The 144,179-nt window shown below is 35.9% G+C and overlaps 5 protein-coding genes across 10 annotated transcripts; 2 read left to right on the plus strand and 3 right to left on the minus strand.

Annotated features, from left to right (window-relative positions):
• Positions 1-29,816: 29,816 nt before the first annotated feature.
• On the minus strand, positions 29,817-49,082 carry LOC127855186 (uncharacterized). 4 transcript variants are annotated; one of them, XR_008037386.1, is made up of 5 exons: positions 45,952-46,670; positions 44,527-44,756; positions 35,003-37,110; positions 33,461-33,615; positions 29,817-32,581 (listed from the first exon to the last, which is right to left on the minus strand). XR_008037386.1 is itself a non-coding variant. In XM_052390596.1 (5 exons), exon 3 carries the CDS (start codon positions 42,177-42,179, stop codon positions 39,381-39,383), a length of 2,799 nt encoding a protein of 932 aa, XP_052246556.1. In that variant the 5' UTR covers positions 42,180-44,756; positions 45,952-46,119; positions 48,957-49,082; the 3' UTR covers positions 29,817-32,581; positions 33,461-33,615; positions 35,003-39,380. The 4 variants fall into 4 exon arrangements, 3 of the variants coding, with proteins under 3 accessions (XP_052246556.1, XP_052246557.1, XP_052246558.1); XM_052390596.1 differs by adding an exon at positions 48,957-49,082 and having other exon boundaries at positions 35,003-44,756; positions 45,952-46,119; XM_052390597.1 differs by having other exon boundaries at positions 33,479-33,615; positions 35,003-44,756.
• A 73-nt stretch (positions 49,083-49,155) lies between these two features.
• On the plus strand, positions 49,156-70,626 carry LOC127855188 (uncharacterized). Of its 3 annotated transcripts, none has more exons than XM_052390601.1 (10): positions 49,156-49,244; positions 57,481-57,633; positions 57,909-57,966; positions 58,000-58,146; positions 60,242-60,495; positions 63,773-63,953; positions 65,402-65,580; positions 66,009-66,068; positions 67,567-67,616; positions 68,176-70,626. In XM_052390601.1, exons 4-10 carry the CDS (start codon positions 58,012-58,014, stop codon positions 68,274-68,276), a joined length of 960 nt encoding a protein of 319 aa, XP_052246561.1. In that variant the 5' UTR covers positions 49,156-49,244; positions 57,481-57,633; positions 57,909-57,966; positions 58,000-58,011; the 3' UTR covers positions 68,277-70,626. The 3 variants fall into 3 exon arrangements, with proteins under 3 accessions (XP_052246561.1, XP_052246562.1, XP_052246563.1); XM_052390602.1 differs by having other exon boundaries at positions 49,244-49,296; XM_052390603.1 differs by lacking the exon at positions 49,156-49,244 and adding an exon at positions 49,274-49,356.
• On the plus strand, positions 60,526-63,758 carry LOC127855187 (micronuclear linker histone polyprotein-like). Its single transcript, XM_052390600.1, has 2 exons — positions 60,526-62,595; positions 62,722-63,758. The coding sequence occupies exon 1, from the start codon at positions 61,094-61,096 to the stop codon at positions 62,474-62,476; it is 1,383 nt and encodes a 460-aa protein (XP_052246560.1). The 5' UTR covers positions 60,526-61,093; the 3' UTR covers positions 62,477-62,595; positions 62,722-63,758.
• An 8,284-nt stretch (positions 70,627-78,910) lies between the features above and the next one.
• Positions 78,911-103,573, minus strand: LOC127855899 (transmembrane protein 98-like). Its single transcript, XM_052391790.1, has 5 exons — positions 103,113-103,573; positions 99,644-99,775; positions 97,213-97,419; positions 79,772-79,904; positions 78,911-79,027 (listed from the first exon to the last, which is right to left on the minus strand). Exons 1-5 carry the CDS (start codon positions 103,256-103,258, stop codon positions 78,911-78,913), a joined length of 735 nt encoding a protein of 244 aa, XP_052247750.1. The 5' UTR covers positions 103,259-103,573.
• A 26,573-nt stretch (positions 103,574-130,146) lies between these two features.
• LOC127856332 (uncharacterized) lies at positions 130,147-135,656 on the minus strand. Its single transcript, XM_052392469.1, has 3 exons — positions 135,507-135,656; positions 132,883-133,342; positions 130,147-131,190 (listed from the first exon to the last, which is right to left on the minus strand). Exons 2-3 carry the CDS (start codon positions 133,301-133,303, stop codon positions 130,631-130,633), a joined length of 981 nt encoding a protein of 326 aa, XP_052248429.1. The 5' UTR covers positions 133,304-133,342; positions 135,507-135,656; the 3' UTR covers positions 130,147-130,630.
• Between the last annotated feature and the right edge of the window lie 8,523 nt (positions 135,657-144,179).

The following is a 144,179-nucleotide window of genomic DNA, read 5'->3' on the forward strand; positions in this document are numbered from 1 at the left end:
ACATTCAAAAGCTTGTTTGGATTACAAATTGTATTATGGTCATTTAATGCAGAGAATGCAACAAAACATTTACAGTTTTAGGTAATTAAATAATTTGTTAAACAGCTTTACTTGTCGCAGTAAATGTTTTGACAATATTAAGCATGAAATGCACAATATTCATGAGGATTACACCAGATTGCCAATATCAGTCTTATTAGTAACTGGCCACGTTTTTTTCACAGAGGAGTACACGTTAAGGACTGATAAGTGTGGTAGGTATAGCAATGCCAAGAAACGGCCACAAAACCACTGAAATTTTCCATTAATAGTGACACTGGGTTATTCACACATAACTGATTCACAATGGTTCAAATCGTCAATGCCATGAAGCCGTAACCAATTTCTGTGTAACATAAAAGCAGCCAAACTAATTTCTGAAATTGATTATCAATCACTCATTTATACGATTCTGACTTATCAAAATGGGGATTATGAATTAAATATTGCATGAGTCCAGTACATAGTTGTCGATGTTGATTCTAACAAAGTTTCATGGACGGTCGAGTCTACTGACACAAACCTGGTTCATTCAGACGCAGGTTATCCAACGAAACAATTTTCATACCAGTATACAATTCATATTGAATTTTCAATTAAGAATTGCATTGTTTTTAACTAATTTTTGGTTTAAATATTTTTTCTTTTCAATACTGTGAGTGTGTTGTTGATTTGTGTTCATTGTTCAGTGTTGTGTTGTTTATTATCCATTTCATTTTTCCAATTATCATTATGTCAATCAATTTGAGTTGGTGACGTGATGTTTTAGTCCACAGGACCGAATGTCTTGTGGACCTTAACCCTTTCCCACTCATTAGCAATGTGAAAATGGCTATGTGCAAACAGCATAAAACCAGAACAGCATGCGAGTAACTTGCAGTCTGTTCAGGTTTAATGCTGTTTGCTGCTCATCAATATCTACATTGTAAGGGTTGGAAATGAAGCCTTTAAACTTTAATCTAATAAGAAAGGACTTAAATTAAATGTTACTTTCTAAGGGACAACAAATGAGTGAAAACACATATCTAAGTGGTAAAGGGTAAAATACTTTTAGGAATGTCTGTTTTCCCTATTTGACTGGTACCAGTACCATTCCCAAAGTGGTGAGGAAATATGCTGGTATTAATATAAACACCGAAGTGACTACACTGCAACGCCGATATATCTAGGACCGTTATATCGCGCTGTCCAATATATCGCGCTTTGCCTATGGCTCCCAAAAATCAGACGAGCATGATCACTAAATGACATGTTTTAATCTGAGAATTCGCTAACTTAAGCAAAAAACCGGTTCTAGCTAGTATTAACACCCTATATGTCGCGGCTTACTATGGCATGCAGTGAAGCGTGAAATACAGTCGATAAGTGACAGTGTTGTGTACACACACGTCTGGGGTCGTTTTTAACACTTAACAAATAACCAATTAGTGTCATTTCAAAGGTGATAATGGCAGTTTACTGGTATATAAATCGTTAAATTACGGTGCTGGTAATGAATTTCTTTGTACTGATAAAAAGCGCGTGAAAATTGGCGTGGGTGTATTTATTTCTAAATAAAAGTTTCTTAGCGGGTACAACATTGAGATAATTTAATTTCCATTTAAAGTTTCGTTGTAAATGTCAACTAAAGTACCGCGGTATCTCGGGAATTATGTGGCATTGACATTTCCTCTTAATAAAATATAATTCAAACACGCTGTATAGTTACTGTTACGCTGTTTCAGTTCCTTCATTAGGACTGTTTTTAACGGTAAATTCGAATATATGCACAATTATATTTTATACGTTTTTTTACGGCAAGAATTCTTGTTTTCAACTGTTTCGCAAGCGATCCTACATGAAAATGAAAAATATAATTTACATTTTGGTTTTTATGATAATTACAGATACGAATGTAGTTATGAAAAATGTTTATTGTAGAATTGGTTTGCAATTATCACTATACAAATATGTAGTAGCGCCGTATATAAAATGAAAACATTGGGGAAATTTGACAAATTAACCAGAATACAATTTAGTTAGACATTTCTCGAGTTATATCGCGCGCCGGATAAATCGCACTTGCGATCTTTGGACCCCAACAACCGTGATATATCGACGTTGCAGTGTATTTTTAAGAGCAGCAGCAGCAGCATTATTCAGCACTATAGCCCTGTTCAAAAGACTTGTGTTGCAATATATGACACTTATATGTGATAATATCTCAAGAAAATAATACGATATACCAATATAGATATATTAATGATGCAAATATAATATTTTTGTACTGGAATCGGAAAAAATCTTACACTTAAAATTCTAAGTAGATTGTTGGTATACTGCTCATTAGAATATGCTATTTCTTGTGTATTCAGTTGTTTTTTTCTAGTTTTTTTTGTAATGGTGACAGTGCTGAAGCTATGCCTAAACTGAAGGGCCCCAGACCCCTGTATGTCCAACCCTTCCCCCTCAGAACCTCTACATGCCTTTTTTTTTATGGTCACATTATTATGCAGCTACTTTTATTTGAAGTTTTATTTACTTGACTCAATATTCACAGTGAAATGCGTTTAATAAATTACAGAACAATATTTGCCATGCATATAAGAACACCCTGTCCTTTTCTAATCATAGCTGGAGCACTGATATAACATGGTAATTTATGGTCATACAAATTGCACAGTCTGATATGTTATCCTATAAGTGTTGGTCAGTTTGTTTAATTAACCAATAACAAATGCATTGTCCTGTCAAAGCAGATAATTTGTTTAATGAGCCAATACCAAATGTATTGTCCAGTCAAAGCAAATATTTCCAGGGAAAAAAGGACATCCATCGATATTCAGGACAGCGTTAAACAGATTGTGGACAACAGGAATAAATCTAAATTACAATCTTGATCAGTACCCAACAAAAGCATTCTCCCCTTATCTACAGAGTTGTTCCAGATCTCCTACCTAATAACTATTTGACTCACAAAAGTTAGCATGAAGATTTTGGTCTTGTGTTTTGAAGCGAAGCCGGATTACTCGGAAAAAACCACCTGTCCAGTATATATTAGCCATCAAGAAAACTCACACGCCTTCGCGAATATATAAATCCTTCAGCCGTTCAAACCAAACATATATTTGTAATATTTGACTAAGGCCTAAATAAAATGTATGTTTCCACTGAAATGGCCTAAAAAATTAAGGTAGGTAGGTAGGTAGGTAGGCAAATAATTTTATTTAAAAAAAATATTTTTTGTTAGAAAATGTACATGGTGCATCTTCTCATTTTTGGTGTGTACAACTGTATGTACAATAAATTTGATGATGTATATAATGCTATATGGCTGTACAATGCTTTTATGAAATAAAAACTTGCTGTTCATTAATTTTGCATTTGTTGCTTTCCTTATTTCTGAGTTTAATGTTGACTTCTGGCAACGGCTTTAATAGTCCATTTTATTTCATGTGCAAAACGCTTAAAATTTTTTGGACTGTTGTTTTCAGAAATATTATTTTTCATCGATTATAATTCATTTTCGAAGTTCTTTATAGAAGAAATAGAATGACGAATACACATGTGGTGATACGGACGGTGTGGTTTATACTATTTTGAATTGTATTCACCTGAAAATACATCTGGAAATACTATAAAAAAAGAACAATGAGTAAGGGCTCTGGATGGGGTGGGGGATCTGCCCTTTATTCCTGTTGGGTTCCTGCGGCTGCGGTTCCTAGACCCCCGGCCTAAATTTCAGGATTTCAAATTTGGAACAATCGACACCACTATTAAATGTACATCTATAAAATAACTTAATTCAGGGCTTTGCACAGGCCATTTAACGATCTCTCACCGGGGCGCTTGAATTTTAAAATCAGAGTCCCCGGGGCGCTTGAAATTTTCCGATCAGTGTATTTTTCACTAAAAGAAAGTGGAGATTGTCAAACAAAATCAAGGTTTCTCAATCAGTGTATCAATATTCCCTGTTTAAAAAGAGTAATCTGTACCTACTTTCACAAGTAATCGCCATAAACACCACATGGGGTAATGGAAAATCCACTGATAAGACGCGCATATCGATTATTCTAGCCACAATACACAGTCATTTAAATGCTGACAAGGATATATCAGGTAACTTTCCAGTCGTTTAACTGTGATGTTCATTGTACCAATCGGTTACACGAATGCTTATGAGGGCAGAATTAAATATCAACCTTTTTTTTTGACGTCGGGCATGAAGTAAGAATTCATCGCAGCTTGATTAGCAAGAAGTTAAACCATTAACGTAATATAAAACCGGTAACTAGTACAGTACAGTACATTAAAGACGGTTTCGGTCATCACCATCACACCTTTTTACTGTAAACAAGTGTTACCTATGACTCATAATTAATACAAGAAATTAATTGCAAGTGGTAAACAATTAATTACTTATAGCGAGTAGATTGTGCAAATAACTCGCGGTTTGATAACAATTTTATTCCATTACATGTATATTTCATGATGTCCATTTATAGAACTGATTCACCTCGTTTTTCTGATATTTATTCGACACGCAATGCGCTTTAACACATTTTCGTTGAATTAATTACGCACACTTGTAAATGTTTTGTCCGATAATCGATACTTAAAAGACTGATGATGGCAACTGGCCGTAATCCTCGTTGACAACGTGAAATTCATGCATAATTCCGTCAAAACATTTATTCAACTCGTAAAGTGTTTAAACAAATTATCGTTGAATTCATAACGCAACTGTTAATATTTGTTGAAATCTCAAATGGGAATAATTAAATTTGTAATCCAAAACCCCATTCTCGTAAGTCGATGTTAACGCGTTTCAAATCCGAGTGTACATGTAAATGTTACCACAACGTTAAATTACATGTTACCACAATGATAAAATATTCTTGCTTCAAATTAGCAGTGCAAATTTAATTGGTGTCTAATCTTCTTCTCAATCAAAAAGAGCGCGAAAATTATGCAGCATGTACAACGTCGCGTCATGTGTATTGTGAGTGTATTTAGTGTTTTAACAAGCACACAACACGTCAGGGGATTGACGCATGTTCAGAGGCAATATTTCATCAAATCTATAAATAGTCACTTAAAATTTATTTGATACTATAGAAAAATGGCAAGGTTTGTGTTAAAGAAATAATTGAGAGCTTTTATCGTAAATATTTACCAAAAAGTGATTTACAAAAACGGAATAAACGAGATGCACTGCTAATTTGAAGTAATGATCAATGTACCTATGATCCTAGGCCTAAGCGTTCTTGAGTTATCCGGAAACCATTTGGTGGACAAACCGACGGACCGACCGATGGACCGACATGTGCAAAACAATATACCCCCTCTTCTTTGAAGGGGGGCATAATAATATGCAGATAACTAAGAAAGTTTATTGAGGGTTGCCAAAAAATACACAGTCCAATATTTAACTGAACCACACTTTGCAGCAAAGATCTAAATGCCAATGTGCATAGCAGTTTGTTTTTATCAGAAAGCTGGTAAAAAGCAAGAAATTTACTACAGGGAAAATAGAATTCTGAGATGGCTGAATACTGATCAATAAAGAAAACTAACAAATGCAATAACAGTCATTGACTCATTCTGTTACCAAGAGTCCAAGACATTACTAGCCAATGTCCGTCAGCTGCCAACATGTATAATTTCCATTAATGGTTGTAAAACTGTAGTTTTTACTAAACACGTGTATATGAGATACAACAGTTAAACACTCAAGCGCTATGTGTCGTTGACTGAAGAAAGAAATCTTTATTGGTCCAGAAAATGATAAATTCTACCATCAGGCCATGGTTGGAATTTACATTATTTAGAAGACTGATTTCCATGGGATCTTTGTATGTTTTATCACATGAGTTGACAGACAGTCAATAATCAGGCTTCAAGTACTTGTAAATTGTCTACATACAAATACAAGGTGTTCACAATTGAATTCAATACATGTAAAATATATGTTCAAGGTATAACAAGTACTGTGTCTTGCTAGAAATAACACTTGAAATATATAATTGCATGTTGCTTTAATCATTTCCAACTAAAACTAGCAGGTATAACTTAAACAATTTCTCATACTTGCATTATGACCAAAATAATTTATTTTGACAAATGTGTATAAATTTCTTCCTTTTGCTTATTTGAAAATATAATATATGCACCTTGATGTTGAAAACCTGCAAAATTGTATTGCATTAAAAGAATGGAGGACTTTATGGAACAGGGATCATCTTTTTTTGATTCATTAATGGAAGGTTAATCATCAGAGATTTTTCATGCTTCAGAGAATCTGATCAGAGAGTAGTACATACTAAATAAATTGTTTCTTCCTTTCTGCAATATTAATCCATACTTGGCCACCTGAATCATTGATCAACAAGTCACAAAATGCCAATAATTTGTGAAATGGCCAGACATGTACTTACTTTTTGTGTGTTCAAATTCACCATCATTCATTAATTCAGTCATTTTAAGTATTTGTAACTGTTTTATAGCCTTAATAAGAAACATTAGAGAGGAAAACTCTTTAATAACACAGTCTAACCAAAAAGAAATAATCCATCCCCACTTCAAGAACCACACAGATACACACTTTGCTGTTACATGTATCATTTCCCCATAAATCTTTCCTTACAGAACACTGGCTTCATTAATACCAAATTAGTGGTCAATCTAGACCGTAACAATATTTTGGGGAGCTTATATTAACCATATTTTGGAATAAGAAGAAGTCTCTTTGTTCTGTGACGGTGTACGGAAGAAACCCCCTCCGGAAGAAACCCCCTTCGCTAAAAACGGCAGGGCGGAAGAAACCCCCTTTCATAGTTTGCATACGCGGAAGAAACCCTCTCGCTAGTTTTGCATAGGCGGAACAAACCCCCTTCGAGTTTTCAGACAGGCGGAATAAACCCCCTTCCATAACGGAACAAACCCCCTTCCAGACGATTTAGTTACATTTAAACGCACGGTAATTGTTTACAGAAATTCGATTTCATTTTCAGAAAGTTCTCGGGAAGCACGTTTTTTTGCATGATTCATTTTTTTTAAAGACGAATGCTTCGGTTATTATAGGAAAATATGTACGAAATATCTTCGTCACTATCGGCTCTGGGCGCTAATTTTGTGTGTTTGTTATTTTTATCAATCAAGTACAAGTTAACGCATATAAAATGATATAATCTCACTGAAACGCGTGCAAGACAAATACACACGAGCATCTCATCATTAACAACTTGTGAACAAACGGCCGGTACACCTCTTTACTCAGCACATAACAGTTTGGAAATAGATATTCGCACCTGCATTTAATTATATAAAAGGTCCTTTAATGTACCGGCTATTGTAGATAATGATGAGAAGTTGTGTCATGATCGGCGCCTTTGCGGCTCGTGTGAAGTTATGTACAGTTTTTTTTAATTACATTTGCTCGATTAATTGGTATGTATATATATATACACATCGTTGGTATTTCGAATATATCAATAATGGAGATCATCAAGAACAACAATGGTGGGCAGAAGTTGTGTTACTAGGGGTACTGCTACACGAAGAAAGCAAAGTCAGCGGTTAGCCAGCGTTGGGAGTGTGACCAACGGGGTTCACAGAAATGCCGTGCTATTGCTACCACTGATCTAGAGGTAAGTAATATTATACCATGTACTTATACTAAAAAATAAATGAGTCTTTTTCTACAAAACCCATGTATTGCGATAATTTTTATATAATATTAATTTTGCATAAAATTCCAATTCGTCACATATTAGTCATATTAACATTTTTAAAAAGGCTCGGACAAATGAATAAGTACTTGATATTATAAGTAAAACGATTGACCTGTTTCATCTATATGCTTTATGTTTCAGCTCACCGTAGTGAAGTCAGTGACAGAGCACACCCATGCCGCCGACATGTTCAAGGGAAAGACTTAACACTTAGGAAGGGGGTTTATTCCGCCTGTCTGAAAACACGAAGGGGGTTTATTCCGCCTGTCTGAAAACTCGAAGGGGGTTTGTTCCGCGTATGCAAAACTAGCGAGGGGGTTTCTTCCGCGTATGCAAACTATGAAAGGGGGTTTCTTCCGCCCTGCCGTTTTTAGCGAAGGGGGTTTCTTCCGAAGGGGGTTTATTCCGGTAATCTCTGTGACTGCTAAGAAAAAACATATACATGGAAGCAAAGATTGGGGCTGTGGTTACAATAGACATGACCGCCGTCGTCATCAATAAAGCAGTACACCTGAGTACACAGTCAATGTGTCTTGTTGCTTTGGATAATCGGTAGATTTCTAACTCAAACACAAGGTAATAACTAAAGTTATGCTTTATAACTGCAGATAACAAACCATTATTTATTTGTCAAACTCATAACCATTCAAAGTCCAATTCATATTATTTATCCTAGAAAAAGGTGTGAAAAATTCATTTTTCTAAAGTGTCTTGCTGATTACAGATCAAAATTATAATGGTTGTAATCTAAATGGATAGTTGTCTGAGTTAACTAAATAATGATAAAATGCAAGTTCTTTTTTAACTATGCCTATAGTTTATTGTTTCCTTCTTTAAATAATGGTTCAGTACAATGGATGCTTCAAACCAACCTCAAAATTGTCTTAAGAGTCATTTGCCATAAAAAAACATGTCTTTAATTCCATTGAAAAACTGTACTTGACCTTGAAATAATTTAATAAACTGTCAAACTTGTATGTCTCTTCACCGCCAATCCCAATGTCTCGAGCTTAATAAGCAATCAATTTTATGCAGTAAGTACTAAATTTAAGATTACTGTTCAATTTAAAAGTGTTGTAACTTGATGCCACCGGTAGTTGAAAATAATATATATCAGCCCTCAGAAGATGACTGTATCTAACAATGTAAACATATAATAATAAAAGGACTGAGATGAGAACTGTATTACACCAATCAATGATAAGATATATAGCAATTCAGATCACATTGTCTTAATGTCAAGATTTGAAACCAAAAAAGTCTTATTAGTCAGTTTGTATGGCTTTAAACAAATTTTCAGTGATATTATATAATCATCCACATGTATACTTTCTCGTAACCTGTGAAATCAGACATTCAAAAATTTCAGTGTCATTATAATTTTCCAGTTTATCTATCAGAAGTGTTCTAAACACCATTAGAAGAAAAATACAATGAGGTTTGGCGTACAAATGATTTGACTTTCTATTCTTTTTAATTTCGTGGGTTTGAAACCTGCGTTTTCCAATTTTCATATTTAATTGGCAAATTTATACATCCCTGCAAGCGTTTCTTGAGCGATGTCTGATCAATTCCACTAAGATCAACAAGGAATTTATCGGAACAGATTCGAAAACAAAAGATTCTACAGGTCAAGTTACTTCAATAATTAAGTCAAGAATTGCATATTACTATAATTACCTCATAAAACGAACACACATACAAAACTTACACATGAATTCCATATATAGACAAAACAACAAAATAAGCCTTTCTGCGACATTGACTTACCAATGACACCCAATGGAAACTGCCGATCAATTCTTAGACTAGCACTTGCATTTATTCCATGGTAAAATGACAATAGAATTCCAGTCAGAATCGGAAAATGTATGCTCCACATACTTAATTACAAACATACCATCCGAATTTTACGTTTTAAAAGTTATTCCAGGCAGAAAATGTTCCAAAAAATGATAACATATTTCTTTCCTAAGAGTTGTTGATGCTGGAACGTATGACAGGTGCTCTATGAATATTCATCGAAGCATCAATGACGTCATTGTGACGATGTCGTTCTGGCGTCTCGATTTGGTCGTATATTGATCGCGCCATCAAAAGGAAAATATTGGTTAAAGAGCCGATAATACAAAAATGGGATTGTAACGCGTGGGAACCGCGCTAAATCGGGGCTAATTTTACAATATCGACTTCAGTTCACCGCTTGTAAAATAACATAGCATGCACGACCAATTATGCAAATATTTCACGTGCGATATCGAACATGTTCATAATTCAAAATCATTAATAAATCAAATTGATGAACTTAGAAGCGTGGGCACTGACAATGCTATATTGTAACAGTGTTTATTGATATTGTGTAATTAATAATATTTAAAGTGAATAGACTCGCAGAAGAATATGATATATCATCTCGGTTCAGCCTAACCATATTGTGTGACGTTACGTTGTTCTATAAATGTGAAATTGATCATGTGGCGCAGGAAAGACAAACTAAACGTTGCTGATGTTATTGTTTTTTTTTTACTTTTACAATGTTTCCATGATGTCAATTATATGACACATGACGTTGTAATTATGAGGTCCATTTTCATGCATATTGCATCAGGACAGAGACGTATGGATTTTTCAATCTTTCTCGTATATTTTGCGTAAAAAAACGCTAAACGATACGACTCATGTTAATAATCACCCTCGGAAACCCGATATGCTGTGAGAAGTTAGATGTGCTAGGAGAAGTTGCCGATAGATTTCGATGAAATTCGGTAGGGTAAGTAAATCCAGTTCTATAATTGTTTAAAGGCATTTTTGAATTAAAATATATTTCGGTGTATGCAAAGGAGGTATTACCATGTATGTTAAAAAAATCCTGGCTATTAATATTCAGGATTTATTGAAATATGGCTATTTAAAGTCGACGATGCAAGGATTTTTCCCATATTTAGCAATTTATTTACAAATTTCTTTAAAGGTATGTTAGTGAAGAAGTTTTGCACCGACAATTAAATTAATTAAAATGTCCCCTAGTAACATATCCGCCACGGTTTCTTAAAAAAATTGTATAGGTGGAAAAATTTGACCTTACATTCAACACGTTGATAAAAAAATGATATGACATGGTGTTGTACAAAGATGTTGATATATGACATGAGTGCAGTTCATTTATAAACTTAAAAGCTCACTATTACAGCTGATTTATGCCCACTCTGATGCAGTGCAGATTATTTTCATTGAACTTTGAGGTTTTATAATTATATCCGTTCTGAAGCTAAGTTAATTTCAGCTTATTTGTATCTTTTTTTATTGTTTAATAATCATTGTAAATGTAAAGCAATTGATTCATACAGGTAAAAATATACGTCCAGTAGGCAATCTAAACATTAATAATAATATTTTCTGCCTATAATTCCAATTATGGGTAGACTTTCATAAATGTGAACTAAATTTTTATCTATTTTACATGACCTCAAGTTGACAGCTTTGCAAACATCTCCGACAATGCACGCGTGTAAATGTCTGTTTTCAACCAGAAAAATTGTTTCATTAGATGATGTGTCGTGGTGAATGTATGTGTCTCCAAAATCACTATCAAAAGCTTTAGCAGCTTGTTCAATGTTCACTTCGTTCTGATTTACATTTACAATTTGATTTTCAAATGATGATGGATGTACCTTTTCATGTTTTCGTTCGATATCTTAACATTCCATTGTTTTCATCAAGTTCAAGCCGTCGGATTTTCATAATGTTGCCCAGGTGTTTAGTTTTCACATGTTCAATTATTTGGTCGTATGTGATCGAATTCTCTGTACAAAAATAGCTAAGCATATTTCACCAGCACCCTTTCCATTCGAGATTTTTGTTGTTGTTTTTAGTCTTCTTTCGGTAACTAATTTATCGTCTATAACTACAATTGTATGGGTAGATGGAGTAACCCCTTTATATGTTCGAGTCCGATAACCGAATAATCCGGTAGCACTATCAAGTTCCAGCTGCTTGTAACGCATTGTGTCGTTTTTGTGACAAATGTTAATGTGTTTGACAGTTTTTTTTCTCAATGATATCGACTTCTTGGGACAGTAAAAGCAAGTAAAAGCAGTAAAAGCAAGTGAAGGCAAACACGTTGACCTGAAACAAAAACAATGAGACAAAGGTTATGATTATAGGAGAGTACGGGCAAATACACATAAGAAGGAGGCGCGGATTGGGTTTTGAAAATAAATGTTTACATTTTGCATATACCATTACCAAAAAGAACGAAAAGAAACAAACATTTACACGCGTGCATTGTCGGAGATGTTTGCAAATGAATGTAAAGTCGAATTTTTCCACCAATACGATTTTTTTCAAGAAACCCTGGAGGATATGTTACTCGGGGACATTGGTTAATATAATTGTCGGTTCAAAAACTTAACGCTCACTGAACTAGAAATAGAACTGATTAAAGAAAGAATCAACTTAGAAACCGTATTAAATTAAATAAAAAAACTTAGGAACGTCGACTAATTAAATAATCAAATTAGGAACCGATTTAAGTTATTTGTGTAACTCAATTTCTAAGAACTACCTTTGACGTCACTGAATTTCATAATATCGATTCCGCAACTCATTAAAACAATTTTTTTACACCTTACTTAGGAACCTCGACTAATTAAAGAATCAAATTAGAAACCGTATTATATGATAGGAAGCCGAAACAGATGCAGAATGCGTGTACTTCTATGAGCTTAAACAAACTTATTATTTATAAACAGCACTGAATGACAATTCTATACTTTATTAAGCCGTTCGGCTAGACAATCCCCATAGGAAAGGCTATACGTACGGGGCCGTACGGCTAGCCACTGCCTTATAATAATGCGATATAACGCTGACGAAATCGCAATACGACGACTGTACAAAGTTGATATTACAATATAAATGCGATATAGTTTTCAAATTTTGTGTAATCATCATCTTACTGTAGTGCTTTCATGAACTTACTGCTGCGTTATATTCATCGTACTGTCGCGTTCCTCCTACCAGTGCCAATGCAAAGAGGTGGTATTTTTATTTCAAATAAGGAACAATGACCGTGTCAAAATGAGGTATGATGCCAGAAATATCAACTTAATTAGAGCAAGTGGATTTCTTTACTTAAGCATTTGATCGTCTGTGTGTGCAACCTTATTATATTTACTTGTGCATTTGAGCACCTTTACGGGTGCACGTGGGGTCCTTTGCGTGCTCTGCCAATAACATGTCAGTATGATGACAATAGCGCGACAGTAATAAGAATTAATACCAATTACATATGATTCGTATACAAGTATACGGAATACCGTTAGGGCCATCGTGTTTACACATTAAAATCCAGAGGGCGACAATGCGATAGGACGATGGCGACAATGCGATAGTACGATGGCGACAACGCGATAGTACGATGGCGACAATGCGATTGTCAAGGCGTGTTTCATAGAGGTTTCAGTTTTCTCTATCGCGGTTTTGGTTGTAAAGTCCGCCATACTTTTTTGGTTTGTTTTGTCCTGTTCCGTCTTCGATTTTTTACCTCTTATTTGGTTTGCTTGATTTATTCATTTGAGTTTAGAGTTTCGAAAACGGGTAAATCCAGGAGGCTAGTATCGGCTGTGTTGCTTTCACTTGCAGTTGAAGAGTGCTGTCTTTTGCTCATTATTATGAAGTTATCGTGTTGTCAATGTTTTCCCCGTGCAACCGTTAACGGTTTATTCGGATCGTCGCGACATACCTATTCTCAATTAAGAAGCATTTTAGGCCAAAAAAATAGGTCCGTTTCCGGTAGCCCGACCGTGTCTCCGAATTGGCGTCGACCCTCAACTTTTTATTGGGGTCGCCAAAAAATAAAATAAATTAATAATAAAAAAAATCGTTCATTTTCGTTCATATAAGATGCAATATCAAGCAAACAAAGCATTATTATTATAAGCTTAAGTAGCCTTCAATTCTAGTACCCGAAAACAAAACCTGCCTACCGAACTTGTGTTTTTTTTTTCAAGGAGACCAGAAACGGACATTTTTTGGCCTTAACATTTAAGCAAATTTCGTTTTCGTTTATGTTTAGATGTTAATAAAATGCCAATTATCACTATCTAGATTACGCATTGGTTCTTACCAACATCCTGATGAACATTCTTTTGAGTAAATATGAGCCATGCATCATCTTATAGGTATCATCAATAGTTATAATGGATTTTTGAAAGCTACAACAATAATATTTGTACATGTGGTATCTGCAAATGGCCCATATTACCGCTTACAAACATGAATTTTATGTTTGTTAGCGGTAATATGGGCCATTTGCAGATGCCATATGAAAAATATTATTGTTGTAGCTTTAAAAAATCAATTGCAACTATTGATGATACCTGTATATAATTTCAGCTCATTCTCTTCCAGTTAGGCGGCCAGTCATCCACAGTACTGATTACACCCAGTACAATTGTATATACATGTATTTATTAACATTTGTTTCCTTTTTGTTTTCTATGTGTTTTTTTCGGCGTAAGCTGTATTAAGCCAGCTTTTCACCCTGACTTGACCTTTGTAAGTGTCCAATAATATTCAAATAAAATTTCCCGCGGCTAGGTACGAACGAATACACTTCATTTATTCCATTGGCTGATTGAGTTTAACACCAGAACATTGGAAACATATCCGCGTCTTTGTAACACTGTTTTACTGCATGAAACAATTTTATCTCTAATGAAAAGGCTCAATAGATAGAACAGTTTTACAATCAATTTTCGACATAAATACAGTTTGTGCGTTCACCTTTTATTTTCAGAGAATTACCAGCGCAAAAGCGTTTATATTAAAGGCTATATTCTCATCTTTAGTACTTACTTGCATTGCATTTCAACCCGCGAGGTTTCGGGTCAATTCGCGGCCAGTGTGTGAAAGTCAGAGTTTATATACAGTTCATCACCGGAGTTCGCAGAAGGGGTTGTGATCTTTTCATTGAAGGAAAAAATTGGAATCTATGCTTTTTTTTTTTTGTCTGGTGGAGTAAATAGTTCGTTTAGTCGCTTTGTCGATATATCAATATTTTAGGCACAGCTGTTGCCTTGGTCGTGTACAGTTGGCGTAAACAAGCCGTCGTTTCAGCAGCAGAATTGTTACCTAACTTTAATGCATTGCATTCCAATCCGCAAGGTATCAAGGTCAGTTTGCGGTCAGTTGCAGAAATCTTTATAAACGCCGTCTCGTAAACTTTGTGCACTTGAAGTCTGTTTTGATCAGAAAGATACTAAATAAAGATATTCGGCGACATTATTGTGGTATGTCAATCATCGATTTTTAATATGTTTTCAACATTTGCATGATAAGGACCAATTTTGATAAAATCAATTAGAAATATTTATCCATTTAGACCAGTTTAATAAGCATGAGCACAAAAATTCACTATACTATAATTATGCATTTAAATTAAGATTCGAGTATTGCCGGCTGACCTATATGCACTCGTTTATTTTCATGTTTCTTGTGTTTTTCTATTCTGTAAATATAGATATCTGAGTAATAATATCACATAAAGCAAAATAAGCCACGAAATCTGGCGCAACACCCCGTAATTGACCAGTCGCCAACTCCGCCCACATTTTGTCGATCAGCCAAACAGATATCGATTTTTCACACACCCCTCAGCAACGCTTATCTGGCCGCCATTTTGTCCGACAAACAAAGCGTGTTGTACATATGGAATGGACGTAATTTTTAAGAGTTTACACAGATTTTATATCAAATGCATGATCATTACTGTTCGATCATTGTTCAAAATTGTAGGTGCTATACATACTTTATAAAAGGTTATTAATTTATCTTTATTTCTTGAACATATGAACGAGTAATGAGAAAACAAACACAATAAATAGTTTAACCACACCAGGTGTGTGTTCTATAAAACGTGTTATACCGTTAGATGCACAATATTATTAAGCAGTTTGGGCAACATAATAATTGCCACACGTGCTTATTAATCTCAGCGTAATTGTCGATGATTAATAAATAACAGTATGTTGCGTGGATCTCAGAATGAAGGAACATTAAGGCATTGTTAGGTACTGTACACAAGAAAAGAAAACTATTTAATTACTTAAATGATTTCCAATTATATATTTATTTTCTGTGGATCATAAACAAGGGAAATCATTATAAATTGTTAACTTAAATATTGTTTTCACTAAAGTAAAAACAACAGAAAGGTGATTTCAACGCGGCTTAGCCAGCTTAAAGCGACTTCAAGTGTAAAATGTACGGCTTATAATACAACAACAACATTTCTAATACAACATATATTGATACGGGGAGAAATGTGAAAATTGCAATTTACATATAAGGGCCATCTTGTTATAAATAAGCAAATGCATAATATGCTAAATGTATTCAATTCGAATGTTCGTGAACAGCACCGTAATACCAACATTTCATTTTTTGATAGTGAAATGTAACAGGTTCGCATTAAACATAAATGAAATAAAATGCATATTAGACTATCTGTTAATGAAACCACAAAATTAGGCCTGTATTAAATTATGGTTACAATCAAAATTTAATTTATATCTAAATAAAAAAATCGGTGTCTTTTTAAAAATAACACAATAAAACAAAGATCTAAACATTTTTAATAACCAAATAACCCATCATGATATGGATATGCCATTTGCATTAAATAAAAATATTTTCAAAATTATATATGAATAGCCACCGGGTTCACTGTCAGACGGTTGAATACAAGTTCAAAATCAATATGAAATAAATGCTCATTTTTACAACGGATTTTTCATCAACTCCCTATATAATATGTATAAGAAACGTTTCTGATAGTCAGTCTGCCGTTAACTCATTTATTTTGATTACGCCATTTCTCTCTAAAGTTTTTATGATTGTATTAACATTTTACAAAGCAGTTTAGTTTAGTGTGCGGCTTTAATAATTTATATTATAGAAAAGAGCATAATACATCATTGCAAATATAGAATTTCCCTCACGTAATCCGCTATAATTGCGATCTGCTTGTCGGAGTTTTCTAATCACTAGACCACGTGACTATGTGGGCGGAGCGATCGATAATTTGGCGACTGGTCAATTGATTTGCTTGTGATGTAGCTAAGAACTGCGCAGAAAAAAGGCATCCGCTACTTTTTATCTCATAGAGATAACTTTTGATCGTTCATAAACATCTACCACAATCAACGCTGTATATCTTTTTTAAAGATATTTCTTGTTATGTCTATAAACATTTTCAGTATTATCACTTTGCTTATATCCTTATTCATTGTGTTAATAATTTATCCATAATTGATCTAAAGATAATGATAAGCTATTTGTCATAATGTTCGTTATATTAGTATTTTATCCGTAAATAATCATGAGTTATTGATTATTATTGTCCCCTACCGGTTGACTTATGGTTTGCGATCTGTGTGTCCGTGAGTCTGTGAGTCTGTCACACTTTTCTAGATCCTGCGATAACTTTAAAAATCTTCATATTTTTTCATGAAACTAGAACATGGACAGATGGCAATATGGAGATTATGTACGTCATTTTGTTTTGTTCCTACGTCAAGAATTCTGGTTTCTATGGCAACAAATAGACTAGAAATATTGCTGAAAATGGTGGAGTTACATCGGCAGGGTACCATATTGCTTGACATAAGTCTTGTTTTCGTTGTATTTCAGATAGTCCATTTTCTTCTGGATTCCATAAAATATCAAGCAGCAAAGATAACCTGTCATCTGATCAGGAACCTGACTCTGGGTCATTGCGACCGAGGGTGCCCCAGGGTGGGGAGGGGGTGAAGACGGGGTTGGGCGAGTTCCCAATCCACCTAACAGGCAAGCCTCAGTGCGGATAGGTCATCAGCGCCAGTTCTCAGATCCACCAATTGTTGTTGAGAAGGATCCAGTCACAAGTGAGTGGTATATCTTTGGTCACCCTGGCTCAATACTTTTTTAACCAAGTTTATTGCAGAACTTAAAAAAACTTCACGTTTTAGCTGTTTTATGTCATTAAATCATGCTGATTTTGGTAATGTCCAAAGTAATCTCCAATATTATGTAATCATTGCACTCTGATATCATTTGTTTTAACTTGATAAAAAAGATAATAGAATGTTGTATTTGTTGGAAAACAGCAGTTGCAAGTCAGACAAAACTACATAAGTCAAAAGGAACAATTTTCTGTCTAAATAAAATTATAAGTAAAGAATTTGCATGCCAATAAATGAGCTGACAGAAGCATTGTGGTTAAAAAATTAATGTGTGTCTTAAACATAGTTTAACAAGGAATCTTTCTGAGCGATTTGTTGATTACTTACTGTTATAGAAAAAATGTGTTGAGTAGTTAGAAAACTTGATTGCAGTACATATGACGTAGCTTTGACTAAATGATTCAAATTATAGGTCACAGTGGCGTAGCGGATATGGTGTCTGCCTAGCGACCGGGAGGTCACGGGTTTCATCTCCATTGTAGGGGCGTTCTTTAGATCTTCCCCATAGACACAAAGTACTGGTTTTAATCCTAGAAAACCAAATCAAGAGCATTTCAGATAAGCCATAGGCTTCAGATAAAATCGAGCTAAAATAAATAGGTTCAAATCAAAATAAATATGTTATGTATGCATGTGAAAGTCAGTGTTTGAAATTTAAATGTTGAGTCAGCAACAAAACACTTTGAGCAAGGCTAAACTTTGAAAATTGAAACATCTTTGAACAAATTAATTATAAGATGAAACAGCAGTAAGAGTGTCATCCAATTGTGAATTTGAGATAAAACAGATACAAAACATAGCAGTGTAATAGTGGCACATACCCATACTTTCTCTTTAGAAGTGTTCAGTGCGGAGGTACCCCATGTTCAGCCCCACGCCCCTAGGGAGGGAGCCATGACCTGATCGGGTGAGGCGCAGACCGGCACGGTTCAAAAGTGGGAGCAGCAACGAGCGCTCAACAAAATCTGCCTCACAGAAAGTTATGCGTCTGGCTTCATGCATTTCGAAAAATGGTTAAATATGGTATGGTTACAAATTGTGTTGTGCCCATGTGTAATGCAGTAAAAATCATTTGAACTATACTTATTATTTGTTCATGTCATTTATTTCATGTAATGTTTTTGTTTCTTTTAGAGTGTGATTTTTCATGGAAATGTGTTAATAAAAACAGGAAATGAAGGTGTCAAAATAACACAAGGTTATTGGTTTTGAAAGAGTGTGAAAGCTTGGCACACAAATTTGAATCAGGAGTATTAATGTTGCTAATAATATGTATTCAACTCAATAAACCTACACATCTAATCTGATATTCATGTTAATTCAACTCTATAAACCGTCTAATCTCAATTTCATATACACATTATTCAGATGAAGGCCTTGGCACCAGTGAATCATCCATAACGACCACTCAGCAGTCTCCATTCCAGGAGGCGCGTCGGTTTCGGGTCGTGTCCGATACTGACCTCAATACCAGTGGTACCAGAAACGAGTCTGGTTCTAGACAGACCTCTGTAGAAATGCTCAGGAGACAGGTCTCAATGAAATAGTCAGACTTCCAAGCAACCACAAACAGGTCTCTAGTTAAGTTTTAATCCATTGGTTTTTATTCAGACTGGATTTTTTTAGTCTTCTTGTAGATTGTTTCATATATTTTGTACTCAACAAAAGGGAGGGAAAAAAAGTTTTAAACAAGTTGTTAAAAAATTAGGCCATGTAGTGCTTCAGCAAAGATTTATCTCGCAAAGATTAGCTCATCCACAAATGTACAGTGATTTTCAAACTAAGGCAAATGTGTTGAAAAAAATAAATAAAACGTTATCGCCTTTATCGTTCCATCATAAAAATAACTTTGGTCCAAAGTGCCGGCCGCCTTTTAGGTATCAGTTGCTCGTTTCTGTATGCATCTATAAAATGAGGTTGCGCCAGTGATTAACGGTTGTGTATTGGTTGAACATGTGCATATATTTTCAGAAAGTTTGGTTCCAATGATTGTTTGATATTTTAAGGGAGTTGCTTCTCTTTGATTTGTTATATGAAATGTTCTAATGCATTTTTAGTGTCTGTGTCGGTATCCATATAGAATGGATATATGCTGTTGTCATGTCATTCTGATCCAGTGAGTTTTTCAAAGAGCTAATGGCCCTTGAATAATATTTTGTTTTCATAGAGGATATTTGGTGGATTATCGATTTTAATTCATGAGTGATCATATAAAATAATATTTTTACGAGTGGCCCAGCCACGAGTGAAAATATATATTTTCTATGATCACGAGTGAATTAAAATCGATATTCCACCGAATCCAACACATTTTCTTTTTATTTTATGCTTTTTTCACCGTTTATATACATTTTTTAAGAGTTTAACAAAATAATTGAGCTGGGATAATGACGTCATTTCGACAAAAAATGACGTAATTTCACAGAAAACAGTGAAAATTATCGATGATTTTCACTCTTAATTTTCACTGTTTGAAATAGTGAAATTATCAGTTTTAATTCACTGATATTTCTCTATATAACACTTGAAAGCATGAAATAAATACAGTTAACCCACATTGTTTCACTTATATTCTTTTTCTTGCAAGAGTATGTATGGATATAATGTTGGGATCTGATCATGTAATGTCTATGCTACATGTGGCAGTTTATTGAAGTTCTGTTTTGAGCTCTCCGATTTGCTCATGGGGAGCTTTTGTGATGCATTTTGTCCGTCGCGCATAGTGATGTGTCAACATTTGCATTGTTTACACTCTAGAGGCCACGTTTATTGACCCATCATTGTGAAACTTTTAGTCAGAAGATTTGTCCCAATGATATCTTGGAAGAGTTCGAAAATGGTTTTTGTTGGTTGAAAAACATGGCGGCCAGGGGGGGGGGCATTTTTCCCTATATGGCTATATTAAAATCTTGTTAACACTCTAGAGGCCACATTTATAGTCCGATCTTCATGAAAACATGGCCGCAATTGGGAGGGGCTTTTTTCCTTATACGGCTATAGTAAAACCTTTTTAACACCCTAAATGCTACACTTATGGTCCGATCTTCATGAAACGTGGTCAAAACATACTTCTCAATGATATCTTGAATGAGTTTGAAAAAGGTTCTGGACTGTTGAAAAACATGGCCACCAGGGGACTGGGGCATTTTTCCTTATATTGCTATATATGGCTATAGTAAAACCTAATTAACACTATAGAGGCCACATTTATTGCCCCATCTTCATAAAACTTAGAAGATTTGTCCCAATGATATCTTGGACGAGGGCGAAAATGGTTTCGGTTGGTTGAAAAAACATGGCCACCATTGGGCGGGGCATGTTTCCTTATATGGCTATAGTAAATACTTGTTAACACTCTTGAAATCTTATTTATTGTCCCAATCTTCATGAAACTTGGTGACAACATTTGTCCAAATAATATCTTGGACGAGTTCGAAAATGGTTCCGATTGTTTTAAAAACATGGCCGCCAGTGGGCGGGGCATTTTCCCTCATGGCTATAGTAAAAACTAGTTAACACTCTAAAACTCACATTAATTATCCAATCGTGTTATCACTTGGTCAGAACATTTCACTTGTTTTAATGATATCTTGAATCAGTTCGTTAATAGTTCGTACAAAATTGCCACCAGGGGTCGGGGAATTGAGACTAATTGAAGTATCTAGCGATAAGAAACACGGGTCAATATTCAAAAAATTATCAAACATATCTTGTTGAATTCTGCCATACAAGTTGCAGTGCATTAACACATGTTCTTTATTTTCTATTTATGTGAGGCAGTGAAAGCAAGTCCGTTCATGTTTTCCCTCGTGTCTGCCTGTTTCTATTCTAAGGGGTACACACCACATCTATATTTAGCTAAAGCACTTAATTCTTCTTACCGTTTACATACTATAATCTTTACGATAGGGTTCAATCTCAAAACTAGTTTCAAATTTCTTATCAGTTCTTAATTTATTCTGCCCGCCTGTTGCGGTGTTAGCACGTGTTTTCCAGTTGTTGTTGTTTTTTTCAAACACACTACTTGATCGGTTATCCGTTTGCATGTAGAGTTTGGTATTACATTGTCAGTATGTGTTTATATTGTTGAAACGTTTGCGGTTACGATACGACCAAACGAAAACTCGTTTGTTCAGTCGCGTGCTGTCCATGTTCACACAGCCGAAGTTCCCAGCCCATATCGCTATTGACAGCCGCATTCGATGTGTACCTGCCGACGCCAAGAAAGTATCTCCCTGCGCGGTGCTGCACAGCGTTGATGTAGGAGAATTCACAAGCTCCCCATATGGCGGTGCCGTAGCTTATAATCGGCCATACCATTTTATCGTAGAGATTGTTGAAGACAAACGGCATCCCCACCGAACGCTTTATCTTTGGAAATGAGCAACCCAAGGGCACGTGTTGCTGATTCAGCTACAAATTTATCGGTAACATTAAAGTTTAAATCAAAATGTTCTGTCAGTACGGCTCGATTGGTCATTGTCGGCTCGGGTACTACTTATATGTACCCCGGGTACTCTTAAGTATACTTACATGTACCCCGGGTACGGTAAAAATACTCAAACGTACCCGGGAATTTTAACGCTAAATCGGTCGCTGTCGGCTATTTTTTTTTAAATAATTATGTTCACATTTATTGCAATTTTCTGTTAAATGGACTCTTTATTATCGGAATTCTTACTAAAATTTCATGTTGATGCAGTTTTTTTTCAAAAGAGGTGTTTGTTTAAGATATACAATATCGTTTTACGGTAATTGGTTGCGCGTCTTACAACATTGGATTTTGGCGGGAATACAATTCGGGTACAGTCTAATATCGACCGGGTACGTTTAAGTATATTTACCGTACCCGGGGTACATGTAAGTATACTTAACGGTACCCGAGGTACATGAAAGTAGTACCCGAGCCGACAATGACCAATCGAGCGTCAGCACGAGTCACAGATACCAGTAATGGTCTGTGTATTCAATGTTTGACTTACAGCTAGTGCAGACGGCGTTTGAGCGTTCTGTGTTTGGGCAGCGAAAAAGCATTATTTTAGTTTTTTCTTAGTATTTATTGTCATTGTATTTCTTTTACACCATGTACTTAAGATGCCTAATAGTTTTTGAAGATCTTTTTCGTGATTAGCAATAAGAATTAGGTCATCGGCATAGAAGAGATGGTTAATCAGGTTGTCGACGATATCTATTCCGATGTTACTGGCGTTGAATCTGTGACTTACGTCATTTATGTACTTGTTAGTTAAAGACCAGCGTAGAGAGCGAACACCATTGTTACAGACCAGATTTTACATAGAAAGCCTCAGTTTTGTAGTGATTCACTTTAAAGTTTAACGGAGTGTTGCATATTCTAGTACAGAGATTTAAGCGTAACGATCAATTGTGTCATATGCTTTACTCAAGTCTTATTCCGTAAACGTTGGTTTAAGAGTACGCAAGCGGCGCTTAATTATTGACGTTATTGTAGATAACTGGTCTATAGTGCTCCTTTTTTTGGCAAAATCCGTTTAAGTTCTCTGATAAAATATTATTGTCCTCTGCCCGTTTAGTTAGACGGTTGTTCAGTAGGCTACAGTATGCTTTATAAACAGACGTTATAACCTCTATCCCTCTATAATTTGTTGGATTTCGTCGGTTCTGTAGTAAGATCTTTTAAGATTGTGGTATCGTTCCATAGTCCCAATGCATTGGTACTTTCCCCGTTTCAAAGCATACACAGAAGAGTCTATGTAAAACTCCATACACGTTTCCGAACATAACACTTTTGCCGGATGTCTGTGAAATCCAAAAGCTGTATTTTTGCTGTACGTCTTGTTTAACGTCATTTATAAGTTCTCTTTCATAAGAGTTTATGTGGCAATATTGGCTAACATTATTTTGTTTTCCGGCATTATCTCCTGCGTCATATAATTTATTTAGAACTGACGTCTTGTCCGTTTTTACGTCGCCTGTTTCGGAAACAATATCCAAATGGGATACTTTGAGATTTGTTACAACCTGCTCCTATTTTTCCTATCTTTTACCAGACATTGATGTTATTTGTACATGCGTTTACAAGATTGGACTGCTGTCTCAACCAGAATTTGCGTTTACATTGCTGAACTTTCCTATCGAAGGTTGTCCTTTTTCAGTATGAAAATGTGTTTATGATAGAGTTTGTCTGATGGTGATTTACATGTTAGCCATCTTTTCTCACTCCGGTCCATAATAACTGTAATTCATCGTTCCACCAGGCCCCGTGTTCACAAAACGATTTTGCAATCGAAAATCGATTTTAACTGACACGATTTTTATTTTTGCCTATCATCTACAATGGGAAACCGTTTTAATGATAAGCGAAATCGATTTTGGATTGCAAAAAGAGTTTGGTGAACACGGGGCCAGGGCTTTGAACGTCGGTATTCTTTATTTGTGTTACCGCCGATAGTAACCGATTTATGCGTTAAACGGGTAACAATTTTGTTCCGCACTATATTGCAAAACTTTTCACAAGCCAGATTTACCTCGTTTTGGTCCTGTTGGTAGCTGCGTCCGACATGAAGTTATTGCAAAATGTTAAAGTTGGCGCAAACAGACAGACAGACCAACAGACAGACAGGGCAAAAACAATATGTCCCCCACTACTATAGTGGGGGACATAAAAAGGCTGATTTAAGTTTGGTAAAGAGATATGCAATTGACAGAGGGTCTGAAAACAGCTTTCAAAATTTATTTGTCAGAAAGGTCAATATAATTTTGATCTTAAGATTTGCTAGTGGCAGTTACTGCAAAAATACACTGATCTGAAAATTTCAGACACCCAACGGACTCTGATTTCGAAATACAAGTGCCCCGGTGAGGGACCATTAAAAGGCCTGTGAAAAGCACTGATAATTATATGTGACATAAATTTTAGGCAATTTTCTGGTAGACCAATCAAAGAATTTGTGATCCTGATTTTCTTCAGACCAAATTATCGTAGGCATAAAATAATTTTTTACCCAACGTATAGTTCCTGCATTTAAAAAAAATTGAATTCCCTATTGAGGGTGCTTTAAAATGTGTACTTACTTGAAACGTGACGTTTCATATGAAGAACACTACTGCAGTTAAACTGTATAAATACCGTTAACTTGGTTTAGGTAGATTAGTAAGGTTTAGCGCAATTGTTAACAATTCACACCCAGATTGCGCTATTCAAGTATGCAGCCTGGAAAGGCTTATCATGCAGACAACATTTTCGACATATATCGTATTTTTTGTTTTAAAAAAGTGTCTTCTTTGGGAAAATCCAGTGTAGGCGGAAATTGTCATCCCTATGATTACCCTATGCAGACTGCATTAAGGCCTGTTTTCCCAGAGCAAGGCAGAAGTATGGTGATAATGGAACATAATTAGTTGATTTTGATGATGAAGCACTTAACACCTCCTATTTTGGGCCCATATTCAGTGTCATTATACTAATCCTGCTCAACATACAGACCAGAAAACAGGTGACTTTCTAGATAACTTTACCATTATATTGAACTTGAGCATGTAGTCTGGTCATTATATGAAAAAATACCCCACCAACCCACAAATTTCAAAATTCACAAGAACAGATTCGACAGGGCTTGATGACATATGTGAGGAAGTTCAGAGACTTATTTAAGACAGCTGGTATCTTATTGAGGTTAATGACAGAAAATTACCTCAAACATCGTCTAATATAGAGTATGTAATGAGTTTTCTCAACCAGTAATTGCGGATCAATAAGAGACCATTTCATTGGTTATTTATTGTTACATTTTTAGCATCTATGTTAAATGTAAACAGTACAGATGAATAGAAAGAGAAATATATAAGAAAAACTTTTTTTGTGTTTATGGTTTATTAGATACTTATGTACTTATATACAACAACAACAACAACAACTTATAAAAAAAAGAAAGTTACGCAGTGTGTATAATAATATCAATACATTGATATAATAAGAAAAATTTACAAAAAGACAGTAATACATCAGTACCGGGTAATCAATATAATTATATCTTAATATTATCAACATTGAATTTATGAAAATGATTTTATTCAAACGTTTTATTCATAACAAATTTAAACACTATTTACACAAACAACAACAACTATTTGCACAGGTCCGTACATGGCTGAACACAAGTCCAGTAGCTGCGCTGCAAATACAGAGTGCAAAGCGCAGGCATGGTGTTAGTCGAATTATCAATTTAAAATAATGGTATACTATAATCATGTATACATCTTTAAATACTAAACTCCGCAGTGGCACGTATTACTCAATTAAAGTTATAACCATTTAAGTAATTAAACAAATCGTGGAATTAATTGATTTATCACAAATTGTTTCTTGTTTATTTGAAACCATTGCAAATTTTCCGCGGTAATTGTTCATACCTACAAATTAAAAGAACCGCCATTTAATTAGCGTTAAATGTTTATTTGAAACCATTGAAAACTTTCCGCGCTAATTGTTCACACCAAAATTTAAAAGAAACGCCATTTGATTAGCATTTTAAAGTAAAGTTTGTGTGAAAAACACAAAAGGACTGATACGCATTTTTATAGTATGAAAAAAGATTTTTAAAACGTGTGTTGTGTATTCAGATCAACAGGTAATACATAGGTAGATTTAAGATTATAATGGTAATTTTAAAATTATAAAAAAAAATGATCTTACAGATGAATTGTGTCCGTAAAATTTCTGCAAAAAATAAATTTCGGCAAAGACCTTTTTTCATTTTTCTTACCTTTCAATACCCGTATATATGAAAATATCTTTACCACGAAGCATGGTATTCACGCTTTCGCGATTATGACACATGTATTGTTGATTGTCATCACCCGCCCGCGGTAATGTACCTGTCAATTATGTTGTTAATTCATCGGTCTCTTTATAACGATAATCCCTAAATTCTTGAGTAATTTAACCTGGGAATCTTTAATTGTCGATATGATCTTAGCCTTTGCTTCTTTTTATAAATATAAAGGAAAGTATGACATGAGACAAATGTACCGATACCCAATAGTCTTGCTTTATGATAATATTGTTGGAAATAAATAAATATATATTATTTCACGCGCATATACCTGATTCAAATGGTTAGGATTTATTAAAAAACACAATAATTGATTTATTAAAAGCTAAATTTCAAGTGAATCTGCCTTCTTTCTGCAAAATATTGGCCTTCGAATTTTTTTCTTTCACTTTTGAGCAATGGTTTTTTATTTTCCGGTCATGGCAAGATCAGATACTGCTTATTTGGACATATCTCCTCCCACATATGCAAATTTTTCATTTGGATTACTTCTTTCATGCTCGTAGTGAAGCGTTAAAAACGGTCGTGTCAGTTTTGGAAGGAAAACTATTTGGCAAAAAAATATGGAAATACAACGCCTTTGCAGCAACATTTACGACAATGATTTTTTCCTTCTTTTTTCATTGGATTTTAAAAGTATTAAATAAAATTTGTTACTTTGATAATGATAAGTAGTTATATCTCTATTTATAGTGAAAATATTGTGAATAAACATATTAAATTTGGAATACAGATTTATAGTGCTGATTGTGCACTACGTGAGCGAGGTGTTTATTTTGCGGATCGGCTAGTATGAATTACGAGTGTTATAAAGCCCTATTTGTCTGCGTGAACAAATTTGATGCTTTAGATGCACACTTGCACATCATGTGGAGTTCTGCAAACATCATTAGATACAGACAGGCACACTATTAGGAGTTCAGAATATAGATTTATAGTGAAGATCCTGTATCTTCTATTTACCAGCGTCTCTGCGTCTCTTCGCAAGTTTTTATACGGTTGTTATAGCGTTGGTGAAGTAATGGGCGCCTATAAATCTTTATCCAGATAACGTTTGCATCGTGCTTATAATGTACGTTAAAATCGGGTTTATAAATTATTGGTCCCTAATGATCTGTGCTCAGTTTACATGACATGCGCTTATATACGTCCATTATCCCATAGTTGAACCCTATAAATATATGCGTCAAAAAATTGAGTGAGATTGGGATATGCATGGGATAACTCATTGACTTCTATCTATGGACTATCTGCGCGAATACGAGTATAATAGCGTTTGGGAACTAATGAGCGCCGATTATTCTGCGTCCAGACGTTTTTTTATATCCCGCGTAAACGGTTATATTCGTGTTTAAAAATGATGGTTTAACGGTAATCTGGTCCCAGTAACATTTACATACGGTCGTACGTGCATTATAGAGCATCTAGAGCCCTATCAACCTGAGTCGAGAGTCAACACATTAAGCATAGGCGGCTCCAATGGAGGGGAGCGGACGCGGCGTACGCCCCCCCCCCCCCTAAAATCTTCAAAGTAAAGTCAAATCATTTGATGTTTCACACTTAGCTAGATCTAAATCACCTATGTAAACTCATTTTTATCTTCTTCCTTGTACTCAAAATTGCCCACTAATCACAGACAATCGCTAAAATGTTTTAACTTTATACTCTGTGTCGCCCGGCGTATAAACTATGCATATTTTTGGCATTATAAGAAGGTACTTTGATGAAAGTAAATAAGGCGTGACATGTCCGAAAAGTGGTTGACAAAGCCTTCAAAATCACTTTAATCGTGGGGCTTCCGGGAGGGGGGGGGGCTTCTGTTGAGTGTGCTTTAATGCTATTAATTGCATCAAATAACTAAGTTAATTAGATTGATGTACGTGAATGAAATCTCCGCGTGTTTTATTTTTTATATTTTTTTACCATTGTATAATTAATACCCCCACCCCCTCCAAAAAAGCATCCAGACAACGTCCACTTCGTGCTTATACGGTACAATTCGGGTGAAACCAGGGATGGATGCCTATTTATCTGCGCCCAGTTAACGTTCACATGCGAATATATGGTCTTAATTGCATTATAGTGTAATAAAACCCAATAAATCTGCATCGTATGGCCTAACGAGGGACAAAATTGTCACAAAACCAGGTTTTCATTGTGAAAAAAAATCTGATAAAGGGAGAAAACTCAAACTGAATTTTGAAATGAACAAACAAAATTAACCCCCTTTGTAAGTTTGTTTTTAAAAAAAATCTATTTTTAGTCGTGGCGACCTTGACATTGGAGATATTGACGTGATTCTTTCGTGCGACACACCGTCCCATGATGGTGAACAAATGTGCCAAATGATTTTAAAATCTCACAATGAATGACATAGTTATGGCCAGGACAAGCTCATTTATGGCCATTTTTGACCTTTGAACTCAAAGTGTGACCTTGACGTTGGAGATATCGATGTAATTATTTCGCGCGACACACTGTCCAAAGATGGTGAACAAATGTGCCAAATGATTTTAAAATCTGACAATGAACGACATAGTTATGGCCCGGACAAGCTTGTTCCGCCCGCCCGCCAGCCAGCCCGCCCGCATTCGCCAATCTAATAACCAGTTTTTTCCTTCGGAAAACCTGGTTAATAAAACCCAATCAATCAGCATCGAGTGAATAAATTGAGTTTCTTTATACGGTATCAATTGCATGAAGAAACTGATCCACTTCTGTTTATCTGTGTCCATAGAATATGCACATGTTATTTTACGGATTTAATAGCGTTGCGGAACACATGAACCCATATTGGTATGCGTCTAGACAACGATCACATCGTGCTTATACATTGGGTTTTATAAATGAAGGACAAACAAACAATCTCATGTGCTTATCCCTTTACCTCTCACAAATGCACTTTGATGCATTTAAAGTCCTTTAGAAAATTAAATTAAATAAGTCCTTTCTTAACATATTCAAGTTTTAAATGCTTCATTTCCAATCCTTATGTACTGATGAGTAACAAACAGCATAAAACCTTAACAGACTGCGAGTTGCTGTTCGGGGTTTATGCTGGTTGCAAAATCAATTTTCACTTTGCTTCTTATGGGAGAAAGGGTTATATGGTCTATATTACATTTTAGAAGTTAAACATTGTAATTACCTTATAATTGATGGATTGTTATTGTCAATGACTTTATGTTCTCTGATAATGTCATATCTTCCGTTTTAAGACAAAAATTGTTACAAACAAAAATGCTTAGAACAAGAACAACATTTATTCAGCAACAAAGCTTATACAAGCTCATAGCTTACATTATATATGGATTATACAATTTATTTATAAGTGATGGTAGACGATAAAGAATGGACGATATTGTTATGAACTGGTCAACATGGTATGTTTATGAAGGGAATACATGATTTCATATAATATTGCAACTTTTTTAATTAATGTCATTAACATGATAAAAAGGAGTACACCTTATTGGTAAATGTGCGTGATGCATATGGATCAATTGTTAGGCTATAAGACTAAATATATCTAATATGTATATCATTACATACATACATACATACATACATGCATGCATACATAAATATATACAACTTTATATGGTATTTCAATATGAACACACATCTATGAGATTTAACCATCCTTGGCCACATAAGTGCTGTTGAGTGCAGTCCTATGTTTGGTTAAATTTATTTGTTGCGAAAACCCGGACTAGACTTAAAAGGTTACAAATAAACAATAATTACAACTTTAAGTATTTTAAGATCATCTTTGAAGAGTGTCGCCATAACTAATGCGATAACGATGAATATGGTTAATTTCACAACTATACACAGTTAACATCATACGTCTCCTAAAATGCAGATAAAATTGACGTTTTAACAACGCATTATTTACACGAACTTCATCTTTAATATTTACCGATTCAAGGTGAAATGGGAGAAATGGTGAAATGGTTTACACACAATCTATTCATTGCTGCCATTCACGTCTGTGGCAAACCATCTCGTTTCAAGAAAATCATACCATAACATCGAATAAACTATGGTTATACGCAAATGCTAAAAAATGCATTGATTTTTAATCAAGAAAAAATGTAAACTAGCAATAAAAGAGCGCAAATATGAACGCTTTTGTTTTGCAGACGAATTACAAAATATAGAAAAGGAGAGCGTATTAATAAAAGAAAGGCACAACATTAAATATATAAGGTGCATCAAACCCGATATTTTTGGTGTATTCTGCAGAATGCGTCTTAAATTAAAGAAGTTAAATTGAACCACTCAACCGTAGATGATATTTATATAAAAAAATAAACACTCGTTTGATGTGAAAGAAAGCCAAACATGAAAGTACTACGATCAAAGTGCGAATAAAAGTATAAATACATTTATAAATGTTAGCAAAACATGACATTTCTAAACGTTGGAAAATTAATAAATTAACAAAACAATAATAAAATCCCGGGAAAGCAACAACCTCCGGATGAGATTATCAAATGTTCAATAGTAAGACAGCAAAGCAAAAGCAAACAATAACCATTGGTTTAAACAATAATTTTTCTTGTCTTGGTGCGAAGGGAAAAAGTCATAGTTTAAAGAAATTGACGTAAATGATGCCAACAATTATAAACGCATACCTGTATATGGATATTTTCACGGATTTTGGCATGTGTTGAAGTTTTAAAAATAAAAATGATAAAATAAATAAAATAATGTAAAAAGATAAATGTTTACATCGGAATTAAATAGCTCAATAATTAAACAAGAATAAAATCAAAGATAAAAAAGTTATCCTTAACTAGTCTTAAACAACTGACCATTTGAGTAAAAGACTAGAACTTAAACAACTCTCCCATCTGTGATCGTATAGTAAGTAATATGTTTATGTTATAATTTATATCAGCAATCATCGTACTGTCACAAAATATAATGATAACAACAGAACTCGCCAAATTATTCCTTCGTAATGCTTTAAATTTTTAATGTGTTTAAATCATCAAAATATGCAAATACTGTAATATTGTAGAGCTTAGTAAATGTTCAGTATTACCGATTCCTCGCACAAATAAAACTACAACGAAAATTTTGAAATCTGAAAAAAAAATCAATTTCGTCAATTAACCAAAACGTGAAAAGGTCCATTTAACAAAACAATGGTACAAATCTATTCACAAGAGGCAAATTAATATCAGACATCAGAATTTTAATATGCTCACTATTTACAACAAATGTAAATGATAAAGGAAAATTATGCTGCATGTTTCGTTTACAAAACAATGTATGACCTTAGCATCTTAGGCAGAAAAGTAATATATGAAAATATAATAACACAATTTCTTAAATTTCGCTTAATGAGATGTATAAGTTACTATAACTCTGTCAAATGTTATGTATCATCCTCTTATCCATATTTATACTCAAACCAAGTTTCAATGAAATCCGCCAAAGCACTGCCAAGATATGGCTCCGGACACAAAAAATTATTAAAATATTTTCGCAAACTTAATGATAAATCCGAAATGTTGTTTACATTTCGTGACGTCATTTGACGTTGAAATGTTATTTCAGCAACATAACAAAATGCGATTGGTCAATCAAACGAAAATAAGCCAATGAAAATCCTTAAAAAGTATATTACACATGTGTAAGATAAAAATATTTGTAATGGTTATATTACAAGGGGAAGCAGGGAATGGCATGTGATAAATATATATCTGTATTGAAGTAACTGTTAATTACACACTAAGCACACTCACAAGCTGAACTAAGTTGTGTTGGTCATCATTGCTATCACAACCCTTCTTTGCTGCCTTATTCATGTGATATCTGATCACTTTTTTGTAGGGGCAAATCTCCTTTTAGTTCTTGATGGAGCAGGTGTTACATTCTTCATAACAAATGAGGTCAGATGGCATTGCATTTCTTCAACATTTGCAACGACCTCTTCCACCACAAGTTCTTTAATTTTTGAGGCAACATCACTGTCGATACGTTGCAACAGCCCAGCGTTCTGTTGAAGATTCAATAAGAAATTTAAATAGCAGCAATTAATATAAACATGCACTTTGCAAACATTATCACCCCAATGTACGATCATCTGCATTTTAATACAGATCTTCAAGCTAATATAAATACATTATTATAAAGAGGTGTCAAATGAAAAGAAATAAATCTTATATTTTTATCTGAGCATTCATCAAGACAATAAGACCAAAACTTTTGTTTTGCACTGAAATCAACACCATTTTAAGAACATTTTTAAAATCCTAGTATGTCCATCATTACATGTACATTGTTTATTTTTGCATTAAATGGCTTACAGGATGCGCTACATTGATGTTTCAAAGTTTATATATAAAAGATTCATGTACATTTAGCTGATTCATCTGGATCCTATTTTTTAACAAAATTGTTATTAAATAGCAATGCTTTCCAATTCAGTAAAGACTGATTTATATGAGACATTGCTATTGTATTGTTTATAAAAATAAAGATTCTGCATACTAACAAGGTGCTCAGGTAAGCTAACAAGAGCACCGCATAAAAGGTGCCACGCTCGGCTGCGGGTGCAGTTTTGAATACATGAAAGCTTGTCAGATTTTTTTTAGTTTTTTTTAAGAGGTCACAGTGACCTTGACCTTTGACCTAGTAACCCAAAAATGTGTGTGACATGTAAAACTCATCAAGGTGCACCTACATATGAAGTTTCAAAGTTGTAGGTTGAAGCACTTTGATTTTAGAGCCAATGACAAAATGTTAAGGTTTTAGCATGACGCGGACGGCCAATGAAACGACGACGGACACGACAAGCTGGCTATGACAATACCTCGGGTTTTCTTCGAAAACAGACAAGCTAAAAATCAATGACAAGCATGGAGGGGAAGGTTACCATTTTTCTGTCTGATACCTTCTCCTTTTCCAGTTTTCTCTTCTTATTCTTGTCTGTACCATGGTGGCATTTCAGAACCTGATGTCCAAGGCTCACATACATATAAGGGTTCACCCCATGGACCCAACAAACCTTATGGGAGGATGAAGTAACAACTGAAATTATTCATCAAAACAGATTTTTTTATTTATTTTCTGCTTATGTATACACTTTATTTAAAAAACACAAAAAAATGAAATTAAACAAAAAAATCCATATCATGAATTCATTCATTTAATAGGAACAAGAGATGTGTTTGTCAGAAACACAATGCCCCCTATCACGCCGCTTTGATTTTTGTTTTACCTTAGACCTTGAAAGATGACCTTGACCTTTCACCACTCAAAATGTGCAGCTCCACGAGATACACTTTTGCCAAATATCAAGTTGCTATGTTCAATATTTCAAAAGTTAATATTTCAAAAGTTATCGCAAGGTTACCAAGGTTAAAGTTTTGGGACAGAATGACAGACAGACAGGCCAAAAACAATATACCCCCGATCATTCGAACTGGGGGCATTACAATAGTTGATAAAGGTACATAGAATCACATTGTTCTTAAAAAAAGAGAAAGTACAAATGTTTTCACCTTCATAAGTCTTCGCATTTTAAAACTTTTTTGATTTTTGAAAGACAATTAATAAGGAATTTTGTGACAGAATATGGGAATGAACAATACTTTATCAATTGGGGAAAAATTCTTTCATTTTTTTAAGTCAAGATATTAATGCAAGTAAAAAGCTATCTGTGAGGCATGCTTTTTTCTACTTACCCGTTGTGATAAATATTCAGGCCACATAAAAGCTAAATAGATTTGATAACGTCTTTACAAACTTATTGTATAAAAATAATTAATACCATAGTGTATTGCAAACATTTCATCATTTAAGAAATATATGAGTGTGGCAGAATTTATAGGTGCCAGTGTAAATTTAGTATTAATTTAGTAAATGGTGAATAAAAAATAATAATATAAAAAAAATAAACTTCACAATTTTTTTAATATTTTGCTCTAACATGGCTCATCTTGAAGGACATACGCTTTTTGGTACAAATTCAAGTGATTAACATAGTAATCAAATACTGAGAAAACACTGCTTAATGCCCCTGTGTTGCCATGGCTGTGAATGCATGGCTATCATCACCTGGGTATAAATATCCATGCATCCAGAACAATATTTACAGATTGCACTGCTGTTACTTAATAACAAATAAATGAAAATAAGTGCATGCAGAACAATGTACGCTGAATTGCTAACAGTTGATACCGTTATTTTCCATTAGAAGTTTACTGTGTTTATTTAAAAAGCACTGGAATGATAATTTGTTAAATAATCAGAGCTCGATTCAATGTATTCAAAATGACAATAATGGAAGGTAATTGTATTTCTCTTCAACTTATAATTGATAATATTTGACAACAATTTCATTAATAATATTCACTCTAGTCAAGGTCTACAAAACGGTAGTGTCAATATTGAAGTAAATACTGGTAGTACTTACCTGAAATAAAGCTGTATCTGTTCCCGGATCCCTCAGGCCAGGAAAGTAGACACAAAACACATAGGATGAACACCGATACAAAAGTAGACGTCCGTCCAGATGTAAAGCTACAGTATGACTCCTGATTATCTGCATTGGTTTCCCGTCAATCGAGTAGTCTCTGCCGTACTGTTCCGGTTACACACCAGTAAATTTACCACACTCCTCCCCATTTTATCCAACGGGAAAGAGCCATAGTCCTTTTTCAGTCTTGGTAAATTGTTACTTCATCAAAAATTTGGCCTACACTAAAGTTCCGGGCCCTGGTGATACTTTTTTTTGTATTCAATTCTGCAATGCTCCATTAATCGTCCACTAAAACAGACTAGAGGAATAAATTGTGCCCAGCATATAGTTTTTCTTTAAACTTATAATTAAAAACGGAGTTTTTCCAAACTTTCACTTCCATTCATTGTCTATACACTTCAGTTGCGATCCTTTCTGTTAAAATTAGTGTCCTAAACATTAAAATATTAAAACTCCATATTCAAATTTCAATAATTGGCTACACGAATGTCATATTACATTATGCTATTTATAGCCCAAACAGTTGAGTGGAATTCCTCAAGGTCAGCTGGCACACGTCCCTGACCTCGCTATCCCGATATGACGTAATAACGTTGGCCACGTCCCCTAAAAAGGATGGAGTGCACATCTGAGCCCCAGCTGGTCGAAAGTATGGCGAGTCAGTTTCGATCAACAGCCTGTTCGCCGGGACCCCCCGGATTGCCTGTTTCTGCGCCTCCGTGAAAAGCCGGGCTTGTCCTGAGTACTGAAGAAACAATTAGGGAATGCCTTACACCAGCTGACCACTACCTCTTGCGCGCCGGTGAAACAATGCAGCACCACTTTCTGCGTCCGAGCAACATTGGGCTTTAATAATTCAAGACATTCCAGATAGAGCACTCCGGACTGCCGATCCTCCCCACCCCGGATATGAAGGATGATTGGTTGACAAGGGGATGACAACTCTAGTATCCTTGTCAGAACTTTCTCCTGTAGCCCCCAAGTATCTGCTGGTTAGGTTCGGGGTCACAATAGATCAGGACACCTCCTACCACATCCACTTCAACTTGGGGTCTGATCCCTACATCTGCATCCAGAATGGTCCGGATATCTGAGTAATACGGCATAACCAATTTCACTAGAGACCGGTCCAGGTGAAACTGAGAATCTAAGGCCGAAATCCTGGTCGTTACTGGTCGCCCTGACGCCTGGGATGTGTTCCTCCTAGCCAACGAAAGGTTTGCCTGTCCGGATACTGCCAGATACTCCCTAACAGACATGTTCCGTACATTAGAAACAGCATGAGCCGTTCCACTTCCTGCAGGTTCCGTCACTGCCACCACCGGGGGTGTCGGGGCACTTTGATGCTCCACGTCAGGGATTTGAACATGTAACCCAGCCACAGCCGGGACGGTACTAGAGGTACGCTGATTGTCCAGGTTGAAGAAGTAAACATGTCGATCCCTTGGAATGTGTTTCAGTAGACCGACAAGGACACGCCAATGGGCAAGAAGAGCCTGCGAGTTCAGACGTTGAATGTCGAAGTCCACTTCCGGCCATCCTGATTGACGGGCAAACTCGGACAACCACTGTCTATCTACTTCAGATAGAGACACCTCCGCGTTGATTCCTAAGTCATGCTTATGGGCAAAGTCCAGCAGGGTACCAAGCCGAACAGTAGACCCGAGAAAGTACTCAGTCGTCCAGCTGGCCATGGTACATGACTACCTATAGGAGGCTTCTCAACTTCCAGCTTTCGCCGGACGCCATTCTTCCTAATGACCCCATGCTATTTCTCCTCCTCTTCCCTTCATTTTTGGTTTTGAACCCATATTGTGAGTACAAATAGGGATAACCACGTATGAAGGAATTTTTGTCCTCCAATTGCTTCGGATGTAACTGGAGAACATGAACACAATTATGTCTGATAAACCCTGTTGAAAAGTCATGTCGTAACCAGCGGTCTCCGGTCACTTTCAGCTTGCATTAAACCTCAAGCTTGGAGGAAGATGACATTCTCAGCAGCCGCACAGGGTAGTTTTAAGAATCTTGATTTCTAACACCTGAAGCAAGACAAATGCATGCTTAAACAGACAAATGGTGGGATTGATACCTCCAGCCTTTCACCGGAGTAATTATCCTGAACATATATAAATGTACGTTAAGTCGTTATATAAAAAGTATGTAGCCTCCAGATAAATCCGGAGTGTTAAACATACGAACATCACTAGTGTCTTTTCTGTGATAATGCTTATTTAAGATCTTATTGCCAGATTCATATTGTTTTTAATCAAATAATATTTAAACGACACTCAGCCCGTTTGCCGAATGAAGTTGTACATCAATAATCTCGTGTTTATACAATTTACAGACAGACATGTATCTGTGTACATTTCCAAAAGAATTAGTGTCTTTTCTCAGCCTTTCAGAATAGTACTGGTACTAGTTAAACATGGAACCAAAGTGCCTTAAGAACCATATGTGGTTTTGAAGTATGTTTTACAAAATTGCCCTGAAACATGATCAAAACTGTAAAATTCAATACATCCAACTATTTTATTGTGTCGAGTTGGACATTTTTATTCTTGAATTGGGAAAATTTGCATCCTAATTGTATTGCCCAAGATGAATTTCTGGAGTACCCAGTACCCATTAAAATGAGAAAACACACCACAGCATAATAAGAAACTAATCAAAATATCTTAGCAAACATCAGCAATTAAAACACACGTGCATGTAACTTGCATGTGGCTTATTAGAAATCAATCAAGCAATGAAGAAAGCATGTTTTAACTGACATTAATTAGTGCATATTCAGTAGTCAGATCAGTTTCTAATGTAACAATGGATTTGTTATAATATTCCATAATAGATCAAGGAGCATTAAAGGCTATAAAACTCTGAATTCTTAACATACTTCTTCAACTACAGATTTTACATTACATGTATATTATAATTAAAACCACTTTTCGTGTTACATTGTGCAATAATGGAGAACATATATAATCCACTAAACGTCAACATTAATATATTATCAAGTCAAATGGTACCAGTACTTCCTTGAAAATATGTGAAATAATTTCAAGACTGGGTAATCTATCAGAAATCCATTATTACTGAAATGGTTAAAAGGTGTACACAAAGTATGAACAATTGCTATATAATTCAGCATGTGCCAAAGTTGTACAAAGTATAATGAAGATTAATAATAAACAATTTGTTGTATAAAGCCAATCATAATTTCTGTAACTTATAATAATTCTTAAGAGTTCTCCTAATCACATTTAATATTAACAAGTTATTTCGAAATAGTATAAAAGCATTTACTCCAAATATTCCTTTTATCAACAGATTAAACATTATGATCTTGATACAGTAGTCATAGTTAAGACAATACTTCACACAAATCAACTAAAGGAAGAATACATGGTATTTTAAAACATGTTATTTTACAAGTGCATATCATCAACTTAAATGTACTGTCTAACAGAATTATCTACTAGCTAATTGACACACTTTTTATATTCTCCAGCAACAGAGCCGGATTCAGACATGCTAAAACCTATAACCACTATAAAACTAAATTTTCAAGCACATGAGCGAGTTACGTCTTACAACAATTCAGACACTTATACTTCTTTATTCTCACACCTTCTTCCTCACTCACATTCACACATCTCCCGTGAAACCACTCATCACACCAACATCACTCGATCATAAAACCGTCATCTGGCTGTCTACACACACAATAGGTTACATCACTGTCAACAGCTAAGTGTCCAGTCGGTCGGTCAATTTCCTGACTTGGGAGATAAGTTACCTGACAGATTTTCAAACGATCATGCTTCCTTGTTTTGACCACATTCTTATGCAAGAAAATAACTAAATAAAATAATATTAAGATACAACACAGTTTATTTTCCGTTTCTTGTTCTATGTGTGTGACATTTAAGTGACATGCATTTAATGTTTTTGATATCCGTCACATTGTTGACTGATTGCGATCATTTAACAATGCAGAGCGTGAAAGACGGCTAAAGTGTGAATTCTGTAAGTATGCATGTATAGATAAGAAGATAATTATTAGCCGTGTCACCATCCCCGGTCCGTTCCATTTAACCGATAGTTTGTATTATTTCAATTTCTAGTGTGCGATATCCAGCATATTGACCGGATCACCCATGGATAGTTGGTATTATTTCGCTTTCTAGTGTGAAGTATCCAGCATATTGACCGGATCACCCATGGATAGTTTGTATTATTTCATTTTCTAGTGTGCGATAACCAGCATATTGACCGGATCACCCATGGATAGTTGGTATTATTTCGCTTTCTAGTGTGAAGTATCCAGCATATTGACCGGATCACCCATCTTGTTTATAACCTCCTTCGTATTGACTATACCCGGATCCCATACTTCACGTGTCTTCTCATGTCTTTCTTTCCATGATTTTGACAGGGGGACCACATCATCTACGTCATCCAACTCATAACCAAGTTGATACTCTAGACGACCATCCACGATGGTTTTCCTGCACAAAGCATCAGGATTGCCGTTCCTTGCTCCTGCCCTATGATTAAACATCTTGGTCCTGAACTTCATGCCACTTTGCTCCAGCTTTTTCTCTTTAACAAAGAGGTCTGCTCTGGGAGTGTTCAGTGTGATAATACGTTTGTCCATCTGAACTTGTCCCTCTTCAAGAGCCTTCCGTAACTCAGTGGCATGACTGACTGATACACTGAACCTTGCCTGGTCTTCACTAGATCTGTTGAGTTTGTCCACCTGCGCTTGTCCCCCTTCTGGAGCCTTCTGTAACTCAGTGGCCTGACTGGCTGACTCACTGAACCTCTCTTGGTCTTCCCTAGCAGCCTTTATCTGAGCCTTGTATCCACTGACTACCTCCTGAGGGTCTGCTGCATGTTCTTCAGCCTTCTGCGAAGTGGTCTGATGCTGGATCAGGATCTCAGCTTCGTATTTCTCATGGTACGCAGCCAACTGGGCAAGACTAGCATCTGACATGTGACCAGCTTCACTAACCGGTCTCTCGTATTCCTCCTTCTGTCTATCGGCCTCAACCTGCATCTGATGGACCAACATATCCAACTCACTTCTCTCCAGAATTGTGTGGTTGTGTTGTTCATTCATCTTTCTGAAATTTTCCTCACTTTGTGCCAGTCTCGTTTGCAGTTGGTTATTTTCTCGTACCCCATTCTGGAATTCATTGCCCTGCTTCTGCAGGTTCTCCTTCTCCACTTTCATTTTGTTCTCCGTCAGTCTCGACTTCCTCTTAGCAATAGCCTCCGACTTCTCTGCTTTCAAACGCTTGAAGATTGCACGAGCTGTCGCCAACTGATTTACTCGGGCTTTCTCCAACTGATTTGTTGAAGCTTTCTCCAACCGTTCAATGCATTTCTTCAGCTGCATGTTTTCGTGACCAAGTGATTGTGCCTGTGACCTTGACCTTAAGATTTCTCCATCTTTTATCTCCATCTCCTCATGCACTTGCTGCTTCATCTCTGCAATAGCTATCTGTCTGTCTTTCTTTAACTGTTCTATCATCTCCCGTGCCTGTTGTACCTGCTGCTGTAATTTACTCTCGATGGAACTCTGCAGTTTTTGAAACTGGGCTTGCAGTTCCCTCAATTCTCGCTCAATGCATGCTTTATCGGTGAGCATAGCCGCTTGCCGTTCTTTGCTCTCTTTCAAGAGTTCTATTATTCCTACTTTGTCTTCTATTTCCTGGTTGAATTTCACCACCAGGTCTCTCTTTGCCTGCTGTTCAATGGCTATCTGATTTTTCAGCTCCGAGATACGTCGGGAAGCGCGGTCTTGACACTGAATCATCGTCGACTTTAACTTATCGTGTTCTTGTATCACGTCTTTGTATACGCCCATCAGGTCCCTCTTGGAGACGTTGTTCAGGTCCATCTCCATTTCATCCATCTCTGAGTGTAGATCAGATGAAAGGCTGTCCTGCAAGTGACTGAAACTCATGTTGGTGCGGAATGAGCCCTTGTTTGTCGCAGAGCAGATGGATGAAGTGCTGGAACCAGAGGCCCCAGACGTGACATTACCTGCCCTTGTCTGATTGTTGGGTGAATGAACAGGTATATCAATCTGCTGCTTCACAGGTACTCTAGACGGGCTGACTTCCAAAGACTGGTTAGCTGTAACATAGCCAGACGAATAAAAACTACTGAACTTGTTACTGTCTTCAGGGACTGCTTTTGTTTTCGGCGTGCTCTCTGCGAGTGGGATGTCACCCTCTTTAATCTCAGCTGTTTCGGGGAGTTCCTGGCAACCAAAACACCTCTCCAATTTCTCCATGATTGCGTTGTAGGTAATATTTGGTGTCTTATCGGTAATAAGTGTATGGTAATCCCTCGCCGTGTCAGTGAGACACAAGCACAAATAATCCTTCTTCTCCCTTTCACTCCAATCATTCACCACCACATAGCGGTTAAACTTGCTTTTAAACGACTTCCAACTACCCTTTCCACTATACACAAGTGTCTTTGGTTGTTGGGTCAACCTTTGTCGTCTGTCATCATGTCGGTGGGTTCGACCAGCATTATTCTCTCGTTCGGGAACGATGACGCCCTTAATTGCCGGTTGAACATTGGGTTGTACATTTGTACCTGCAGGTAAAACATTAAGTTGTACACTTGTGCCTGACGGTTGAACATTTGTTTGTACATTTGAGCCTGCCGGTTGAACATCTGTACCTGCCGGTGCGAATCCATAGTTTGTTACACCAGCTTGTATTCCGATCCCTTGGTGCCCCTCCATATTAGTGAAAGGCTGTAACTGTCCTTGGGCCGGGTACCACTGCGGATAAGGGTACCACCTGTATGGGGACCCATTTTGTGGCGGTCCTTCCTGCCATGGTGGGAACTGCAATGGTTGTCCAGGGTATGGCTGTTGACTTTGTGGGTACGGACCAGTTGGTTGCACAGATGGGTACTGGTAAGGAAATGGTTGTTGTGATTGTGAAATTGGTCGTGTCTGTACTTGAGTTGGTTGCGCTGACGGGTACTGATGAGGAAATGGTGTTTGTTTTTGTACATTTTGTTGCAATGGTTTCATTTCCTCAAAATAAGCTGAACCTAAATCAATAGTTCTCTCAGCCATGGTCCGTCAATGTCAATTTACTGTCCAAGTTTAGTCAAGTATTTCAAATGAAGTACACCACACACACACATTTGCAATTTAAATGCAATGATATCAGGGCTTTCCTTAGACCTCAAATCTCAAGAGTCAAGGACTCTTGGGACCATATTTTCAAGAGTCAAAATCAAACTTCTGAGAGTCCTAATAATAACGCAGGAGAGTCAATGATTTTTTGCAAGTTAAGCAAATTACTGAGATATAATATATAAAAAGCAACAAATAAAAAGATACATGTATGTTAACATTTATTTCTTACATTTTACTGTCACTACAACACTATGCATTTAAACACAATATTTCAATGATTAATAAATACAAAACATGTATTCTAATACAACATTAACTTCATGTATACAGCAGAGTAATATGTCAAATGTTCTTCTTTCGCACGTTTGGGGGTGTTAGGAGCACTGTCATTTAAATCTACAGTACGCTTTGTCGTTGGCGTCTTACACACACTTTCAGAGTTACTACCGATTCCGAATTCGAAAAGGTTTCTCTGCGACATTTTCCGAATGCACTAGCACAATTACACTTTGCACAATTACACTTTATCCAATAACTTTGTTTGACCGTTTCGCGTGGCTATTAAATTAAGAATGAAATACAAAATGTGAAAAAAACCATTTCCGCTGGCTATCACAAAAAAAACAACAACATACGGGTGGTACCTAAACACAATAGCCTATATAAATCGGTAAACTATAAAAGGAAATTATTTCTACTCGCCGATAAAGGTGCCTCCGTATTTAATCCCATCAAAAATTCCGACGCCCTTTAACTATTTCATGTGCCATCTTCACGGAAGACGTGCGACAAACACGCCGTTTTCTATGCCTTATCAAACGGTCATTTATTACGCCTACATGTATTTTGTAATCAATTAGCTCATGCAAAAATTGTCACTTTGCCACAAGGCCAGTTATATCGGTTCTATAGTTATTTTTAGCAACTTTGATGCAAAGCGTGTAATTTGACGTTGTAGACAGTACATATGCCAGCATAACTTTCGCGCGTCTTTGAACTGAGCAATCATGAAGCGAAACAGTGATGGGTGCATTCAGCTTTGGAAATACATTCTGCCATACTCTGGAAATATCTCAAAATATGCTTTACGGTGTTATGTGGATATGGATGTTATTATTTTATATTGAATATTATTAAAACTGACGCGGATGAGTCCATTCTGTTTTGGTGGGTTTATAGTTCTTCTTAAATGCTCTGAGCTTTTATGAGTACATACGTACAGCTCAGAGGGTCAATAGCTGGGAGTTGGATTATTGCAACTAGGTGGGTTTAATACACGTCTTTTCCGCAAACAGCTTATAACAAAAGCTATGATAAATAATGGAAAGTTAATACAAGCGTCATCGAACCAGCAGTGTTTTAATTGGTCAATACTAGATTTCTTAATTAACCAAACTCCGCCTACTGGGTGGACTTGTGCTTCGATGATTGGAAACGGGCGTTAACGATTAGCGTGTACTAAATGAGATACTCCGCCCCGTGCCAATTATCGCTTAGTCTCAACAACTTTTGATCTCGTTGACGCAAGTCGGTATATTCCCCCGGGTCAAATGTGACGCATGACGTAATTTTCTCAAGAGTCAAAAAGGGGTCTTCTGTAATTTTCAAGCGTCAAAACCCGGGAGCTCGGGTCAAAGGAAAGCCCTGGATATGTAAAACTAATACAAACAAGTATTTATCTAACTATTCCTGGCTCACAAAAACTTTAATTTCAATATTTATAACACTCACACCCCACCATACAATCAATAAATACTCTTTCTCCACCCAATCAAAAATGGGAGCAAATGAGCACAAGTGTAACAAAACAAATTAATGGCCATCACCATTCAAATAACATATACTAAAAAATGTAACACCCAGTATTTGGTACCGGGTATTTGTTCTTTAGTGATTGTGATTATTAATAGGGTCAAGTATAAATATTGTTCAATAGCGTGTGGTTATCTAAATGACTCAAGTGTAATAATATTAAATTGATGAAAGGAATAGGTTTCAATCACGCACAATACTAAATAGTAAATCTATTTCTCAACCTAATAAAAATGAACACACAAAAATGGAATCAAATAGACATAAATGTAATAAAACAAATGGCCATAAACACCAAAAATTCATGTATCCAAAATATAACACCCAGTATTTAATGCCGGGTATTATAACCGTAGATAACTCTCAGTATTGATCAAGACACAGTACGAATAGTATTTAATGGTATGCAATTGTGTTAATGACTCCAGGATAATAGGCAACTATTACAGGAAATGGATTGGGTTTATACCTATAACCTCAACTCAACCAGACACTGCCGGTAAAGTATGATGCAGGTTATGCGCAATCCCCAGCGTTGCTGGAGAACCGATAGTCTCTCTGCTCACTGCGACTTCGCGATCCCCAGCGATGCCGGAGAACCGATAGTCCCTCTGCTCACTGCGACTGCTTGACCGCAATGCACGTCTCCTCTGTACCCTCAAGGCCAGATACCTCCGGGTGCAAGAACTCGTGCACTGGCTAGGTTAGAACACAACTAATGTAGAAATAAAGACATTAAATTATTATTCTCCAAAAACAATTCATGGCAAAGTTTTTAATCACACTGATAGCACTGGCTTGAAAATAAACTGAAATACTTTCAGTGTATTTGGTTTTCTATACTTGATTATTTATTAATTGCTTTAGAGCAAATACGGTATTGCTACAGGTGCGCTCTTTAGGAAGTAGAAAAGCTTTACGGTAAACCAAAATATGCTTGTAATAAATCCTGTCGCTCAGAAAATTTACAGTTTCAACTATGCATACACCAGTAATGATACTATTATGTGATGAAGCACTAACGCAAGTTGAAAATAATTGTAATATTCTTACAATGAAATGAAAATGACACTATTTCCTAAGTATTTTTTTTTTCAAAAAAAAATAATAAAATAAACAATACAGGTTGAAATAAACTGCAATTGCTATTGCACTCTAATATCAAATAGCGCAACTAATTACAATTATTAGTTACACTAAATATCAGTGAACACTAGATTCAATTGCTAGAATTCCAATCACCGGAAAGTAAACAATGGAACGATTTCCGTTTCCGGTTAGCTCATGGCAACAACCAATGAAAAATGGGGTATCCCGAGCTATTTATAGATGGTTGTTAAATCCGGGAAATTTAAAAACTCCCAGTGAAATACCAATTATTCTAATGAAATAACTTCTCAAAAGAATAAATCTACAAACTTTCAGATTAACCAAAGATGACTTTCACTATTGCATGAAAGTACACGTACGTTTACTGTTTAATCCTGAGTTTAGTCCAGAAACTATTCTGAAACCATGCAACTATTCCAGAATAATGAACTAAAAGTTTAATTCACAAAATTAATAGAATAAATGAACAAATGTACAATGCAATCGTCAATAATGACTGACGACATGTGCAAAAACAAGATGGCGGACAATTTTTCCGCGAAAGCCTCAATCGCAAAAAATATCACAAATATCAAAATATTGTTGCACTTTCATAAAATGCAAAATTAAATGTCCCTATTGTGCAGTTTCTGCACAATCTTGACAACAAAATGAGTCATACTACAGCAGAAAAAACAAACCACAATGGCGGGTATGTTCCCGCAAAGGTTCAATTTTTGGAACTGCGAAAGTTGCAAAAATTATTGCTCGCAGCGCCAGTGAAGTAAAAACTGGTAGTACTTACCTGAAATAAAGCTGTATCTGTTCCCGGATCCCTCAGGCCAGGAACGTAGACACAAAACACATAGGATGAACACCGATACAAAAGTAGACGTCCGTCCAGATGTAAAGCTACAGTATGACTCCTGATTATCTGCATTGGTTTCCCGTCAATCGAGTAGTCTCTGCCGTACTGTTCCGGTTACACACCAGTAAATTTACCACAATATTGTAAGGAAAACAAAAATGGAAATGCCGAATGTTTTGGTTCTATAACCGATTATTTAACGATTATACTATAAATTTCATGTTTTTAAATTTGTGCTTTTGCATCGTTAAAACAATTAAATAAAAGTATCTTGTCTTCATTGCGATTTTTCGTGTGAAGATTGGCAGACGACATCTTGAAAACTTGACAAACATGCGGTAGCAGTTTCTTTTCAGCAAAATTTTTGTTTCCTAACCATGTTTCCAAATTGTCCTTACAATACTGACTTGACGATAGTCTACAAAACGGTCGTGTCAATGGTCCCAGTGTGGGTGTGACCCCTTATGTACCAGTCCCTTTATGTACCAGTCCCTTTATGTACCACTTTGAGACTTTATGTACCACCTATATATTATGAAGGTGTTGTCCATTCATTCATAGCAGTGTGAATGGGCATTAATAAGTGTTGATCGAGTCAAAGTTGAGTTAATCAAATATTGTCTACTATAACATTGCAATTCGTTGTACTGAATCATTTATTTCTTGCTTTCAGAAAAGTTTTGACAATTTGGCAAAAAGTTCAATAAAACTGAGTAACTCAGTTCTTACTTAGTAAAATATTGCAGTATTATATGTTATATCTATTTTGTATTTGCAATTCATAATGTAATGTTAATTACCCAAAAAAAAGTTAAATAAAACTCAGTTACTCAGTAACTCAGTTCTTACTAATTAAAATATTGCTAAATTATATGTTAAATATAAAAATGTAGCAATCTCAATTACATGTACAAAAAAAAAATCTCAATTAGAATTATAATTGAAATTTTGTTCACATTCATAAATTGTTTTATTTCCAATAGCAAAAATAAATTGATATAGCTAAAATGAAATGAACCTTATGCAATGGTTACAGTATCTCTAATGAAGACTAATGACACTGTCTGGTGCTCAACAGCTCTAAATTCCTCACCTATGCCAGGTGTGAAATGTCATGTTTTTTTGAGTAAACATCCCAAACCAAATGGGTCCTTCTTCACAAGTGACACATTCCTCAAATAATTAGACCAATTAACAACAACATTTATACTTTTATTAAATTTTACATAACAATAACATAGTCCAGCACATAATCTCATAATACATTTTATATTGTAATTTTAATACATATATAAATACTTAATACATAAAAATAGCACATGAAAAGCAAAACACATTTATCATCCACAAAATTGATAATGGAATACTTTTATTTGTTTATTGGCAAACAGTACAAATGAAAATATACATAAAAATAGCACATGAAAAGCAAAGAGCATTTATCATTCAAATCATTATAGTTTTTTTTCATTTATTGGTAAACAGTAAAAATACAAGCATACATCATAGTACAAAAAATAACAAATGAAAAGTTCATAAAATAAGGGGGTTTATTTTTATTTTTTCTTTAGTTCAATTTCCTGCCTCACCATCCGGCGATACTGTCTGAGGGTAATACCGGAAAAGGAAAATAAAAATGAATTCATTTAATGTTCAACTATTGAATTAAATTACTCTTATAATCATATAATAATCAGTAAGCACTGTGACAAAATGAAAAAAAAATGTTATAATGACATTGCAATAATTAATATAAAGTATGTTTTTTCCTTTTTTTGGGGCTACAAAATTATTTTATTTCATACAGGATTATATAATAATTTAACTTAACTTACCAGTGTTGCATCTCCTGTGCTGCCATCTCTCACAAATATCACACGAAATAGCTTCATCATCGTCAATGACATTGGTATCGCAATCAATACAAGAATAAATAATGTCTGCCATGATGTTGGTATGGTTTTACATATTGAATATCACCAGCATATATACACACTTTAACAATTGAGCAACAACACTTACCTTAATTACTTGAAACCAGTGAAAACTTTCTCTTTATCCTTTTTTTGATTTTTTATTTGAAAATGAACGTGATAATTTTATAATTAAATAGGTACCTAATAACTTTATTTATACCACAAATAGACATCCTTTGATGACACCACCAGTTAATTTTTTTGTAAACATGATTAAAGAAGGAATTTTTTTGATTTTTCACAGTTTGAAAATCACGGTCATTCTCTAAACATGATTAAAAAAGGAAATAATTTTATTTTTTACAGTTTGAAAATGAAGGTCCTTCTCTCTTCTCTTCAAAGTAACACATTTCAACTATACAATAGGAAATACAAACATTTTAGTTTAAGACTTAGTCGGGATAAGATAGTGACAAATGGATTTTTATAATATACTTTAATTTCAGGTGAGAATATGAATCATTTCTTACTACTGGGGCTTATAAATTATACTAAGACAGTCACTGACACACAAGCTGGCATAAAATATAATATATGGCAATATATTAGTCTAAATTCATAAATAATATGTCACAAAATACACTTCATTATTAACACATCTTCATATTAAACCATATATTATTTATCTCTATATATTATATATATGGTACATAAAGGGTCAGATAGTGGTACATAAAGGGGTGGTACATAAGGGGACTGGTACATAAAGGGTGACATCCTCCCAGTGTCAATATTGTAAGGAAAACAAAAAGGAAAGCTAAATGTGTTTCTTTCAAACCAACTATTTTTTAAAGATTAACATGTCTCTCTTTTCTCTTTTCATTAAAATATGTTTGAGTTTCTTTCAAACGCCAGCTGGTTACAACCACAACAATCAATTAAACTTTGAAGAATAATTAATTTATGCTTCTTTCAACAGAAATCATTACGTTTAGATATATGAACAAAATAATAAAATGAATTTACCTGAATTACCAAAGTTTTTTGTGCTGTAGCCAATTATGTAGGTTATTCGTATCAATTTCATTTCTTTTTATGTAAGCTTTTGCATCGTCAAAGATCGTCGAGATTTACAGACGCCATCTTGAAAACTACGACCAACTTTCGGTATCAGTCTCTTTACGGCAAATTTTTTGTTTCCTTACATTGTTGCCAAATTGCCCATACAATACTGACTCGACGGTTAAAAAACACCCCACATTTTTCGGTCAACTTTTTGCCTGAACACCGATTGCGCATTAATTTGCATAGCAGGTGCGTGGTTATTGCTAATGTTTGACGGTTTGAAATTAAATCTTAAGTTCGAGTATGTTTGCAATGTTTAGCACAATTGACTTAATCTAATTTGATAAGATAAGTCTATGATGTAAATATTGTTTTTAATCATTTGGAATAATTTCGTTAGTATGACTCAAATGTGCATAATTTACATGGATCGCGAAATAATGTGACATTTGGAATTGATTCGTCACATGAGATCAGCGACGTTTTGATGAGATGTATTTCTAAGATCACGCATTTTATGCCCCGAAAGTAGTGCATATAGTGATCGGATCGTCTGTCTGTATGCAGGGCCCGCAATCTGTCAAATCCACGGCCGCAATTCGGCCGCATTCCCCCCTGAAAAGTATACTTTTTCCCCTTTTTGGGGGAAAAATTAATATTTTCAAACATACAAAAGTATGAAATAAGCAATGAATATAGTGCACACATGTACAAATGTAATAATTAGAGAGTAACTTAAAAATCCCCCCAAAAGGGAAACGCCGCGAAAATTCCCCCTGCTATGGGTAGCGACCGGCTTCCTTTAAAATGGTTTGAGGGCCCTGGTATGTCTTTCCGTTACACTTTGCTTTTAGGTTTCGAAAATTGCTCATAACCAGAGCTTCAGATAAGGGCCGTATAGTCTTATTTATAAGACCCGCAAAGAATTTAGAGATACTTTTTCAGGGTTTTTTTTTACTAAGAAAGTGACGCCGATATTCGGCGTCTTCCCCTACCAGAATTTTTCCCCTTAAAATAGAATTTCCCCACCAAAAATATCATTTTTCACCAAAATATAATATTTTCTCTCAAAGAAATGTTTATTTTTCCTTGGGGCATTCGACAATTATCCAATTTGCACCATGTACAACAAATTCGCGCTCTCTCTCTCCAGACGAACACACAACATCTGGGAATCCCAGTTATTCTAAATATAGCTCTTAAATAACGTCATGTAAACTGGGCAACTAATCGTAATAATCATGTGACTATTTTACTGGATACCCGTCTTGCGCGAGAAGGGTGTTTCGTCAATTAATTACCGGAAACCAGTCGAATTTTCATCCGGGCTATGTGCAAGCCGAGGTATAAACGTGAAAACAGAAAAAAATGTCTCACAATTAGCGTCTTACACAAACAAAATAAAACATTCGAACTCGGAAGATACTGAATGCATCGAGGCATTTTTTAAGAAAGAATCATCGAAAACCGTTATAACCCAGCAGGATTCCGAGGTAATCAACATCGAACATTGTGAAAGTGAAAGACAATCGGCAGCTGCCGCTCCTTTCCCTTCCAATACTGTAGCAAATCAAGATCGTCAACCCATTCATCATGAAATTGAAATCACAAAATTGACATCGTCCCCCGGCCCCAGTACAAAAATATAGTTCAAAACATTTCCCATTATTAGATCTACACCTGCAACTTTATTTAGGACTTTGACTTTAATACCTGTTAAATGTGTTTAAGAACAAAAAGGACAGAGACAAGTCTCTTTTGATGAGTTATAGACATTGAAATGAACAGTTTTTATTTTTTCCCCTAATATCTCTCTTTCGCACTCTTTTTTTCCCCTTTCACCCAGTGTCCAGCGTCTTCCCCTTTCTCTAAAAAAAAACCCTGTTTTTATATGGGCTAAATTCTTTGGAACGTCTTATCAGGGAAAAGTCAAAAATGTGTTGGAAACCAGAAAGTTTACATTTTCATCAATTTGCGTAAAACTGCAAAATAACATTACCAACTCATTCAGTTTTAGTTCAGAAGTCCATTTTTACCTCAAATATCGTCAAATTGAAGTTGGAAAGGCATAAATTCTTCAGTTAAACTTCTGCTTAAATCGCAAAACAATCACTGACCTGTAGCCATGTCATGAAACTGATTTGAATATGAACCAATCAGAAGAAGGCATTACGGTGTAATGTGTACGCGTAATTTTTTTTAACATGAGCTTTTAACACCTACTTTTACCTAACTAGATCTAGTATGATAATCTTTGTCGATTTAATAAGCATATGTTCAAAACAGATATGGTGCAGTTTCTATTCACTGTTCTAAGTTTCAGCAAGTTTTTATGCATGTCTTTTTCGCACATCTGTCTGTGTTGTTTTATTTACTTACATTCTACGACACGTTACATAGGAGGACGGTATACTGTACGATCTGTATCAAAATTATTTGTGTACAGTATAAAAATAAAAGATGTAATTTATTTCAGAACTTTTTAATTGTCAATTTAGAAAAAAAAACAATGCTAAATTAATCCAGAAAAGTATAACATCGGTTTACTATGTAACGCTCTGCACCACAACAGACGAACGCAAACTGTAGTTTACGCTGTTTATTCTCCCACTTTAAACCAGATGCTTTACATCGAGGTCGTGTTATTGATTTATATCTACACAGCGAGCGAATCGAGAGATATTGAAAAATTAAATAGTGGTTGGATTTACATTGATCAGGCAAGCAAAATTCAAAGTGTCATTACATAATTTCTACGGAACATTATCGAGAAATGAATTATCTACACAGGTATGTGAATATTATTGCAATCAGTTGATATTAAGTGTCTGATATCAGGGCTTGAATGTTGCGCACAAAATCCTTGCGCAACAATATAGACAAAGAAGAAAAACATTCCAACACTTTTTAAATGCTAGCCCGGTTCGACGCTCCAAATATTACCAATATAAAAAGTAGCTTAATATTTGAGAGCGTCAACAAGTTGGACTAAGGGCCGTACAGCCGTAAATACGCCTTTTTTCATGAAGATTTACACAATTGTTTTTATAAACTAGACGTACAATTACGACATTAATATCCAGTTTACGCATTTACGAACAAAATCTGGCCGTACCAAAACGTCTGCATCAGCACGGCATGATTTGTTGGTGTCTAACCTAACGGCGCTTTGCGTTAATTTAAATTACAGAAAAGTTGTAGACTGGGTTCATATATTATTGTCTATTCTGTCGCGTGATTTACTGTAACTTGTAAATCCGTTAAAAACAATATGTCTGCGCGCGCTGGAATGCCGGCTAAACCGAAATCGGTTCAAAACAACACTTTGTTGACATATAATGACTACATACGGTGTCGTCTAACCATCCCGACATTAAATCTGTAAACCCGGAAAAAGACATTCTCGCCCAAATATTAAACGATTTGATTGCATCGGTGGCTTAAAACATTAGAAAACACGATGGGAAACAGATGAGACAGTGAAATAAGTGTCCATTTACTTAGCTTACTAGTTGGCATGTGTTTCCTTGTCAAGAAAAATGAAGGAATAGTATCAGTCATTAATTTTAATGTGTAGTTGTATTTGCATCATAATTCAGAATGGAAAACCCAATACAGTAACTGTATTAGAAACTACATATATTTATTATAATTGCTGCAAATGTTTCTGTAAAGTCAGTTGTACACCCTTCAATATCCATGAACACGGGTAGTACAGTACTACCTGTATTTTTGGATATGGTAGTACAGGTACTTATTGATTTTAAGCGTTACTCCTTTTCTCCTTTTCTTTCTGTCCGTGGCAGTACTGTTACAGGGCTTTTTTCCTTCTTTGGGACCCGCCGAAAATCGGCCCTTTCCCCTCAGATTTTTTTTCCCCTCAGCAGGTAAATTTTTCCCCAGACTTCATTTTTTTCGCCTAAAAAAAAAAAAAAAAAAAATTTTTTTTTTTTAAACTTTAAATACATAAGTTAACCTGATCCAGTGTAGAAAATATAACATATTGCATAATTAAATTATCTGTTGCCTTGATTTTGTTTTAAAAACAGCAAAATATGTTGAATTGATTATTTAAGACTTTCCTTATTTTCCCCAAAATCCGGCGTTTCGCGTGATTTTTTCCCCCAAACTCCGGCATTTTGCGCGATTTTTTTCCCCTCAAAAAAGGCCAGGCCCTTTCCCCAAAATCAGATAAAAAAAACCTGTGTTACTAATTTCACAAATCCTTATCTGGAGCTCTGCATAACTATAGCTAAAGAAACTTCAGCGTACAGTTTATATAGTATTGACAGACCTGTACTACTACGCTGAAGCTAATCCCGTATCGAAAGTCAACCAGAGTCATAACATATTTATGTCACGCTATAAATCAAAGAAAGCTCATTTTCTTGGATACATTTCTACATATATTGGTGAATGAATATAAAATACTGCATCGGGGATTATTTTAAGGTTCAAATGTTTCAAATGCATCTTACAATATACAAAAATAACTCATCAGTCTGAAATTCACAATTTTGACGCCATTGTCGCTTTGTCACGGGACGAGTTTTCATTTAGATACTTTCGGATCGACCTTGACATTATTTGCTGAAATTGTGAACATTACTATCCTTTTCTGAAATCTATTATTTGTAATTAACAACTTACGTCTGGTGGATTAAAAGACTGATTTCAAAGTAAATCAGGTAATTTTAAATATTTTTTACTTTGAGTTTGTTTTTACACTACAATTTGTTTACGAAACAAGAAAGAATAATTTAAAATACCGGGAAATATCATTCTGAATTTGAAAACACTTGAGCACATTGTATGTTACTAAAAATAGAAATAACGTCATATGAGCGTGAAATCTCGGGAGATTTGCATTTCAAGAATGTCTGTCACATAGCTGTTTTTCTCGATATGTTAGAGCAGAAAAGATAAAATTTAAATGTTTAAGATAGTATTTTGTGAAAGAATATATCAGTTAACTGTAAATTTGACCCGTGCGTCAGTCACTTAACATCTCGAGTTCCATGGTAATAAATCCCACTGTGCTCCTAATTGAAATTAATGTTTCAGTATTTGAAACTCGGTCTATAATCGAGGGAATACCCCGGGTGTTGTTTATCTTATCTCATCTCCTCCAATACACATGTCACCTTCTTAATAGTGCGTGCGCACTAACTGGGTAATTAGCAGCAGCGATTACGTGATAATTTATTGACCATCCGATAATTGCAAGTTTTTTTGCTGACTTGCAGACGGCACGGTTAATGTAAGTCGGCAAAAGTAATTAAAGAAAAAACAAAATTGATCAAAGGTCTATTAATTGCGTAGATCCACTAGTAAGTCCAGCCAGTTTTGTCAGTTTCCTAAATCACCGATAATTACGAGTAACACCCATCTTATATAAACTGGAATCTCAGTTCATTTTTTATACTAACATATTTCGGACATGTTTAGTATTCGGATAAACAGTAATAGACAGGGATCATATTTTTTCAGTTTTGTCGGTCCTAGACCGATTGAAGTCATGAAAGACCGATTGAAAATCCCAAAGAGTCGGTCCGAATCTGTTTGCTAAAATTCCCATATCATGAAATCGATTACGCAGTGCACATGCTAGCATACCCTTATTACATTCTTATCTCGAAGGTGTGATAAACCATTCACTGCAGTCTCTAAACCGGTCAGGACCAGTATATTGCTTGTCAGCCGACTTGTATCAGCGTATGACCCCAAACAACGAACACGGTTGTGTATTAGTCAAGCGTGAATAACCCAGTGTCAATATCAATCAATAATTTCACTGGCTTATACCTAGCACACTAATCGGTCCGTAATGTGTGCTCGTCCACGATAAAATTGTTGACAGTTACTTCGGAGATTAAAACCTCGATGTTATCCTCGTGGAAATTGTGCATTTCATGCATGATACAGTCAGAAAACTTTCATATAAACAAAGAAGAAAATTGGATATTCTGCCATAATTGTGGGTGGACCTTATACACTGAAAGCATGCGCTGTAACTAAACAAAACACGCTGATACATTTTCCACCAGCGTAATAATCCGGCAATAAATGAATGAAAGTTGCGTTTTTGATTGACAGAACAGCCGAAAGTTTTTTTTATGGGCGGAACTTCACATAAAATAGTACACAAGAAAAATAATATACATTGTTTAAATCTTTAGTAAAAATCGTGTTAGAATCGGAATAGTTTGTATACTTTATTGTTTGTTGTTGAATAACCCACGACCGGAAGTTAAGATGCGTGGTTTTTAATCACTCGTGCTTCGCACTTGTGATTTAATCCCTACGCATCTTAACTATCGGCCGTGGTTTATTAATCAACAAACTATAACGTACACGAATTGTTTTTCAAATGTTTGGTTTTATTATTATTACACAGACATTTGTTTGGTTCAGTGCATGTTTGTAAGCTAGTATCGAGTCGACAGCGATTTAAAACATAGGTATAGACTTACACAAATTAATAATATTGACAACGATGAAAAGTCAGATAAAACAGTTACCAAAACAACAATGAACAAGCTAATGATAAAACCAATTGAAAAAACTCGTATGTTCCGTTAAAAAAAAATGCTTAAGGCACTTTAACTTGTACATTATTATACCCTATTCATGAATGGCAAAATCAATGGTATATATTTGAACATAATTTGTCATAATTTCGGATAAAAATTTTCGGACACTTTTTCCCCATTTAAATCCAGACCGATTGATGTTGCTGGAAAATATGATCCCTAGTAATAGATATACTAGATGTTCCATGCATTTTGATTGTGTTTTGTTAGAAAAGCTATCATAGGGATGATGATAATATAATGACGGTAAATATGTGATGAAAAGGTGCTACCGGTACATATCTTAAATTACTTAAATGTGTTAAAAGACTTAAATGTTTTAAAAGGAAGTAGATTTTAATTTACCAATTCATTAAAATATGTTGTGTTTTTTATCATGGTATTAATAAAGCAATATAACTTTTAAAGATATTATGTTACTCTTAGAGCATATTTTTATCTAAAAAATTGAATAATACAGACAAAAACACAATAAACGTGCTTCAAAATTTACCCCAGCATTTTTCAATTTGACTCCTCAAAATTTCAGTCCAGGGGTCATTGACTCCTGGTTTTTAAATTCTATTGAAATCCCTGAGGTCTGTCAATACTATATAAACTGTATGCTGAAGTTTCTTTAGCTAATAACTTCTATGTCGCTTCAGATAGCAACTTGATGTTTGGCATGCATGTGTATCTCATGGAGCTGCACGTTTGGAGTGATAAAAGGTCAAGGTCATCCTTCAAGGTCAAAGGTCAAATATATGGCTACAAAGCAGCGTAGAAGGGGGAATTGTGTTTCTGACAAACACATCTCTTGCAGGGCCCTCATTTGACTGTTTTTGGGGCCGCAATTCGGCCCCATTCCCCCCTTAAAATAGTATACTTTTTTCCCCTATATCAGCTTATAATTCCCCCCTCAAAAAAAAGTTTTTGTTTTTTTTACTTTTATACCTAAGTTGCCAGCTGTTATTGTGCTATAAAGCTTTGATTAAATGTATATTTATGTAAATTACATTAAAATATAGCAATTTTAAGTGCTGAATGGTTGGTGAAAAGATCTTCTAAAATTCCCCTTTTCGCCCAAAACGACGCAAAATTCCCCCCCCCCCCCCCCTTTAAGGGCTCCAGCCCCAATCCCAAAGTGAAGCAAGGGCCATGTCTTGTTTTAGCATCGAATTTTTCTCTGCAATTGAACAAATTAAATAATATTTTGCTTATGTTCAGCCAATCTTTAACATAATTTTATGGCCAAAAGGCACGCGGTTTAAGAAAAGATTTGAAGAAAAGTGTGCGCTGTGCAGTTTGCAAACACACACCTGCCAAAATCACTTACACCTTGCTCTACTGTTGTCTACCAATTTAGCCTCAGTAACCCTCTGGTTCTTGCACAAGCTACAAATCTCTTCTTTTTTACACTGTAGGCCAATCTCTAGGCAATCCTGCATTTTACTTCAGTACCATTCGGATTTAGATAATTCTTGAACTCCACAAAGACAGACCTTAAAATTAAATATTAAGTGTGACGTTTGTTCAGGTCCTTTTTTGTGTGCAAAGTTATGGGTCTTGGTCTCTATTAAAAACCGTTAGCAGAAGCAGTGCTCCAGCTAGGCCTATTAAATGGAAAGGCCCTCCCGAATAGTTGCAATAATTTAACTGTCAGCTTTACTGTTGCTGAGAGTAGCAGTGCACTGTCTATTGTCCTCAGGTTTAAAATTTGATCTGCACTGCAAGGGCTAAGGGACACTGATACAGCAAAAACTTATTGATGTTTACCTGTCTTATTATGAGAAAATGACCTGTTTATGACCAAAGGGCCATGGAGTTCAATGTCAGCATCCCTCTTAACTATCTTATTAATATTAATGAGCCAGTTTGTGCATGTAAAACTTGTTAAATACTTATAATTGCAGACGGAATGGCAAGTGAAGGCAGCACACCTGTTAACCTGGACGATTGTTTGTCAAAAGGCAAGAAACTACCATTGAAACAAGTGAAGAAGAAAAGCCAACTCAATATATCAATAGGAAAATTGAAATCCATCTCAAAGCAGCATAATTTTAGCTGTAAGTTTATCCTCACATTAAATACCAATTTTATTTCTTACATTGTGCACTCTATATTAGTGCAAAGGTTTGTCTCAGTTTCTTAGATTGGAATAAACATATTATTTTTTGCACATTCATTAAGCAGAGTACTACTTTTGTTGACTACATGTATATAGGCATATTTAAATGTTCTTAGGCCAGCCGCCTCGATTTTACATATTAAATGCCAACAGTTTTTGCTGGTTTAAAAAAAAACAGCATTTTATAATCCCACATTTCAATTTTTTCACCAGTCTTAAATGCTTCTGTGCAGGGCAAACATTGCGGGCGCTGGCCCAGAGCCTTGCAAAGGCTCGTAAGAGCCTTGCAAAGGCTCGTAATAAGGCTCGTAAGGAGATGCGGAACATGCATAAAGTTAACAAAGATCTGCTGGCCCAGAACCAGGACCTGGTGATCAAGGTCAATCGCCTGAAACAGGTTGCAGGAATGCGAGACGATGAAATTGAGACAGAATTGCAAAAGAGGAACAAGGTAATCTGTTTGTGTTGGGCTTCTTGAGTGTGGCCATCACTTCATGTGGGCTCTTCCCTTCTTTTCTTTTTAGAGCCAAAGCTGTTATATGCTTATAACTTTTACTTGTTTAAAGGCAAATAAAGCTTTTATAGGACTTTGTAGAACAAAATGTAGCTAGATTTATTTTTTAGATTTCATCATTTTGTTCAACTCCCATCCAGCTCTATATTATATATACATGTATGTTATAAAATATAAATATTGAAAACTCTTTTATCCTCAATTTTTAAGCATTTGTAAGTAAAACAAAAGCACTTATTTCCCAACTTTAGTCAAAATGCCATGATTTTTCACAATCCAAAGAGAGCCGGCCCCATTCCCTAAATAGTGAAAACAATGCCAAGTTTTTCCAAATGCAGATTATGTCAAAATGTAAAAAGCCATTATGTATTTTTTGTTAATATTCTCATAGGATTTTAAGATGAATAATGCAAATTTGTAGGAGGTTTTAAGTTCACTCTGGAATGGTTAATATTGACTTCAACCTTTACAATGCTGTGGATGGTAAGTTATTAATATACATTTTTACAAAGACCATAAAATGATCACAAAAATGCAACATATATGTATAGCAAACAATACTGCCCTAACCTGAGTTGCAAACTATTGTGGAAATATAAGATATAAGCAGGGTTTTTTTGGCCCGATTTTATAGCCGAAATTCGGCTATGTTCCCAATCCCAAAAATCCCTGAACCCCCCCCCCCCCCATTTTTTTTTTTTTTTTTTTTTTTTTTAAGATCATCTCACAAATGACCACCACACCCTCACACTATACCCCCCCCCCACCCCACCCCCCCCCCCAATTTTTTGTTTGAAACGGTAAAAAAACACAAATATTTATTTGTATTATTTTATGTTTGAAATACCGTCCAACCATCGCACCCAAGAATCCCCCCACCCCACCCCCCTCCCCCACCCAATTCCCCCCCCCCCCTAATTTTTTTTTTTTTTTTTTTTTTTTAAGATCATCTCACAAATTACCATCACACCCTCACACTATACCCCCCCACCCCACCCCCCCTTTTTTTTTTGAAACAGTTAAAAAAACAAATATTTATATTATTTTATGTTTGAAATACCGTCCAACCATCGCACCCAAGAATCACCCCACCCCACCCCCCTCCCCCCACCCAATTCCCCCCCCCCCCTAATTTTTTTTTTTTTTTTAAGATCATCTCACAAATTACCATCACACCCTCACACTATACCCCCCCCACCCCTACCCCCCATTTTTTTTTTTTTGAAACAGTTAAAAAAGACAAATATTTATTTATATTATTTTAGGTTTGAAATACCGTCCAACCATCGCAACCAAAAATCCCCCCCCCCCCCTCGAATTTTTTTTTTTGCATTTTTGCATTTTTTTCGCATTTTTGGAAGATAATGTAATAAATGTCCACACCCCCACACTATACACCCCTCTTCACTCCACCCCTCCCTCCTTTGAGATTGAAAATGAGAGTCCCTTCACCTTTAAAAAGAAAATAGATGAGCGGTCTGCACCCGCAAGGCGGTGCTCTTGTTTAGAAAGAAGTGTCTAATGCGTATTTTATCTCAATTTTAATTCAATTACATCTAACAAAGTATTATTTGATTTTGTTGTTTTAATTTGAATGATTATAAAGAGTTTTGTAAAATTTAGTATTTCCCTAATCAGTGGACTTTTGGTGTGGAAAAAAAAGGCTAATGAATTTATTTTCCCAATTTCATGTAAATGCCGATAAAATTCCCAATTCCAAAGCCATGGGCTATCTTCCCAAAAAGTGGAAAAAAAACCCTGATATAAGTCAATGAAGGACTAAAACATGGCAGCCCAAGTTCAACATTATTTTTTTAAAGAAACAATCAAACTGCATTCATTTTGAAAAGCATTTATTACAGTATAAAATTACTCCAGTCTGTTCAGGTATTATGCTGCTCATCATTATATTAGGGTTGGAAATGAAGCCTTTTAAATTTCTTAAATTTCAATAGATTTTTCAAGAGACTACAGATGCGTCAAAGTGTGAATGGTGAAGGGTTAATTAAGCAATCCATTGACTTGATTGTAGCAAATGATGCAGTCCCTTAAGAAGCTTTGTGAGGATGCATCCCGCATCTACGACGTGTGTGTGGAGCAGAGCAGGCGTAGTACAGGAATAGGGGAGGGGCGTGGATCGTCTATGGGGGCAGGAGAGGACAGGCAGGCGTCTTCTAATGGCGGGGAGGAGGGGCCTGTCTCGTCAACAGCCGGAGAGGATGGGCCGGGCCTGTCCATAAGAGACACAGTGCTGGTAAAAGATGCTGTACAGTCAGGTCCTAGGAGGTGGGTTATTACTTTTGGGACTTTTGATTGTCACTTTGGTCTTCTAAGGTTTCAATGCAGTCGTTTGAAGGGCCAATGAAGGCACAAGCCTACCAAACTTATTTTTACAAAACATGTATGAAAATGAAACAGTTATTTGTTAGCTTTTACATTTAAACACATTGAATGAAATATCTTCATGAATTCAATAAGAATAATTTGCAACATGATAAGTATTACCATTTCTGAAATAAATATTTTGACAATGTTTTAGATAACACTAGAGAAATGTTTTGTTTCATGAAAAACCTTGATGTAAGGTTGCACAACAAGTAGTCTTATGAAAATGCAGTTGTCCTAAAGCAAAGGTTCAAAAAGCACTGAAATTAAGAAAAATGAGAAAGTTTCCAAGACAAATGCAGTTGTTTCAAAAAATACCAAACAGGTTGATGACATTTTGCCTGAAAAAGTGGCAAATGTTGATGCTGACTCAGAAACCGACATCAGTTTATTTGGGTTTGGCAGAAATTTTGCTTCCGAGCTTGTTTCAGGATCACCAATTATCAGTAACAAAATCGAGGACAAGTCAGTTCCTGCAACCAAGTCAAAAAGTGAAACTATGAACAAACATTCTGAAAAACAATCAAATGAAAAATTGCGTAGAGAAACCTTTGTTTTACCACAGCCTGCTGCTGCAGTTATACAAGAGATGGAAGTGCAGTCTTCAAAAGATAAAAGCAAAGATAGCCTGGAGCAAAAACCTTTTGAAACAAGCAAACCGACTCAGAAATTATCTCAATCAGCATTATCATCATCATTGTCTAGAATTGACAAGAAAATGCCTTCTTCATCAAAGGAACAGAAAGCTCCAGAAAAATCTAAACCAGTAGCTGTTATTCAAGAGCAAACTTACAGTGCAGTCTCTAATCCCTTTAAACCTATCAAATGCTTATTATTGAGCTCACCACCTGTGCCTTACCAGAAAACCAGCGAAGAACCTTCTATCGATAGCAGGGCCTTTATCGCTTCATTGAGACAATCTTCTGAAACAGCTTTCCAGAGGTCACCATTGCCGGAGCCTCGTTTCTCATATGAGCCAACCATGATCTTTAATTCTGATATGGAATTTACAGAAATTTTTGATTCAAGTAAACTACCAAGCTTTAATAAATCTGATAAAGTAAGTCCAAATATTCCAGAGTCCACCCCAGAATATTCCAATACATTAGCAAAACCAGTGCAAGATCTAACTAACAAGGAAGTCTCTAATGCTAAAGACATGGAGAGTCATGAGTTTCTGAAGCCATCTAGCAAACATATACCTAAAGCTGCAAAAGAAAAACCTTCAAAAAGCAAAACATCTTCTAAGCCTATTGAGGAAGTCACAGTTGTGGATACATTGGATGGACCATCAGTGGAGGTCCGAAGTAAGAAACCGGGTGTCTTCACATTTAATGTCGGTAGGAAAGAAGCGGATGGCACAAGGAAAGCTGTGCCAGAAGAAACAACAAGCAGGGCTAGATCAAAGAAGGCAAAAGCGGTAACGTCAGAAAAGACTGAAGAGAGAAGGACTGGTGAGGATCGAGACATGTTTAACTTTGGCGACCGTAGTCCAACAATTCCCTTGGACAAACTTGTGAAACCAGTGACCAAGAGCGTGTATGACCTCTCCATTAATGAATCAGTGGTGCAGACGGGCAGTCTCCATTCTTTAAGGGATAATAAGAAGACTCCAGCTCTTCCTGAGGCCAAGCCTGATGAATGTATCTACTATTTACCGATGCCAAAAGGCAGTCCAGAAGATAAACCAGCTGCCTCTAAGTCTCGTTCACGCTCCAAATCTAACACACGGTCTAAGTCAAAAACACGACACAAATTAGGAGAAAATGACGAGGATGATGATGACTGGGTGCCAGGAAAATCAAGAGCTCGTGCACGTTCTGCAAGTAGATCAAGGACAACTTTTGATCTGAATGAACCAGTGGCACCTAGAAGGGGGTAGATCCAGATCCAGAGTAAGAAAGTCTAGTGAATCTTTAGCGGCAGATAAAAACAATGCAGATGAAGAAAGAGATGAGATAGAAAAAGATGACAGCAAGAAAGAAGTTGAGGGTGGGAGAGGTCGCTCCAGATCTCGAGCAAGAAAACCAGATCTTGTTGAAGGTTGTAAAAATTCTAACCCAGATGAAGTAATCCGAAATGAGATGGAAAAAGATGACAGCAAGAAAGAAGTTGAGGGTGGGAGAGGTCGCTCCAGATCTCGAGCAAGAAAACCAGATCTTGTTGAAGGTTGTAAAAATTCTAACCCAGATGAAGTAATCCGAAATGAGATGGAAAAAGATGACAGCAAGAAAGAAGTTGAGGGTAGGAGAGGTCGCTCCAAATCTCGAGCAAGAAAACCAGATCTTGATGATGATTGTAAAAAGTCTAACTCAGAAGAAGTAATCTGCTCTAAGTCTAGACCTGGAAAAAATGCTAAAGAGGATGAGATTGACATTGATGCTGATGAATTAGAAGTGACACAGCTGGAAAGAAAAAGCAGGTCAAAGTCTATTCAGAAAAGGAAAACATATGTACTTGATAATGTTGAAGAAGACAAAAAAGAGAGGACCCTAAATAATAAGCTTGTTGCAGAATCACCTGATGTTAAGAAGAGTCAACAGACTAGAGTTAAGTCAATCATTGTTGTTAATTCTGATAATGAAAGTTCTGGGTCAGACAACAGTGATAAGAGAGCTATAGCGGAAACATTTTGTATAGGTGACAGTGATTCTGATAATGTGAAGGAAGCAACTTTAAGTAAAGCAACACAACCCTCTTGTAAGAAATCTGTTACCGAAAAAGTCCTGATGGTAGAAAGCGAAACTGAAAGTGAAGCAAAGAGCTCAGTCGCAAATGAAAAATCCAGGGAAATTGAAGAGTTGAGTATTAAAGTGCCAGATAATTTCATCACCAAAGGCATATTTTGGGTACCTTTGTGCAAGAGTTTCTCTGTCCATAATAAAAGAAAGTTGTTGGAAAAGTCCAGATTAATGTAATTACCTCATTGCTATTGAATTTCTTTCCATTCCTTCTCAAGAACATCTCAGACAATTAACAGTCAACAAATGTTTTAACAAAACTTCTCCGTCAATGCTAATGCTTTGTTAGCGTTTAATCTTGTTTTCAATTTAAGTCTGTGGATTTGTAAATTTTGAAACATGTATCTTTTAACCTGTTCTAATCCTCACAACAATCAATTAATAATGATGACCATGTGTACAACCACCAGATGCTCACTCAGTGCTGAATGTTTCAGTGTTCCCTTGAAGACACCGGCCATGTGTGAGGATACAGTAGCCTCCAAGAAGGGTGCTACAAAGTCCTCCAGGAAAGGCAAGAGCACCAGCAAGCGGCCACCTAATCAAAACTCGGCTGGGGTGGACGAGGGGACACCGAAGGCTAAGAAGTCAAAGGCCAGTGCAGAAAACCCCTCTGAGGTGAGAACAGGGACGGTTATCTTGCTTGTTCAGTTGTTGAAATTAGCCCCGAGACTGAATTCATGTATGAGGTAACATTCTAGAAAAGGGAAGTGTTGTAATTCACCAATTCTTTCTCGAACAATAATATGTGGGGAAAAAAGATGGAAAAGCATGTTATGTTCGGTGTGATAAGGTATGGCTTTAGAAATAATCTTCATTTGAGTATTGTCTTTAAGGTTTTATTGAATTACACTCTACCTACACAAGTTCTAGAAGTAAATCCAAGTGATAAACATCAGGGGTTGAAGAATTTTTCCAGAGCCACTCGCCCTGCAGGGCGAGTAGGCCTGACAATCCACTCGCCCTTCACTTTAATCTACTCGCCCTGCATTAAAAAAAGATATATCTATGTTTATAGTTATGATCAACCAGAATCTTTTAAACCTACTTAACATAGTGACACTAAACTGCAAACAAATTAACTACATTATCTGATGGATTATATTTGCTTTCCTTACGTTTTCTGCACCTCTTTACTTTTCTCAATTCTTTCCGCTGCTCGTTTTGACGACCTTTCTAATTCTTTCTGTTCCCTGTTGCCACCACCTTGCAGATATTTTAAAATAGAACCCTTTTCCATTTTAATATTTCAGACGAACTTTTACTGAAAGACACGCTTGATTGACAAACGGTTACAATATGGTCAATTTTGCTTAAGGCTTCTGATCACGAAATTCGGATTCTGTTTATTAATAAAAATAATCTTTTTTTTTTAATTAAATATAAGAAGTGTTATAATTAACCAGTGATGTATTATTTTTTTATTGATATTTACATTAAAATTCACGGAATGACCAATATATTGAACAGTTTTATTCACTTTTAAACAATAAGCTAAGAGCACTGACAGCGACGAAAAGAGAGCAGCCGATTTCGAGAATTATTTTTACTGTGCCCGTGACATCATTTTTTAATTGTCAAAACGAAAGTGCAGTTTCTTTGTGTACTAAACGTATTGTTTGTTCTTTCGAAAAATTGTTCGCAATTTGTATCGATGTGGAAGGATTTCTGGAACTAAATTTATATTTCTCAACTTGAAAAACAGCACTCGTCTGGTCGGTCGAGTATTTAACAAATTTTACTCGCCCGACCGTCAACTACACTTGCATTTGCGAGCAGTCGAGTGGATTCTTCAACCCCTGAACATATTAATATCTTAACAATTGATGACATGTTACTGCATGGCGTACTCTTCCATTTGCCAAATAAGCAAATAGCTAGATATTGACTAATTAGACAAAAGAAATTTCTATTTCGATACATTTTCTTCATAAAAACCTATAAAATGGCTGAAATGACAACAAATTTGCAATAGCATGGCATATTTTGGCTAAAGAAAACTTGGAGCCAGGGGAGGCCTTTTACTGGATGGCAAAATTCATACCCATATACCTGCTATGTTCCAGTCTGATAAAGCTGTGCTAAAGAAGAGGCTCACGATGATAATGAACTCAAAGGCTGCTAGTACCCAGGACAGGAAGAATGAAGCCCCTTTAAGGGTAGCTGATTTGGACAGGACTGTAGAGGAGAACCCAGTTCTTCAGGACCTGCAAATGGAACCAATCCACGATGATGATGATGACAGGTTTGTTGAGAGTTTATATGAGTTGTGTGATTTGAAACTGAGTCTTATGAATTATGACTTTGGTCAGCTATAAAGTCACGCATGATCTCATGAGTTAGGACTTTTGCATACTGTCATGTTGCGATGCTCCAGTGTGTTTTCAGGGAGTAATCGCCCCTTCATGATATCATTTTTCCACACAATTAAACCATGCATCAGCAAAAGGCATCATCAGGGAACAAATGCCAGTTTTGCTGACAATCTTTTGTTGCCAATTGTTTATGTGTGTAGGATGGCTCAACATTGTAATATTTATTTTATAAGTCATAATTCTTTGATGTTTTGAACAAAAAATCATTCCATAGAAATCTATTTAGAGTATATTTTTTTCATTTCTAAAAATACTTTCGCAGCCAAATAGACACTTGGTTGGAATGGTTTGTTTTCAGTGATCGGAAGCATCGAAGGAACAGGAATCCAGTGAGCTATGTGCCCAAACCTCTGAATGCGTAAGTGTCATGCCCCTCACTTGAAAATGTTAGAATCACTAAATGCCGTTGAATACATTACCGGTACTCAATTGTTGGCTTGATATATATATCTGTAGCTATCTTATGAATTATACAAAATTAAGTATTGTTCATTTGTTGTTTTAGAATTTAATACTAATATAATTCAAACTAGAAATGGCGCGGCAAAGGCTGAAGCGTATCCCCACGCCGCATGTTTGACCCAGGGTTGGTAATGGGGTCATGCATAGTTGAGATTGACTGTATTGTCATAAGAGATGTTCAGTATCAATTTGAAGTAAATCGGTGTAGAAATGAAGAAGTTAATGTAAAATAACCTAAAATAATGAGTGAAAATCTCTGACCCGGCCCCACCCCAACCCCCATAACTTTTGACCCAGGGGTCAGATCAAAATTCCAAATAGTGCACTGTTGCACATATGCTCATAGCTACCATGTGTGTAAGTTTCAAGGTTCTAGTGCTAACAGTGTAGGAGGAGATAGTGGCCAGGACGGACGGACAGACGGCAGAAATAACCACATAATAGATTTCAAAATCTAAACCCGGACCCTAAGGTCAAGGTCACAGGGGTCAAAAATTGTATGCGCATGGAAAGGTCTTGTCCAGATACACATGTGTACCAAATATGAAAACAATATCTGAAGGGACACAGACGTTATGAGCTTTTTTTGAATCGCGGTTGCAGATTTTGAAACCTGAATGCGGACCCCAAGTTAAAAAATTCATATACATGGAAAGGTGTTGTCCAGATACACATGTGTACCAAATATGAAAGCAATATCTGAAGGGACACAGCCAGTATGAGCCTTTTTGTAATCGCGGTCGCAGATTTCGAAACCTGAACGCTGACTTAAAAAAAAAAGTTCAAGGTCACAGGGGTCAAAAATTTTATGCGCATGGAAAGGTGTTGTCCAGATACACATGCATACCAAATATGAAAGCAATATCTGAAGGGGCACAGTATTTATGAGCCTATTTCGAATCGCGGTCGCAGATTTTGAAACCTGAAAGCTGACTTCAAGTTCATTGTCGAGGTCACAGGGGTAAAAAAATTGTATGCGCATGGAATGGTGTTGTCTAGATACACATGTGTACCATTAATGAAATAGTTATTTGAAGGGCCACAGTAGTTATGAGCCTTTTTCGAATCGTGGTCGCAGGAAAATCTCTGTTCTGGCCCCACTCCAACCCCCATAACTTTTGACCCAGGGGTCATATCAAAATCCGTCGCACATATGCTCATAGCTTGCATGTGTGCAAGTTTCAAGGTTCTAGTGCTAATAGTGTAGGAGGAGATAGTGGCCAGGATGGACGGGCGGACGGACAGATGGCGGAGATAACCACATGATCCCCACCTTTTCTTTGAAAAGCGTGGGGATAATTGAGCAAATTCGGTAGAATGATTTTGGACATGATTAAGGAAAGTACTTTCAGTTTTCAGAGAGTTTTGTGCCTAAAAGGATTGTTTTCTTGCAGAAAACTTCGGCAGGGGGATCAGGGTGTAGAAAATGGGAATTCAAACAAAGGTAATTTTAAGGATTTATTAATATATACTATATATAATATATAATCATTTTCTTAATATAACAAAGTATATAACTTGCATTAGTTACACAATCTCATTGTCTCCACAATTTATGCGCAGTTTTGTTAGTGTACCTTGTCTTTTATAAGTTAAATTAAATGAATTCAAATTTTGATTGGAATATTCTTTGATGAAACATAATTCCAAAACGGAAACTCATGATGGCATGTTCATACACTATATGAGCCCCATCATGGGAAAATAGGTCTTATGCCATATGCTGCCAGCGTAGTAGATGAGGACCTGTCAGGTCTTGCATTCCTTTATAGCACACATTGTATATCCTGACCAAGCATTGCAATTGTGCTGGCTTGTCTTGAGCAATGCTGTACAAATATGGCAAAAGACCCATTTTGGCATTACACAAATATGTATTATTTCATGTATCATAAATATTGTATGTATCATTGAGGTTGACATGTGAAAAGTGGTCAATGAATTCATGTTTTCTACCAATGATTGTCACACAGAACTCTAAATAATTTAATGTTCATTTGCAGTGAAGGCCGTGATCTCGAGACAAGCGATTGCTCGTAAGACTTGTGTCCCCAAAGTGAGCAGAGACGACAAGGAGAATGTGGATCAGACGAAAACCAAGTAGAATGGAACACTATGTTGTGATGCACTGAACAATAGCATGGCTGCAGACAAAATCAAGCAGACAGAAACCTTATGTAACGAGATTCTTAAAAAACAAGTATTATAAGTGGATTGGAAACTTATTTATAGATATGATAAGTTTAAGGTATAAGACTACAACTAATAAAAAGAAGTATGCCATATGACATACAGCAAAAAAAATATGTGGTGTGTATGTTGCTGTATTTGTAAAGTGTCTTCAAAGCATCTTCAACTCTCCTGTGAATTACTTATATGTTGTCTTGAACTTCTGTAAATATTTTGTGCATGTTTTCATGGTAAAGACTTGTCATTGTAACGTTGTATAAAGACGAGAGCACATCATCGTACCAAACTGTGTAAATAGATCATTTAAATAGTAGTCTATATGTATTTATATTTGTATGTTTACAGTGTGGATGCGGTGCAAAATTATATATTTGATTTAATTCAGGTTAATGTATATACTTGAGGGTATTTGAATTTCTCCTCTTTTGTTCTGTTGATCACAATGTCCCAGAGTAGTCAGCATGTTGTCTTGGGGTGTCATCTACATTTTGTCTTGGGGTGTCATCTACATTTTTCAATAAATGAAAATAAATATAATACTATAGACATGTTTAGCTCTCCTGAGTCTGAGGTGGCGATGTGGTCACCCCATGTGGGGTGTTGGGTGGTCGATGTTATAATCTTTTAGCTGGTTTACCACTCTTTAGGTCATAATTTAATCTGATCCCAATGAACATTGGTCAGAATTTTTTTCAGGACAAAATCAAGGTAGTTTAAATCTTGGTCGGTACGAATAGAAATTAGATCACCATGTCTTATCTTTAACAAAAAATGCTTGCCACTCTGAAGGGCAATATTTATAACTCAAGCTTGATTTAACTAGGTTGTTATCTTGACAATATCTAGGCGAATATTGAAAATGGGTCCAGAGTGTCAAAAAACAAAGTCACAAGGTAAAACCTTAAAACATGAGAGGCCATATTATTGACTCGGACTTCATTAAACTTGGGCATAATGTTAATCTTTACAATATAAAGGCCATGTTTTAATCTGGTTCAAGTAAGGTCACATTGTCAAGTCGTCAACAATTGATGTCCCTGAACTAAGATGAGAGCTAAAGGGCCCTCTTGCTAGATATCCAAGTGTGTATTATTGTGTGGAATTTGTTTGTTTGATCATATGATATATGCATTTTCAAGTTTTTTTCTAAATGTAGACACTTAAACATTTTTTTCAGAAGATATTTAACCATTTCCCACTCAGAAGCAAAGTGAAAATGGCTATGTGCAAACAGCATAAAACCATAACAGCATGCGAGTGACTCGCAGTCTGTTTAAGTTTTATTCTGTTTGCTGTTCATCAGTATCTCAGGTTAGGAAATGAAGCTTTATAAACTTGAATCTAGTTAGAAGAATCTTAATTAACTTAAACTTTTTAAGGGACTACAAATGCATCAAAATATGTATCTAAGTGGTAAAGGGTTAAATAATATATATATTTTCCTTGTTTTATTTGTCACTTTATTAGCAGAGATGTTTGTTTGTATTTATTTATGTGTACTTTCCTTCAATTTATTTTCAACTATAATTTGTTTTAATCTTTCAATTATAATTTGCTTTATATACATTGCATCTTTCATTCAATTCTTTTGATGTTTTAATGCATACCAAGTCAACCCAAATGTACCTTCTACATGTATATAGATAAGTCTAGTTAAGTTTTTGTGCACAAAATGCATTACCTGACGTTTGTGAAAGGTCAAAACTAGAACATATGTTAAACAATTACAAATACTTCCATGTAAAAAATAACTGGTTTTCTAAAGACCAAGTTATTACATTTTTAAAATGGATCTATGTGCATAAAGTTTGTTTTTTTTTGTTTATCTATTATTCTTAATAGGCTTTACCTATTGTCCTTAATACAATCTCTCCCGTTTCTTATTTTTGATTGTCACAATGTCATGTTAACTTTCCTGTGTGTTTGGGCTGTCATGAGTGAAAAGACATTTGTTTTTGTGCAGAAGAAAGATTGTTTAATTGACTGAGGATCTTGTTGTCATGTTTTGATAGCTATTGCTGTTGTTTTCACATCATGTTTTGTGTATAACATGTTCTACACCTTGGCATCAAATTGTTTGCCTTGTGGAATTTGATTAATATCTAACAAAAATAAACTTTATTTGAGCTGGGTTATATGTTGTAGCTCCAAATAGTGACTGATTAATAACTCTACTGACTGGATGTACAAAATATACCAGGGTATTTTGTTTTTGGCCAATATCAGTGTAGAGGTATAATAAATGAGATTATATTGTGTGGTAATGGACATTTATTCATTATTACATTTTTGTAGAGTCTGCTTTTGAAAAACTGCCACAATAGTTGAAAGTATGTGCATGCCGTGATGGACATGATCATTCATTATGCAATTTAAAAAGATGGATATGGCATGTAGCATGTAAACCAGTAAATATGGAGTATCACATATTAAGACAAATGTCCATAGCTCAAATGCTGAGATGATTGGGATAATATTACTCTGCGGTACTGTAACGTCATCATCATGCTATGTTCACCATCTGGAGGAAGTATGAAGCTGTTAAGTCACACGTCTTAGCCCAAACATCACAGTCAAACTTAAAGATTAAATTAAGGTCTAACATAGCTTAGTATACTATTACTTTTTCATTCATTGCACTCTTTAAAAATATTCTGCCACACAGGTTATCCATTTGGTAACGTAGTGTTACATGCAAGGCTGATGTCAGTTGCTTACAAGCGAAGGTCATGACTCTTCAAAAAGTGTCCATGCTTAAAATATGGGCATGAAAAAGCTTACACAGACTGTGCCTTAAGTGGAAAACACAATTTAAAAGAAGCACACCTAAAACAGTTGAGAAGCCATGAATGCCTGTGTTTCAAGTTCACAATCATTTTTATACACCGTTTTGTCAAAACGGAACATATTATAGTTTCACCCTTGGCGGGCGGCGTCCACAGCAGTTTCCGCTCGCTAATTCATATAGTTTTCATCCTATCTTCACCAGACGTGGTCAGAGGTTGTATCTAGACAATATCTAAGTCAAGTTCGAATATGGGTCATGCTGGGTCTAAAACTAGATCAGAGGGTCACTTAGTGCTTTTCAAGGATTAAGCATGGTGTCTGCTCTCTAATTGAAGTAGTTTTTATCCGATCTTCACCAAATTTGGTAAAAAGTTGTATCTAGACAATATCTAGGTCAAGTTCGAATATGGGTCATGACAGGTCAAAAACTAGGTCACAAGGTCACTTAATTTTTTGAGCATGGTGTTTGCTCACTAATTGAAGAAGTTTTCATCCGATCTTCACCAAATTTGGTCAGAAGTTGTATCTTAATGATACCTAGGTCGAATTCAAATATGGGTCATGCTTGGTCAACAACTAGCTCACGAGGTCACTTAGTGCGTTTAAAACAATTGCCATTGCCCAAAACCTTCAAACTGGGGTATCTTGTGACAGTTTGGCACTCTTGTTAATTAATGTGAATGACATTCCTGGCAACCAGTTTCACATGTTTTACCTATAAAATGTGTGCGTCTTGTTTTCGTTAACGCAAAGAAGGAAATTTTATGTGTGGGTTATTATGCAATACTTATGTGAAAAGAGTAGCATTTTAGTTCTGTTGAATTTGGGGATGTACAGTAAAATGCAACTAACACGCTTTATAAAATTGTTACAATACGGCTTCTGTGTGCAGTTGTAAACAAAAACATATACATAATGAAAAATCTGTAATGAAATGCACTGTTAACTTTTAATTAACATTTATGTTTGTAAGCATGTTACATTCACTGCTGTTTACCGTAATTATAAAGACATCATACAGGATATTTAATTTGGGCCGCGCTCTGTGAAAAGGGGGTTTATTGCATGTGCGTAAAATGTCGTCCTAGATCAGTTTGTGAAGTCCACACAGGCTAATCAGGGACGACACTTTCCATTATAATGATATTTTTCATTTAAAGAAGGTCTCTTTCTTAGCAAAAACCCACTTTAGGTGGAAAGTGTCATGCCTGATTAGCCTGTGCAGACCACAATCTGGGACGACACTTCATGCTCATGCATCAAACCCCCTTTTCACAGAGCACAGCCCATTTTTATGCTCCCCCTAATTTTTTGGGGGGAGCATATAGTCGCCGCTTTGTCTGTCCGTGCGTGTGTCCGTCTGTCCGTGCACAATTTTTGTCCGGGCTATTTCTCAGCAATTAATTACCGGAATTCAATTAAACTTTATGGGAAGCTTCACTACCAAGAGGAGATGTGCATATTATCAGCCGGTTCTGGTCTGATGATTTTTCACAGAGTTATAGCCCTTTGAAATTTTCCATTAACTGTACATATAGTGCAATTCTTGTCCCCCCAACTACTGACTGAAATTCAATGAATCTTTATGGGAAGCTTAACTACCTTGAGGAGATGCGCATGTTTCTTGTGGGTTCTGATTAGATTATTTATTTAGAGAGTTATGGCCCTTTGAAATTTTTAAGTTGCTAAATCATCCATCGTATTATTTTGTCCAAAGTTATGCCCCTCAAGACGTTTCCTTTAATCTGAATATATAGTGCAATATTGTGACAGAAAAAACTTTGGGAAGCATCACCCGTCTCCGACGGTTTCTTGTTTAAAGTTAGACTTCCATAATTGGGTCAATTTTCTATGAATGCAAATGACACATTAATGTTTGTGACGGTTAGATGGGGAGATTACATGTACACAGAAATATGCGATCAGAATACCTGTAGATGAATACAGTTATCACTACCTTTAAAAATACATACTTAGAAACAAGAACAACCACAATTAAATAACATTTTTAACCAGGTTTTCCGAAGGAAAAAACTGGTTATTAGATTGGCGAATGCGGGCGGGCTGGCTGGCTGGCTGGCGGGCTGGCTGGCGGGCTGGCGGAATAAGCTTGTCCGGGCCATAACTATGTCGTTCATTGTCAGATTTTAAAATCATTTGGCACATTTGTTCACCATCATTGGACGGTGTGTCGCGCGAAATAATTACGTCGATATCTCCAAGGTCAAGGTCACACTTTGAGTTCAAAGGTCAAAAATGGCCATAAATGAGCTTGTCCGAGCCATAACTATGTCGTTCATCGTCAGATTTTAAAATCATATGGCACATTTGTTCACCATCATTGGACGGTGTGTCGCGCGAAATAATTACGTCGATATCTCCAAGGTCAAGGTCACACTTTGAGTTCAAAGGTCAAAAATGGCCATAAATGAGCTTGTCCTGGCCATAACTATGTCATTCATTGTGAGATTTTAAAATCATTTGGCACATTTGTTCACCATCATGGGACGGTGTGTCCCACGAAAGAATCACGTCAATATCTCCAATGTCAAGGTCGCCACAACTAAAAATAGATTTAAAAAAAAAAAAAACTTACAAAGGGGGTTAATTTTTTTTGGTCATTTCAAAAGTTCAGTTTGAGTTTTCTCCCTTTATCAGATTTTTTTTTCACAATGAAAACCTGGTTTTGTGACAATTTTGTCCCTTGTTTTTATTAACATCAGCACATCTATCAAACATCATCATTATGAGCACCTTGTTTGTTCCTAAAGAGTTATGGCTAAATACATTACCAGCTGCCCTCAAAGATTTATTGAACAGGATACTGAGTGAACAGACGAAATTTAAAAGTGACAGTTAAATTTCAATCCCATCTTCAAAAAAAGCATCCACTATTCAACACAATACAATATCCCTTCACTTTGGTGGGGTAATGCTTTAATGGCATTTCAAATAGTTGTATGTCCCTCAATTTAACTTGTCTATTGTTGTGCACATTTGCAACTGTTTCATGACCAAAACACAAATGAAATTCACCAGGATGTTAATGGACATGGTGAAAACACCAACTCATTGATGATATAATTTAGAAAATGATGAACTCAAAATTGAATGAGAAAGACTATTCAATATGCTGACCCATTTCACGCAAAAAGGGGTCTTAAGTCACTCTGCCAGTATAGCTCCAGGCCAACTTGACATCAGCACATTTTGGTCTGGAGGTACCCTGTAAAAAGAGGATGCACAGGCTGGTCTGGAGCTACGGTAGACTCATATGGATTAAGACCCATTTTGCATGACACCTCTAACATAATCATTATTAATGAGAGGTCAAGTTATTAACCTTAAAGCCAACACTGATGCCCCGACATCAAGAGGGTGTTATGAGATATGCGGTGAAACACCTGATGACTGATGGGAACTCGGCTGGGTTATGCAGTAACCACAGTATCACTAAACAGCTTAAAGCCACAATCAAGTGAAAATAAAATATAGCAAACAAACTGCAGATGAAACTCATATCAGGACATAAATCTTCGTTCTCAACCACTTTTTGAACAAAACATCACCTGTAAACATACAATATTTGAAACTGGGATCAATGCCTTGGAAAGTTTTATGAAAAGCATATAAAACTTGTAATTATGCAGAAATCATTTTTTTATGGTCATATTACCTAACAAAATATAAAAGAAAACATAAACTCGGACTAAAAATAAATGTTTGGTGAAATGACATTGGTTTAAAATAAATCAATGAAATATGATTCTTTCGTACCAAGCATACTGTAACATGGTATGTATAATGAGTTTTTACACATTCATCTTTATAGAACATAAAGCTAACAAAAGTTTCACTCCAGGTTTACAGAACAGCGGTGAGAAACACGTGCACAACAAATGAACATACAATTTTAGGAATATGCAACATCACAGCCATAACAATGAACTGGTAAAAAGGACCTAGGCTGACAACAGGTAATACAACAAGAGCTGTCAGAGGACAGCGTGCTCGACTATTCGAGATTGACAGTATAACATAAGCCATCATGGGGAAATTGTTCATATTCAAAAATTTATAAGACGATCTTTCAAAAATAAAAAAAGGAAAAATAAAAAATTGGGAGGTAGGGGGGGGGGGGGGGTGAGGGGGTGTGAGGGAGGTATAATGTGGGGTGGGGTTATTTATTGAGGTGTCAATTTTCAGGATTATTCCTGAATTCAGGATTTAAGCCCTCAAGGAAAACTTTTGATATTGATATAAATCAGAGGATTGTTTTGGTTATTTTAAGCATTCTTGTCACAAAATGTCACTCTTAAACACAAATTATTGACCTTTGGCATATTGTTTACAAAGGAAACATAATTTAATGAATCATTAAAACTCTTTTGACTCTGGCCCCCAAATTCTAGGATGATTTTCAGGATTTTAGATTTCTGCAAATTGACACCCCTGTTTATTAGACGATCTTTTAAAAATCAAACAAGGAAAAAAATAATTTGGGGGGGGGGGAGGGTAGGGGGTATAATGTGGGTTGTGGTAATTTATTAGATAATGTTTAAAAAAAAAAGTGGGGGGGGTGAGAGGGGGTATAATGTGGGGTGGGGTAATTTTTAAGTTGATGTTTAAAAAAAAAAAAAATTGGGGGGGGATTGTTTAGGGGCGTGGGGTATTGATTGGGTGGAATCCATTGTGGTATTCAGATTTAGATTTATCAATAATATGCATATTCTAAGTATAAAAGGGGCAATAATTATGACAAAATGCTTGATAGAGTTGTCTGCTCTTGTTTATAGGTTGGGGTGATGTTGGTAAACAAGTATGCAAAATATGAAAGCAATATGGCAAGGGACAATGAAAATAATTGGGTTAGCACGAAAACTTAAACATTTGCACGCTTACTCTTAACACTAACGCCGACGCCGGGGTGAGTAGGATAGCTCCACTATATATATATATTTCATATAAAATAGTCGAGCTAAAAATATTTGGGGTAGTATGAAAACTTTAACATTTGCATGCAGACGCCGGGTTGAGTAGGATAGCTCCATATTCTTAGGAAATATTTGGGGTAGTACACAAACTTTAACATAGATTTATCAATAATATGCATATTCTAAGTATAAAAGGGGCAATAATTCTGTCAAAATACTTGATACAGTTGTCTGCTCTTGTTTATAGGCTGGGGTCATGATGGTTAACAAGTATGCAAAATATGAAAGCAATATGTCAAGGGACATGTGTCCAAAGATTTACACACTCATATTTTGTTCAAAGTGCAAAACTAAAGCATCACTCTAGCCGGGCCTGCTCAACCATTCGCCAAATGGCTACAACGTAAAAGAATTTGCTCAAGAAGTTTCTATTTGTAAAACTTTCTCTTCATAAAACCCCATAAAATTGAAATGTGAAAAACAAATTGTGTTTAACCATAAATTTGGCTTTAGAAAATTAACTAGGGTGAGCCGTGCTCTAGATAATATATATATTTTTTAAATATATTCAACGTAATACTAACATGAGAAACAATTGGTGTCTCTAAAGGGCTTCAAAACAGTACCTGTAAATCATGTCTTCCAACAGCTCAGCCTGTTTCTGTCAGAGAATAAAAAATAATGTCCATGCATTGTTTATACTATTCTGCTTTTGGTGTCTTAATAATTTTTTAATCCATAATTACCAACATCACATCATGAATAAAACACTTTCTAAAATTAAAGTACATGTATGAGCATCAACAACAGATAAAGCCACAATCAAAGAAGCAAATACAGTAAGCAACAATATAACCACAATTTTAACAAGAAACCTACATTAAAACAAGAAGGCCCCATTGATGCTTGGATGCTGACTTGAGTTTAACAAGAGCCGCCACGCATCCCATTCCTGCCAATGTTGATCAAATCCATAAGGTGGTTTATGAGAAGAAATTATTCAAAAGATAATGCTGACGCAGGACGACGGATGATGAATCACAATAGGTAACAATAGCACTTGGTGCTTACCGGTAGGTGAGATAACAATATAGTAAGTGGTGTCAATATAAAGGCCAAAAGTGGTGTCAATATGAAAGTGAAATTTTGCTGTTTTTTACTTATAACAACAATATTTCAGAGATAACTAGAGCTTTGTCACAGACGTGACGAATACCTCCACATGCCGCACTGACACAGAATATTTTGCATGTTGTCTTTACAAAAAACAACGGACACCATGCTCAATGTTTAAAACGCACTAAGTGACCCCATGACCTAGTTTTTGACCTGGTATGGCCCATGTTCGAACTTGACCAACACATTATCTACATAAACTTCCGACAGAGTGGTGATCGGATGAAAACTTCTTGAATTATAGAGCGGATAATATGCTGAATGTGTAAAACGTACTTAGCGACCCCATGACCTAGTTTTTGCCCAGGCATGACCCATATTTGAACTTGAACTAGACATCATCTAGATACAACATCTGACCAGGTTTGGTGAAGATCTGATAAAAACAACTTGAATTAGAGAGTAGACACTAAATACAGACAGACCGAAAGACAGTCAAGCTCACTCCTATATACCCCCCTAAACTTCGTTTGTGGGGGTATGAAAAAGTAAAAAGAATAATTACCAAAGAACACGAGTAAATTGAGAGAATATAACCGAATACTTAACATAAATTGACATGATCAGATTATTAATAACTGATATTTGTCATTAACTATGTAGCATGCAATAACAAATGTGCAATTGTCATGAAATTCTGATCATATAGTCTACTACAAAGATATGACCAGAAGAAGTCTTTATCAAAATCTTTACCCATTTATGCGTATATATATTAAGCGTCTAAAAAAAGGCCTTGGCAAACAGCGTAGACTCAGATGAGACGCTGCATGATGCGGCGTCTCATCTGGGTCTGCAGTCTTTGCTTAAAGGAATTTCTGTAAGAAATATTCTAAATATAGAAAAAAATATACTAGACGACCCAACTTTTGGAAATAAATTGATCCAATTTAGAAAGATGGGAGAGTCCACTAGGCATAAATGGGTTAATATTTTTGATCTTTGACCTTCAATTTAGACCTTTGATCTGATTCTTATACTGATTCTTATGTGCACCACTTTCTGTTAGTACGCTTGTATCTTCTGTCAAGTTATTTTTAAAGCCACCTGTGTCCCCATAATACAAACCAGTTGTTTAAACTGGCATTTAAACTCTAACCATTGTATATAGGAAGCACAAGCTTCCAAGCTTCTTAAGTTTTCATCACAATTTATGAACTTATTCAGCTTCATTCCAAAATCAGTAATAACAGTCACACAAGTAGATCGCTTACTCAGGTTTGCTACGCTTGCACAGGATAAACACAACTCAGGACTGATACAACACCTTCAATACCCAGGCACTTGTCTAGAAATCGTCACATTATATGCCAATGCCATATGTTCAGTTGAGAAGCATATTTGCATCACATGACAGGTCATTACAAGTCAATAGGGCTATCACTGTGTAAAAGCTCATTTGATTGGATTATTCACATCCCATAACATAGTTGTCAAACCAATTTTTTGCAAGAACTCACACAATTGGCCAATTCATCTCACATGCCATGGGTCCTGCACCAACAATGTGTAAAAGCTCAGCTGATTGGTGGATTCAGATCACATGCCACATTCAGCTGTAGAACCAAATATATGTAGATAGACACCCATTGGCTGATCCATGTCAATTGACAGACTAACTCCCCAACCAGTTTTGTTACAGCTCAGCTGATTAGCTGATATGTTGCACATGGCCATTCATGATTGGCTGCTGGCTGTCACCTGATGCCACAGAGCTGGAGGGAGATCTACAGTCAGGGGCAAGACTGAAACTGGCTTCCTGGAGTACCTGCAAGTATACATACACTTCATATATGAAAGCAAAATAAGCCGCGTTCTGGGAAAACTGGGCTAAATGCACGTCTGCACAGGCTAAACTTTAAGCACAATACCAGTAATCAACATTAGCGGTTAAACCGGTTCATCTGAATTTGCAAATTAAAACTTGGAACTAAAAACCTGTAACAAAAATGCCTACCAGAGTACTAAAACTGAGTATCATAGCATGCCGCTCGAAAATGAATGTACTCACTCTTAAAGGGGCCTTTTCACAGATTTTGGCATTTTTTAACTTATTCATTAAATGCTTTATATCGATAAATGTAAACATTGGATCGTAAAAGCTCCAGTAAAAAATCAAGAATAAAATTTAAAAAAGGAAAAGAACATTGCCCGGACCAGGTTTCGAACCAGTGACCCCAGGAGTCCTGCCAGAGTCCTGAAGTAAAAACGCTTTAGCCTACTGAGCTATTCCGCCGAGTACATATATGTTAAGTATTTTATACCTTATATAAGCAATCTTCGTAGTTTCAAAAAATTTAACGACAAAAACAGAACTCTCCAAATTATTCAATCGTTTCGCGTTGCAACGCTTTATAATTTTTAGGTTTTAAAATCGTCAAAAGATGCATATAATGGCTATATTAGACCATGGTAAATGTTCAGTATTACTGTTTCCTCACAAATATCATAACTAAAACGAAAATTTGCGAATCTGAAACAACTTTTTTCAATTTTGTCAATTTACCAAAGCGTGAAAAGATCCCTTTAAGTGGTCCTCCACATCTGCCAGGGCCTGATCAATCCAGTCCATGTTCTGTGTAGACTTACATGCGTTCTTGGTTACCAGGACCAGATGGCTGACAGACAGAACTAACGCCGTGCATCTGATTGGAGTAAACACAATTAACAACATAGTAACAAAGCAGATGTGTTTGAGTATAAACATTCTTTTCTTGTCCAAAAACAAGTTCAATCATAGCAAACATCTATTGGTCCACAAGTTACTATGATATTATTTTCACACCCTGACAATTCTCTCTGCCTACAATAATACAACATACAAAATAATATGACTTGCCAGCCTACATGCATGCAAGAAAAGTCGACAAAGCAATTTCACCCTCCGGCTATACATATAAAATAAAAGCTATAAAGAATACAAATTGTTGTACAGAACAAATTTTGCGTGTCTAACTTAAACAAATCTGACAATTAGCGTGAATTTTAATTGCCTCATCAACATGAAAAAATAATATTCTTCCTTTAGATGCTACATTTGTTAAAAATTACCCTGAGTGTTAATCAAACCAGACTAACTTTGTGTGTTTTAAGTGTCTCAATGAGAAAACCTGGCTAACTATGTGTGTTAAGTGTCTCAATAGAAAAACCAGGCTAACTTTGTGTGTGTTGATAGTCTCAATGAGAAAACCAGGTTAACTTTGTGTGTGTGTAAGTGTCTCAATGAGAAAACCTGGCTAACTTTGTGTGTGTTAAGTGTTTCAATGAGAAGGCTGACTTTCTGTGCATTAAGTGTCTCAAAGGGAAAACCAGGCTAACTTTGTGTGTGTTAAGTGTCTCAATGACAAAACCTGGCTAACTTTGTGTGTGTTAAGTGTCTCTATGTCAAAACCTGGCTAACTTTGTGTGTTAAGTGTCTCTATGTGAAAACCTGGCTAACTTTGTGTGTGATAAGTGTCTCAATAAAAAAACCTGGCTAACTTTGTGTAAGTTAAGTGTCTCAATTTGAAAACCTGGCTAACTTTGTGTGTGAAGTGCCTCAATGAGAAAATCTGGCTAACTTTGGGTGCGTTAAGTGTCTCAATGACAAAACCTGGCTTACTTTGTGTGTGTTAAGTGTCTCAAAAAGAAAACCTGGCTAACTTTGTGTGTGTTCAGTGGCTCAAAGAGAAAACCTGGCTAACTTTGTGTGGATTAAGTGTCTCAATGAGAAAACCTGGCTAACTTTGTGTGTGTTCAGTGGCTCAAAGAGAAAACCTGGCAAACTTTGTGTGTGTTAAGTGTCTCAATAAGAAAACCTGGCTAACTTTGTGTGTGTTAAGTGTCTCAATAAGAAAACCAGGCTAACTTTGTGTGTGTTAAGTGCCTGAATGAGAAAATCTGGCTAACTTTGTGTGTGTTAAGTGTCTCAATGAGAAAACCTGGCCAACTATGTGTGTGTTAAGTGTCTCAATGAGAAAACCAGGCTAACTTTGTGAGTTAAGTGTCTCAATGAGAAAACCAGGCTAACTTTGTGTTTGTAAGTGTCTCTATGAGAAAACCAGGCTAACTTTGTGTGTGTTAACTGTCTCAATGAGAGAACCTGGTTAAGTGTCTCAAAGAGAAAACCTGGCTAACTATGTGTGTGTTAAGTGTCTCAATGAGAAAACCTTTTGCAAACTTTGCGTGTGTTACATGTCTCAATGAGAAAACCTGGCTAACTTTGTGTGTGTTAAGTGTCTCAAAGAGAAAACCAGGCTAACTGTGTGTGCATTAAGTGTCTCAAAGAGAAACCCAGGATAACATTGTGTGTGTTAAGTGTCTCAATTAGAAAACCTGGCTAATTTTGTATGTGTTAAGTGTCTCAAATAGACAAACCAGGCTAACTTTGTGTGTGTCAAGTGTCTAAATGAAAAAACCTGGCTAACTTTGTGTGTGTTAAGTGTCTCAATGAGAGAACCTGGCTAACTTTGTGTGTGTTAAGTGTCTCAATGAGAAAACCTGGCTAACTTTGTGTGTGTAAAGTGTCTTAATAAAAAAACCTAGCTAACTTTGTTTGTGTTAAGTGGCTCGAAGAGAAAACCTGGCTAACTTTGTGTGGATTAAGTGTCTCAATGAGAAAATCTGGCTAACTTTGTGTGTGTTAAGTGCCTTAATGAGAAAATCTGGCTAACTTTGTGTGCATTAAGTGTCTCAAAGAGAAACCCAGGATAACTTTGTGTGTGTTAAGTGCCTCAAAGAGAAAACCTGGCTAACTTTGTGTGTGTTAAGTGTCTCAAAGAGAAAACCAGGCTAACTTTGTGTGCATTAAGTGTCTCAAAGAGAAACCCAGGATAACTTTGTGTATGTTAAGTGTCTCAATTAGAAAAGCTGGCTAACTTTGTGTGTGTTAAGTGTCTCAAATATAAAACCAGGCTAACTTTGTGTGTGTTAAGTGTCTCAATGAGAAAACCTGGCTAACTTTGTGTGCCTTAAGTGTCTCAATGAGAAAACCAGGCTAACTTTGTGTGTGTTAAGTGTCTCAAATATAAAACCAGGCTAACTTTGTGTGTGTTAAGTGTCTCAATGAGAAAACCTGGCTAACTTTGTGTGTGTCAAGTGTCTCAATGAGAAAACCTGGCTAACTTTGTGTGTGTTAAGTGTCTCAATGAGAAAATCTGGCTAACTTTGTGTGTGTTAAGTGTCTCAATGAGAGAACCTGGCTTACTTTGTGTGTGTTAAGTGGCTCAAAGAGAAAACCAGGCTAAATTTGTGTGTGTTAAGTGTCTCAATGAGAAAACCAGGCTAACTTTGTGTGTGTTAAGTGTCTCAATGAGAAAGCCAGGCTAACTTTGTGTGTGTTAAGTGGCTCAAAGAGAAAACCAGGCTAACTTTATGTGTGTTAAGTGTCTCAATGAGAAAATCTGGCTAACTTTATGTGTGTTAAGTGGCTCAAAGAGAAAACCAGGCTAACTTTATGTGTGTTAAGTGTCTCAAATATAAAACCAGGCTAAATTTGTGTGTGTTAAGTGTCTCAATGAGAAAACCAGGCTAACTTTGTGTGTGTTAAGTGTCTCAATGAGAAAACCAGGCTAACTTTGTGTGTGTTAAGTGTCTCAATGAGAAAACCTGGCTTACTTTGTGTGTGATAAGTGTCTAAATAAGAAAACCAGGCTAACTTTGTGTGTGTTAAGTGGCTCAATGAGAAAACCTGGCTAACTTTGTGTGTGTTAACTGTCTCAATGAGAGAACCTGGCTAACTTTGTGTGTGTTAAGTGTCTCAATGAGAAAACCTGGCTAACTTTGTGTGAGTTTAGTGTCTCAATGAGAAAACCAGGCTAACTTTGTGTAAGTGTCTCAATGAGAAAACCTGGCTAACTTTGTGTGTGTTAAGCGTCTCAAAGAGAAAACCTGATTAAGTGTCTAAAAGAGAAAACCTGGCTAACTATGTGTGTGCTAAGTGTCTCAATGAGAGAACCTGGCAAACTTTGTGTGCCTTAAGTGTCTTAATGATAAAACCTGGCTAACTTTGTGTGTGTTAAGTGTCTCAAAGAGAAAACCAGGCTAACTTTGTGTGCATTAAGTGTCTCAAAGAGAAACCCAGGATAACTTTGTGTGTGTTAAGTGCCTCAATTAGAAAACCTGGCTAACTTTGTGTGTGTTAAGTGTCTCAAATATAAAACCAGGCTAACTTTGTGTGTGTTAAGTGTCTCAATGAGAAAACGTGGCCAACTTTGTGTGTGTCAAGTGTCTCAATGAGAAAACCTGGCTAACTTTGTGTGTGTTAACTGTCTCAATGAGAGAATCTGGCTAACTTTGTGTATGTTAAGTGTCTCAAAGAGAAAACCAGGCTAACTTTGTGTGTGTTAAGTGTCTCAAAGAGAAAACCAGGCTAATTTTGTGTGCATTAAGTGTCTCAAAGAGAAACCCAGGATAACTTTGTGTGTGTCAAGTGTCTCAATGAGAAAACCTGGCTAACTTTGTGTGTGTTAAGTGTCTCAATTAGAAAACCTGGCTAACTTTGTGTGTGTTAAGTGTCTCAATGAGAGAACCTGGCTAACTTTGTGTGTGTTAAGTGTCTCAAATATACAACCAGGCTAACTTTGTGTGTGTTAAGTGTCTCAATAAGAAAACCTGGCTAACTTTGTGTGTGTTAAGTGTCTCAATGAGAAAACCAGGCTAACTTTGTGTGTGTTAACTGTCTCAATGAGAGAACCTGGCTAACTTTGTGTGAGTTAAGTGTCTCAATGAGAAAACCTTGCTAACTTTGTGTGTGTTAAGTTGCCAAATGAGAAAATCTGGCTAACTTTGTGTGTGTTAAGTGGCTCAATGAGAAAATCTGGCTAACTTTGTGTGTGTTAAGTGTCTCAATGAGAGAACCTGGCTAACTTTGTGTGTGTCAAGTGTCTCAATGAGAAAACCTGGCTAACTTTGTGTGTGTTAATTGGCTCAATGAGAAAATCTGGCTAACTTTGTGTGTGTTAAGTGTCTCAATGAGAGAACCTGGCTAACTTTGTGTTTGTTAAGTGTCTCAAATATAAAACCAGGCTAACTTTGTGTGTGTTAAGTGTCTCAATGAGAAAACCTGACCAACTTTGTGTGTGTCAAGTGTCTCAATGAGAAAACCTGGCTAACTTTGTGTGTGTTAACTGTCTCAATGAGAGAACCTGGCTAACTTTGTGTATGTTAAGTGTCTCAAAGAGAAAACCAGGCTAACTTTGTGTGTGTTAAGTGTCTCAAAGAGAAAACCAGGCTAACTTTGTTTGCATTAAGTGTCTCAAAGAGAAAACCAGGCTAACTTTGTGTGCATTAAGTGTCTCAAAGAGAAACCCAGGATAACTTTGTGCGTGTTAAGTGTCTCAATTAGAAAACCTGGCTAACTTTGTGTGTGTTAAGTGTCTCAAAGAGAAAACCAGGCTAACTTTGTGTGCATTAAGTGTCTCAAAGAGAAACCCAGGATAACTTTGTGTGTGTCAAGTGTCTCAATGAGAAAACCTGGCTAACTTTGTGTGTGTTAACTGTCTCAATGAGAGAACCTGGCTAACTTTGTGTGTGTCAAGTGTCTCAATGAGAAAACCTGGCTAACTTTGTGTGTGTCAAGTGTCTCAATGAGAGAACCTGGCTAACTTTGTGTGTGTTAACTGTCTCAATGAGAAAACCTGGCTAACATTGTGTGAGTTAAGTGTCTCAATGAGAAAACATGGCTAACTTTGTGTGTGTTAAATGTCTCAATGAGAAAACCAGGCTAACTTTGTGTGTGTTAAGTGTCTCAATGAGAAAACCTTGCTAACTTTGTGTAGGTAAAGTGTCTCAATAAAAAAAACTTGCTAACTTTGTGTGTGTTAAGTGGCTCATAGAGAAAACCTGGCTTACTTTGTGTGTTAAGTGCCTCAATGAGAAAATCTGGCTAACTTTGTGTGTATTAAGTGTCTCAATGAGAAAACCTGGCCAACTTTGTGTGTGTAAAGTGTCTCAATAAAAAAACCTTGCTAACTTTGTGTGTGTTAAGTGGCTCAAAGAGAAAACCTGGCTTACTATGTGTCTTACGTGCCTCAAAGAGAAAACCTGGTTTACAGTGTGTGTGTTAACTGTCTCAATGAGAAAACCTGGCTAACTTTGTGTGTGTAAAGTGTCTCAATAAAAAACCTTGCTAACTTTGTGTGTATTAAGTGGCTCAAAGAGAAAACCTGGCTTACTGTGTGTGTGTTAAGTGTTTCAATGAGAAAACCTGGCTAACGTTGTGTGTGTTAAGTGTCTCAATGAGAAAACCTGGCTTACTTTGTGTGTGTTAAGTGTCTCAATGAGAAAGGCAGGCTAACTTTGTGTGTGTTAAGTGTCTCAATGAGAAAACCTGGCTTACTTTGTGTGTGTTAAGTGTCTCAATAAGAAAACCAGGCTAACTTTGTGTGTGTTAAGTGGCTCAAAGAGAAAATCAGGCTAACTTTGTGTGCATTAAGTGTCTTAAAGAGAAAACCAGGTTAAATTTGTGTGTGTTAAGTGGCTCAAAGAGAAAATCAGGCTAACTTTGTGTGTGTTAAATGGCTCAATGAGAAAACCAGGCTAACTTTGTGTGTTTTAAGTGGCTCAAAGAGAAAACCAGGTTAACTTTGTGTGTGTTAAGTGTCTCAATGAGAAAACCTGGCTAACTTTGTGTGTGTTAAGTGTCTTAATGAGAAAACCAGGCTAACTTTCTGTGCATTAAGTGTCTCAAAGGAAAAAACCAGGCTAACTTACCTGGCAAACTTTGTGTGTGTTAAGTGTCTCAATGAGAAAACCTGGCTAACTGTGTGTGTGTTAAGTGCCTAAATGAGAAAATCTGGCTAACTTTGTGTGTGTTAAGTGTCTCAATGAGAAAACCTGGCTAACTGTGTGTGTGTAAAGTGTCTCAATGAGAAAACCTGGCTAACTTTGTGTAAGTGTCTCAATGAGAAAACCTGGCTAACTTTGTGTGTGTTAAGCGTCTCAAAGAGAAAACCTGGTTAAGTGTCTAAAAGAGAAAACCTGGCTAACTATGTGTGTGTTAAGTGTCTCAATGAGAGAACCTGGCAAACTTTGTGTGCCTTAAGTGTCTCAATGAGAAAACCTGGCTAACTTTGTGTGTGTTAAGTGTCTCTATAAAAAAACCTTGCTAACTTTGTGTGTGTTAAGTGGCTCATATAGAAAACCTGGCTTACTTTGTGTGTTAAGTGCCTCAATGAGAAAACCTGGCTAACTTTGTGTGTGTTAAGTGTCTCAAATATAAAACCAGGCTAACTTTATGTGTGTTAAGTGTCTCAATGAGAAAACCTGGCCAACTTTGTTTGTGTCAAGTGTCTCAATGAGAAAACCTGGCTAACTTTGTGTGAGTTAAGCGTCTCAAAGAGAAAATCTGGCTAACTTTGTGTGTGTTAAGTGTCTCAATGAGAAAACCAGGCTAACTTTGTGTAAGTGTCTCAATGAGAAAACCTCGCTAACTTTGTGTGGGTTAAGTGTCTCAAAGAGAAAACCTGGCTAACTGTGTGTGTTAAGTGTCTCAATGAGAAAACCTGACCAACTTTGTGTGTGTCAAGTGTCTCAATGAGAAAACCTGGCTAACTTTGTGTGTGTTAACTGTCTCAATGAGAGAACCTGGCTAACCTTGTGTATGTTAAGTGTCTCAAAGAGAAAACCAGGCCAACTATGTGTGTTAAGTGTTTCAATGAGAAAACCTGGCTAACTTTGTGTGCCTTAAGTGTCTCAATGAGAAAACCTGGCTAACTTTGTGTGCCTTAAGTGTCTCAATGAGAAAACCTGGCTAACTTTGTGTGTGTTAAGTGTCTCAAAGAGAAAACCAGGCTAACTTTGTGTGCATTAAGTGTCTCAAAGAGAAACCCAGGCTAACTTTGTGTGTGTTAAGTGCCTCAATTAGAAAACCTGGCTAACTTTGTGTGTGATAAGTGTCTCAAATATAAAACCAGGCTAACTTTGTGTGTGTTAAGTGTCTAAATGAGAAAACCTGGCCAACTTTGTATGTCAAGTGTCTCAATGAGAAAACCTGGCTAACTTTGTGTGTGTTAACTGTCTCAATGAGAGAACCTGGCTAACTTTGTGTGTGTCAAGTGTCTCAATGAGAAAACCTGGCTAACTTTGTGTGTGTTAACTGTCTCAATGAGAAAACCTGGCTAACATTGTGTGAGTTAAGTGTCTCAATGAGAAAACATGGCTAACTTTGTGTGTGTTAAATGTCTCAATGAGAAAACCAGGCTAACTTTGTGTTTGTTAAGTGTCTCAATGAGAAAACCTTGCTAACTTTGTGTGTGTAAAGAGTCTCAATAAAAAAACCTTGCTAACTTTGTGTGTGTTAAGTGGCTCATAGAGAAAACCTGGCTTACTTTGTGTGTTAAGTGCCTCAATGAGAAAATCTGGCTAACTTTGTGTGTATTAAGTGTCTCAATTAGAAAACCTGGCCAACTTTGTGTGTGTAAAGTGTCTCAATAAAAAAACCTTGCTAACTTTGTGTGTGTTAAGTGGCTCAAAGAGAAAACCTGGCTTACTATGTGTCTTACGTGCCTCAAAGAGAAAACCTGGCTTACAGTGTGTGTGTTAACTGTCTCAATGAGAAAACCTGGCTAACTTTGTGTGTGTAAAGTGTCTCAATAAAAAAACCTTGCTAACTTTGTGTGTGTTAAGTGGCTCAAAGAGAAAACCTGGCTTACTATGTGTGTTAAGTGCCTCAAAGAGAAAACCTGGCTTACTGTGTGTGTGTTAAGTGTCTCAATGAGAAAACCTGGCTAACGTTGTGTGTGTTAAGTGTCTCAATGAGAAAACCTGGCTTACTTTGTGTGTGTAAAGTGTCTCAATGAGAAAACCTGGCTAACTTTGTGTGTGTTAAGCGTCTCAAAGAGAAAACCTGGTTAAGTGTCTAAAAGAGAAAACCTGGCTAACTATGTGTGTGTTAAGTGTCTCAATGAGAGAACCTGGCAAACTTTGTGTGCCTTAAGTGTCTCAATGAGAAAACCTGGCTAACTTTGTGTGTGTTAAGTGTCTCAATAAAAAAACCTTGCTAACTTTGTGTGTGTTAAGTGGCTCATATAGAAAACCTGGCTTACTTTGTGTGTTAAGTGCCTCAATGAGAAAACCTGGCTAACTTTGTGTGTGTTAAGTGTCTCAAATATAAAACCAGGCTAACTTTGTGTGTGTTAAGTGTCTCAATGAGAAAACCTGGCCAACATTGTGTGCCTTAAGTGTCTCAATGAGAAAACCAGGCTAACTTTGTGTGTGTTAAGTGTCTCAATGAGAAAACCAGGCTAACTTTGTGTGTGTTAAGTGTCTCAATGAGAAAACCAGGCTAACTATGTGTGTGTTAAGTGGCTCATATAGAAAACCTGTCTAACTTTGTGTGTGTTAAGTGTCTCAATGAGAAAACCTGGCTAACTTTGTGTGTGTTAAGTGTCTCAAATATAAAACCAGGCTAACTTTATGTGTGTTAAGTGTCTCAATGAGAAAACCTGGCCAACTTTGTTTGTGTCAAGTGTCTCAATGAGAAAACCTGGCTAACTTTGTGTGAGTTAAGCGTCTCAAAGAGAAAGTCTGGCTAACTTTGTGTGTGTTAAGTGTCTCAATGAGAAAACCAGGCTAACTTTGTGTAAGTGTCTCAATGAGAAAACCTCGCTAACTTTGTGTGTGTTAAGCGTCTCAAAGAGAAACCTGGTTAAGTGTCTCAAAGAGAAAACCTGGCTAACTATGTGTGTTAAGTGTCTCAATGAGAGATCCTGGCAAACTTTGTGTGCCTTAAGTGTCTCAATGAGAAAACATGGCTAACTTTGTGTGTGTTAAGTGTCTCAATGAGAAAAGCAGGCTAACTTTGTGTGTGTTAAGTGTCTCAAATATAAAACCAGGCTAACTTTGTGTGTGTTAAGTGTCTCAATGAGAAAACCTGGCTAACTTTGTGTGCCTTAAGTGTCTCAATGAGAAAACCTGGCTTACTGTGTGTGTGTTAAGTGTCTCAATAAGAAAACCTGGCTAACTTTGTGTGTGTTAAGTGTCTCAATGAGAAAACCTGGCTAACTTTGTGTGTGTCAAGTGTCTCAATGAGAAAACCTGGCTTACTTTGTGAGTGTTAAGTGTCTCAATGAGAAAATCTGGCTAACTTTGTGTGTGTTAAGTGTCTCAATGAGAAAACCTGGCTAACTTTGTGTGTGTTAAGTGTCTCAAATATAAAACCAGGCTAACTTTGTGTGTGTTTAGTGTCTCAATGAGAAAACCTGGCTAACTTTGTGTGTGTTAACTGTCTCAATGAGAAAGCCAGGCTAACTTTGTGTGTGTTAAGTGTCTCAATGAGAAAACCTGGCTTACTTTGTGTGAGTTTAGTGTCTCAATGAGAAAACCAGGCTAACTTTGTGTAAGTGTCTCAATGAGGAAACCTGGCTAACTTTGTGTGTGTTAAGCGTCTCAAAGAGAAAACCTGGTTAAGTGTCTAAAAGAGAAAACCTGGCTAACTATGTGTGTGTTAAGTGTCTCAATGAGAGAACCTGGCAAACTTTGTGTGCCTTAAGTGTCTCAATGAGAAAACCAGGCTAACTTTGTGTGTGTTAAGTGTCTCTATAAAAAAACCTTGCTAACTTTGTGTGTGTTAAGTGGCTCATATAGAAAACCTGGCTTACTTTGTGTGTTAAGTGCCTAAATGAGAAAATCTGGCTAACTTTGTGTGTGTTAAGTGTCTCAATGAGAAAACCTGGCTAACTTTGTGTGTGTAAAGTGTCTCAATAAAAAAACCTTGCTAACTTTGTGTGTGTAAAGTGGCTCAAAGAGAAAACATGGCTTATTATGTGTGTTAAGTGCCTCAAAGAGAAAATCTGGCTTACTGTGTGTGTGTGTTAAGTGTCTCAATGAGAAAACCAGGTTAAATTTGTGTGTGTTAAGTGGCTCAAAGAGAAAATCAGGCTAACTTTGTGTGTGTTAAATGGCTCAATGAGAAAACCAGGCTAACTTTGTGTGTGTTAAGCGGCTCAAAGAGAAAACCAGGTTAACTTTGTGTGTGTTAAGTGTCTCAATGAGAAAACCAGGCTAACTTTTTGTGTGTTAAGTGTCTTAATGAGAAAACCAGGCTTACTTTCTGTGCATTAAGTGTCTCAAAGGAAAAAAACCAGGCTAACTTACCTGGCAAACTTTGTGTGTGTTAAGTGTCTCAATGAGAAAACCTGGCTAACTGTGTGTGTGTTAAGTGCCTAAATGAGAAAATCTAGCTAACTGTGTGTGTGTAAAGTGTCTCAATGAGAAAACCTGGCTAACTTTGTGTGAGTTTAGTGTCTAAATGAGAAAACCAGGCTAACTTTGTGCAAGTGTCTCAATGAGAAAACCTAGCTAACTTTGTGTGTGTTAAGCGTCTCAAAGAGAAAACCTGGTTAAGTGTCTAAAAGAAAAAACCTGGCTAACTATGTGTGTGTTAAGTGTCTCAATGAGAAAACCTGGCTAACTTTGTGTGTGTTAAGTGTCTCAAATATAAAACCAGGCTAACTTTGTGTGTGTTAAGTGTCTCAATGAGAAAACCTGGCCAACTTTGTGTGTGTCAAGTGACTAAATGAGAAAACCTTGCTAACTTTGTGTGTGTTACCTGTCTCAATGAGAAAACCTGGCTAACTTTGTGTGTGTCAAGTGTCTCAATGAGAATACCAGGCTAACTTTGTGTGTGTTAAGTGGCTCAAAGAAAAAATCAGGCTAACTTTGTGTGTGTTAAATGGCTCAATGAGAAAACCAGGCTAACTTTGTGTGTGTTCAGTGGCTCAAAGAGAAAACCAGGTTAACTGTGTGTGTGTTAAGTGTCTCAATGAGAAAACCAGGCTAACTTTGTGTGTGTTAAGTGTCTTAATGAGAAAACCAGGCTTACTTTCTGTGCATTAAGTGTCTCAAAGGAAAAAACCAGGTTAACTTACCTGGCAAACTTTGTGTGTGTTAAGTGTCTCATTGAGAAAACCTGGCTAACTGTGTGTGTGTTAAGTGCCTAAATGAGAAAATCTGGCTAACTTTGTGTGTGTTAAGTGTCTCAATGAGAAAACCTGGCTAACTTTGTGTGAGTTTAGTGTCTAAATGAGAAAACCAGGCTAACTTTGTGTAAGTGTCTCAATGAGAAAACCTGGCTAACTTTGTGTGTGTTAAGCGTCTCAAAGATAAAACCTGGTTAAGTGTCTAAAAGAGAAAACCTGGCTAACTATGTGTGTGTTAAGTGTCTTAATGAGAGAACCTGGCAAACTTTGTGTGCCTTTAGTGTCTCAATGAAAAAACCTGGCTAACTTTGTGTGTTTTAAGTGTCTCAATAAAAAAAAACTTGCTAACTTTGTGTGTGTTAAGTGGCTCATAGAGAAAACCTGGCTTACTTTGTGTGTTAAGTGCCTCAATGAGAAAACCTGGCTAACTTTGTGCTTGTTAAGTGTCTCAAATATAAAACCAGGCTAACTTTATGTGTGTTAAGTGTCTCAATGAGAAAACCTGGCCAACTTTGTGTGTGTCAAGTGTCTCAATGAGAAAACCTGGCTAACTTTGTGTGAGTTAAGCGTCTCAAAGAGAAAATCTGGCTAAATTTGTGTGTGTTAAGTGTCTGAATGAGAAAACCAGGCTAACTTTGTGTAAGTGTCTCAATGAGAAAACCTGGCTAACTTTGTGTGTGTTAAGCGTCTCAAAGAGAAACCTGGTTAAGTGTCTCAAAGAGAAAACCTGGCTAACTATGTGTGTTAAGTGTCTCAATGAGAGATCCTGGCAAACTTTGTGTGCCTTAAGTGTCTCAATGAGAAAACCTGGCTAACTTTGTGTGTGTTAAGTGGCTCAAAGAGAAAACCTGGCTAACTTTGTATGTGTGTTAAGTGTCTCAATGAGAGAACCAGACTAACTTTGTGTGTGTTAAGTGTCTCAATGAGAAAACCTGGCTAACTTTGTGTGAGTTTAGTGTCTCAATGAGAAAAACAGGCTAACTTTGTTTAAGTGTTTCAATGAGAAAACCTGGCTAACTTTGTGTGTTAAGCGTCTCAAAGAGAAAACCTGGTTAAGTGTCTAAAAGAGAAAACCTGGCTAACTATGTGTGTGTTAAGTGTCTCAATGAGAGAACCTGGCAAACTTTGTGTGCCTTAAGTGTCTCAATGAGAAAACCTGGAACTCTTTGTGTGTTAAGTGTCTTAAAGAGAAAACCAGGCTAATTTTGTGTGCATTAAGTGTCTCAAAGAGAAACCCAGGATAACTTTATGTGTGTTAAGTGTCTCAAATATAAAACCAAGCTTACTTTGTGTGTGTTAAGTGTCTCAATGAGAAAACCTGGCTAACTTTGTGTGTGTCAAGTGTCTCAATGAGAAAACCTGGCTAACTTTGTGTGTGTTAACTGTCTCAATGAGAGAACCTGGCTAATTTTGTGTATGTTAAGTGTCTCAAAGAGAAAACCAGGCTAACTGTGTGTGTGATAAGTGTCTCAAAGAGAAAACCAGGCTAACTTTGTGTGCATTAAGTGTCTCAAAGAGAAACCCGGGATAGCTTTGTGTGTGTTAAGTGTCTCAATGAGAGAACCTGGCTAACTTTGTGTGTGTTAAGTGTCTCAATGAGAGAACCTGGCTAACTTTGAGTGTGTCAAGTGTCTCAATGAGAAAACATGGCTAACTTTGTGTGTGTTAACTGTCTCAATGAGAAAACCTGGCTAACATTGTGTGAGTTAAGTGTCTCAATGAGAAAACCTGGCCAACTATGTGTGTTAAGTGTCTCAATGAGAGAACCTGGCTAACATTGTGTGTGTTAAGTGTCTCAAAGAGAAAACCTGGCTAACATTGTGTGAGTTAAGTGTCTCAATGAGAAAACCTGGCCAACTATGTGTGTTAAGTGTCTCAATGAGAAAACCAGGCTAACTTTGTGTGTGTTAAGTGTCTCAAATATAAAACCAGGCTAACTTTGTGTGTGTTAAGTGTCTCAATGAGAAAACCTGGCCAACTTTGTGTGTGTCAAGTGTCTCAATGAGAAACCCTGGCTAACTTTGTGTGTGTTAACTGTCTCAATGAGAAAACCTGGCTAACATTGTGTGAGTTAAGTGTCTCAATGAGAAAACCTGGCCAACTATGTGTGTTAAGTGTCTCAATGAGAAAACCTGGCCAACTATGTGTGTTAAGTGTCTCAATGAGAAAACCAGGCTAACTTTGTGTGCATTAAGTGTCTCAAAGAGAAACCCAGGATAACTTTGTGTGTGTTAAGTGCCTCAATTAGAAAACCTGGCTAACTTTGTGTGTGTTAAGTGTCTCAAATATAAAACCAGGCTAACTTTGTGTGTGTTAAGTGTCTCAATGAGAAAACCTGGCCAACTTTGTGTGTGTCAAGTGTCTCAATGAGAAAACCTGGCTAACTTTGTGTGTGTTAACTGTCTCAATGAGAGAACCTGGCTAATTTTGTGTATGTTAAGTGTCTCAAAGAGAAAACCAGGCTAACTGTGTGTGTGATAAGTGTCTCAAAGAGAAAACCAGGCTAACTTTGTGTGCATTAAGTGTCTCAAAGAGAAACCCGGGATAGCTTTGTGTGTGTTAAGTGTCTCAATGAGAGAACCTGGCTAACTTTGTGTGTGTTAAGTGTCTCAATGAGAGAACCTGGCTAACTTTGTGTGTGTCAAGTGTCTCAATGAGAAAACATGGCTAACTTTGTGTGTGTTAACTGTCTCAATGAGAAAACCTGGCTAACATTGTGTGAGTTAAGTGTCTCAATGAGAAAACCTGGCCAACTATGTGTGTTAAGTGTCTCAATGAGAGAACCTGGCTAACATTGTGTGTGTTAAGTGTCTCAAAGAGAAAACCTGGCTAACATTGTGTGAGTTAAGTGTCTCAATGAGAAAACCTGGCCAACTATGTGTGTTAAGTGTCTCAATGAGAAAACCAGGCTAACTTTGTGTGTGTTAAGTGTCTCAAATATAAAACCAGGCTAACTTTGTGTGTGTTAAGTGTCTCAATGAGAAAACCTGGCCAACTTTGTGTGTGTCAAGTGTCTCAATGAGAAAACCTGGCTAACTTTGTGTGTGTTAACTGTCTCAATGAGAAAACCTGGCTAACATTGTGTGAGTTAAGTGTCTCAATGAGAAAACCTGGCCAACTATGTGTGTTAAGTGTCTCAATGAGAAAACCTGGCTAACATTGTGTGAGTTAAGCGTCTCAATGAGAAAACCTGGCCAACTATGTGTGTTAAGTGTCTCAATGAGAAAACCAGGCTAACTTTGTGTGCATTAAGTGTCTCAAAGAGAAACCCAGGATAACTTTGTGTGTGTTAAGTGCCTCAATTAGAAAACCTGGCTAACTTTGTGTGTGTTAAGTGTCTCAAATATAAAACCAGGCTAACTTTGTGTGTGTTAAGTGTCTCAATGAGAAAACGTGGCCAACTTTGTGTGTGTCAAGTGTCTCAATGAGAAAACCTGGCTAACTTTGTGTGTGTTAACTGTCTCAATGAGAGAACCTGGCTAATTTTGTGTATGTTAAGTGTCTCAAAGAGAAAACCAGGCTAACTGTGTGTGTGATAAGTGTCTCAAAGAGAAAACCAGGCTAACTTTGTGTGCATTAAGTGTCTCAAAGAGAAACCCGGGATAGCTTTGTGTGTGTTAAGTGTCTCAATGAGAGAACCTGGCTAACTTTGTGTGTGTTAAGTGTCTCAATGAGAGAACCTGGCTAACTTTGTGTGTGTCAAGTGTCTCAATGAGAAAACATGGCTAACTTTGTGTGTGTTAACTGTCTCAATGAGAGAACCTGGCTAACATTGTGTGTGTTAAGTGTCTCAAATATAAAACCAGGCTAAATTTGTGTGTGTTAAGTGTCTCAAAGAGAAAACCTGGCTAACATTGTGTGGGTTAAGTGTCTCAATGAGAAAACCTGGCCAACTATGTGTGTTAAGTGTCTCAATGAGAAAACCTGGCCAACTATGTGTGTTAAGTGTCTCAATGAGAAAACCAGGCTAACTTTGTGTGCATTAAGTGTCTCAAAGAGAAACCCAGGATAACTTTGTGTGTGTTAAGTGCCTCAATTAGAAAACCTGGCTAACTTTGTGTGTGTTAAGTGTCTCAATGAGAAAACCTGGCCAACTTTGTGTGTGTCAAGTGTCTCAATGAGAAAACCTGGCTAACTTTGTGTGTGCTAACTGTCTCAATGAGAAAACCTGGCTAACATTGTGTGAGTTAAGTGTCTCAATGAGAAAACCTGGCCAACTATGTGTGTTAAGTGTTTCAATGAGAAAACCTGGCTAACTTTGTGTGCCTTAAGTGTCTCAATGAGAAAACCAGGCTAACTTTGTGTGTGTTAAGTGTCTCAATGAGAAAACCTGGCCAACTTTGTGTGTGTCAAGTGTCTCAATGAGAAAACCTGGCTAACTTTGTGTGTGTTAACTGTCTAAATGAGAGAACCTGGCTTACTTTGTGTATGTCAAGTGTCTCAATGAGAAAACCTGGCTAACTTTGTGTGTGTTAACTGTCTCAATGAGAAAACCTGGCTAACTTTGTGTGAGTTAAGTGTCTCAATGAGAAAACCAGGCTAACTTTGTGTGTGTTAAGTGTCTCAATGAGAAAACCTGGCTAACTTTGTGTGTGTAAAGTGTCTCAATAAAAAAACCTTGCTAACTTTGTGTGTGTTTAGTGGCTCAAAGAGAAAACCTGGCTTGCTTTGTGTGTTAAGTGCCTCAATGAGAAAATCTGGCTAACTTTGTGTGTGTTAAGTGTCTCAATGAGAATACCTGGCTAACTTTGTGTGTGTAAAGTGTTTCAATAAAAAAAACTTGCTAACTTTGTGTGTGTTAAGTGGCTCAAAGAGAAAACCTGGCTTACTTTGTGTGTTAAGTTCCTCAAAGAGAAAACCAGGCTAACTTTGTGTGTGTTAAGTGTCTCAATGAGAAAACCTGGCTAACTTTGTGTGTGTAAAGTGTCTCAATAAAAAAACCTTGCTAACTTTGTGTGTGTTTAGTGGCTCAAAGAGAAAACCTGGCTTACTTTGTGTGTGTTAAGTGGCTCAAAGAGAAAACCAGGCTAACTTTGTTTGCATTAAGTGTCTTAAAGAGAAAACCAGGCTAACTTTGTGTGTGTTAAGTGGCTCAAAGAGAAAACCAGGCTAACTTTGTGTGTGTTAAATGGCTCAATGAGAAAACCAGGCTAACTTTGTGTGTGTTAAGTGGCTCAAAGAGAAAACCAGGTTAACTTTGTGTGTGTTAAGTGTCTCAATGAGAAAACCAGGCTAACTTTGTGTGTGTTAAGTGTCTCAATGAGAAAAGCAGGCTAACTTTGTGTGTGCAAGTGTCTCAAAGAGAAAACCTGGCTAATTTCGTGTGTGTTAAGTGGCTCAAAGAGAAAACCAGGCTAATTTCGTGTGCATTAAGTGTCTTAAAGAGAAAACCAGACAAACTTTCTGTACATTAAGTGTCTCAAAGGGAAAACCAGGCTAACTTTGTGTGCCTTAAGTGTCTCAATGAGAAAACCTGGCTAACTTTGTGTGTGTTAAGTGTCTCAATGAGAAAACCTGGCTAACTTTGTGTGTGTTAAGTGTCTCAATGAGAAAACCTGGCTAACTTTGTGTGTGTTAAGTGTCTTAATGAGAAAACCAGGCTAACTTTGTGTGTGTTAAGTGTCTTAATGAGAAAACCAGGCTGACTTTCTGTGCATTAAGTGTCTCAAAGGGAAAACCAGGCTAACTTTGTGTGTGTTAAGAGTCTTAATGAGAAAACCAGGCTAACACTTTATCCACACGTTTTCAGCTCTGTGTTCCAACAACACTTTACCTACACATTCTTAACAAAGTTCTCCCCAAGACAATTTACACACATAATTTTAGCGAGGTTTTCCCATGCCATGCATCATATTAATACGGGTAAGCTGCACTCTGTGAAAACTGGGCTCATTTCATGTGTGTTAAGTCAGCAAAGGCTTACCAGGGGGGGGAACACTTTTTCATCTGAACTGGATATTTGATATGATACTGCTGATTGCACAAGCTAATTGGGTTTTCAAGCACATGCGTTTAGCCCAGTTTTACCCAGTTAAGCCTCACATATTAAACTAACCTCGCCTCTAGTAGCCTGGGATCCAGAGGCGGGTACATACACTGCACGACGTCGTCCACGCGGGGATTGATCCTCTTAGCGATCGTGATGATGTCCGTGAGCATCTCCTGCGTGTAGATCTCGGCAGACCCCATCGTCATGCCAACCAGCCGCTCGGTCAGCAGGTGACATGTCTTCAGGATGGCGATACAGTGGGGGATGAGACCACTGAAAAGGAGGACTTCACATGAGCTTTGTTAACACTTTACCGCTAAGAAACGCTCTTTAACGTGTTGTAGTCCCTTAGAAAATTGAATCAAATTTAAACCTTTCTTTATAGATTCAAGTTTTAAAACCTTCATTTCAAACCCTAAATGGCAAATGGCATAAATCCAGTGGATATCATAATCAAGGGTGGAGCATAAACTATTGACCAATTAATGCATCGTAATCAAGGATTAAGGTGACTTATAATATTTAAAGAAAAGATATTTACCGTAACAAACAATAGAGTATTGTTGCACAACTAATTTACTTGTAAAACATCGGATAAACACAGAATAGCGGCCTGAGGACAGCACCCTTGACTTTCAGTGTACTTGTTAAAATTCTTGTGTAAATGGACGTTACTTTTCAAGTGTAAATGGACGTTAATTTTTCACAAGTTTTCGTTCAAATTGTGGAAAGTTAGGTTATTTCACTCCTATGCCACTTCTTAAAAATCAAGTCTTAATATACAGTGTCGTGCCTTATAAGCCTGCACAGGCTAATGTAAGACAACACTACCCACATGCATTAACCCCTGTTTTCCCAGAGTGCGGCTGCATACCTGACATCATCCACCTGATCAGCTGTTCAAGCCGAGGGTCAGAGATCTCCACATCATACAGCTCCACATCACAGAACACAGGGCTAAAACATGCCTGACATCATCCACCTGATCAGCTGTTCAAGCCGAGGGTCAGAGATCTCAACATCATACAGCTCCACATCACAGAACACATGGCTAAAACATGCCTGACATCATCCACCTGATCAGCTGTTCAAGCCGAGGGTCATAGATCTCAACATCATACAGCTCAACATCTCATAACACAGGGCTAAAACATACCTGACATCATCCACCTGATCAGCTGTTCAAGCCGAGGGTCAGAGATCTCAACATCATACAGCTCAACATCTCAGAACACAGGGCTAAAACATACCTGACATCATCCACCTGATCAGCTGTTCAAGCCGAGGGTCAGAGATCTCAACATCATACAGCTCCACATCACAGAACACAGGGCTAAAACATACCTGACCTCATCCACCTGATCAGCTGTTCAAGCCGAGGGTCAGAGATCTCAACATCATACAGCTCCACATCACATAACACAGGGCTAAAACATACCTGACATCATCCACCTGATCAGCTGTTCAAGCCGAGGGTCAGAGATCTCAACATCATACAGCTCCACATCACAGAACACAGGGCTAAAGCATGCCTGACATCATCCACCTGATCAGCTGTTCAAGCAGAGGGTCAGAGATCTCAACATCATACAACTCCACATCACAGAACACAGGGCTAAAACAGGGCTAAAACATACCTGACATCATCCACCTGATCAGCTGTTCAAGCCGAGGGTCAGAGATCTCAACATCATACAGCTCCACATCACAGAACACAGGGCTAAAACAGGGCTAAAACATACCTGACATCATCCACCTGATCAGCTGTTCAAGCCGAGGGTCAGAGATCTCAACATCATACAGCTCTACATCACAGAACACAGGGCTAAAACATACCTGACATCATCCACCTGATCAGCTGTTCAAGCCGAGGGTCAGAGATCTCAACATCATACAGCTCCACATCACAGAACACAGGGCTAAAACATGCCTGACATCATCCACCTGATCAGCTGTTCAAGCCAAGGGTCAGAGATCTCAACATCATACAGCTCCACATCACAGAACACAGGGCTAAAACATACCTGACATCATCCACCTGATCAGCTGTTCAAGCCAAGGGTCAGAGATCTCAACATCATACAGCTCCGCATCACAGAACACAGGGCTAAAACATACCTGACATCATCCACCTGATCAGCTGTTCAAGCCGAGGGTCAGAGATCTCAACATCATACAGCTCAACATCTCAGAACACAGGGCTTAATGCACATGCAGTCTGCACAACATCACAGAACACAGGGCTTAATGCACATGCAGTCTGCACAACATCACAGAACACAGGGCTTAATACCCATGCAGTCTGCACAACATCACAGAACACAGGGCTTAATACCCATGCAGTCTGCACAGGCAAATCTGAGACTCTTCCCGCTTTGATAGAAATTTTCGTTTTAAGACAGTTTTTTCCAAAAGATCAAGACTACAGGAAGTGTTGTCCCTGATTAGCCTGTGCAGACTGCAGAGGCTTATATGGGACAACACTGTACGGACATACCTGACATCATCCACCCAGTGTGTATCCCTGATCAGCTGTTCAAGGCGAGGGTTTGAGATCTCCACATCACCAAGCTCAACGTCTCCTTCACTCATGGACTTCAGGTCACTATCTATCAGCTGTACATCCGGTCTGAAAGTGTAGCTGGTAATGGTACTACTATTACATGTAGACACTGGTCGTTTGGAGAAAAACGCTGTGATAAAAAAGTAATTAAAGGGAAGACAGGTCAGCATGTGGTAGATTGTGTTCTTGGACTGGTAGACAAAGCTAATAGCTATATTTGGAATAAATTTGAAGAAGATGAACAATGTTAACAAACTTTTTTTATTGATTTACACATTTTTTTAATTTTTCAAAATGTGAAGAAGTCCCTTTTATTTGTTTTTACAAAAGCAAGCAACAGGCTTTTAAAAAAAGTGAAACTTGAGGGAATCACTTTTGTTAGATGCCATTAGAACAAAAAAAATGTTTATTGGACAATAAGAATGTGACTTGGATCAACAATGTGAATTGCAGAATGCATTGGAATAAAAAAAATATTGACCCAAGTCACATATCATGCAGAAGAACAGTTTTTTATTTTTTATTTCCTGTTTAAAAGTAACCTGACAGATATTGATGTAAATGCTATGATAAATACACTTAACTATGTTGCACAAAGGATATTGATAGCCTTTTTTCATTATTTATTTAAAAGTGTAACAAAAATACTTTTTGTTCTTCGTCTATACAAAGTTCAGCAAGTAATTTGTTGGTATTTACAGAACCACTAAAATGACCATATAATTACAGTTTGTCAATTAGTTCCGGATAATCAGCAGTTCCGATTAATTTGTATTTAATTTTCCATAATTCCCCAATAAAAACAAAATGATAAGTGTCTAAGGTATACATAAGGTAAAGGAATAAATAAAGAAAGTTTTAGCAATAAAGCTTTTGTATTATGCTTACAGGGGGAATAAATGCAGCAAAAAGTTATCCGGAACTGATTGAATGAGTTATGTTTGAAATGCGCTTATGGATATAGAAGGCTTTATTATTTTCAAATAAACTTTTTTCTGAATTGAAAACAAATGCCATGACAATGTTTTGAAATACTAATTTTGTAAGTTTAATGATTTTTAATAATTTTCCGAAGGGTGAACTTTAATTGGCTATTTTTGACAAAAAACTGCATATGCCATCTGGCCTAACCTGTTATCATACAAAATAAGTTTTACCCTTTATTTTTACATCTTCTTACATTGACACTAAATCCCGAAAAAAATTCATGTGGTCAAAAGAATAAACGTTTTGTGCCGGGTTATTCTAAACTGGTTGACTGACTGTTCTTGAACCCAAAACAGTAAAGCAAAGTGATTGATGACTTAAAATTTAATACGAGAACAATAAACTATATATCACCATGCACAAGATTTTTTTGTTATAATATAATTGGCCATGCTCTGTGAAAAGTGGGTTTAATGCATGTGTGTAAAGTGTCACCCCAAATTAGCCTGTGCAGTTTTCAGAAGCTAATAGGGACAACACTTTCTGCTTTTATATTTTTGTTTAAAATCCAGTTTAGGCACAAAGTGTTGTCCCTGATTAGCCTGTGCAGACTGCACAAGCTAATCTGGGACGACACTTTAAGCACATGATTTAAACCCCTTTTTCACAGAGCACGGCTAAATTTTATTAAAGCTGTACATTCAATAAACTGAATAATGTCGTGATGTTTTAACACTTTATTGGTTGAAATTTATTTTAATAAAAAGCCTGATTTATGATATTTATATCTGCTTTTAACACATAAAGCAACGCTTTCGGTGGTGAAATCTGCATAAATTAAAAACCTTAATACATGTGTATAATCCCCTTCATAGTGCATATTTCTGCAGTAGCATTTCAAAATAGGCCGATCTAAAACATTATGTGTGGTGAGTATTAAACAGTTCAACTTTGTTTAAAGAGTTTGATGTTAAATTTGCTTTACCACTTAGACCACTAAGTCTTGTCTAGTTACTTTTTAAATTAACTAGACCGGACCAAGTATAAACAAGACCAATTCTATGAATGATATTTCAACTGATATAAATGCTTCAAATTTATAATTTCTCTTATATTTTACCTAAAGTATCATCCACCATAGATACAGAGAAAACAATTTAGATTAATTTAAAGAACATTAAATTTTCCAAAATGGCATGGCGCACATATAAACTTCTTCATAATGAAAAATGCCTCATAAAATGCCAATAACTAACAACAAGATGTGTTCTCATGTCTGCTGTCAGTTAAACAATACCAATTCATTTTTATTCTAAGTATTACCATTAATGGATTTACATATTGCCCTAGCTAAAGCATTCATAGAGTTGGATTTAACCCCCCCCCCCCCTTTAAAAATGCAATCATGAAAAACAAGCCTTATTGTGGACAGGGTTGTTATGCATTGTACATGACTATACTTTACCTTGTCATAAATCATGATTTATATCTCTGTCTAGAGAATAAAAGAAACACTCGGGAGAATGAGAAGATCTCTGTTATACTGTGCACGTTTCTAAAGGAATATTCTTAACTTAAATTTCAAAATTGTCATCTTAGTGTAAACCCTTTCCCACTCAGAAGCAAAGTGAAAATGGCTATGTGCAAACAGCATAAAACCAGAACAACTTGCAAGTAACTGGCAGTCTGTGCAGGTTTTATGCTGTTTGCTGCTCATCAGTATCTAAGGTTTCGAAATGAAGCCTTTAAAATTTTAATCTAGAAAGAAAAGTCTTTAATTAAATGCAACTTTCTAAGCGACTACAAATGCTTCAAAATACGTATCTAAATGGAAAGGTTTTTTCATGAATACACTGTTACATGTAGAGCCGATATGGAGAAATAAAGCTGTCGAGGCTGAAAACTGGAAAAACTTTTTCCTCTCTAGGCATTCCACTTATCCCTTTACCACTTAGATACATATTTTATCATTTCCAAACCTTAGATACTGATGAGCAGCAGCCATAATTCTTTCCTATATGATTACCTGAACATGCAGGATAATCAAATGTGAAAGTTCAAACAGTTACAGAAGAGTAGAGTACAGAAAGTGTTGGGGGAGGGGGGAACCGACCTATATACAGACAGAAGGACAAGTGCATTTTTAATTCGTGAGGGAACATAAAACATGTTAAAACAATTCACTAATAAGGACAAATTGAGCCTCGCTGTGGGAAAACTGGGCTTAATTAATGTGCACAAAGTGTTGTCCAAGATAAGTCTGAGCAGTTTGCACAGGCTAATCATGCACAACACCTCCTGCCTTAACTGTATTTTAATTTAAAAAGAGAATTCCTATAAACAGAAAATTCAATCAATGAGTAAAGTGTCGTCCCTGATTAGCCTGTGCACACTGCAGCATCTAATCTAGGACGACACTTTACGTACATTCATTAAGCCCAGTTTTCCCAGAACGAGGTTCAAAAGATGATAATACCTGGTGTCCCTCATTTGCTGTCCCAGCAGATCTGTCCTCCTGCAGAACTTGTGTCTGCAGACCAGAATGAGGCCTACCAGGGAGGCCAAGAACACTGTTGCTAGAATACCTATCGCTACGGCTACCACAGTCTCCATCGCTGCCATTGGGTTGCTTTGGCAGCCAGTCAGGTAAAATCTTTGTGGTGACTTAAGATTGTTCAATAATGAATTATAAAATTATATTTTAGGTGTCTTTCAATACACTCCAGGTGTCTTTCAATACACTTTTGTTCCATAACAAAACACTAGTGATTTTCTTTTCAATCGGTCAAATGTTCTTGAAATGCATTCTTTTAATAACAAATCATTTATAAACAGCCTTTATAAAAAAGTATTAAATTTGCAATTTGTTGAATTTATTTTGTCACAGTCACAGCAACGGAGTGTTTTCTTTTTGCCACAGAAGAACAATAGACTATCTTGTCCCTGAAATCAAAATATACATTTTTTAATTTATTTTTTTTGTCTCAAAAACATGACTAATACACCTGCTACGTTTAAGGACAAATAACTTTAGAACATGTGGATCTCTGAGGATGAGAAAACATACACTTCATTTTAAGTTTCAATCTCTTTATAAAATTATTCGCTCCACAAACTATATGCTGACTGACAGACAAAGAAGCTGACCGACAGAGTGACACCAACATACCCTCTCCAAAACTTTGTTTGCTGTGGTTAAAATGATCAGAATAACAAGAGCAGCACTCTGTGATAAGGGGGTTTAATGCATGAGCGTAAAGTGTAGCCCCAGGTTAGCCAGTGAAGTCCGCACAGGCTTATCATGGACGACACTTTCGCACTTTTATTGTATTTTTAGTTTAAAGAAAGACCGTTCTTGACGAAGAAGTATGTTTAGGCAGAAAATGTCGTCCCTGATAAGCCTGTGCATACTGCACAGGCTAATCTGGGATGACACTTTATGCATTAAACCCCCTTTGTACAGAGAGCAGCCCCAATCAATAAAATCATACCCCAAATAACTTGTAATGCCTTCAGACAATGAAGTACTTCACTTCTAAATCCTAAGGTAAAACTGTTACACACTGAAAACATGGTTTCAAAATTAATCTGTTTAACAAAATCAAACAAGCAGAGAGCCTTAAATCCAGTTGACAAATATTTGAGTCTTTCATGAAAAATACGAAATCAAATAAAATATTAAAACCCTAGATTAAATTTCAATAAAACAAACATTTTATAAGAGATCCACTGTTTGGTCATACATTGAAAACGGCTCAAAATTGATTAACGACTGATTCTACATTATAGAATTGAACCACATTCTAAGGAAACTGGGCTTAATACGTGAACATAAAGTGTTGTCCAAGATTAGCCTGCCCAGGACACTTCATGCAGATGCATTTAGCCCAGTATTCACAGAACAAGCCTCAATTTTCAAATGAATATGTGATCAACACAAGTTTATACAGCAGCACATTCAAGAAATTATGTTCAACATTATGGTATTGCTAGGTAAATCAACAAGCATTTTGAATTTCAGCATGTCTATATAAATAACATGATTACAGCATGTTGATAAACTAAACATGATTGCAGCATGTTGATAAACAAAACATGTTTACAGCATGTTGATTAACTAAACATGATTACAGCATATTGATAACCTATACATGATTGCAGCATGTTGATTAACTAAACATGATTACAGCATGTTGATAAACTAAACATGATTACAGCATGTTGATAAACTAAACATGATTACAGCATGTTGATAAACTAAACATGATTACAGCATGTTGATAAACTAAACATGATTACAACATGTTGATAAACTAAACATGATTGCAGCATGTTGATAAACTATACATGATTGCAGCATATTGATAAACTATACATGATTGCAGCATGTTGATAGACTATACATGACTGCAGCATCATGATAAACTATACATGACTGCAGCATGTTGATATAAATAACATGATTACAGCCTATTGATAAACTAAACATGATTACAGCATGTTGATAAACAGAACATGATTGCAGCATGTTGGTAAACAGAACATGATTACAGGATATTGACTAAACATGATTGCAGCATGTTGCTAAACAGGACATAATTGCAGCATGCTAATCAATTTATTTTGATTGCATAACTGTGATAACTTTCGTAGCACTTAAATTCCAGGGGATCCAATTTTGCTTTCCATCAAAATAAAAACTGTTTTGCAATTCCAATAAGTCATCCCAAGTCACTAAACAATTACAATTCATGAATAATCGCATTCCTAATCTGTATAACTAACTCATTTTGATTCAATTGAATCGTTATTTTCATACGATTTAACCCTGTTACAATATGATTACTTGACTATTGACTACAATGTTGATATGCGAACAAGTTAATAACAAATGAGTCAATTACATTAATGAGTAGCAATAGTCATTCTTTTCTATACCATCACCACCATTTTCTTGAGCATTGAACAATAAACTGAGTAAACTGCATTTTTATGTTTATTCCATATTGGAACTTACTATTGTAATCAGCAAAATTGGCACTTCAAAACCTTCACGTGACTATCAATTCCATGAACTCAAAAATAGCATGCACTAATATGCGTTCACCAATATTTGCACCACATATAACTCAATTTACAATGTCAAATTTACGAATGCACCTGTCACAATAAAAATCACAAGGTGCATCACAAACATTACAGAATGCTCCTAATCATTTATAATCCACAACTATCAGCCTTTAATCTCCTTTGCACAATTGCAATGTACACTGCTTTACCGGATATCACGGCTAATGCAATTGTACAAAGTTTACATCGATCTATTCCAAGGTAAGTTTTGTTCTATCATTGCTGCAGTTTTTTCCAAACATAATTATTTTTACCACAACTTGGCTTACAATTAATTACATCCTTATTTTTGAAGTATTGTTCATTCTAAAATAATTTACAAGGCAAGGGTTTGCTTCAACATCCTTATTTTAACTGCAAGGTTTGCTGAAACATCATTATTTTCAAGGCAAAGTTCCCTCTAACATCCTTATTTGCACTGCCATGTTCACTCTAACATCATTATTTTGAAGACAAGGCTCGCTTAAATATCCTTATTTTTTTACTCTAAGTTCATTCTAATATAAATTTTTTCAAGGCAAAGCTCGCTATAACATCCTTCTTATATCCCTACAAAAAATATCGCCATCCCTATAAAAAGTAACACCAATCAAACCATTATCAGTAATCCTTCAGTCAAATCAATCTTAATGCCTGCACACTGAAAAATACTACCTTTATCTTGAAATGATGATTTAAAGACAATGATTTTTAAGAAGCTTTGTACCTTTATCAATGAGTATTCAATGCGTGCAAATTTGTCATAGTAAACACTACCCCAGTGTGACATGATTGGTCTGGGATGCTATCATTGTTACAGCTATCTCCCCAGTTCAATTATAGCTAATATAAACAACGATAACCTACAAATAATAGTATCCAACTATCCAAAACTCAGCCACCACAACAAACTGGATGCACAGATGCGGATGCAAAATATTCCCAGCCAAAAAAGGTGACTACTCAACTGCATGTGACACTAAGAGCCAAAGAGAAATAGGCATTCAATTAATAATAGGCTTTAAAATAAAACAGGCATTACTGGTACATGTACATGCATTTAGTTGTATTTATTAATCTGTGCATTTCACTGAGTTCACAAAACAATTATTGATGCATTTGCGCTGAGTTCACAAAACAATTATTGATGCATTTGAGCTGGTTTCTGGAAAAAACTGATCTTAATTCATGTGCATAAAAGTATGGCCCTGAATTAGCATTTGAAGTCTGCACATGCTAATCAGGGACAAAACTTTCTGCCCAAAGTGGATTTTTGTTAAGAGAAGTCTGATTAAACGAAAAGTTCCATACAAGAAGAAAGTATCGTCCCTGATTATCCTGGACTATACTCACTTATATTGGATGATAGTTTACGCATATGCCATAGGCCAGTTTATTTCGCAAAGAAAGCTCAAGGCTTGAATGTGGTCCACAAGGCAGATACAGACAATGTCAACATGAGTTACAACACTTTAATGAAAGTGAAATCTGAGACCTTGACCTTGGACCAAGGGACCTTGTTCTGGCATCTTAGACTATGTCATATTATGCTCATAATTGGTGGTAAATTATTGTTAAAATACATCTACAAAGTACAAAGTAAGGCATATAAATGCAAAAAATATAGTTGATGGTTGTTTTTTTTTACCTTTACTTGTAACCTTGACCTTGGACCTGATTTTTGATAACTTCATTGTGTTTTACCATAATTATCTCTTTGTTTTTTAATCAAGCCAAGCTGGACAAGGTTATGATCCAGACAAGGTTATGACCAACCATTCACTGTGACCTAGACCTTTATCCAAGGAGCATGGAAATTTTATGAACAAATTGTGTCATCATGGAAAATAATTGTCTAAAGTTAAATCCAAACACATTCGGGCATTAAAAAAAGATTGCAGAATAAATTTGTCTGGACCCAAAGACACCAAATAATATTTCGGTCAATACATTTATTTACTGTTTAAACTTAATTATGTACATGTATGTTTCTAGATACTCAACTTAAAGTCTTAAAGAGAACATCTTTAATAGTTAAATGCCATACTTTTGACCAGTTAAGGGCAACTTAATCTGTACAGAATTAGTGTTTTTGCAACCTTTTCTTTCCTGCTCGCATCATGTGCAGTTAGCATTATGGTCAGCTGTTTCAATTAGCCACATTTTGCAAAATGCAAGATAATGATAATCAAAAGTACAAATGTTGATGGGAAAAGTGCATTGCAGACCGAATTAATTAATAGACTTTTGAGAGGAAAGTTGGAATTGCCTTAACCATACAGACAAACTCAGACACTATACAATACATAATTATTCCCTCTTTATACCAACCAATCAAATTTTGTTGATCATACCATGTGATCATCCAATAATCTACTGTATTGCATATTAGATCGTCAGAGCTTAAACCGTTTTTTCCAATAAGATCCTAGGCAACTCTGAATATATTTTCATGATTTATCTATAAAATCTACAAAACGTTGAAACAAGACATATTGCAGATCGCACAGGCTAATCAGGGACTAAACTTTCCTTTTTTTATGGAATTTTCTGTTTAAAGCATGATTTTTCCTAACAAATATCCAGGCTAGGCGGAACGTGTCGTTAACAAAGTAATCACTCTGTAACCTGCATTTTTTCGACAATAAAGATTTTGATAAAATAAACCTTGGCATAAAAAGAAGACAAATTACCAAAAATGGCCCTTTCTTTGATCTCTAAACCAACAGACTCTTGCTACAGTGAACATGTTCCCTACAATAGGTAACCCTCTCTTGCTGGTACCAACATGGGCAATTTAAAACTGTTGAGGGTTTTCAATCAATTTCATCAATTTTGGTTTCTGTTTTCCTTTTCAACAGCAGTATCTGATGGAAGTTACAGCAGCTATTTATGGTCTCTGAACCTTAATGCAGCCATCAAACATGTCAGGTAAATTGGCCAATGGTGGAGATGAAATTAGCAAATCACTGTGTTACATATGGCTGAGTTTTGCTGCTTTATAATAATGCAGGAAAGTAAATGTCCAAAGTGATGGAAAAGATTCAGAAGGAAACCATTGTTTCTCAAATAGTCATAATTATCATATGTAATTGTTTCGCACTCACCCTTCTATGCATTACAATAAGGGAGTCCACTCTAATACATTTTATGCCTTTAAAATAACTAGAGATTTGTCACAGACGTGACGTATACCCCCACATGATGCATTGACACAGACTATTTTGCATGCTGTCTTCACAAAACAAGAGAATCTAATTTATGGCGATTTTTAAGAATTATTATGCCATTATCATTAATGGCCATTTTTGACCTTTGAACTCAAAGTGTGACCTTGACCTTGGAGATATCGACGTAATTCTTTCGTGCGACACAGCATCCAATGATGGTGAACAAATGATTTTAAAATCTCACAATGAATGACATAGTTATGACCCGGACTTGCTCATTTATGGCCATTTTTTACCTTTGAACTCAGTGTGACCTTGTCCTTGGAGATATCAAAGTAATTCTTTCGCGCGACACATCGTTCAATGATGATGAACAAATGTGCCAAATGATTTGAAAATCCCACTATGAACGACATAGTTATAGCCCGGACAAGCTCATTTATGGCCATTTTTGACTTTTGAACTCAAAGTGTGACCTTGACCTTAGAGATATCGACGTAATTATTTCGCGCAACACACTGTCCAATGATGGTGAACAAATGTGCCAAATGTTTTTAAAATCTCACAATGAACGACATAATTATGGCCCAGACAAGCTCATTGTTGGCCATTTTTGACCTTTGAACTCAAAGTGTGACCTTGACCTTGGAGATATCGACGTAATTCTTTCGCAAGACACACTGTCCAATGATGGTGAACAAATGTGCCCAATGATTTTAAAATCTCACAATGAACGACATAGTCATTGCCCGGACAAGCTCATGTATGGCCATTTTGACTTTTGAACTCAAAGTGTGACCTTGACCTTGGAGATATCAACGTAATTCTTTCGCGCGATACACTGTCCAATTATGGTGAACAAATGTGCCAAATGATTTTAAAATCTCACAATAAAAGACAAAGTTATGGCCCGGACAAGCTCATTTATGGCCATTTTGACCTTTGAACTCAAAGTGTGACCTTGACCTTTGAGATATCGACGAGATTCTTTTGCGCGACACACGGTCAAATGATGGTGAACAAATGTGCCAAATGATTTTAAAATCTCACAATAAACAACATAGTTATTGCCCGGACAAGATTTCGGGACAGACCGACAGACAGACCGACCGACAGACAGACCGACAAAGTGACTCTTATATAGCCCCCATTACCAATGGTAATGGGGGTATAAAAATGCATTTTACATAATTTTCTTCTATATCACATAAGTACGTGTTTTTTTTGTTGGTATTTTGGTGTTCATTGGGAAAAGTTCATTCCTTATGTATAAGGGAAAGAAATCATTAATAAAACAGATACAATTTAGCATAAATTTTAGATGTTGAATAACTCTGACTACATTTTTGTTAAGATAAAATGATTTGCAATAAAGAAAGAACTTGACATTGTGTGTACAAATTAATATTAGAAGGTTAACTGCCAAAACTTCAAGGTAGTGAATAATAAAACTTACAGATGAACAATAATTATGTTGATGACAATGATAATTATAATACTGGTAGTAAAATAGTAATTATTATAATAATGATTATAACAAAAAAGAAGGGATCGATGTAAAACTATTTTGCTGTCTGTATTCTATAGATAATCAAACTGAGAATTGTGTGTCAGTATAACATAAGAGTCATTGTCAATGTGAATGAGCGCAACCTTCGAACACATAAACAATGTCACATATCACATATGTAATGGATAGGCAGGTAATCAGTTTGCACTTGATAGCTTCCATGTAGAAATACCCAGTATCATAAACTACTCAAAGGCTTGATTGTATTGCTTCAATTTTAAATCTACCTACAAACTGTAAAATCATTTGGATAAAAAATTTGACATTTTAAGTTTGTTAAACACATCTTTTACAACAGTCAAAATAACAATAATGAAGTTAAACCATCAGTACACAATATCAAGCTGGTTAAAACAACACATTGTGTACAAACAAAGTGTTTGTTTTTTCAACTGATAATGGTAAGAATTTACAAAATTAAAGAAATTGACCACTGACCACCAGTCTCTAAAATATGAGATCAACCAATCAGTTATCTCTTAGTGCCACCACATGGTGGCACAAACAAAGAGTGCTGGAGTAACCGAAATGGAATTTATGTCTCAAAATTTAGTAGCCGGAGCAATCAATTAAACGGTGAATGGAAAACCACTTTTTATGGCTAATTTTATATATTTGGGCTCTATTTTTGGTCATACTTCAAATAGCAACAAGATGTGTTTGAGAAACACTATGCCCCCCAGCAGGCCAAATATGAAGTTGCTATGTAGTGTATATTAAATGAGCAATTTTGACCCATATATTTGACCTTTGACCTTGAAGGATGACCTTGACCTTTCACCACTAAAAATGTGCAGCTCCATGAGATACACATGCATGCCAAATATGAAGTTGCTATGTTCAATATTGCAAAAGTTATGGCAAATGTTTGACATGCTATGTACAATAGTTAAAAAGGTATAGGCATTTTTAAGTATATGACCTTGAAGGATGACCTTGACATATCACAGATTAATATGTTTAGCTGTATGAGTAACACATGCATGTAAAATATAAAGTATCTGTATAAAGTGGTACTGACGTTTTGGCATATTTAAAATGAAAATTGACATTTGTAAATGACCTTTGACCTTTCATGATGACTTTGACCTTTCATGATGACCTTGACCTGAACATTGTACAAATTAAAATGGGCAGGTCCATATGCATTTGAGAAGTCATTACTAAGTTATAGTGTATAGTAAATGAGCCATTTTACCCATATATTTGATCTTTGACCTTCAAGGATGACCTTGACCATTCATGACTCAAAATGTGCAGTTCCATGAGATACACATGCATGCCAAATATGAAGTTTCTATGTTCAATATTGCAAAAGATATGGCATGTTAAAGTTAAGTGATTGTGACCTTTGACCTTGAAGGATGACCTATGACCTTGAAGGATGACCTTGACCTTCCACCACTCAAAATGTGCAGCTCCATGAGATACACATGCATGCCAAATATGAAGTTGCTATCTTCAATATTGCAAAAGTTATGGCAAATGTTTAAGTTTGACGCAAACCAACAAACCAACAAACAAACCAACAGACAGGGCAAAAACAATATGTTCCCCAGTATATACTGGGAGCCATAAAAATTATCTATTTTCCTAAATCTAGTTCTAAAATACCCAATTGAAGGATGGACTTTCCGACGTTTGGAAAATGAGCTGTAAAGTGTACAAGTAAATTTGTTTTATAGTTGTAATATCCATTTTATTGATATGTCTGTTACAACAATTTTCTGTTTTATCCAAGTCTTATCAATAATTATTTCAATGTTACAAATCAAACAGTAATACAATTTCCCAAGTATATTGATGGTAAAATTGCCAATTTGAAAGGTATATATGTCATATTCTCAAAATGGTAAGAAAAAAGTTCTTCCAACTCATGAGATCTGCTGAACAGACTGATCTTTTAGTCATTGACAGTTTATTTCTTTAAAAAATTACAAAATAAAATTCATGTTTCATAACATAAATGAACAATAGACTCGTTTCTTAAAATGAAACCTATAGCCATCTTAATGTTTTTTAATTAACACATTGCTAACTAACACTAATTTGTCAGACATGTATGCGTGAATACATCGAAAAATACTCAAAACAATCACGATTGAGTTAATTAAATCTACTCAGGTTAAATCAGAGAAAGATCAAACAACAGAAAGAAATGATCATATAATAAAACTGTTGAATTACATGAACAAACTAAACGGAGAATAAATTATGTTTGATGAGTTTATGATGATTAATACCATTATGTCATTATTATACAAGTATAAGGATAGCAAGCGTCACATGTACTTTATGCAATAAAATCTACTTTATGTAGGCGACACCATTTTTCTGTACTGTTAAGGTAGTAAACCTTTTATAAAAACAGGATGTTGAGCATTTTTTGGTGTCAATATTTAATGTGTTCTGTCATTTAAACCTTTCTTTAAGTTGTTCTAAAGAAATTATACAGAGGCAACAATATTGTATAAGCTATGTTCAAAGTATTTGAAGCAGTAACTTCTGTATTTATTAATTTTTAATAACAAAATAAAAACACTGCACAAGCTACCATTGATTATTATACAGAGTAAAACAAGTAACAAGTTGCATTTATTCAATTCTTTTTATATTAGACATTTAAAGGAAATGGTTTACTTTAGATGAACTTTCGTCAAACAAAAACTTAAGCTTTGTTTTACCTAATCAGATATCATGAATGAACAAGAACATTACAAGTCATGCTTTGTCATAAAAGTTATTGTTTATTGTTTGTTTATTTAAGTAGAATGCATTGTTTTTGAATCATTATATCAAGAATGTATATTCTACCATTTAGTACACATGAAGACAAAACATGCTCAAAGTATAAAAATGTATAGTATAACCATTAAAATTCCAATGGTTACATTTTCTCCCCAGTTTAAATTGTTAATTTTCCACTAAGACACTCCATCTCAAATTGAATTTAATCACATAATATTTATCGCCTGCCATAATGCACATTAAACCGTGGCCAACCAAGCATGCAGAGGAAATAAAAATTGTACACGAGCGGTGAACATTAGTGTATGTTTAAACATTATAATGAGTCAACTAGCATGGTTGAATGAACACCGTAAGGTTAAATAAACAAACACAATTGTATTATACTAGCAATTAAAGCCGGTTTGGTCGGTCCAACGAAGAATATTACTAAAAGATGCTGAACTGTAAAATGCGTGGTTATGACAACACTCCCAAATAATTAGGGGTGACACAAAGTATTGTATAATGGTGTTGCAACCATTGTTCACTTTTTAAAAACTTTTTTACTTCAAAAGCTTTTCGTCTTTAAATAAACCACTATGTTTTTTTAATGAAATGAGTAAGTTGGAAAACCCCAAAATATGCCTAAATTATATTTTTTCACTGATGAGAAATTTACAACATACTTGTCATCATTCAATGTGAACCTCATATTCTTTAAATGAATGAACCCCCATTCATTCTGCAATAAAATCTTGGTATCAACAATTCAGTTTGCAATACAGACATTGATAGTACACCAGTTATAACAATGCCTGAAAAATGTCATTTGATGCATATGAAGCTAACTGTGATATAAAAAAAAACACAAGCAATTTCGTTGAATTGATATCCCTGCCATTATACTTCTGGACACAAAAGTTTTCTGGACGGATGGACAACGCCAATGTGCATCATCCTTTTATCCATATATATACTCATACCAAGTTTCAATGAAATCCGTCAAAGCACTTCCAATATATGGCTCCGGACACACAAAAAAAGCATTGTTGCAAAATACAAAGGGCCATAACTCCGTTATTATTCGATGGTGTACAATGCCATTTGGCGTGCATCATCCTCTTATCCATATATATACTCATACCAAGTTTTAATGAAACCCCCAAAGCACTTCCAATATATGGCTCCGGACACAAAAGTGCCAACCGGCCGGACTGACGGAAAGACGGAAAACGCCTAAACAATATCCCTCAGCCTATGGCGGGGGATAATTGAAAACATTGTTCCTTTCAAAAACTCAAATTTGTAAAAATTTAAAGGTATGTTATTTTGATTCATTCTTATTTTTTAATATTTCTTTTTATAGTTTTGCTTAACGTTAATTGATTTGCAATAAATTGTCACAATGTACGTCAGAGCTGTACTGCTGTTTTATGCCAATGTGAGTGGCGTTGATGCCATGTTTAATAATATACCTGCTGCATTGCACAACATAGCTTAAGTAGAAATGGCGTGGCAGAGGCCGACGCGTATCCCCACGCCCGTGTTTGACCCAGCGTTGGTAATGGGGCCATGCATAGTTGAGATTGACCGTATTGTCATAAAAGATCTTCAGTATCAATTTGAAGTACCGGTAAATCGGTGTAGAAATGAAGAAGTTAATGTAAAATAACCTAAAACAAGAGCTGTCTCCATGGGATGACATAATAAATTTATGCCCCCAAAAAATGCTTTGATCGAAGTTATGAGCATTTTTCGAAACCTAAAAGCAGATTTTGAAACCTAAATGCGGACCTGAAGTTCAAGGTCACAGGGGTCAAAACTTGTGTGCGTATGAAAAGGCCTTGTCCATATACACATGCATATGAAGGTTACATCTGAAGCGACATAGAAGTTATGTAAATACCTATGACACGTTAGCATGCACAATTGTAACATGTACTTATAAAGTAATCTAAGAATCATTATTCATTATCAAAGATAAATAAACAATTCAAAACAAGCATGCAGTATTAAAATGAAAGCTAGTTTGCATGATAATTACGTAATTGTTACATATCAGCATGCACATATATACATTACGTGTATATTTTATGGCAGTCCAAATACATGGGATTTACATTTTAAAGGAAAATGAAAAAAGGGAAAAATGGACATTTAATGCAAAAGTTATGAATGATGTGTGCCAATGAAATGTCTTCGTACTTTATTACATTTAGAAACAAATATGGCTATCAAAAATATGTGCTTGTCATTTTCATCGGCCATTAACATATTGAACAAACGAACAGTTTCTATTTGATTCAGCCAATGCGGAATAAACAAATCGTGTCTAAGTGTGTTATACAATGGGCACTGCATAAACATATGGTACTCATCTTCTACAATATAGACATTTCGCATTAGACAAAATTTGCAATGTCTACGAGTATTCTGTATGTTTAAGTGTCGGCCTTTCTAAATCATGAGCTCGTGTCCGGAATATCGGAAATTTGAAAGACATCTTTTTAATGCGTAAGGCAACTCAATTAATAGATATCGTTCAACATTAAGTAATGTTTTGTATTCCCGATACTGTTTCGCCTTGGGCGAACTATCCATTTGAGCTTGGAGTTTTTGCAGAGCACAATCTTTAAGCCAGTTTTTGAATAAGCACATGAACATTTTTGCATTTCCGACTTCGTTTGCTAACCAAATATAGCCAAAGCCATTCTCGAAAAGTTCTCTTTTAACATGTGTTGCCCAATTGGTTTTGCCTGATCAATCGAGGTTTCAAAGAAGCATGTACATTTGTCTCGGGTAACTTTTTGTTGGCATCTGAAGAATCCTCAGTATGCAATGAGTTTACCCGTGTATGTCACATACAAAGGCAGCCGTCCACATTCAGATAAAGCAAAGGCATTTGACACAGATTTGTTCAAACCACAAAGCCGTTTACAGTAGTTGATGTGCACACGTTCAATACATTCTGCGTACTGGAAGCCCCATATTTCGGCAGAGTAGCACAGAATCGGCGTGATCATAGCGTCAAAAAGTTTGAACGCTTGTTTTGGGCTACAATATCCAAAATGTTTCTGGCACCTATAGATGCTTCATAAAGCTTTCGTGGCTTACTTTGCTAGCGTCTCCTTCATCATTGTCCATAATAACTTCGGCGTAAAGTACGCACCTAAATACTTATAGAAAGACACGACTTCTATATTTGCTCCTTTGTATGTCCAGTGTTCATATCGGCGTAGAGGACCACCATTTCTAAAAACCATGATCTTGGACTTGTCCAGATTCACTTTCATTTTAACTTTATCACAGAAAACTTCAATATTGTTGATTAATCGCTGAAATTGCACAGCTGTATCTTCTAGTCATCAGCATACATTAAAATTTAAAACAAATAATCTATCGATTTCAGGAGAGACATATATTCCATCGCCTTCTAAAGCCTTTATATTAGGTATAAAAACCATAAACATTCAACCGATGATTCAGAGCAAATGACAATCCAAAGTTGCCTAATAGTACACTGTAAAAATGTACATGTTGTATTTTAAATATTCAAATCCTTGTTCACGGTTTGCACGAGCGATAAGCGAGGGTAATTTTGTTGTGTTTTTTTCGCGTTTGACAGGACAATGGTGAGTAGTATATCATTTTTGTTTATATACCATTACATGTTTTTTATTATATTTATCTAGTTCATTCGAACTGCGATATGTGTCATATGTGGGAGTTCTTTCTTAAAACGGAGAGTATGGAGAGATAAAACAATTGTAACACAAAATGAACATTAAATTATTATTAATGTGTGTGTTTGAAATGGGGGAGAGGGTAAAGATATGGATCTTGTAAGACAAATGCATGTTTCTCTTGTGTTGATTTCGTTAAATAAAAAAAGTAAAATGTTTCTATTCTACGGAAATGATTTTAAATAAAAAGTAATGTATTAATTAATAATACTCTGAAATAACTTAAATTACTTACTTGACAGATAGTGTAAGTCACCTTATTATCACATCTAAGAATTTTAATTGTAATTTTATGTCTGCAAGATACCATTTTAATTGTTGTTGGTTTTACAATTTTTGTTCTTTTTCACAGAGCCTTCACTCGAGCAGATCTTTGATTTGCAACAACTGGAACAATGTCCTTATTAAACGACATAGGTTGCATGTTCATTAATGCTCATAACGTTCTATATACTTGAAATATTCATTAGCTGTGAATAGCATTGTTGATTGAGTAGCTATAAAATCAATGTCGATTAAAAAGAAAACTCGTATTAGTTATTATTGTATTGTATTTAACTATAATTCCCTTTAGTTAGTTCATCATAATATAGTTTTAATCCTAAAATGTAATTTAGTTTCATTATTATCTAGTACCAATCCTCTGGTGGAAGTTAGTTTTATCATCCTATTGTGTCCATATTCTTGTTAAGTTGATTTATTTTCAATTTATTTCTTCAGATTACGCACGTTTCAGTCGATTATACTGTAGATACATTTCCGCAAAATGCCATACAATTATAAAAATGTATATGTTTTAAAGTTTATGCTTCAACGATGATGATCATCTGGTACACTTGACGTAGAACGACTTGTGTGCAGAATGAAGGGCATCAAGCATCGAAGTCAGCGGACGCAAGTATGTTTACATGCGTGGTAAGACAACAACATGGCGTCATGTGTATTTTTACTTATTCTCCTCGCTGCGACCTTGCCTTTTGTCATGAAATAACTTTAGAAAAGATAAAATACAATTTAATTGTGTACAATGTTGGGCGTCATGACTTAACATACTCAGATACAACATTTTGTATGGAAGTTTTAAACGTTTAATAAGGGCATAATGCAATATATTGGTCTTGACCTGGACAATCTTTACTTAAAAAAGTAATTTAAGAGATACTCACACAAGTGTTGTTTATAATTGCATCGATGCTACAAGAAAAACCAAGAAAACGTAAATGACGCAAAGCTATCGTAAATAAATTGCTGAATGCACGTTGATCTTGGCCTCTGCCGGTCATCAAGGTTTTTCATAGCCTTTGAGTTAAACACAATATTCCAACAAGGCAGTACCGTATAATTTTGCTTTCCTTTTTGACATACACGTGAGTTACAACAGCTTACCATCACAAAGGTATTCATCTGTATTTAAAGTTGTTTTGTGAGTAGAAGGAAAGATTGTGTGTGTGTCAACGAAATAGTTAATGACCATCTCAAGCAAAGCAACTGTTTCAATTACAGTTTATAATGAAGCATTAAGCAATTATGTACGGAGTGATACAGAAAACAAAACGTACACGATCTCTGGATATGCCAAGGTTATTGCGGAAATACATAAACTATCATCACTAGATGTTGAATAATGAAGGCTGGTGTGATAAAAAATATTTGATCTGAGATAAGTAATTGCCTTAACAAGCCATCTAAAACAATAAAGCCTGGTTGTGTCTATACACATTAGAGCTTTCTTAAATGTACTGTTTAAACATATTTTTTTCGAAACCACATGAAGGGGCTGAAATATTATATTTGGATACATGTCATGCGAAAGCATATTGGCTGTAACTGCGAACAGAGAAAAAATGTATATATGCCGTATATATATATATATATATATATATATATATATATATATATATATATATATATATATATATATATATATATATATATTGACAACATCCTGTTTAGGAACCAACAGTTATTTGTATAAGTTATCCGCAGAGACATACATGTATCAAGTTATTTTAGCTAATTGTAAAAACCAAAAATATGTACCCTTTACAGATCAGTCCATATTATGAGTTCAACTGTTGAAGAAAGTCTACTTGGGTCTTTGTATGCATAACCAAAAGTTAGTACAATACTCAGGTTATTCTGTAAGTTTCAGTCTGAAATAATGTTATTTCTGATTAAACCTCATTTATTAAAGGCAAAGGTAATTTTGTGATAAACTTTATCATGATTGTTAATGTTTCCTTCACAAGACATGCAAATTAATCAAAATAATGGACCGCAAATTATGAAATTTAATGTTCCGTCATTCTTCAATTGATAATTTTCACTTTTAAACAGTTTATGGCATCAATGTCTTAGTGAAGAAGTAAAATATGTAAAGGTTAGTAAAAGTGTGTATAGAGGTTACATCACGCAGTAAAAGTGTGTATAGAGGTTACATCACGCAGTAAAAGTGTGTATAGAGGTTACATCACGCAGTAAAAGTGTGTATAGAGGTTACATCACGCAGTAAAAGTGTGTATAGAGGTTACATCACGCAGTAAAAGTGTATGCAGTTTATGATTATTGGTAGAAAAACTCTTCACTGTTCAAATAGATTTACAACAAGTTTAAGGTGTATGTTTAAGCTCGCTTTGACTGTATCAAGATGTCGTTAAGGACAGCAGTATTATGCAATTATCATTATATTTATAACATGGTACATCTATATCCAAGTATCACGATACATCTGTTGTTTGATGAGTATAATACAGATTTTTTAATTAAAGCTTTGTTATTATTGTCTCAACATATATGTTATTTGAATATACCATTCTAAACATGTATATGTTTTAAATGCGTGTATGATTCTAAAATTCCTCAATATGTTAGGATATAAAACATGTTAAGAGTATATCTGTTAAAAAGAAAATGAGACAAGCAAACGTTTAGAAACTATACGATGAACTGTAAACGTTCCCGATTAGATTTTTTTTTATAAAAGCCTCATTATCTAAAGATGTTACATGTTTATTTAAAATTAAAGTATCGAATACTTTAAATTACTTCTTTTTTTCAAATTAAAAGTTTGCGTCTTATCTAAACGGATTAAATAGACAAATAAAATTAAATACCCTTTTTGAATGATAAAACCCGTTTTGCACAGCTTTTGTACAGTTTTCATAAACTAAGTGCAGGATGTTTATCCAGCACGTTGGCTCATGTTTAGTTCTTTCATAAACAAACGACAAGTAATATAATGATTGACAGTTTCCATATCTATTTTAAAACAATTCGGAAACAAAAACTATCAATGTATCTGCTTACCCAAATACTTTTGTTATAGTTATGAAGATTTCGGTCTAATAGAAATCAAGTTCATGTCGTTTACTTGGTATAACTTCCTTCTTTAAAATCAAAAACAAATAAACCTGTTTCACACGAAACAATTTAATAATGAGCCGTTAAACGTAGGTTTATTATTGGTATTGTTAGGTAACATTGATGCAACTGCCCAATCAAATTTATAGGATTTATCATATGTATTCAAAATCACTAATCACATTTACATCACTACATTTATAATATTTATCATTTTAATAAATTATTTAACGTAATGTCCAATTAACCATTTTTCTATATAAAAAAGCGTTAATACAACCTAAATATAAACAGTCAGCCTTTCGATTTATTGTCTACATCACTTTCCTGCCTATAAATCAAAATGGCGCAAAACAAAGGTTTATTAGTTTGATATATACTGCGGCCCCAATACACGGTTTAATTATAAATATATTTTTGGGACTTGATGTTTGATAACAATATATTAGTTTTTACCTTGATCATTTGTCCTGGCCAGGAGTTAGCTTTGATATACTTTGGTCTATTCTTGAAGCAGTATGCGTTCCCCGAATATGTAGTTCCAAAGTCTATCGCTGCGCATACGATTGAAGAATCTTTCTTTCCCCCTTTCAATTGTATCTGAATAAAACGAAATATTTGCATATTCTTATAAGATTATAATCAAATGTTTCATTTTTGAAGAAACGCATTTAATAACCCCTAACGCTTGATAATAGCCGAGGATACACTTAAGAAGTTCGAAACAAACGCCGCATGCACCACAGACGCTTGGTACAAATGCCGTATACACTACCGACTTCTGATAAGTACGGAGATAACTCTTACGACTCTATATAGGTCACATAACCCCAAACCGGAACTCCTGTTCGCAGGGTTACATGCAGTCAACTTGATACTTAGCACACATTGTTAAGTGCATGCTGCCTATGATTTGTAAAATACATTGCAATTATTTTCAAAAAGATTATGCATTTATCTTTCCAATGATGTATGATGATATAGTGGGTATGTGCTTGGTCATGGTAAAAATTGATCTCGAACTTCAACTATTTTATATGTTATATAGAAGGAAATTAATTGCGCATGCGTAACCTATACGTTTTCTACGTACGGAATATACAATACAGATGCTTGATACGTACGGAGTACTACAGACGCTTGATACGTACGTAGTATGGGATACAAACGCTTGATACGTACGGAGTATACAATACAGATGCTTGATACGTACAGAGTATGCAATACAGACGCTTGAAACTTGAAACTTGAGCATTTGATTGAACGCCTATTTCTACGTATAAACATATTCAATGGCGTTGTACAATAGAAATAAAAACAAAAATTAAACACAAATAAAAAACATACAATAATATGGAGTGACACAGTAACCGATCCTCAACAAGCGAGCGAGGCAATCCTCTTCACAAGTTAAAGAACGAACAACAGTGCCAAGTATCAAACAAGTCTATACAAAACATATATCAAAGAAACATCACGTATTACCTTTAAAATAATGCAAAAACGTCGTCGAAAAAGTATGTCTTAAGTTTTTTTTTGAAAGTGTCTATTGAAGTACATTGTTTTAAACTCAAAGGTATGTTGTTCCATAGTTTTGGACCCACAGTTCCAAAGCTTCTATCACTGAATGTTCTTTTCTTGTTGAACGGTACATTAAAACAGCCTATTGATGATGCTGATGATCTAAGATTACGTTTAGAAATCGGAGTGGACAGAAGTTGGGTCAAGTAGGCAGGAGCATTTCCAATTGAACAGTTAAACATGTATGTAAGAATTTTGAATTCGATTCTAGTCTTGGTTGGCAGCCAGTGCAGGTCGTGAAGTGATTGTTTTGAACTGTCACTCTTTCGACGGTTTAAAACCAATTTTGCGCACATATTTTGAACACGCTGTAATTTTGCCAATTCACACTGGGACATGCCGTACAAAATAACGTTACAGTAGTCCAAATGTGAAATGACTAAAGAAAGAACTAGTGTTTCTGTAGCGTCTTGCGTAAAGAATTTCCGAATGTTTTTTATTTTAAAATAATTCAACATTGCAGATCTACACTTTCTCTTAATGTGTTCCTTGAAGTTCAGCGTTTCATTCAGAAAAGCGCCCAGATATTTGATGCTACTTTGACGCTTGATTTTGTCACCACATACATCAATGTCCCGAGTGTTGCACTTATTTAATTGAGGGCGACTTCCAAACACTATGTATTCAGTTTTTGAAGCGTTCATTTTGAGTTTATTACTGTTCATCCAGTTGTTTATTTCTTGTGCACAATCTTGGAGTTCGTTGATGGCTTCAGTTTCTTCCGATAGAATCGGTTTAAAACGTTTGCTGGCAGTATGGTCATCTGCAAAGCCATAGACAGAGATGGAAGGGGGTACTATGTCAAAAATTGTTCCGGCATATGTGAGGTAAAGCCAAGGACCCAAACAACTTCCTTGTGGGACACTGCATTTTACCTCACGTGGTTTTGACATGCATCCGTTCACACTTACACAACAACTTCGCGGCCGCAAGTATGAGTCCATCCAGTCCAGCGCCGCACCACACACGCCATATTGACTTTTCAAGACATCTTAGAGTATGTCATGATCTACGGTGTCGAAAGCAGCAATAAGGTCTAGTGCAATGAGTGCTGTTACCTCTTGGTTTTTCATTGCAGCCAGGAGATCGTTAACAAGTCTTAGTAATGCCGACTCACAAGAGTGATATTGTCTGTAAGCAGATTGGTTCTTTGGGAGAAGATCATTTTCACTAGCATGTTTGTTTAATCTATAGAGTGCTGATTTTTCAATTACTTTTGACAGAAATGCCAAATTACTCATTGGTCTGTAATTTGAAAAGGTCAATTCAAGGACGGCTTTTTTTAAAATAGGTCGCACTACCGCTTGTTTCCACTTCGCAGGGAATACTCCTTGTGCCAAAGAAAGGTTTACTAATTTAGAAATGGTTGGAAGAAGCTCATTCAAAAACAACTTTAACACTTTTGTCGGTAAGATATTAATCTCGCAGGACTTTGTTTGTAATTGATTTATTATCTTTCTGATCTCATCTTCTGTGAGTTTTTCAAAATTTCCCAATTGTGTGACCTGTTTCGCAATCGGCGTGTAGTTGTCAAAGTCTTTAAGATTCTCTCGGATTGTCTCTATTTTCTACATAAAATAATCAGCAAATGTGTCAGCTAAAGTATTTTCATTTTGAACAGTTGGCAACGGGTTTTCAGACTTGCTTCCCGCTTGATACGTACGTAGTATGCAATACAGACGCTTGATACGTACAGAGTATGCAATACAGACGCTTGATACGTACAGAGTATGCCATACAGACGCTTTATACGTACAGAGTATGCCATACAGACGCTTTATACGTACAGAGTATGCCAAACAGACGCTTTATACGTACAGAGTATGCCATACAGACGCTTTAAACGTACAGAGTATGCCATACAGACGCTTTATACGTACAGAGTATGCCATACAGATGCTTTATACGTACAGAGTATACCATACAGACGCTTTATAAGCACGAAGTATGCCATACAGACGCTTTATACATACAGAGTATGCCATACAGATGCTTTATACGTACAGAGTATGCCATACAGACGCTTTATACGTACAGAGTATGCCATACAGATGCTTGATACGTACAGAGTATGCCATACAGACGGTGTATACGTACAGAGTATGCCATACAGACCCTTTATACGTATAGAGTATGCCATACAGACGCTTTATACGTACAGAGTATGCCATACAGACGCTTTATACGTACATAATATACAAAACAGACGCTTGATACGTACATAGTATGCCATACAGATGCCTGATACGTACAGAGTATGCCATACAGATGCTTGATACGTACAGAATATTTAATACAAACGCTTTCTACGTACAGAGTATTCAATACAGACCCATGATGCGTAGAGAGTGTACACTACTGGAGCTTGATACATAGGTAGTATTCACTACACACGCTTTATACGTAAGGAGAAAACAATACATATGATAGATACGATTTGTACGTACGTACTATACAATGCAGACGCCCGATACGTACGGAGTTTACAAAACAGACGCTTGATGCGTACGGGGTACACACCACGACGCTTGATACGTACAGAGTATTCAATACAGAGTATAAACTAACGACGCTGGATGCGTATGAAGTATACACTGCAAACGCTCGATACATACGATACAGACTCTAAGTACGTACTGAGTTAATCATTAAAACGCTTGGCACAAAAGGGGTAACAAACGAAAGACGCATTGTTATAACGAAACTTATAAAATATAAGCTTTGTAACGTGTACAGTGTACACCGCAGACGTTTGGTGCTTTCGGAGCATACACTACAGGCGTTTGTAGACACGATAAGAACTTCCAACGCTAAGCAATAACGAAATAAACGTAATGCCGTACTTAATGAATTTATGTTTAAAACAAACAAACTGATAATTAAACTCAAAACCCACCGGATTGATTGGTTTACGGACTGGAATTGTAGGTGGACGCTTTCCGGGGACTTGACCATCTGAAGAAAAAGCTTACATCAAAACCACCACAGCCATTTTGTTCAAGCATTCGTAAGTACATGTGTGTAGTTTGTAGTTGTATACAATTTATACATCAATAAGTGCAGAATAAATCGTGTCAATTTCTTCCGTTGAAACCATTTAAAAAAAAAGATACGAATGAACTCATGAATATTTTAGCTTCAACAAAAGGCATTGTTTAACATGGAAAACTACGAATACATCGTTAAAATGTCGCAATAGGGTACTTACGGAGTAGCATCACCTTACCATTTTCAGCTTTAGAAGCAGCGGTCCCCATTTAAGATATGCTTCCAATATGAATATTGGATACACACAACTTTCAATCAACAATAACGTGCTTGAATCTCAACTTTAGTTGTAATATCCTTATCTTGAACAAATACAGATTTTAATTCTTTAACAAATATCTCCCAACTGTGACGTGCTTATGTTATGATTGAACTCTTCATTGATGATTTTATATCACAATTAACGCTGTCTCATCAGCATGCCCGAAACATTCCAAAGTACCTTTCAAACTTGTGTTATATTTTACCGCATAACTCCATAAACATATCGGTTTGGTAGAAATCATGAACACTTTTGTTACATTCCTGAATACAGCGGATATACATATAACGTTTTAAGGCATATCTGAACTTCCTGATTTCAGCACACAATAAACTGCACGTGTTGTGATCGATATACGATTTAAATGTTTCCGATAATGCCCACATAAAACGTATTGGCCACAAATATTTAACAAAAGGACCCTTATTGTGTTTATATTGTGAAATATACATATACATAATAGGCATGTTTAGAGCATGGTTTCGTGTCTTAAACGAAGTTTTAAATTGTCGTGTTTTTAGGAGACGATTTCGTCATTCTCATTGACATTGCCTCACGTTTTTCTGCATGTTCCTTCTAGTTGTGTTACATGTTCCAGGAGTGACAGGTACTTAAATTCTTGGGAATTTTTATTTATTATTAGAAACCTTCTGTACTTTACTTTCCACCAATTTGTCAATATCCCTCTGAATTCTATGTTATTTGTCTGTATTTATCTGTGTCACACATTGACTTAAGATTTCCTCTAAATTAAATAATTCAAGACAACATTGTATCCATATATTTTCGCAACCTTGAAAAGTCCATGCTTTCGCTAGAGTCTGAACTTGTACTCTTCTGTTTTTGGTTTCTGTTGTTGTCTTCTCCTTTTGTACTAATATATGTCCTTACCGTTTACACCTCACAGCTCGTCAATCAAAGTCTTATCTAAATATCGATCGCCCAATAAGCGATCGTTTAATCGGTTGCGCCGGTTTCGTAAGAAATGTCATTTTCCCAGACAAGCCGAATGTCAGAGGGGGTAAGCACGTGAGGGTCTAGATGGCGACGTCAATACCGAGACAGTTATTTTTCGCCGTTGTATACCCTTTATTACTTCTGTTTATTTTTTAAATGACGCTCACTTTTCAGCCATATCAGAAACAAGAAATATCTTTTAAAAAGATATACGGCGTTGATTGTGGATTGAGTTTGTGAAAGGTAAAGAGTTCAAAAAATGAGACCAAGGATATCGAATGTCTTTTTCTGTGCAGTTCTTAGCTGGATCACACGCAATACGGGATGTTACGCGGAGTTTTCGCGGCTTATTTTACATAATAACATATTGCTGGTCATAAAGCTATAGATACAAAACAGAAAACCAAATGAAGAATGGAAGTGAAATTTAAACATATGAGTCAACCGGCCACACGCGAAGTATCCGTACATATTTTAAATATTTATACGCGCGTTCTTCGAACAAACCTGTTTTAGTGGTTTGTCGGGCATTGCTTTTTGATTCGATTATTAACAGTATCGAGAATCATCGCGCTCATGCTTAATACATTAGGCAATATGGTGGAATAATTCTTGTTAAATAAATTAAAAATAATATTTATCATGGTATTGTTGAAAACACATAAAGAATCTATTATTGACATACCATAATTATATCGCTGAATATCTTCATTTAACATCTTTTGTGGTCTAAAGAAAATCTCAGTTCACCTAGTTCACGGATAGGGTCTATATTATATAACAAACTGGCCACGAACTCAGGTCAGCACATAAGCGTCTTCGGACGCAGCGATGACCTGTAAATAAACCCTGATAACTCGCGGGTTGAAATGCAATGCATTAAAGTGAGGCCACGCTTCCACTGCTTTTTATACTTTTACATGTTAACATGTTGATAGGAATATGAAAGTCAGTACTAAAATGAGAACATAGTCTTTAAGTAAAAAAGGTGGACGCACAAACTGTATTGATGTCGAGATTGAGTGTAAAATTGTTCTATCTATTAAGCCTTTTCATTAGAGATAAAATTGTTTCATGCTGAACACGCAGTAAAACAGTGTTACAAAGACGCGGACATGTTTCCAATGTTCTGATGGTATGCTCATATCAGCCTATGGGATAGCGGAAGTGTATTCATTCTGAACTAGCCGCGGGAAATTTTATTTGAATTTTATTGGACAGTTACAAAGGTCAGGTAAGGTGAAAAGCTGGCGTATACAGCTAACGCCGAGAAATGTGATGTGGCATTCATTTCGTATTTAAATTTGCTTTATATCTCGACTTACTCTCCGCAAATTTTCTTAGTGGAGCCCTACAATTAGGTCATCCCGCTAAGAAATTTCGCACCGAGTAAAGTCGAGATATAGAGCGAATATTACAATGAAATAACAGCCAGTAATTTTCTTCCTAATATTGCTGGAAATTGAGAGGAATAAAAAAAATAATAAAACAAGTAATTAAGGGTATAAAACGACGAAAAATACCTGCCTCGACATGGACGTCGCCATCTTGTTTGTCACGTGATTACCTTCTCTGAATGTTAAGGTTCACATTCTTCTTCGAGTTTTTTTTGTAAAGGTCAGTCAAACGTGGTTAACAGTGTCCATTGGGTTTGTGTTGCTCGGACAGTCGATATCCAGGAGGATTGGTTGGATAAATTGATTTGATACTTTTTCCATTGTCAAAGCCGAAATTTCGACAAGCGCGAGTGTTATCTTCGTGCCATTTTACCGAAAGTGTCGGTAATTCATATAGAAAATTGCCCACTTTATGCTTTTCTAAACTGACAATTTTGGATAGCGCCCCTTCTTATTATCTTATATGCCTATAAATGACCTGCAATTTCACATACTAATGTTAACTGGCCATCTGTGTTAATAAGTCTCAATTATCCTAAGAACCAAGAGAACACAGAGAATATCAATTTCATCGTACAATTTCATTATTGGAATGTATTTGCAATTAATAATTTTTTCTCACAAGGCTAAAACTCTACTGTACATAAATCTATACAAAATTGTCAATATTGTGTCACTGTTCATATGTGATTCTCAAAAGTAACAGAGCAGTTTTTTGCACATCCTTTCATTATGAAAACAACTCAGCAGATCAGTCCTATATTAGAATTCATCTGTATGAGCTGTTATGTGATCATGTCTGTCATCGAGTAATTTAACAGCGCGGTTTTTCATGTGAAGTCCATAGCAATTGTCGTAAAGACACGAAAACTGGATAATATAAGTTTTTGCTTGAATATTATTTGATAAATGATAATATTTGCGTTATATATTGAAAATAAATGGTTGGTGCCGAGATTGAGAAAGTTTATCCGGTGAGGCTTAAAAAAAGAAAATAGGGCTAGCTTTAGCGAGCCCTATTTTTCTTTTTCGGGCCTAACCGGATAAACTTTTTCCGTTTCGGCACCAACCATGTATTCTATTTATCCTGCTTCATGCCGTTGACACATTTTATCAAAGACAAATGATAACAATATACTTATAATCGTCGAGCATCCTACATGTTCACAACATTCCAGACGACCGAATAACTACCGATTGTATCACGTAAAAAAATAGTTCCACTTTAATCTGTTCATTTTAATACTTTCCTATTGAAAATATGAGAAGAAATAAAAAACGAATCGAGAATGTTATATTTTCTTGGTAAAAAATGTAAAATGCAGCAGCAAAACAAATACTTAATTTTACTTACCTTAATAAAAACTTTAATTCATTGCTTATAACAATAAATTTACAACGATGTACACATCCATTTTCAGTTCTTCCAACCCTTTGTCGAAATCCATTTTTTGTTTTCCATCCCTTTTATCGAAATGTTTTTAAACCACACTATTTTTTGATAGCTTTTGTATCGATTGCTAACCACTCTGACCAAAAACCCGATTTACGAAATCGTAATCCTGCCGTAGCGAATTATTTTAGTCCTATCGAAGTTAACAATTATGAATGACAAACACGTACACAATCCAAAATCCGTTTATGATTCGTTCGATGCTTTGAAAATATTTAAAAAAAAAAATACTATTAAAACAACCTGACGATGAATACTATTTTCATGATGTCGAGCACGATGTATATGCTTCATGACTACACATTTAAAAAAATGGTAGAAATAGTGCCGTTTTATCATGCTTTATTGTACAGGAAAAACAAACTCATAGTAAAAAGAAATGTCACCCCTTATAATGTCCTGGAGTTTTATTATTATGTAAAGTCTTCAGTTGATTTGTTTGCTTTTTTCAACAGTATATTCAAGTCAAATCAGGGTGGTCATTTAATGAACTTACACTTGTTCCGAGTTAACTGTTTTGCATCACTTTACCCTTTTATGCTGAAATAAAAGTTCAATAAGGGTTGTTGATCAATATTTGCTCAGATTCGCTTCATGCCACCTACGGTCATCTAACATTTTATTTGATGTCAAAGTAATGTTCACTTACATGCTAAACTGCCTTAGTGGTTGTTTTCAAGAACTTCTGCTGCACCCTTATTTTAACAGAACCGAATAATGGTTAAACAAAATGAAATAAAGTCGACCTTGTCACAACAACAACAAGTATGTGAAGTTTAACAGTTCCTTAGTGGCATATCTTACCATAACGCTCTTGTTTGTTTGTTTTTTGTTATTGCCCAACAGTATTTCACCTCGACACATGCCAACATATACACAATACCCGTGACCGGCAATCTTGAGCTCATAACAAAAACAGAACGTTATGATCGACTTGAGCCCCTATGTTAGCACGTCATTGTTGAACATGCCTCGATAACATAGACCCAAACTCCACGCAGAGTTGTCGTTGCTTGCTCTCACATACAATCTCTGCCATCACAAGAAAATCCTAACAGATTTATTAGGATTTTATATATTTTGTTTAAGTATATATTATGAAAAGTAGCATCATCTTCTTTTATATTTTGACAATAATGTATAAGTTTAGGATCATAATGAAAAAATTAATTACCTAAATTAAAAAAGTAATAAAAATTACAACGGGAAAATTAGTGTACCACATGTATAAGGTCCCTGAATAAAATAAGGACGACAATACGACGAACAAGTAGGCGCCGGAACGATAAAACGCCATGTTAGAAATCAGCCTTGATATACAACGGCAAATGATGCTGTATTTATCTCAGCACTCTAACTTGATTTGATTTAATACTGGATACACTTAATGAAGATTATTTGTATTCATAGTAACATATTCACTATACGAAAATAACGTACAGTACAGTCACTTTTTAAATATATGAAACGCATAGGCGATAGAATAACAATACTGAAAAACAATTTACATGACAAGTAAATAGCATATTAAAATCGATAGAAGTTATAAAAATAGGCATGTATTTACAATGCATTACAGAAAAGTATGTTCTTATGATAATTATGCGTTAACATTTAACTAAGGGGTGCTTTCAGGCTTAATACTAGAATTGGATTTCGTTTGTGTTTATTGGCCTTACGATCACTGTCTTTTTTATTCATTTTTATATCATTTTGCTTGTCCACCTTCTGAATTTTGACTTTAGGCCTTTTGTCGTCTTTCCGCGAACTTGTTTTTGCCCGTTTTTTCTGTTTACTAGTATTATTTTTCCACATTCGCTGACGGTCTTTGTCTAGCGTTAATTGCACTAACCGACCACATCCCTCACAGTCCACTTTAATATCTACCGATTTTTGTGCAGACTCCAACAGCCGCTGCCCTACCGCTATGGGCAACAGAATCCGCTTCCACTGTCGTCTTTTAATGAGCGTTTTCATGCTGCTCACCGGGAGCCAGTGACCATTTCCGTCGTCTAAGTAGGAGACGCTGATGTAGATACGTTTGCCCCTCCCTTCGGGCCGTATTCTCCGCCGCCTGTCTGCGTAAACCAAGAGCGCCGCTTCCACAGCGTCAGCCTCTGCGGGGATCTCGTTCTTGCCCAGAGAGAAGCGCAGAGTGTTGTCAGATTCTGGACCTGAAACAGTAAACTTTTTGTTTAATATAGCGTTACTCCGTATCGATTAAGGGTTTGCCAGTCTTGACTTATGAGGCACTTGATTATCATATGAGTCGTGTTCTGAGAAAACTGGACATAATGCATGTGCGTAAAGTGTCGTCCGTGATTAGCCTGTGCAATCCGCACAGGCTCATCAGGGACTTCACTTACCGCTTTTATGACATTGTTCGTTAAAATGAAGTCTCTTCTTAGCAAATATCCAATTAAGGCGGAAAGTGTCGTCCCTGATTACCCTGTGCGGACTGCACAGGCTAATCTGGGACGACACTTTACGCACATGCATTATGCCCAGTTTTCTCAGAACACGACACATATATACTCCCGATTCCTGCTGTCGGCTTCTGGATCTGGAAGAGTATAGTAAAGTGTTTCTTTATTACAGCGTAACCACTATCGCTTGAGGGCCTGTCAGTTTCGACTTATGAGGCACCTTTACCTATTAACGTATTTACCCCTGATACCTATCCTCTATGCCGGGCGCTTGGAATGAATGCAGGTGGTTCTCCCCCACGTAACTAGCTGCTGGGTAGGCAACAAACAATGTGAGTCGCGTTATGACAAAATGGGACTTAATGCATGTGCGTTTAGTGTCGTCCCAGATTAGCCTGTGCAATCCGTACAGGCTTATCAGAGACGACACTTTCCGCTTTTATGGTATTTTTCGTTTAAAGGAAGTCTCTCTTTACTGAAAATCTAGTTAAGGCGGAAAGTGTCGTCCCTGATTAGCCTGTGCGGAATGCACAGGCTAATATGGGACGACACTTTACGCACATGCATAATGCCCAGTTTTCTCAGAACACGACTTTAGTAATAACCTGCTCGAACCTTCAACCAACTGCTCCGTAATCGAACGCCATACCCATTACGCAACGGAGCGGTGTATTGTCGTAATTTTAACGTTCCCTTGCGTTTGTTACCAATTGTTTAATGGTCCATCGACGATTTACATCCAAGCGCTTAGATCGATATATTTTGTTAAAAAAGAGAACGTTGGTTTAAGTATTTGGTGCAAGTAATATTTTAAAATCTTTCCTTCTCAGCAAAATCGCCGATCCGAACACGGAGCGACAAATATAATTACATGTACATGTATATAGCATCTTCTGAACTAAGTCACACGTCTAAGTCAAATTCACAGTGTACTTGAATAGCATTGCTTTACTCAGAAACACATGTGGATTACTATATTAAACACATTAGCAAATTTACCACCTTGATTTAACAGGGAAATAATTATGATTTTAAAATAATGAAATTTCCTATACAGGGGAGGGAATTCGTAAAGCGCAATTAGTGGTTGTCTCCCTTCACTTGAAGATTGTTTTAAGAGAAACCTGCTCTTTGACATGTTTGAAGCTCAACTCGTGTCTAGTTTGAACTAATAATAAAAGGGTTAGTTTTGTTACCTTTGTTCAATTTTCTGCATGAAACTTTTTGAACAATCGATTTAGGTTAAACTTTGTAATGTGCTTTGACTTTTAATTTGACAGAATTATCTACAAAACGGATATATCTACATAATATATATTTAATCTTATTATTCAATAACAATTATCAAAAGGTACCATGATATTCTAAGATTTTTTTATCAAATCATAGATGTAACGGTTCATTGTCAAAAACAAAATTAAAGACAAATAGTATACATACCAACCGGTTTGGAATAACTGTAGATTTCCACGTTTTTATAGTTTTGCATATGATTGGTGACGTTATGTTGCAGCCTACTTCTCATCATATTATTTGGCAGCGGATCTTCTTCATTATGGACGGAAGCAAGATCGAAACGGAATGGTGGTATCGGGCCGGTGAGATTTCCTACGGTACCTAACCTATTTCGACCAATAGCGTTCAAAATTCTGTTCTTTATTTCTGTGAGTTTTGTCAACTCTATAATGCTTACTTGAAGACGTTTCCTACATTCGGAACAGTTCGGACGTCTTAGTGTTTCAAAGTCATTCCATGATTGTCCGTCAGCACCCGATGTGTCTATCGCACATGCGAAAACGAATAAAAAAGCAGAGATATTTCTCATATTCAAATTTGATCTCCAGTAATCATCAGCAAACATGTTCTGGTGTTATCCAATCGTTAAAATGATTCTTTATACCTAAAAAAGAAATAAACAAAATTGCATTACAATTTCAGAAAAGCAAACGATGCTGTTTGTAAATGTAACAAACTAACTTAGTACATAGCTAAGTATCTAGCTACAAACTGTCTTAACGTGTAACAACACAAAATGTAAGTTAAATGCTAACGGAAAGTTTTCAATATCAAGTTAATGGACAAAGAAATACTTTTCCAGTTACCGCCGTTTTTCGGTCACTATGCAATGCTTTGTCCGACTTGTTAAACAGCTTGGCATCAGCACGAGAAAGAAATATTAAGTTAGCGATAAATAATTAAAAAAAAAATATTTTGGATTTTAAAATGCTCTAATAAATATGTGTAACATCGAAACGAGAGATGTTCCCGACTTATTTCTGTAATCTGTATGATTATTATGTCAATGGAAATTTGATGTCGTTTGTTTTATTTAGGAAGTTATTCAAGAACAGTGTTTGATCACATGCTATACCCTGTTTCCCATGTAATACAACCATTACATATTTTTTTTATTTTATGCTTTCCGGTGGTTTATAGAGAAATATCAGTGAAATAAAACTGGTATTTCACTGTTTTAAACAGTGACAAATAACAGTGAAAAATAACGATATTTTACTGTTTTACTGTGAAATGACGTCATTTTTTTCAACGAAATGACGTTATAAATCCAGCGACATTATCCAGTTAAACTCTTTTACAATGTAAATAAACGGTGAAAAAGCATAAAATAAAAAGAAAATTTGTCGGATTCGATGGAATATCGATTTTAATTCACTCGTGATAATAAAAAATACATATTTTCACTCGTGGCTGTGCCACTCGTGAAAATATTATTTTATATGATCACTCGTGAAATAAAATCGATATTCCATCGAATCCAACAAATATCCTCTATATATTACACATGTGTAATACAAAAATTTTAAGCGTTTTCATTGACTTAGTTTTCGTTTATTGACCAATCGCATTTTGTTATTTTGCTGAAATGACGTTGCAACGTCAAATGACTTCACCAAATGTGAACAACATTCGGGATTTAAAATTATGTTTGCGTCAATATCTATTTAATTTGCTCATTTAAAAGCACGTGATAAAAAGATCTGACACTCGTTGTCATATCATACCACATTTTATTAAACTCGTCCAGGAAATTCGTAAGTAAGCTCGCCAAAGGCTCGCTTACTCACAAGATTCCTGAAGTCCTTTAATAAAATATGGTATGATATGACAACTCGTGACAGATCCTATATATACTATATAGTATGCAAATAACAGATTTGACTTACATGTCAGATTTATGAACGTGACAGATTGTCCACGTGTATCAATAAAATTAAATTAAAATTAAGTAACATGAAATAAAATTAATAAATACCAAATCCGATGTATCCTATTCCCCGTAAATCAACTGGAATCCCGTAAGTAATATTATACGCCTAGATATTGAATTACAGCATCCTCGCTGATTAGAAGCACGTCGATAATATAACACCCATATACAACAATAATATTTATCTAAATCACTGCATCTGGCATGCGTCCACACGCATGCTATCATTCCAAGTTTTAACATCCTTTTGTCCTGGATGGAGGGTCAAAAACGATCGCTTGTAGTGACGCCCATTGGTTTGTTAACTTCTCTGTGACCTCTAGGGGCAATAAATCAGCTGGGGCTGTCAATATAGCATGACCCCGAATCATTGAAATTGACTGCTGTTTAATTGAATTACATTTAGTAAGTGCATGATCGCGTTTTCGGACAACCGCAAACCATAGCATAAGATTGAAGCTGGTTTAATTTAACCCATTTATGACTAGCGTCTAGAAAAAAGGTCTTGGCAAACAGCGTAGACCCAGATGAGACGCCGCATGATGCGGCGTCTCATCTGGGTTTGCGCTGTTTGCTTAAAGGAATTTCTATAAGAAATATTCTAAATATAAAAATAAATAAACTAGACATAGCTAATTTTGAAAATAAAATGATCCAATTTAGAAGGATGGGAGAGTCCACTAGGCATACATGGGTTAGATACACATGCACATCTCTAGAGCGCCCTACTCCGAATGTAAGGTCAACAGTGGGCGATACCCTTCATTCAGCGCTGAACGATTATACACTCAAAATAATATCCTTTATAGTTTAAGTTATACCTGAACAACCATACCTTAATATTCATGAATTTGTTGTTGTTTTTAATCGAGATCCTTTGTTGATTTAAAATTTCGTTATTTATTCAACAAGGTAAATCAAATTCATATATAAAGACTTCATAAATCATAATATCATCATAATAAGCACTGTTCTTCCAACTGAACGATCTCATACAAACGAGAAATTAATAACTGAAATCTTCGAAGTTAAAAGTCATTGACCTGTAGTCTAATGCCCTTCGTTATCTCAAACTTTAAATGTACGTACTATAAAAAAATCCTGATGTTTAACTCTTTCAGTGCTGGGACCGAATATTGAAGCCCTTGCAAACAGTTTGGATCCAGATGAGACGCCACAAAACGTGGCGTCTCATCAGGATCCAAACTGTTTGCTATTCTTATAGTATTCTTTGAAAAAATTGAAGAAAATGCTTATTTTAGAAATTCAGCAGACGACATTTTAGCAGACGACAAATTTCCCAACATGCAAAGGGTTAACAAAATTTAGTTGACAAGCGCTGGTATGTTTCAATTACATCAATTGCTACTGCTTCCACTAACACAACAATAACAACAACTATTGCTATTACTACTTATTATAACATAGTGACTTGTCCTCAAATGCATCAAAAGCTTTGTCGCACGGAGATTCTCTCGAGACAGTATCCTAAATAGAATCGGTACGTGCTGTCCTTGTTGATAATTAAATTAATATCATCAATCATTTATACATGCATATATTTGTCGCGCAAAACCTTAATGTTGAAGTTGCATATTTTGTAATTTGCGAAGACGTGTTTGTCGAACTAATTATTTAAATTCAATTTATTAATCAGTGTTTGTCGAACAAAACTCTTCATAACTGTTGTATATTTTGTTATTTGTGTAAAGTCACACAAAATGTATTAGTATATACAAATGTATATGTGATAAACTTTACGCGATCAAGATTATAGTTAGATAAATGCAATTATGTTAACGTTGACATAAGTATATGTAGATGCTTATATGACTAACCATAAGTGAATGACAAAAAAATGTTAAATTTGCGCCAATAAAACAGTCTGTCTGTCTGTCTGTCTGTCTGTCTGTCTGTCTGTCTGTCTGTCTGTCTCTCTGTCTGTCTGTCTGTCTCTATGTCTGTCTGTCTGTCTGTCTCTATGTCTGTCTGTCTGTCTGTCTGTCTTTTGTCTGTCTGTCTGTCTGTCTGTCTGTCTGTCTGTCTGTCTGTCTGTCTGTCTGTCTGTCTGTCTGTCTGTCTGTCTGTCTGTCTGTCTGTCTGTCTGTCTGTCTGTCTGTCTGTCTGTCTGTCTGTCTGTCTGTCCGTCCGTCCGTCCGTCCGTCCGTCCGTCCGTCCGTCCGTCCGTCCGTCCGTCCGTCCGTCCGTCCGTCCGTCCGTCCGTCCGTCCGTCTGTCTGTCTGTCTGTCTGTCTGTCTGTCTTTCTATCTGTCCTTGTTGGAGATCTCGATAACGCTCCCATAAAGGGGACCTCCCTGTCGCTAGGGCTTACACCATATCAACTTCGCCATGGCGATCTTCTGCTATCTCTTCTCAATATTTTTTTACTGATACTACAGATTCTGTTACGATAGCTTTCGTTTCTATTTCTACAAGACGATTTTACAATTACAAACGAGTTTAAATCATCTCTAAAATTGACTGACCCCCATTTGCCCAGCACTTCGCCTTAAAGCGATTGTTTAACTCTTTCAGTGCTGGAACCGGATTTTGAAGTAAAACTTGTGGTAAGCGTTAGATGCAGACGTGCACAACAGAGTGAGTTCTGAATACAGATTTCTGAATGCAGATTTTTATAGAAACTCCTCACAGCAGTTACTTCCCTTGCTTCGCCCGGTCAGTAACTTCTAGTATAAGGGAGGCCACTGCGTAGGAGATTGAGATTTATAGTGCAGATAGAATTGCTTTATGAACGAAATTTTTGTTTAAGGTAATAAGAAGATTTTTTGACATAAAACGGTCTTAGAAAAATTCACTAAAAGCGGTGTCAGCAATATTCTTGGAAGAAAACGTTAGAAAAACGTTTCCAAAAAAAAATTGTAAGAATGACCATATACTAAATTAAATAGATATTTCGTCTGATTTTTGATCAGGTAAGGCTTCATAATGGGCAACCGATCGATGTGGATTTTCGAAATGTGGTATATACCATAAGCATAGGTGCGTAAACGCACCTATGCTAAAAACGAATATTCTTGAAACTGTTTTGTTCAAATATTTTGAAACATTTCAAAATAGAATAAAGTATAATACCTCAAATACACATTTCTTCATTTCGAACTATTTCTTTATGACACAACCAATATTTATAGCCTGTATATAAATACAAGCGCTGAACATACTGTATGTGCGTCTACACTTAATTCATAATTGTAAGATTGGTTTGGTGAACATGGGTGCTGGTTGCCGATCGAAAAAAAGCGTCGTAACTTTTTAAGAAATGTGTTTCAGTTGACCCTGTCAGTGCGGGAACCGAATTTTGAAGGCCTTTGAAAAACAGTTTCGATCCAGATGAGACGCCACAGTACGTGGCGTCTCATCAGGATTCAAAATCTGTTTGATATTTTGATAGTATTCTTTGAACAAAATCAAAGAAAATGCTAATTTTAGAAATTCAGCAGACGTCATTTTAGCAGACGAAAAATATCCCAGCATGCAAAGGGTTAATCAAAACGTTGAAGTATGTACCTTGCTACACGATAGTGATTCATTTATTTACTCTCGATCAGCAAACGATTTGTTATATCTTTTAACGCAGGATTCCGGAGAAAGTCCATGAATCACAATTGATCGTTATTATGAATTATTATGATGCTCGTAAGTATTGGCCGTTGTTCTGCTTTTCGATAATTGTTAACGAATATTATTACTATTGTCTATATGTATAGGCCTTTGGTCTGTCGTTTGATAAGCTTCAGGAGTTTTGACCAAATAGAATGCTGTGTGATTAGTAGTGAATGTTATTCTGCTATTAAATAAGTATTGACTTTAAATATACAGTTACATACCAATATATGTTTTATGATGATAATAAATGACCCATGTACTTTGTTTTAAACGAAAATGTGTTTTTTTCTTTTATTTTTTTAGAATTATTTCATATACAGTTGAAAAAATTTAGGAAATTAGGTTAGTTAGTATCGTTACTTTTTTTACAATATAACGGACAGTCGTACAATCTCAATAGAATTGAATAAAGAGGAATTAATTCAAGTGCAAAATCAAATAAGTCATACACATGACGAAAGATGATGTGGATTACTCCGGCTTTTTTCTAACAGACAAATGCACCTATAAGGATACTTTAAACATTAAACAACCACAAAATTACCACAAGGTTGAATAGAAAGTAGTATCAGCAACAAAATAATCACATATTGTTTCATTAAGTTGTAAATTATACCTTTAATCTCGTACTTATCTTTTCCTTGTTAGCATCGACCAGAACTTATGTACACTAAACAACTAAATGCCTATCTGACGCAATCAGTAAACATGTTTATATAAGTCGCGTGAGTCGGATTATGGCCAGTGGAGACTACTGATTGCAACTATGCAGGTCGCAGTTAAAGCGATTATAATGGTTCGTATCCATGCTGTATTAGTAGCACCTAATGGTGGTCGGTGTACGTCAGAGTTAAATCGGGTTTAAAAAATGACTTATGGTAAATATTAAGATGAGATGAGTCCCTTTTTGTAGAGAATGAAAAATGAAATGAAAACTGGTGGTTAAACTGTTTTGTTTGGGAAGTTGTTAATTGATTGTATTTGGTTGATTAGTTGTTGGGTTAGTTCGTTAATTGTTGGTTGATTTTTTGTCATTTGGGTAGTTGAATATTTGGTTTGTAATTAATTAAGTCGGTCGAAAGGTTGTTTTCTTGATTGTTTTTTTTTTGTGTCTGTGGATGGTTATTTGATCGATTTATTCGGTTGGTTTGTTGTTTGGTTAGTTTTTTGTTTGTTTGGTTGCTATTTGGTTTGTAGGTTTTATTTTTGGTTTGTTGGTAGTTGTTTAGTCTTTCGCTTGGTTTATTTGTTGTTTATACATGTAAGTTGTTTTTGGTATTTGTTCATCGGTCGGTTGTTTGGTTGGCTCATAGTTTGCATGTTACATCTTGTTTCAATGGTACTTGGTTAGTTAAACGTTTTACTTAGTTGGTATGTGGTATAGGGGGTCGGTAGTTGGTACGTCGCACGTTTGGTTAGTCCGTCGTTTGGTTGTTTGCTTGTCGGTCAGTAGATTTTGGTTCGATGGAACCTTGGTTAGTCGATCATTCGGTTAGTTGCTCTGTCGTTTGGATGGTATGTAATTGGTTATTGGGTAAATTGGGTTAGATGGCAGCTTGGTTATTCAATCGATCCGGTTAGTTGGTATGTGGTTTGAGTAGTTGGTGAGTCGGTCATTTGGGTTTTTAGGAGGTGGTAGATCAAGAGCAACTCAAATAGTACACACAAATGACATTAATTTACAGTTTCGTCACGTTGAATGTTGTGAATGTTGGCTATTTTGTTGTTTTGTTTTTTGGGGCTCGATGGTTTGTTAGAGATTGGTGTATTCTTTTTGTTTTGTTGTGTTCATTAAAGGGGTCTTTTCACAGATTTGGGCATGTATTGAAGTTTGTCATTAAATGCTTTATATTGATAAATGTATACATTGGATCTAAAAAGCTCCAGTATAAAAAGACAAGAATAAAATTAAAGAAGACAAAAAGTAACCCTCAACTGGGCTCGAACCACTGACCCCATGGCGTAAAAGTCTATCGATTAGACCACTCGGCCATCCGTGCTCAGACCATATGTGGTGTATTTTATACTTTATCTAAGCAATCATCGTATTGTCACAAAATATAACGATAACAACAGAACTAACTTTATTATTCAATCGTTTTGCGTTGCAACGCTTTATAATTTTCATGTTTTTAAATCGTCAAAAGATGCATTTAAAGGATATTTTATAGCATGGTTAATGTTCTGTACTACTGTTTCCTCACACATATCATAACTACAACGAACATTTGAGAATCTGAAACATTTTTTTATTTTGTCAATTTACCAATACGTGAAAAGGCCTCTTTAATGTTTGGTCTGTGTGAGAGTCGTTCCCGTCCTTGGTTTGCGCTGTAGGTGATTAGTCGGTTGATTTATCACGGGGTGGGGAGGGAGATGGGCGGTCGGTGGATTAGGCAGCTAGAATTGGACTGGTAACGTGGTATCAACTGGTTTGCTAGAGTATGGTTGCACAGGTAGTTCTGGTTGGTTGAGGTTAGGGGTCGATAAGTGTAATTTAGTACGATACTGGTTGTTTGATGGTCTTACACGGTGACCATGCTTACGCTTCTTACAAAGTTATAATTTATGACAGGAATGACGTATTAATTAAGATCACTTAAGCTTCTATAGTTCAGTACGACAACACTACGTATAATATCTATTTCTAGTATATAGCATGATATTTATTTGTCCGTAACTATTGCCCTCGGATTAACTCCTATAATCGGTCAGAGAGTGTAGTGACCAGAGTGTATCGTCACGTTCTGTGGTTGTGCCTTTGACAATAGTCGAGTGCCTCAAGCAAGCACACTTGGGAAAGGAATGGCGACTAGCATGACATTCCACATCCCTTTTATACAAATAAGTAAATAAAGTGTACATACACTATACAAAAGTTGCTTAATTATATTATGCAATGAATGCGGCTACCGTAAGAATATTATAACAGCATTAATGGGCTGTATTTGCTGGCTTTTTATATAGGAATCACTTTCCCAAACCCTGTCTTTTTTATCTTAATTACCCCTGCTGAATTGAAGGGCTTAACATGTTTTATTTTGCGGTGTGTTGTGAGAAAATGAATATTTACTACAGGCGAGGTTACGTTTGAACTTGGCAGTTAAATGAAAAACTAAAACACTTTTTTTAATATGTGCGCTCTTATATTTCCCATCACTCTCTGGGGCATTTCACAGTTATTTGAAAATCGCAAGCGACTAATGACCGAATATTAGACTTAAATAAGATTTGTCATGATCATAGATGGAAACGTACATCTAGGGTCAAGGTCAAAACGCAATGTCAAATATTTGTCATTGCAGCGTGTATTCCATACTAAGGTTATCACTATTATCTTGTTCATATTCATGCCCAAATAGCCAGACAATATGTCGCGTAGATAGACCATGAATGCCTTTCACACTTCAGTTTGACATCCCGGTGGCAAATGTGAACTATACGTGAAATACACGTTTCCTCTGTTCGCCCTATACATTTTCTGAGCAGTAGATGATTTTACTACAAGATAAGTATTGATGCAAAGCATCAAAGGACTCGGGAATTGCAGTGCACAAGGCACTCAATGAAGTTACATGGAACGATTTTTTGCTACTGTAAATATTTTTATATTGGCCGATTATTTTTAACAAAATAGAAAAAGATACTGGTATAACCATTATCTATGATTTTGTGTTATAACCCCAAAATAACCATTATTTATGATGTTGTGTTAAAAGCCCAAATAACCATTATCTATGATTTTGTGTTGTAGCTCCCGAATATTTCATAGTTCAATTTATTTACATTGGTTTCCTTTTTTAACTGGTACCCGTGTGCAGTTTTAATTAATGGAACAGAACTGTGTAGGTTTTAAAAAATCTGCTTCATCTTGTAAGCGTAATTTCATATTTTTTCAACTTCAAGGGGAGGTGGTTCTGAACTTATTCTTACGTTGCTCATTTACATTAGGGGTTGAGATATGGACCATTGATATGAAAACACTGTAAAAGTTTGAAAAAAAATAAATAAATGAAAACTGTAAATTGAACAAAAAAGGCTGCATTTCACAATACTTTGAAATTCAGTAAAAGATCATAATAGATTTATTGCTCCGATATTCATCATTTGCAATAGGGTTCGAGTAATACTGATATAAAAACACTTAACAAGTTTGGAAAGATTCAGACGAAAGATGTGAAATCTTTTAAACAAGTGGAAATTGTTTAATTTGTCAAATTTAATAGAAAACAATGTTTGACTTATTGTCCCGATGTTTCTCATTATAAATGAGGTAAAAATGCTCATTGATATGAAGACACTGTAAGTTTGGAAAGAATCTGATGAAAAATGTTGACATAATCACCTAACCATGCAGTTTTTCACTTTAATTTTTAAATTCAAAGAGACATCATTCTGGACTTATGGTCCCATATTGATCATATAGAGTTTGGGTTGGGTCTTCATTGATAAAAAAAACCTGTGAAACATAAGAACAATCGGATGAAAATTTTTGACTTCGAACAAGGATTTCAAAATTTCTCAAATTTTAAGGAAGATAACTATGGACGTAATGATCGGATAATGCTAAAGGGCCCATACCACCTGATTAGTAATACGTGTCGCGCTTCGCGCTCTTTATGTGGTTCTTAAAAAAAAAACTCCGAGGAGTGCTTGACTCTAGGGAAACGGGATGCTGGGACACAGCTCCTCCTTGATAAGCGGTTGCTTCCTTTATCGCAACTCATTGTTACACTCAATAATACGTGTCGCGCTTCGCGCTCTATATGTGGTAGGGATAGGCCTATGATAGACAACCATAAAAATACATGGATAATAGATGTGTTGTTTGCATTTATTTGTTAATATAAATACACGTGTATTTTTATAAGATATTTAAGTGATGTAAGAAATTTTAGTTAACGTTGTCACCACGTTGCATCCATTAATTTTAATTAAGATGTCCAATTGTAGTAAAATGGATTTTAAAATGTCTACATAAAATAAAGTATTATTATTATTTATTAACCTGACTGAAAAAGTATCAGCCGCCGAACTGTTCCGTTTGTGCCGGAACCCGGGGTTGAACCGGGGGCCTTTAGATGACTATTGAGTTAACGACTTCAGTCTAACGCTATTCCAACTGAGCTATTCCAACTGACATTTACATATGTACTGTATTTGGTGAAGATGTGTATAGCGATCGTTATTATATGTCTATTAATAAACTTATACATTGTACGTTTTCTTACCACTACGCCTTCCAATAAACTTGCTTACGCGATAGGTCGTCAAATATCGTACTACATTGATTCTCCACTAAATAAGCAAATTAGAAAAACCACAAAATAAATATATTTTTTGATTATCATTTTTATACAAATCATCATTTGTTTTTATACAAAACCAAAAAGTTTCGCATATTTGCCCAGTCCCTGTGATCTTTCCCCTGTGATCAGTTGTGGATCAGTTATTAATTAAAACAATTAGCTTTGCATTATTGGCAATTAATGTTGTAATAAATGTAATAGGCACAAATGCAGTACTAATTTACACTAATTTACACAAAAAATCACCACTATGCAAGATATTCTTAAAACAAAAATATATAAATTGATCCGTAAAATAACTTCACCCATAACCGAAAAAAATGCATTACATACTAGCCGCCGCCCTCCAGGGCGACGCCAATAACATGAGATTATTATTCCACACGAATAGGCGATGTCGCGTGAACATGAACTATAGATGTATGTCAAAGGTCAATGTCACAATTGGAGGTCGCCGTTAGCCTGTCAATGTAGCCCGTTTTAAAGCGATGTGTTTGCTGTTGTTATTTAAGTTTAAATCAACGTTGTTACTAGCCTGTAAATAGTTTTCATCGTTCGTTTTCAGAAACTGG

The sequence above is a fragment of the Dreissena polymorpha genome, chromosome 13, assembly GCF_020536995.1.
Source record: "Dreissena polymorpha isolate Duluth1 chromosome 13, UMN_Dpol_1.0, whole genome shotgun sequence".
Classification (NCBI taxonomy): Eukaryota; Metazoa; Mollusca; class Bivalvia; order Myida; family Dreissenidae; genus Dreissena; species Dreissena polymorpha.

Bases quoted from the DNA above. Each gene is read 5' to 3' on its own strand.
- LOC127855899 (XM_052391790.1), bottom strand. From the start codon at position 103,258: ATGGCAGCGATGGAGACTGTGGTAGCCGTAGCGATAGGTATTCTAGCA. The intron at 99,776-103,112 runs GTATTATCATCT...CTACACTTTCAG, and splicing joins CAGCAAATGAGGGACACCAG to ACCGGATGTACAGCTGATAG. The intron at 79,028-79,771 runs GCTTTGGTAAAT...GTATACTTGCAG, and splicing joins ACTTAAAGGGATCTTTTCAC to GTACTCCAGGAAGCCAGTTT.
- LOC127855186 (XM_052390596.1), bottom strand. From the start codon at position 42,179: ATGGCTGAGAGAACTATTGATTTAGGTTCAGCTTATTTTGAGGAAATG.
- LOC127855187 (XM_052390600.1), top strand. From the start codon at position 61,094: ATGAACAAACATTCTGAAAAACAATCAAATGAAAAATTGCGTAGAGAA.
- LOC127855188 (XM_052390601.1), top strand. From the start codon at position 58,012: ATGCGGAACATGCATAAAGTTAACAAAGATCTGCTGGCCCAGAACCAG. The intron at 60,496-63,772 runs GTGGGTTATTAC...TGAATGTTTCAG, and splicing joins GTACAGTCAGGTCCTAGGAG to TGTTCCCTTGAAGACACCGG. The intron at 63,954-65,401 runs GTGAGAACAGGG...GCTATGTTCCAG, and splicing joins GTGCAGAAAACCCCTCTGAG to TCTGATAAAGCTGTGCTAAA.
- LOC127856332 (XM_052392469.1), bottom strand. From the start codon at position 133,303: ATGTTTGCTGATGATTACTGGAGATCAAATTTGAATATGAGAAATATC. The intron at 131,191-132,882 runs GTATGTATACTA...TTACTGTTTCAG, and splicing joins CAGTTATTCCAAACCGGTTG to GTCCAGAATCTGACAACACT.